The 121,896-nt window shown below is 42.2% G+C and overlaps 1 protein-coding gene across 4 annotated transcripts; it reads right to left on the bottom strand.

The window, feature by feature from the left end:
* Positions 1–1,405: 1,405 nt before the first annotated feature.
* Positions 1,406–102,871, bottom strand: TGFBR2 (transforming growth factor beta receptor 2). Of its 4 annotated transcripts, none has more exons than XR_010319602.1 (9): positions 102,721–102,871; positions 86,292–86,366; positions 61,747–61,915; positions 56,038–56,228; positions 27,229–28,028; positions 25,356–25,497; positions 10,990–11,117; positions 2,559–7,687; positions 1,406–1,846 (listed from the first exon to the last, which is right to left on the bottom strand). XR_010319602.1 is itself a non-coding variant. In XM_003415714.4 (8 exons), exons 1-8 carry the CDS (start codon positions 102,812–102,814, stop codon positions 7,508–7,510), a joined length of 1,779 nt encoding a protein of 592 aa, XP_003415762.2. In that variant the 5' UTR covers positions 102,815–102,871; the 3' UTR covers positions 1,406–7,507. The 4 variants fall into 4 exon arrangements, 2 of the variants coding, with proteins under 2 accessions (XP_003415762.2, XP_003415761.2); XR_010319601.1 differs by having other exon boundaries at positions 1,406–2,658; positions 3,299–7,687; XM_003415714.4 differs by having other exon boundaries at positions 1,406–7,687.
* Positions 102,872–121,896: the final 19,025 nt, after the last annotated feature.

The following is a 121,896-nucleotide window of genomic DNA, read 5'->3' as shown; positions in this document are numbered from 1 at the left end:
GTGGGCATGGCTGGGGGAAGACTCTGAGGATAATTTCAGCTGCACTACTTAGAGAAGTGATTTTTAAGGCTCAGTAATGTGTGTGTGTGTGTGTGTGTGTGTGTGTAGAGACTGAGAGAGAACAAGAAAGCAAGCATTGCACAGTGTGTACAATTTTAGCTTAATTAGAATAGAGGCACTATTAACAAGTTATTTTAAAATGCAGTGAAGATCAGGAGGTGTACTGGATTAAATTACACTGTGAGAGGCTGATTGGCGGGCCGTGTTGTGTGGGCAAGTTCACAATCTTGTCTTTATCAGCACAGTTTGCAAAGTAGGTCTGAAAGCCAGGCCCCAAACCCACTGAGTTTGGAGCTGTAATTATTCAAGTTTTTTTTTTTTTTTAAAAAGTAATTGGAAATGTGATAAGCAGCGATTAGGCAGCCTATTTTAGGAGGAAAACGAACAAAATGAGCAGATGCCAAGTGCGGTGGCTTTCATGAAAAAGGATGGGCTCACGTGTTGAAATGAAAGGTTTCCCCCTGTCTGTCACCTATGGAAGGAATTCCCCTCCGGATGAGGCCATTAGCACATCATTTGCATAGAGAACATAAAACAAAAACAGCTACCACCAAGTAGAAGCACCTGGGCACAAGGAGAGGCTGCATTCAAAAAGCCGCTGACTTGAGCAAGGCACAGAGTCCCTGCTGGGGGCACTGGGAGACTTCTAGCCTCCTAGGAATGTCCCTGACCTTGTAGTAGCAGGAACTGAAATAACCCCAGTAAAACGGAGTCTGGAAGTCAGGGTCAGAAAACCTTGACTCCTGTTCTGGCTGAAAGTCATGGGCAGGAGCCCAGAGTCTATGCCTTTGAGGAATGACTTTCCCTGGGCCCCTGATTGCCAACCCCTCCTTCTAGTGCCAGCTTCATCTTCTGCCTCCATATTTCAGGCTACCAAATCAGACCTCCAAGCCCTCTGGAGGTCCCACCTCACCCTCTAACTCCATCTTCATCTTTTGTATTCAGGATTGGAGTGTGGGTTCTAGAGTCCCAATGCTTGAACTCAAATCGCAGTGCTAACAATGGCTAGCTGTGTGACCCTTGTCTACAATATGGAGGTAGCACACTGCTGGGTAGGTTTGTTGTGAGGACCACAGCAGATAAATAAGCCAAAGCACAGAGAAGAGTGTCTGGTGCTTACTCAGTGCTCGGTAAATACTAGTGATTTATAGGGATTTGTCTCCTCAGGAGGAGCTCCCGAACTTCAGTCATTCACCTTCACATCCACCGTAGTTCCCATCATCTACTGAATGTATTTTACAAATCAAATCAGTTTTTTGAACTTGGCCATATTTTGGTAGATATCTGTGAAACCTCAGGCTTAATATATTATTTTTTCTAATGCATGTTAAATAATAAAAGCAGACCCACTGAAATGTGTATTTAAAAGGTCGGCACATCTGAAATCATGCTATGGACACATTTCCCACATTAGGAAGCAGCTGTTCACACGCATTCGTTCATCTTTCAAAGTTCTCTCGGCAAGTGTCTAGATAACTCATGTCCAAATGGAGAAGTTAGGGCAGTAGAGAGGAAAAGGCATCTTCCTGCCCCCAGGATAGGGAAGAGAGATGAGCACAGGGCTCATGCTGTGTCCGGGGAGTGGCAGGACATCCCTTCATGGCGTGCTCTCTCGTCCTGCTGGGCAGCCCAGTCCTTTAGACGGCGCCAGGAAGAGAACCAAGCATCTCAGTCATTCCAAAGTCCAGTTCCAGTCCAGCTTAGGGCTTTGCACCCAGATTCCACTTCTTACTTCTGCGAGATCCTGGGCTTCTCACTTGAGATTTCTGAACATCTGATCCCACACCTGTAAAGTGGACATAACACCTACCTCATGGAGCCGGCGAAGGATTAAATCTCACGCCACAGTGAATGGGAGTTCTCAGATTATCAGTACTCACGCAGGGCAAACACGTTCCTGTCCTAATCATGTCCTGCCCAGGCATTCTCCTCTGTTGTTAATTCTCTCTAGAATTTACTTCAAAATCTGCCTCTTTGAAAAAGCAGTCTTTGACCCTAAACACTGTGTTCCACTGCTGTTGAGTCCATTCCGCTTTCATAGCCATCCTATAGGATTTCCAAGGCTATAATTAAATCTCCGCAGAAGCGGACCGCCACATCTCCCTCCCGCAGAGTCTCTGCTAGTTTCAAACCACTGACTTTTCAGTTAGCTGTCCTTAACCACTGCACTACCAGGGCTGCTTCTAAATACCATACCAACTTAACGCTGACCAACATGTATTAAAAGCTTCCCCAGTTCAAGACATAACTCCAAGAGTCTTCTATAGATTCCTTATCACAGTGGTATCTTGTATGTTGTCATTAGGTGCTGTCGAGTTGGTTCTGACTCATAGCAACCCTGTAAGACAGAGTAGAACTGACCCATAGGGTTTCCAAGGAATGCCTGGTGGATTCAAACTGCTGACCTTTTGGTTCGCAGCAGGGCTCTTAACCATTATGCCACCAGGGCTCCAGTAGTAGAGCAGTGGTTCTCAAAATTTAGTATACATAAGAATCACCTGGAGATCTTGATAATCTGTAGATTCTGATTCAGTATCTCTGGGGTGGCAATGAAAATTCTCAGCAAGGGTTCAAACTGGTTCGAATTCCTGGAATAAACTGAGGCACAGAGAAGTTAAATAATTTTTCAGAATCTCATAGCTGGTAAATGGTAACCACCACACCACCAGGGCTCTGGTATCTTGTGTAGGGTCTTATATACAAGGCTGTAAAATCCCATTGTACACATGAATAAACCAGGGCTTTGAACCAGTTCGGAAACCCTGGTGGTATAGTGATTAGGAGCTATGGCTGCTCATCAAAATGTCAGTAGTTTGAATCCACCACGCGCTCCTTGAAAACCCAGCGGGGCAGTTCTACTCTATCCTATAGGGTTGCCAAGAGTTGGAATCCACTTGACAGCAACAGGTGGGTTTGGTTTAGTTTGGTTTTGAACCAGTTCATTCTGTTTCCAACCCCTACCGAGAATTTGCATTTCTAACAAGTTCCCAGGCAATGCTAATAGTGCTGGTTAAGGACCAATTCTGAGAACCAATAGTACAGACAAAACCAAAAACCAAACCTGTTGCCGCCAAGTCTATTTGGTCTCATAGGACCCTAAAGGACAGAGTAGAACTGACCCTCAGAGTTTCCAAGAGGAGTGGCTAGTGGATTCGAACTGTTGACCTTTTGGTTAGCAGCCAAGATGTTAACCACTGTGCCACCAGGGTTCTCAAGATTTATTATACCTAAGAATCACCTGGGGATCTTGTTAAAATGCAGATTCTGATTCAGTATATCTGGGGTGGAAATGAAAATTCTCAGTAAGTGTCCAAACCGGTTTGAATTCCTGGAATAAACTGAGGCACAAAGAGGTTAAATAATTTTTCCAGATCGCATAATCGGTAAATGGTAACCACCATCATTAGTAAGCGCTAAAACTATCAAGCTACTAGTTAAATTTCAACCACAACTAACAACCACAGTAATACAGGACCACATCATCAACTCAGTGATTTTCAAGCAGGGTCAACTTTGTCCCCTAAAGGACATTTGGCAATGTCTGGAGATGTTTTTGGAGCCCTGGTGGCTCCGTGGTTAAGAACTCGGCTGCTAACCAAAAGGTCGGCAGTTTGAATGTCCCAGCCACTCCTTGGAAATCCTGTGGGGCAGTTCCACTCCATCTTACAGAGTCACCATAAGCTGGAATTCACTCAATGGTAACGGGTAGGTTATGGAGACATTTTTGGTTGTCACAGCTGTGGGGTGGGTTCTATTGGTATCTAGAGTAGAGGCAAGGGATGATGCTAAATGTCCTGCGATGCGCAGAGCAGCCTCCCACAAAATTATCTGACCCAAAGTGTCAATAGTGTTGATGTTGAGAATCCCTAATGCAGGCACTTAACTATTCAGAACTCAGTTAAGAACGAAGAAGAAGCCACAGAAGTCTGAGATTCCAAAAGAGTTAGCTCAAGGTTCAGGCAGAAAATATCATAATACACTTTGTCACAAGGAGCCATTTAAGCCATGTTCCGGAGTCAGTGTCCTAAGGCACGTTCGTCTGCCAACGGAGATAAGGCGATTTAAAGCACCAAAGGGGATGGTGTGGCTGGGATGGAAAAGAATGGGGAAGAAGTATGACACATGCCATGAGTCAAAAAAACAGCCGATAGCCTTCTAGGGTGAGGAATAGAGAAAATACCAGATGCAGGTAGAAGGCGCAGTGCTGGTTCTGTGGTAGAATTCTTACCATTCATATGGGAGACCTGGGTTTGGTTCCTTGGACAATGTACTTCATGTACAGCCACCATCCCTCTGTTGGAGGTTTGTGTGTTGCTATGATGCTGAACAGGTTTGTGGTGCTTCTAAACTAAGATGGACTACAAAGACAGGCCTGGTGATCTATTTCTGAAAATCAGCCAGTGAAAGCCCTATGGATCACAACGATCCAACACGTAACTGATTAGGTGACGGATTAGGTAGCATTTTGTTCTGTTGTGCATGAGGTCAGAGGCCAACTTGACAATGGCTAACAACAACAACATAAGCTCTTAGCAACAGCCTTGGCTGCGCCAGTTCTTAGAAGAAGCAACCATGGTGATGGAGGCAGCTCCTGTAACCATGGAGAAAGGCTAAGATGGCGACCAGGAGAGGCCACGTGGTCCTGCAGAGAGATTCCATGCCAGGACATGGGAATAAAGAATTGTCCACTAATAACATCTGCTTCATCTCATATTATTTCACTTCAGGGATTGCTTTTCTCTGTGTTTAAAAGAGACCTGAGACCATCTGTTGAAGAAGAAATAAAATATGGAAAAGTTTGACCGGGTTTGTCTGGTGACCTTTTCTGTATGAACTTCAAAATAACCAAATGAGGCAAATGGGCTTAGCTACCATGAATAGAACAGGAGGCAGGAAGCTGACCTGAGTATTTTGGCTTTATTCAATCTAATAAACATTTTATTCATATAAAAGACAAACACTGTATAGAATGAAAATAAGTGCTTGAGACATTTGATATAAAAAGAGTATATAGCATTCACATTCCTATTTTAATACATGAAGTGTTTCGTAAAAGAATAAAACTTTCCCTTTATGTGTAGTAGTAAAAAAAAAAAGTATTTTTAGGAACTACAGAATGTTATTCCTTGGTCTTTTATCTTGAATAAGAAAACAACAACAACGTTAACAGAACAGACCACAGTATCATCTGACACTACATTCCAGTTTACGCTGATGACGACTCAAAGTGATAAAGCTCTTTCGGAATCTTGGAAGAGTCCCGTAATGGACCAGTATTCTAGAAATCCACCACTAGAGGTCTATGAGCAACAGCTATTGGGACGGCCTCAGCAAGCCCTAAAATGCACATGGATTTTCCAGGTGCAGCCAACCTGTGCCTTACCTCTCCCAGCCCACTCCCACTGACCAGGGTGCGTAGAAGTCACATCGGATGCCAAACTTCAGGGTGTCTTCTAAAAAACCCCATGAAATGAGGCCTTCCAAAAATCCAAAGAGCTGTGCCGACGTGCTCGTTGCCAGCCCCTCTCTCATTCCTATTTGGCTGAAAATAAGTAGCTTCAAAAAACATTTTTACAAACGAGATTGGTACTTGTAACATTAACACCTGTTTATGGGTTAACAAGTTTCCTATGGAGTATTAAAGCTCATCTTTCTTCTTGTGCACGTGGACAGCGATTCCCTAACCGTAAATGGGACTCTTGTCTTCCACATTCACGCCCTCTATAGCAAATTCCACAAAGGTGGGGAGGGTTTGCATCATGGAGGAATGGAGAATCATGACAACAGCTTCCTGGGAGTAAAGAGTGATGGAAAAAACTCTTAACATATAAACAAAAGAGACTTGGGTTAACCAGGGCCACAAAGAGGAGATCTCCTCTAGTCCAAATAAAAGGCCAACTTCAGGTCTTAAACTCAGGTCAGGTTAGCTGGAGAGAGTCACACATCATCTTATGCAGCCACAGACTGCTCGGAACAACGTTTCTTAGAAGGCATCTTGGTTAGGTCAGGTTTAATTCCCAGACTGGGATGAAGGTGGCCCTTGGCAAATGCTTACAGTGAGAAGTGAAGCTACTTTTTAAAGGTATACATACCTTCGCTTTATGAACAATCGGGACTGGAAAGAACTGGAAACCCTCTGCTTTCCTCACCCAGGATTCCAATTTTTTTTTTTGCAAAAACTCCAAATATTTAAATAGTGGCTCAATTTTTTTTTTTTTTTTTTAAGTGCTATGCTGGCCAAACAAAACATATGTTCAGAGTGCAGGAAACAGTCTTGAATGTGGCGGTATTACGTCAGTCAAATCCTTTCCACCTGGCTCAAATGTGCTTGAGTGTTCAGGAGACCAGGAAAGATGGAATCCCCTGGTGTTTGCATAGAAAGATAGAGGCTAAAAGCAAGTGTGCTGAAAAATTAAACGTGATGAACCCCAGGGAGGGAGGGAGGGAGGGAGGGAGGGAGGGGATTTGTTCCCTATTAAGGAAGAGTGAAGGGACGGGCTGGAGACTAGTGATACAGGTCCTGGGGGAAACAGAAAAAAGAACGACCTTGCATTAGTAGAAGGTGTGGCAAATAGAAGACAGCTTTCTAATTTCATGGGCTGGGAAATTTATTCTGATTTTTCTACAGCCTATGAAGGTAAAAAGTGGCTCTCAAAACGTTTCAACTGTAGAGACGGGGCCAAGTTTCAGAGCTAGGCTGAGGGGGCTGGCTAGACTGATTCACACACCAGATGTGAGGCTTGAAGCTCAAGGGAAAAGTCCATGAGAAACTGCCGCACACAGGAAGCCCAGGAACGCCGGTCCCCAAACAGTGCAACGGTCTCTCACTTCACGGCCAGAAGAGAACCCACTTGCGGGGAATTACAATTTTGCAAGAGCAAGTGCAACATGGCAATGGTGGGCTCTGAGACGAGGAGTCACTCTCCCCAATGCCAAGTCCCCCCTTGTATCATCAGAGAACCATCGCACGTGTGATTGTCAAGTGCTAATGCTGTCGTGGGTCACTTCCTCCTCTGCTCGGTTTTGGGAGCCCTCCAATAAAACCAACTTCCTGCGAATATTTGATCTTTTTTCCTTGTCTCCTTTCAGAGTATGGCTGTGTATATATAGTCATATATATATATAATATATATATAAAACATAGCTATTCCGTATTTATATACAGGCATTAATAAAGTGCAAATGTTATTGGCTATTGTAAAAATCAATCTCATTTCCTGAGGCAGTGCTAACACAGCTTATCCTATGACAACATCAAACGCACAGAACACTTCATGTCACCTGCTCCCTGCTGCAGCGGATTCGGCACATCCCCACAGCCTACGGGGACGGGGGTGACCCCCTTGGTTTTCCAGGAAGTATCAGTGCAGGGGCAGCTTCCTGCTACCTCTGATCTTTGGCGAAAGGGGTGGCCTCTTTGGACTTGATCCAGCCTGCCCTGGGAAAACTATTTGGTAGTGTTCAGCGAGCCATCTTCTGGAATCTTCTCCTCCGAGCAGCTCCTCCCCGAGAGTCTGTCCAGGTGCTCCAGCTCACTGAAGCGCTCCGCCACGCACTGGGCTGTGAGACGGGCCTCAGGGTCGTGGTCCCAGCACTCCGTCAGCGTCTCACACACCATCTGGATGCCCTGCGGTGGGGAAGAAGCCCAAAGGGCAGTGTGAGTTGGTGGGCTCCACGGAGGGCCAGGTGGCCTGTGGGACCTTGTGCCTGCAGCGCAGGCCAGGTGCGAAAGATCCTGTGCATTCAGAGTCTGACTGAGTGCCCACTGGATGGCGAGCTCTAGGCGGGCAGCAGCCCCTTCGATGTGCAGAGAGAGGCTGTGAAGGTGGCAGCTGCCCTGGAGGCCTGCTCTACCTGTGTGTCCCAGCACCATTTGATCACAAACAAAACCCAAACCAAACCCACTGCTGTCAAGTCAATTCCGACTCCCAGCGACCCTACAGGACAGAGTAGAGCTGCCCCATAGGGTTTCCAAGGAGCAGCTGGTGGATTCGAACTGCTGACCTTCTGGTTAGCAGTCATAGCTCTTGATCACTGTGCCACCAGGGCTCCATTTGATCACAACAGGTCATAAAATGGAGAGTCAGTACAAGGACCTTTCACTTGGCCTGTTGGGTCCAGCAACATCCCTAATACCTGAAGATTCCTCCTGAGGTGTCCCCTAATACCATTTTCACAACTTTCTACTTTAACAGGGCTGAGTAACCCAGTCAGAGTGGTGTTCGGGCCTTAACCTGGTTTCATTTTGTAAAATCCACACATGCTCTGTGAAGTGATTCCGTAGAAGCTTCCCACAGCTTCCCAGGAAGGACCCCATTTTTCTCCAGCAACATCAGGATGGGCTACATGAAACGGTTGCCTTTGTAGGTCGGATGTGCTTGCCTCTAGGCAGTTTCACAGGGTTCAGCCTGTCGTGGCCCAAACGGTTTGCCATCAGCTGCTAACCCAAAGGGCTGCGGTGCTTCAGGAGAATGGCCTGGTGATCTGCTTCCATAAAGATTAGGGCCCAGAGAGAAGGCAAAGGGCGGCAGGAGCTGGCTGAACGGACACGGGAAATACAGGGTGGGGAGGAGGAGTGTGCTGTCACATTATAGGGAGAGCAACTAGGGCCACATAACAATGTGTGTATAAGTTTTTGTATGAGAAACTGACTTGAATTGTAAATGTTCACTTAAAGCACAACAACAACAAAAGATTATGGCCAAGAAAACCCTATGGAGCAGTTCTACTGGAACACATAGGGTCACCATAAATGCTCCTTCAAAAGCCCAGCCAGGAAATGCAACTCCAGAAGGGGGCAAAGGTCTTCTTTGCTTTCTTAATTTTCATTTTGCATTTTAAGTATTTTTGTGAGCCATTTCCAGTCTTTCTGGGGAAACGGGTGAAATAAAGCGTGGCCCAGGTGGGACAGATAAACCCCCACACCATCCCGGAGAACTAGTACTTCCCTACTTGCCTGCTAATACCAAGAAATTTCCCAGCACACCTTAGCCTCTCTCTCCCTCCCCACCCCCTGAGTTCATGATGTTGAATTCATTGTATAATTCACCTAATTGACGGTATTGATTGATGGCCCTGTTAAGAGCAGTGTGTTATTGTTGGTACACAAGTAATATTTATTTTATTCTGTCACTGTAATTACAGGCAGTAAATTAAATTAAATATTAAGCATTAACTTAAAATTAATAGGGCAACAAATCTCATTAGGAGAAAAAAATGTAGTATGTAAATTCTTTCCAGAATTTTATCATCATGAATAATGGCTTCATGACAAGAACTGTGCAGCAGAGAAGGCAACGGAGTCTGAAAGAAACAACACTGACGGCTTCTCATTTCAGAGTTAACGCCACACAGTCTGACCTTTTCGGAGTCAAAGGGTGTCTGCCTGACATCCTAGGGGGAACCCCCTGACCCCCACGGCTTTGTTCACTCCCTTCCCCTGATGCTATTCGGGTCCGTTGGCTGAGGTGGCTCTCAACCAGCGCTGGCAAAGATCTGGCTTCCTGCTCCATCTGTCTTCCCAGCTGCACCTGATCTGTCATTTCTGTTTCTTATCTGAAGTTGCCCTGCCCTTAGAAAAACCTATGACTTAGCCCCAGCCTTCACTGGATGAGGGTATTCATCCAAAAGAATCAATGAAAGGTTTTGTCAGAGAGAAAGGGGTACACTTAACTCTCTCTCATTCTTCACTGATAGCTCTTTCCTGGGCGTGACAGGCATACAGGCAGTTCTCTCTGCCTCACGTCCTGACTATAGTCTTCCTCCTTTTTCTCTGACCATTGCACTCTTCAAAATGCTCCGCAAACAAAGAATCTGGGTAGGGCTCCCTGTAAATCCCGAACCATTGCCCTGGTATGGACTGCCTTAGCTACCATTTCCTGAAAAGAAGAAGCCATTAAGGTGTTCCCCCACCACCCATCTGTCCCTTTGTCATACTGTGGTGGCTTGCAAGTTCCTATGTTGCTGGAAGCGAGGCCACCAGTACTTCAAATGCCGACAGGGCCACCCATGGTGGATAGGTTTCACCAGAACTCCCAGACAAGATAGACTAGGAAGAGTGGGCTTGTGATCTACTTCTGTAAGTAAGCCAATGAAAAAAAACTATGGAGCACAAGAGAATATTGTTTGATACAGTGCTGAAAGATGAGGCCTTAGGTTGGAAGGCACTCAAAAATACACCGTGGCTGCAACAATGGACTCAAGCAACAATCGTGATGATGGTACGGAACCTGGCAACATTTCTTTCTGTTGTACGTGAGGTCACCATGAGTCGAGGAGCCGACTCAATAGCAACAAAGGACAACAAGCTGTTTTCAATGGACAGGTCTCCAGTTTGTTCGCTTGCATCTCCCTCTTCTCCTTTACTTTCTCTTATTCCAGAGCAGTGAGCCACCCTCTACTCCTCATGCATGTTCATGCAAGCTTCTCCCCCTCCATGTGCATGGCCTGCCCACGGCTCTACGTGACCTATACACCCTGCAGTCACTCTTCTGTCCAGCTGCCTAACAAACCTTCCTTATTTCCCGATCTGCTAAGTATTTCCTTCCGGAGCTGGAGATTCCCAGAATAAGGCATTTGGAATGCAGAAGGAAATAAAACATAAACTCCCTATGCAAAGTATAGGGCTGAGAGGGAGAGGTTGCAAACAAAACACATTAACCCAGAACCGAGGTGGCTTGGACAATGCAACAAATGCCTTTCAAAAGATTCTCCGTGAGTCCTGTTTGAACACTGTACCTACGTGTTGGATGGAACTAAATAACAACAGGGTCATCCCCGTTTAATGACATTTTCTTTATAAGCAAAATGTAATAGGGTCACAAAAGGCACAGGAAGCAGCCCTCAGATGTAAGCCGATGTCCCAGAATCCTCCCTGACCCAAGAGGCTGTTTCAGGTGAATCTTTTCAGTCAAAACAGTCACTCCTTACCTGATGGTTGAGCCAGGAGCTGGGAATTTCTGGTCGTCCTCGATCTCGCAACACATTGTCCTTCATGCTTTCCACACAGGGATGCTCCCGCACCTTGGAACCAAAGGGAGGCTCATAATCTTTCACTTCTGTTAAGAAAGAAGGCGAATATACGGCCATTGAGAATGGTGTGTGCCATTGGTGGGAAGGATCATGGCGAGATGGCAGGGGGGTACTATGAGCACTGGGAGTCAAAATAAATCTATGATCACTCTTAAGAGCAACTTTTAATAGCTGTCCACTAAAAAGAGAAGGAAGGAATGGTTACAGAAGGAGTCTGGGAAATATTCAATAAATGACGACTGAGTGCTTGCTGTGTGCTAGGTATTGTGCCAACAAGTGAGGACAATAAACAATTAGCATCGCATAGGATAGAATGAAAGATAGAAAACTCTCAAGTACCAAATCACATATGAGGTGAGAAAGGGGAGAAGGGGTAGGGTCAATAGTTTTCTCCAAAGTAAGTAGGATCTCTGATCATTCTCTTTATAATAACCTTGTTCAATTGAGTAAAACTTTCAATAATCTGCCTTTCGCAGACTAAGAACTGAAGACACCTTCAAAGTAAAATGACATGGTGGAAACGGAGGGCTTATCCCTGTGTGTGTTTGTGTACGTTTTTCCCTTTCCTAGAACCTTATTTGCATAATCTATCTTCAGCCTTGCTCAAATACAAAGACTGCCAGGATAGTTTCTTTCTTTATAGTTTTAAATATAGGAAAATTTGAAATGAAGGCCTTCCACTGCCTTGAGACAAACTCCTTTTTTGTGTTCACTTTCACCTTTAAATACCCTTGGTATTTAATCCAAGCTCTATGGTAGCATGATCTGAGTTTTGATTTGCATAATACATATGTCTTCTTTCTTCCATTTCCCTATCTTTCACCAGATTGCCAGTTCCTAAAGGCCCAAGGCAGAGGCTGAGTTTTATATCTTTAAATTCCTGTTCAGTGCCTAAAACCGTGCCTTATACGTAGTAGGCATTTAAGAAATACAAGTTGGGTTGAATTCAGGGGGAATCAGAGAACTGGGAATCAGAGCTGGTTCCCAGTAATGGTCCACTCTGACCTATGCTTTCTCTCATTAAATAAAGGAGCTGAATTCAATGATCTCCATTTTCTCTTCCTGGTTTATCTTGTAATCCCATCTGATCAAATAATATTACGCCCTCATTGTGACATGCCTTGAGGTATGTATAATATAAAATAATAGGAGAGGATATATATATGATATAATATAAAGTGCTCCTTAGAGAGAGCACCAGTCCACTGGCCCTCCATTGCCAAGCTTTTGGCTGCGGTAGCAGATGGGGTTGATGTCCTGTTAAATCCCCGTTACTGAGCCAGGCACACCTGTCCCCAGCTGCATGTGTTGAGAACTAAGGGCTCACACCTTCACTCTTCTCTGGAGGACTGTCCTTGGCTGATGGGAGTTGCCTATCCTGGAGATTCCTGGAACATGGCAGCCTCTAGCCAATGACCAATGACCATGGAGCTTAATTCTCCAGCCCCTTGGCCTCTGGGGTACAATTCACACTCCAGAACTCCTTGTACCAGATTCTGCTTCTAGTGAACCTGGCCTGAGAGGTCAGCCAAAGAAGTGCTTTCTCCTTTCTCTCCAGGTCTATCTCTCAGCTAAACTGCAACATCTGACTGTGATTGCAAAGACACCCTGAGGAGGCCTTGATGTAGCCCCTTCTTGAGAAGCTGAAAGTACTAAACCATCAGCTAGCACAATGCTCAGAATGAGGGAGAAAAATGTTTAAAAAGTATGATCACGATCAGGGGAGGGAAATGCCAGGACTGGAATCAATCCTAGGTATCCATCTCATCGCTGATATTCCTTGAGGTCAAAGAAAAAAATCTCCGTAGTGGAGATTACAACCCAGACCCAATGTATTTCAGTGCAAGTCCTAATCTTCAAAGTCGCATAGAGCACGGCATTTACTTTAATTTTATAATTTCCGTGTGGACCAAAGCAGTTTGCATGGGGAAGCAGGCGGGGTGGGGGAGGTGTTAAGGGATGTTTAGGAGAAGATACCAGTAGGCATCAGGAGTGGGATATTTTAAGATTAAAGAGAAAACATCGAAGGTTTATACAGAAAAAAAGACAAAGGCTATCATCCTTTACGAGAGCAAAGAGAACCCCAACTGGGTTACTTCCTGCTTTTACTAAAACCCTGGAAAGTTAGGAGATTCCCAATATTCTCATGGGATATGTGGCCTGCTTCTGACCTTGACTGGTGGGAGATTTCATATGGAAGGAAGGTCAAAGGTAGTCTGAAGGAAGCTGGCAAAGGGGCTGACTCCCTGAGCCACACAGGGAGAATCTATGAGGTCTTCTGCTCCTCCTAGGTTGAAAGTGCACGTGACTGGGATGGCCCTTTTTGGACCTAAACTTGCAAAATCCAATCACTAAATTTTCATGCCTTACTGTTAAAGCAGTTTTTCAGATTAGGGGTGGGGATGGAGATTGGAAGTATATGCATGTTTTTAAACTGACCTTTCCACAACTCCTGGGAAATGTCATGTACATATTGTATATACAAATTATTTACATAATATATATTTTCCAAAACAGCTACACTTTTGTATTTTTTTATTATAGATTTTTGCAATTTCCCCTTCTTTGCTCTTCTCCCTCATTTTGAATATCTTACTCCTACTCATATCCTTTTAAGTCATGCCTTGTATTGCATATAAAGGAGTCCCTGGGAGGTCCAAATGGTTAAGCGCTCAACTACCAACCAAAAGGTTAGAGGTTTGAATCTACCCAGAGGTGCCTCGGAAGATAGGCCCTGCGATCTGCTTCTGAAAGGTCCAAAACCGAAAACCAAACCCGTTGCCATCAAGTCGATTCTGATTGATGGTGACCCCCGTGGAGCAGTTCTCCTCTGCATGCACGGGGTTGCCATGAGTCAGAATCGGCTTGGATGGTAACTAGTTTTCTTGTTTTTAATGTATATAATAAAGGTGAGTTAATGCTTGGAAGTTTGTATCCATTAGCCTCTCAGTCACAGCTGAGTCTTGGCTTTGCTATTTGATTGTAACAATGATAAAAGGTCAACTACAGGCAGCGTTGCTTTTTATCTTCTTACTGTTCTTGGCCAGTAAGGCAATTCCATCCTCTGGGCCTCCACTGGGACTTGGAGCATGACCATTTATAGACAATATACTGGTGCCATTCCCTCTGGAAGCCATTTCCTAATGGTTCCTCAGTTCTTCTAAGAGACCCTCAGAACATCATGGACATGTGTTTTGACTCGGCAGAAGAAGGTGTCACGTGCATCGGAGGAGCCTGAGCCTGGGAGAGGAGGTAAGAGGCCAAGAAGTACCCCGCGAGGAGGTGGGTATGGATGGCTCTTCCCAGGACGAGATCTCAGGCACCTAAACCCAAACAGCCCCGTGGAGGTGCACAGAGTTGGTGACTGGCAAAAAGGTGGTGGCTGAGAGCTTTGCACACTTCAACTTTCTCCCCATGGTTGCAAGAGCCTAGAGGCTGAGATGTGTACAATACTTTGACAAAATTGCTCAGTCCAAACAGCATACCTTTATCCTATCTATTTATTTTTCACGGAGGCACTGAAATATTTTTATTTCAGGAAAGGCACGTAATTAAAAATATGAAATTTCCAAGTATAGTTACATACAGAAAAGCAAATCACTCCCCCAACTCCAGACCTAAAAATAAAACCCACTACCATCAAGTCGATTCTGACTCATAGCGACCCTATAGGACAGAGCAGAACTGCCCCATAGAGTTTCCAAGGAGCGCCTGGTAGATTTGAACTGCTGACCTTTTGGTTAGCAGCAGTAGCACTTAACCACTAAGTCACCAGGGTTTCCAAACCCAGCCTTACTTTCACAAAAGTGGCTTAGGTGGGATTTAAGGTAATTTAAACTTTTATCACTTATAAACAAGTGCTTCTCAACCTGTTGTGGCATGTCAAGCTGCTATGGAAGTTTCTAAACACCTACTCTCACTTTCTGTGTATCAGCTCACAAATATGGAACAAAGAGTTTAAGGAACGGCATCTACCTGCAGACCACACACTTACAAGCAACGTTGCTCTATATGTTTTGCCAAGAAAGTGAATTGCCTTTTGACAGAGGAAAAGAATACAAGTTATTAAATGTATTTTCAGGGTGTCACATGAGTCAGACAGAGAATGTTGAAGGAGAGTCTTCAGCAAAGTGATCCAACACCCTCGTTTTATAGTCGAGAAAGCTGAGGCCCAGGGAGTGCACTGGATTCCCGAAAGAGCAGTCAAAACCGCTCATCGTGTCACACTCTTACTCTGAGGAAACTGTTTTGCCTTTTTAGACACTTTCAGGTCTTCCCTTCTCCACCAAGCATTTCTGTGAGCTTATTCTCCCCCACCCAAAGTAAGCACAACTGGGACAGTCCCCGGTGCAAACATGGCTGTCACGGGCCCCATGCAACCAGACGTATCCCTCCCTGCCCTGGCTAGACCCCCCATACCTTAAGATCCAAGGAAGAGAGAGCCTGTGGGGGGGGGGGGTGGATGTTATGGTTTGTAATTTCTCAACAAACTATTCCAAAAACCTCTCCTTTGTTACAAAGAGCAGTTACAATCACCTCTTCTTAAATGCTCTTATTTCCCAACATGAAACGCAAATATTCCTTCGTTCTGGAGTTTGGGAAAGTAGGTGGGAATAGTGGTGAAGGTGGGGAAAGAATAAGACTCCGTCAGACTCAGCCAAGGTTGCCAGGAAAGGTAAGGCAGTCTTTTCTAGCGTTCTTCCTTTGAGCATCTGATCAAATGACAATTAGCCTCAGGCCCCCTTCTGTGAAATACAGAAAAAGGAAGTTAAGGGGTGAGTGGGATTAGTTAGTCTAGGCAGAGTCCAGAAAGAATGCTACACCTGGCTAACCTATAATAAGAACCTTTTTAAAAAAATGGGAATTGCTGCTTAGAAAAAAAGCAGAGTTGGACTAAGCTTAAACCAAAAAAAAAAAAAAAACTGTGGCCGTCAAGTCGATTCAGACTCACAGCGACCCTAGGTTTAGCACTTAAAAAAAAAAAAAAAGTACTAAAAATATGCATCAGAAGTGGGGAAATGATTTGTTTTTTTTCTTTTCCCCACCAGCTCCATCATAATTAGATACGAATATTAGGAAAAGGCACTTCAATGTTTTGTGGCTCAGTTCCCACATCCTTGAAATGAGAAGATCCACGTCTGCCCGTCTTCGGCATTACTTAGATTAATACTGTACTAAAAAAAGGCCCAGGGCCGTCGAGTCGATTCCGACTCATAGCGACCCTATAGGACAGAGTAGAACTGCCCCATAGAGTTTCCAAGGAGCACCTGGCGGATTTGAACTGCCGACCCTTTTGTTAGCAGCCGTAGTACTTACTGTACTACAGTTTACGGATTCCTCTGTATTTACCCTTTCCATGCCTGCTGGCCCGCCTCCAAGTGCCGCAGGCTGGGAGTGCTGGGAATGGACCCTCCCAGCCTGCCCCTCTCAGGGACTCTGGTAAAACACAGGGGAAGTCTCACTATTTGAAGAAGAACACGGCATTGGGGTTGGAGGCAGAATCGTTAGCAGCCTGCGTTATGCAGATGACACAACCTTGCTTGTTGAAAAGTGAAGAGGACTTGAATGAAGCGCTTACTTACTCATGCAGATCAAAGACTCCAGCCTTCAGTGTGGATTATGCCTCAACGTAAAGAAAACAGAAATCCTCACAACTGGACCAATAAGCAACATCATGATAAATGGAGAAACTACTGAAGTTGTCAAGAATTTCATTTTACTCGGGTCCACAATCAACACTCATGAAAGCACAGTCAAGAAATCAAATGACAACATGCTGCACTGGGCAAATCTGCTGCAAAAAACCTCTTTCAAGTGTTAAAAAGGTGCGCCTGACCCAAGCCATGGTATTTTCAATCACTTCATGTGCACAGGAAAGCTGGACAATGAAAAAGGAAGACCAAGGAGGAATTGATGCCTTTGAATTATGGTGTTAGTGTAGTGAAGAATTTTGAATATACCATGGACTGCCAGAAGAACAAACAAATTTGTCTTGGAAGTACAGCCAGAATGCTCATTTGAAGTAAGGATGGTGACATTGTGTCTTACATACTTTGGACATGTTATCAGGAGGGATCAGTCCCTGGAGGAGGACATCATGCTTGGTAGAGTGGAGGGTCAACCAAAAGAGGAAGGCCTTCAAGGAGATGGACTGACACAGTGGCTGCAACAACGGGCTCAAGCATAGCAAGGATTGTGAAGATGACGCAGGACTGGGCAGTGTTTCATCCTGTTGTACGCAGGGTCTCCATGAGTTGAAATGGACTCGACAGCACCAAACAACAACACCACCACCAACTTGCCCCCAGAAGCAGCCCTCAACCAAAGACTGATGGGAGTTGGAAGATAAACTCCCCGGTTTCCCTGAGAGTCAGGTGGTGTGACGCTGAGGTGCGTGCTCTGTAAGAGGTGTTTGTAGACGCTGCACCCAGAGTTCCCCAGCAGGATTATACCCCTGTTGCCCACACTGGTAACTTGTTTGATAACACACCATTTATTGGCTTACTTCCATTTCCTGTTTGGAAACCCTGGTGGCGTAGTGGTGAAGTGCTATGGCTGCTAACCAAGAGGTTGGCAGCTCGAATCCACCAGGTGCATCTTGGAAACTCCATGGGGCAGTTCTACTCTGTCCTATAGGGTAGCTATGAGTTGGAATCAACTCGAAGGCAGTGGGTTTGGTTTTTTTTTGGGGGGGGGTCCATTTCCTGCCTCACTTCCCCACTCTCTTAGTGGCATTTCCTGGGATCTCTTCCCAAATAAACTACTTACACTCAAATTCTTGTTCCAGGGTCTGGGGCACCCAACCTAAGGCACGTGGCCACACAGCAGTTAATTGAACCAAGCCTCTGTCTTGCCCTCCCAGACTGCTTCCCAACCAGGGCATACTGAGGCCGAACACCTCAGTATTTCCTTGACTGCCTCAAACAACATCTTTTCGCAGAAACGTCTTGATTTCACTGCTTGAGAACAACTGTCTCTTCCTCTCAACTCCCCTCCCCCTCCCTGCACTACAGTCTTTTCAGCAAAGGAAGCCAAGCCACAGACAGCTTCAGGGCCCTTGCAGCTTCTTTTAATGTCTCTCAGGAGGCTCTTCAGAGAAATGACGCTTGCCTCTCTCTTCCCAGTGTGCCACACTCAGAGAACAAGTCTCTGGGACAGTGAACGCTCTTGCTTTGGAAGGCGGAATCTGGTACACAGCTGCTGTTTTGATTATAGCTCCAACTTAACAGCGCAGCAACGTTGTTGACAGTTTTCCCCAAAGCAGTACCCCTGAGTTTTTAAATCAGCCTTCCAAATTAGACTCCCCTGAAATCTAGGAAAACATAGCGCTTCGTTCCTGGTTTCTCCTCAGGCCTCTCTTTCCCACCCCTACATTTTTTGTTTGTTTGTTTCTCTCCTTCTTTTCTTTCTGGTTCAGTTGCACTTTCTGTCCATCTCCCAAGAATGCAGCAACCTGACAACACACTAAGGAGCCATTCTTGAGGTTCTCTTACTCCTCCTGCTAAGTACTTGCCCAGCTGGCTGCTCGGTGTCAGCCTCTATTCAAAGGCCTGAATGGCTAGGGATTTGGATGCCGGTTTGCTTGTAGGCCAGTGTTGGCTGGGGATGACGCAAATATTGTGCCTGCTATGTTCGCTTGAAGGGGGCCCTGAAAGGGACCCCGCCTTCATCTGCCTCCCACACACACAGAAACACTTGCAGGAACAGCAAACAGACCGAATGCCTGGGGACAGAGATTTCTTTGTAAAAGAGAACCAGTCTCTGGGCCTGTCCTTGCTGAATGGTCATTTCATTATTTTCCCCTTTTTTATAAAACAGTAACACATCAATCGTGTCCTTCTAGTTTGTTCCCTCTTCAAACCACTCTGAAAAGCTTGTTTTCTTGGCTCTTCAGATGATTGAAGGGTCTGAAATAACATTCTCCTGTCATTATCTATCCCCTAGCCCTGTTTTGGAGTCCCTGGGTGGTACAAACGGTTACCATGATTGGCTGCTAAGCAAAAGGTTAGAGGTTCAAGTCCACCCAGAGGCACCTTGCATGAAAGGCCTGGCGATGTAGTCCTGAAAATTCAACCATTGAAAACTCCACAGAGCACAGTTCTACTCTGACACTCATGGGGTCACTGCCACACGACAGGTACTCAATAAATATTTGTTGAGTGAAGGACTGACTGAATGAATGAATGTATCTTTGGTGAAATAAGAAAGTTATTTCAGACTTTAAGGCACTGATGCTGTGACTGAGTCCGTTAGCAGGGATTCACCCAGAGGAGACAGGGAAGTCAATAAAGGAAGATGTTTCAAAGTGAGGCCATCACTGAATGGTGCTCAAGTGTGTGTGACCATCTTAGCAGATACTTTTAGAATGGCTTTGATTTGGGTCAACACCCAGGATGCACACAGTAGAGCTTACTACCCCATCCATAATAATAATGGTAGTCCTAGCTGCTATTTATTAAACATGTTCTCCACTGGTCAGCCAACACTGGACAAGGATGGTTAGGAGCCATGGGCTATGGAGTCAGACTATGGCTTTTATTCCTGGCTCTACAACTTTCCCATTAACCTAAGCCTCAGTTTTCTTATCTGTAAAATGAAGCTAATAACAATACATACTTCAAAGAGTTCTCAGTAGATTAAATGAGGTTATCCACGAAGCAAGTGCTCAGGCAGTGGCAGCTACTATTATTGCTCGGAACTTCCTTCATCTGGATTAAACCCACTTCCACCAAACAGCCTTTCTCTTTTTGACTACTCTGATTATTGGAGCCCTGGTGGCACAGTGGTTAAGAGCTATGGCTGCTAACTAAAAGGTTGGCAGTTTGAATCCACCAGCCGCTCCTTAGAGGCCCTAAGGGGGAGTTCTACTCTGTCCTATAGGGTCGCTATGATCAGAATCGACTCAGTGAAAACAGACTTGGCTCTTTAGTTTATAAAGTAGAATGAGAGCACCATGTAAAGACAAGCCTAGATGTGCAAGCAGGGGTTGGCCTTACCATCCATTCAAAGCGTCTGGGCTTAGCCACAAATAAGGAATAAAGTCACTTACAGGCAGGGAAACTGGAATTTCACATTTTCCCGGGAGACTGCCTTCTAATGCTTAGTATCCTACTTCATTCAGCTAGATGTTCTGTTCCTCCCAATAAATTGGATGGAAAATGAGTTGACTGTTGTAAAATAAAATATTGATCTATCATTCATCATGAAAAGACAAGCATATTCCAGATTCCCTGTTTTGAAACGAGACCATCATTAAGAGTAATTAGATATGTTGTATTTTAAGTCAGAAAAAACCTTAAGGAAAGTCCCTTTACATTCCACTCTTTCTTTAAAAAACAACAAAAACAAAAAACATTGCCGTCGAGTCGATTCCAACTAATACCGACCCTATAGGACAAAGTAGAACTGCTCCATGGGGTTTCTAAGGAGCAGCTGGTGGATTTGAACTGTCAACCTTTTGGTTAGCAGCCAAGCTCTTAACCACTACGCCACCAGGGCCCCAAAATGTTTTCCAAATTCACGTCTAACATCAACTGGAGGGAATTACTGCCTATGTTATTTGCAAGGTAAGAAATGTATCTGCATGTATAAATTTTTTGAAAAATAAAAGTCTGCTTTGTCAATAGACAACAAGCTTCTTGAGGGGAAGGCTGTGTCTTTCCATCTGTGTATCCACAACAGTAAGCATAATGATGACAAAAAAAAAAAAACACATGCTTCGAGGGGCCACGTTAACCTCCAGGCTTTATGTAGCTCCCAAGGGGTTCTTTAAAAATGAAAAGTCTCTGAAATTAAGACTAGGTTAAAAATTTCTTTCTTAAGGTTTCTATGATTTACCGAAAAGAAGGAAATCTAATACTTTTAGTAAAGAATGTCTGCTGTGAACATGGCGCTCTTTTAAGAACTATCTATATGGGCTCAAATTGGCGACAGCAACTCAAAAGGTTAGATAGGAGTCTTAGGGGGGCAGTGAGTTTATGTTAATGGGGGAGGAACAACTCAGAAAAGGAGGGTGAGGATGGTTGAGCAACTTGAATGTAACTGATGTCACTGAATTGTACACGCAGAAACTGACGAACTGGTGTATGATCTGCTTGTGTATATGCTCAAAAGCAAAAAATAATAAATTATTACCAAAAAAAAAAAAGAAGAAGAGGCCAAAGGTTAAAGCAGAGGCTTACTATATGAGTTCACACAATCAAGCAAAGGACTTTCTGTTAGAACCAAACTGAGGACAGATACATAACATTGGTGTTTGCAGCCAGAACGGAGATGGGAGAAACAGGACAGTGGGCTTAAGATCAATCAAAATGAGAATCAGGATGGCCTCTTTCCTGTTCCCCAAATGCTTTCATTTCTCATCCTAAAGGTTATGAAAGGTTTTTTGAGTCTAGCTGAACAAACGAGATCCTGTTCCTTCCTTGGGAAAACTTGTTTATACTGCTTCTGTTTTTAGACCTCGTAAAAGTTGGTGAACTCAGTTCTTCCCCCTTAGCTCAAATTCTTCCATACTCAGCAAATATCAACAGGAAACGGCTTTAGTCATTGATAACAATGGAAGCAGAGAGCTCGCATAGGGCTTAATAAGCTGCAGTGACAGGAAAAGACAGAGACACAATCTCTAGCTCATGTTTATAGAATAGCGAGTTTGAAAGGACAGGAAAAGATTCTGGAATCTAGGTAAATTTATTCCGACAATGAGAACAGCCATCGTCTCTGACACAGCTCATACTGGTCTACGGATTCATTTTGGAACTGTCAAAGCTTTCATGCAGAAAAATATTCTCAGTGGCTGAAACTTGGTTAAACAAATTTCACTGTGCAAGGAAAATTCAAGTTACTTTCAGAACTTCTGAGGAGGAAGAAATCTCATGCAGGAAACAGAAAATACCAGTGTCAGCCAGAACAGAAGTGCCATCCCCATCCAGGGCCCCAGGAAGTAGGCGATGGTTCAGCCAGGTACACAGTGGGAGGGAGTGACCTGGGCTCACCCCAGAGAGTTGGCTAAACATGCTCTGTGTCATGGACTGAATTATGTCCCCCCAAAATATGCGTATCATTTGGGCTGAGCCATGATTCCCAGTATTATGTGATTTTCCTATATGTTAAATCCTGCCTCTATGATGTTAACGAGGGAGGACGGGCAGCAGTTGTGTTAGTGAGGCAGGACTCAGTCTATATTGGATTGTGTCTTGAGGCAATATCTTGAGATAAAAAAGAAAGAAGCGAGCAGAGAGACGGGGGACCTCATACCACCAAGAAAGCAGTGCCAGCAGCAGAGCACGTCCTTTGGACCCGGGGTCCCTGTGCAGAGGAGCTCCTAGTCTGGGGGAAGACTGATGGGAAGGCAGATGGGGAGGGAAAGCCTTCCCCTGGAGCTGATATCTTGAATTTGGACTTTTAGCCTACTTCACTGTGAGAAAATAAACTTCTCCTTGTTAATGCCATCCACTTGTGGTATTTCTGTTACAGCAGCACTAGGTGACACTCTCTGAAAGAAATGAAGCATCAGAGCCAGTAACAGTGCCAACCAAATCCTTCTTGGGCAACCTTTGGGGTTGTTTGGCCCAGTGACCATAAGTAACCAGTTGCTGTGCTGACTCCTGGCGACCCCATGTGCTCCACAGAGTTTTCAATGGCTGATTTTTCAGAAACAGATCGCCAGGTCTTTCTTCCAAGGTGCCTCTGGGTAGACTCGAACCTTCAACTTTTCAGTTAGCAGCTGAGCGTGTTAACCATTTATACCACACAGGGACTTGCCAGCAACCACAGCTATAGACTCCTGGATATTTATTTTATTTTAAAGGTTCTAATCCAATACTAACTCTATGGGGCAGATCTACTCTGTCCTATAGGGTTGCTATGAGTTCAAATAGACTCATTAGAGAAAGGTTTCGTTTTTTTTGGTTTAATCCAGTACTATCATTTTGTTTATTGATTTGCCCCAGTGACCACAGCTGGGCAATTTGAGCAACAAAATAAATAATGATAGTATTGAATTAAAAACCCTCATTGTCGTCAAGTTGATTCCGACTCATGGTGGCCCTACAGGATAAAGAACTGCCCCATAGATTTTCCAAGAAGCGGCTGGTGGATTTGAACTTCCAGCCTTTTGGTTAGCAGCTGGAGCTCTTAACCACTGTGCCACCAGGGCTCCAGTATGGGATTAGAACGCTTAACATAAATATCCAGGAATCCATGCTGACATAAATACGTAATTAAAGGAATAAATTATGAGGATGGTGGGAAAGAAGGGGCAGCTTCCTATTAATTGGCAGAATACCAATTAGTAAATGTAGAAGGAATAAGAAAAATAGAAAATCACCATTAGGTAAACATTACAGTAATAATTGTTGCAGTCAAGAAATAATGATGGAGCCCAAAATTAGTGGGTGAAATTATGATAAGAAACACATCTAGTATCATTACTGTGCAGGTGTTTAGCACCTTTAGAAAGAGGTCAGAGTACCTTCCCAGAAGATATGTATTAATTACAAAGGGAAAACTAGTATCTCCACAGTGTTACAACCTGGCAGATACCACCTTTAACCAAGTGATCAAATTTAAAATCACCAATAATAAGGCACATTGACTTCGAGTGACCCTGATATGAGGCACTGGGAGGAGCGCAACATCAGTTCTGTACTCTTCTGGCCCAAAATGGAAATTTCAATCTGATCATGAGAAAACAGCAGAGACAAAGTGAGGGACGATCTACAAAATAACTGGTCTAAACTCTTCCAAAAGTCAAAGACTCGCTAAGGAACTGTCACAAATTAAAGGAGACTAAGGGAACATGAAGGGAGCCCTGGTGGCACAGTGGTTAAGCACTCGGCTGCTAACCTAAAGGTCAGTGGTTCAAACTCACCAGACACTCCTCGGGAGAAAGATGTGGCAGTTCTACTCTGTCCTATAGTGTCGCTATGAGTAGGAACTGACTCGAGGGCAACAGGTTTGATAAGGAAGCGTAAACATCAAATGCAATGTGGAAACTTGAATTGGATTCTGTTACAGAAAAGGACATTACTGAGGACTTGGAAATTCAAATAAGTATATAGGTTAGTTAAGAGTATTATACCAATGTTAATCTCCTGCTTTTGATGGTTGTACTATGGTTAGGTGAGATGTTAAGATTAGGGGAAGCTAGGTGAAGGGTATGCAGGAACTCCCTCTACTATTCTTGTGACAATTCTGTAAATCTAAAGTTATTGCAAAACAAAAAGTTAAAATAAAATTGGGGTTAGCTTGACTTGACTCAGCATCCAGCCAGGACCAGGTTGGGATGTATACACGTCCAGGGTAATAACGAAGACTCTGACAGAAAATTCTAAGAAGAGTCAGAGAAGAATAAAATACTGTTGACCTCAGCCATTGGGAAAATCAAGGGACAATACTCCCTAAAACAACGACATTTCCCTCTTCACTTCTGCCCATCCTTCTCTATATCTTCACAGTCGCTAGCAAGAATAGCTTCTAACAATGGAAAGGAGATAATGTGCTCCTTGTAGAGAAGACATCAACGAGGCAATCTGGAGAAGCCATGTTCTATTCTGTAGTGTATTTAGAGAGAGCTGATCCCAAATAAAAAAAGGAAAGTAGGGGGCTTCACTTGGGGGAAAAAAAAAACAAGCCAGAAAGACCACCTTGGGTTTGCAGAGGAAAAGCAGGAGAGAAGTAGGTCTCTGAATCAGTCCCAGAGGCTTAACCAGTGAAATGATGGCGTTCCTCAATAAACTCTCTTCACTCAGTTTTTCAAAACCTAAACAAATGTACCCAAACCATTCTGCTCGTTTTGCCCCCCAATAGAAAACCATGTCCATAAGAGTAACTTTTTTCTCATTTCTAATTGTAAGTCTGAAAAGCCATAAAATACAAAAAAGAAACAAAGATCAAACACTTATTTGAATAATATTCTCCATTTGACAAATAGAAATCATTCTAAATAGCATTAGTGTTAATCTCTGGCCAGATATTTAAATATCTGTGGAGGGATGTGTCCTAAAAAAAAAAAAAAAAAAGTAATTACACTTCAAGAATGGAGATACAAAGCTCTGTGTTCCAAGCATGGGTTTCAGATTAAAAACCTAGGCTTTTTAGCATAATTACAAATAGTTCTGGAATGTCTGTCTACAAGCAGATCTCACCTAGCTTTTCATTGTGGAGTTAACTGTTTTGGGACTCCCTGGAACTAGGCTTGAAGAAAGAACATGATATTATTTTGATGGGGCGTCCATGACTGCATGATGATGGTGGTCCATACGTACCTCCCACCGCATTACAGCGAGATGTCATTTCCCAGAGGACCAGAGCCATCGAGTAGACATCGGTCTGCTTGAAGGACTCAACATTCTCCAAATTCATCCTGGATTCAAGGACTTCCGGGGCCATGTATCTTGCAGTTCCCACCTAAAGCAAAAACAGACACTGAGGCCCATCGCTTAATTCCAACTGAAGTTGTACTTTCAAAATACGGCTGATGTGTGTACCCTGTATATGTAGATGATCTTAAAAAAGTCACAGTGCTGCTGTAAATAATGAGACCTACACAGAAGGGGTACACCTACAGCATATGGGGTTATCTTTAAAAATAGGTATTCTTTCCCTGAAAGCCCTTGAAGGGCTATAAACAAAAAAATGTCCAAATCAGGAAATGGTAAGCTCCAGAGCTGGCTTATCTAGCCCCATGATATATGTCATCACATTCTTCAATAACATCCTGACAGATAACCTGGAAGACAATATCGGTGACATTTTAGATCTTTATGTTTGCTTTTGAAAAATAAATATTGTTTCATTCTTGAAACTCCAAGAAGATTTATGGTAAAAATAACAACAATAAGGACCACCATTTTTGATCACTTAAGGACCGCGTCTTAATGTTCTTTGTTTGCCTCACAGCACATTCCAGCATGCTGAGGATGTCGTATGATTTCATGAGCTCTCTAGTGAATTATATGAACGTATTTCCACCGTAAGAGGCCAATTTTGGATCACTCTGTAATTTTAGTGGGCCTGCTGTACAGCATTACCTTGCCTATTAGCCCTGTGCTAATCTCTATGACTGCTCATATACAAACCTGGGATCCATTGTTTCTAGGGAATTGATCACTTAAATGTTTCATATTGCAACATCAAACATGTACAGCTTGATATTGCAACACACACAGCTTGACTAAATAGCAATGAAGCCCCACCTTCCCTGAGGAAAGCCAAGTGAGTCGATTTTACCATTCCAGAGAACATTTCTTATTGACATGTATCAGATCTTTTTCCTTCTCAACAAGTCATTCGATGACTCATGGCTCTGGCACATTAATCTGTCCGTATTTCAATGTGTTTACCTCAACACTGCATGTGTTGCCATGGACACAGAGGGATGGCTGCACAGTGACTGAGTGCTTCCAGAGCATGTCCTCCCCCCTGCTTAGAGAAAATGATGGCACTCTGCTGACTCCACTCTACTCTTCAGCCAAGCTTTCAATGTGCAAAAACTCAGGGCCTCGTCATTCATAAAGGCATATATGAATTTTGGAAATTTCTAATCACTTTTCAATAGCTCCTTAGCCAAAAAAGGTTTGCATCATAATTCATGAAAGTGCTTCAAGAATGGAATTGTTCATTCACTCATTCTATCATTCACTCAACAAAGACTTATTGGCCACTTTTGCTGATCAACACATTGTGCAACATGGCTAATCAAATGGATTTAGGCTTAGACTTCAAGGAGATTACCTTCTAGAAGGGTAAAAAGGAATTTATATAAGTATCAACAGTGCAGAGTAGAAAGAGCCAAGTATACCATAAGAGAGGAAAATCATAGAAATAATATACGGACTGTGTTTGAACACAAAGAAAAATCATTTGCCAATGAGAAAGAAATGAGGGTTGACTCAGGGACAAACATATTTTCTCTGGGTGGGAAAAGACTTGAAGAAATGGGGGGAATGCTGTCCATTAGCAAAGGTACCCTTGTAGAAGAATGGGGACATGCCCGGGGTAGACTCTGTATTTTGGCTAGACTCCCTAGACAATTGTCGAGGGTGCAGGGCATGAGATGACAGGCATGAAATACAGATGAAAAGGTATGGTAGGGCCAGCAACAAGGTAAGGAGGATCCAGGCACCTGTTCTAACTTACCTGCCCACTGTTGGCCAGGTCATCCACAGATAGAGTGGGGTCCAAGTGCAGGGAAAGCCCGAAGTCACACAGACAGCAGGTCAGGTCGTTCTTCACGAGGATATTGGAGCTCTTGAGGTCCCTGTGCACAATGGGCATTTTGGGCCTCCCGCAAGGGGTATGATCACTGTGCAGGTGAGCAATGCCTCGAGCAAGGGAGCTGCCCAGCTTGCGCAGGTCCTCCCAGCTGATGACATGCCTCGTGAGGTACTCCTGTAGGTTGCCCTTGGCATGGAAGGCGGTGATCAGCCAATACTGCTTCCCTAGCTCTGTCTTCCGCTCTTCAGCCGTCAAGAACTGGAGTATGTTCTCATGCTTCAGGTTGATGTCTGAGAAGATGTCCTTCTCTGTCTTCCAGGAGGCATACTCCTCATAGGGGAAGATCTTGACTGCCACGGTCTCGAACTGCTCTGAGGTGTTCTGTTTCAGCTTGGCTTTGTAGACCTCAGCGAAGCGGCCCTTTCCCACCAGGGTATCCAGCTCAATGGGCAGCAGCTCCGTGTTGTGGTTGATATTGTTGGCGCAGGTAGAGCTGATGTCTGAACGGTCATCTTCCAGAATAATGGCACAGTGCTCACTGAACTCCATGAGCTTCCTTGGCTTGCTGGTCTCCCAGGATGGACTCAGCTTCTGCTGTCGGTGAACGCGGTAGCAGTAGAAGGTGATGATCACAGCTATGGCGATACCCAGTGGCGGCAGGAGGCTGACGCCTGTCACTTGGATGATGACTAACAACAAGTCAGGGCTGCTGGTGTTATATTCTGATGTGGAAACAAAACAAAGGAGAGAGGAGTTGGGTTCTGTATGTATATTTTGTATAGAAATGGGTCCACACCTCTGGCATCTATAGCATTTAGCATCTGCATAGTTTTTGTAGACGATATATTGTGAATTTTTATTCCAGGGATGCTAATGTGTACTAGTCTGGTGCTCCTGTCTCTGGCTATCCATTCAATGTCTTATACTCTTCCCTCAAACGTCACCTTAAATGCCGCTCCCTAAGGGAAGCGTTGGAAACCCTGATGGCATAGTGGCTAAGTGCTATAGCTGCTAACCAAGAGGTCGGCAGTTTGAATCCACCAGGCGCTCCTTGGAAACTCTATGGGGCAGTTCTGCTCTGTCCTATAGGGTTGCTATGAGTCAGAGTCAACTCGACGGCAGTGGGTTTGGTTTTTTTTTTTGGTTAAGGGAAGTGTAGGTAGAATTAGAAAAATGTCTTATTTTATATATTCTTATAGCACCCTATACTTTTTCTATGTAACAATTTAGCACAATTCCAATTAAATAACTATGATTCCACTTGCGGGTTTTCGTATCTGTTTCTCCCTACTCTTCTTACTCCCAACAGACTGAGGCCTCCATGCTGGCAGGGACAGCATCTTTCTTCTTCACTATTCTAAACAGCACATGGCACACAGGAAGTCCTCAGTAAATGTGTTGAATAAATGGGTAAAGCATTTGCTGAGTGTTAACTAAGCTCAAAGCATTGTGGGAGCTTTGGGAATACAGCAAGAATGATATGGCTCCCGCCTTTTCAGAACAGTAGCTTATGAAAGTGCAGAGACTGCCATGGTTTTGCCATAGGCTGTTCTTTTCCTGGAGCCCTGGTAGCCCAGTGGTTAAAAGCTCGGTTGCTAACCAAAAGGTTAGCAGTTCATATCCACCATTAACTCCTTGGAAACCCTATGGGACATTGTACTCTGTTCACAGGGTTCCTAAGAGTCGAAATAGACTTGATAGCAAAGGGTTTGGCTCTTTTCTCGAATCCAACTTTCTCTGTTCTGATCAACATCCAGGCTTCCTTTAGACATCAGCTCTGGGCCTGCTGGTGGTGGGGAAAGAAGTCTGTGGGAAGAGTCTCTTTAGAAGTCAGTTTCCCTTATAAAAAAGAAAAAAAAATTTTTTTTTTTTCTTTTCAGTGTGAATGCAACTTACAGTTTCTTAGAATAGAAATATTTAGTTGCAACAATGGAAACACTTCTGCAAAGCTGAATAAAGCGTTAAACAAGGAAATGCAGCTCAGTTCCTGACCCCTGTGGGTAGATGAAGAGAGTCCTTAGCACTAGAAACCAAACTACATTATCTTGTACACCAAGCTTTGATTCATGTGGTTGCCTTGGTTGGCAGCGATTAAGTAGTTTTCTTCTTGGGAAGAAGGACGTGGATGGAAATGTTTAGTGGGCAGGAGACAAGTGAAAGGTAGTTATAGCCCAGCGAGAGCCACATGCTACGCTACCTCCATTAGGCAAGAATGCCGGAATTCCATTGTTTTGTATGCCCTTCACCCTTCCTCAAAGGTACCCATTAACAAGCAGGCTTTATGGTCAAATGCTAGATCTGTTCATTAAACACATCATTATTGAGTGTCTACTATGGGCATGACACCGTCCTCAAAGAGGTTCTAATCCAGTAGAGGTGTTAAGGCATGTACGGAAATGCCTAGCAGTATAGGGCAGTCTGGGATGGGAGCTAACTGGGCGCAATCTATGCGTTGGTGGAGTGGGGAAAGCTTAGAGGAACGTGAAACACGCAGTGGCAAGGATTGCCTTTGAGGTGGTCTCTGAAGGAAGAGAAAAAGCCAGTGAGTGGAAGGAATGTCATGAATGAAGGTGCAGAAGTAAGAAAGTACGATCTATCTGTAGAAGGGCAGTTCTCCCAAATGGACTGCTCTGCACAGTAGGATGGAAAAGAAAGAGATTGAGTAAGTAGCATAGAACCAGACTGAATGTCACAGAAGGGATATGCAGTTATCCAGTTAGCAGCTGGCACCTACTGTAGATCTTTTAGCAGGAAAAGGATGAGAATACAGACCAGGTGGAATGGGGATACCATAATCCCTGAAAGGGAATCACTTACTTCAATCGTATGTGATACCATAACTTAAGGAACATAATGAGAAAGGAAGCTAGTACCATGTCGACTGGGAGTGTTTAGGCTTAACGATTCACTACCTGTTCTTAAAGTAAGTTCTAAGAAGGAAACAGCAGCTCCCATTGACTATATATTCTAGATGAAAACTTTAGGTCTTAATCTACATGATGCCACTAAAAACCGTAAAAGTAAAGCCAACACATCAGAATTTCAGCAACCAACAGGAAAACATCACCATTTAGGGGAAGCTAGAGCAATGCATCAAAAAGAATTTTAAAAAGGGATAAAATTTGGTGACTGGCTCATGAAAACCCAAATTCTTACACAAGCTGGGAGACGTGACTGGGGATAAAGAAGAGGTGGGACTAGGGGTGGAAGTGGAGGTGAAACAACGCAATCACAGAAAGGATTGGAACTGAAAAAGGAAAGAAAAAAAAGCTTTTACAGAGAAGTATGGACTATTTCTGTAGTTCAGCAAAGTGTGAACCTGGAGAGTAAAATTAAGAGGACCGATGAAATGATATTCAGGTACGACCTCAGATCATAGGGCCCTCTCTGAAACTTCTTCTCTGTTACCTGAAGTATTTCAATCAGTATGTTTGCTTGAAGTTCCCACTGGTTTCAATCCACCATGTCCCTAACTCCATGAGCTGTGTTATAATCATAGATCTCTTTGGTTATCTGATTGTTTCTCTCAAGAGAAGGTAAGCTCTGTGCAGGTAAAGGCCAGGCCCCTTTTGATAGACCCAGCACCTGGGACAGGATGGAGCACTTTATGACACTCAAGACCTGTTGGATGTAGAAGCTGAATGAATGACTGACTTTTGTGGGAGAATATTCCTCCCATTTTTATGTTCTATAGCAGGGACTCAAAAAGTATGACCCAAGCGTCCATGGCTTGCTTTTGTATAGCCCTGAGAGGTAGGAATGGTTTTCACATTAAAAAAAAAAAAATTGTTAAAGAAAAAAAAAAGGAGAACATGCAACAGGGATCATATCTGGCCCCCAGAGTTTAAAATATTTCCTCTCTGCCCCTTTATAGAAAGTTTGATGACTTCTGTTCCATAGGTATTATTTTAAAAATCTGTAATAGATTGGCAACATTTTGAAAGACTTCATTTTGGTTCAATGTGAATTTCCTTTTCACACATGGATGCAACATGATTATAACACTTACAATATTAACTGCATAATTACTTAGCTGTGTCTCCAATTCATCAAAGAGCGCAAACACCCAATAAACTTCCTTTATCACTGATAATTTTATTTTATAATTCCTGGTTATATATTAAAAAGCCTCCCATGCTAATTTCTACTCCTTTTCAAAAACCAAAAACCAAACCCGCTGCTGTCCAGTCAATTCCGACTCATACTGACCCTATAGGACAGACTAGAACTGCCCCATAGAGTTTCCAAGGAGTGCCTTGGATTCAAACTGCCGACCTTTTGGTTAGCAGCCATAGCTCTTAACCACTATGCCACCAGGGTTTCCATTCCAGGATAAGGGAAATACAAAAAGAGAAATACCCTGAAGTTTATGTTTATGCATGGATAGAAGAAGACTCTAGAAATCCCCGGTTCAATGTCAGAAACCAAAGTTTTACTTTCCCCTCAAATTTCCTGTGATTTCTCTTTGATAACCTACATGTAAAAATTTTGAGGGGAAATTATTGAATAGCATCAGTCAATCTTGAAACTTCAAAGAGATGATGAAAAAAACTAACAATAGCAAGCTGGCTGAAAGGAAGCTTTGGGATGTGGCTTTATCTAAACACAAGTCACCCACACCCTCCCACAGTATTAACCCTTGGGCTGCCACTCAAAAACCCAAGAGTTACAGGTGCAAGCTGGGGTAGCTCCCAGCATCTCCTCTACTCAGACACCAGGACGACATGTTGCTTTTCATCAACCTCCAACTGTATGGAAACTCATAGACCAAACACTTAGTATGGACCTGGCTGTATGCTAAGTATTTTATGTAATATTTATATTTAATTGACATAAAAATACTATGAGGTAGGTACTGCTATTATTATAAACCCCATTTTATAGATAAGGAGGCTAAAGATCAGATGGTTTAAGCAACTTCCCAAGATCAAAACCTTAAACCAAAGCCAAACCAAACCCATTGCCGTGGAGTCGATTCTGACTCATATCGACCCCAGGCAATAGCAAAACTGATATTCAGTGCAAGCACTGTCTGACTGGAGAGACCCAGCTCTTACCCCTAGGCCAAAATGTGCCTAAAATTCACATTCGTGAGAGCCAATTGAAGATGACTTTATACAATTTCTCAGTTTGATAAAGTGGTTTCTCCCTGGGGGGTAATGATTTTACAACCATCCTTGAAGAAATATTGGTATTTCTTGGATACTGAGTCAAAGGCTACCAAGGGTATGACACACGGTCTCAGGAGCCATATTGAAGAGACTCTCACTGGCCAAGATATGAAAATTTGAGCTTTAGTAAAGTTAAAAAAAAAAAAAAAGCCATGAATGGAATTCAATATTTATGAAAAAAATTCAGTTTCATAATAGTAATAAATAAATAAATAAACAAATTTATCCACTTCTCGGCATAACAGGATGTCAATTCATTATATTGAAAACTAGTATATAAGTGGAAATATCGAGCTTAGGCAAAAGGTAACTTATCTTGCCTTTTCCATAAAAACCATACTGCTGAGTAACCAAAGTATTAAAGGAAGTATCTCTTTATTCAATTAATCTAGCTAATAAATGAAAACAAATTGATAGAAATAGAGTAATGCTTTTTTACAACTCCTAATGAATTAAACAGAGCCCTGCTGGCAGAGTGGTTAAGAGCTCGGCTGCTAACCAAAAGGTGGGCAGTTTGAATCCACCAGCCGCTCCTATGGGGCAGTTCTACTCTGTCCTATAGGGTTGCTATGAATGGACTTGATGGCAGTCAGTTTTGTTTTGTGTTTTTTAAATGAATTAAATGGATATAGGCAATGGGCATCGATGTCGATAATATTACAAAGCAAGAGACAATCAGACACTATTACCTCCTGATGAAGGAACATAACCCTGGCTATAGATGTGCCAAAGGGATAGAACCTGAGTCTGCTGAAGCCTCTGAATCCAGCTGCCAACTTGCAGAAAGGACAGAGGACAGAGGACAGCATTGACCTGCACCATAAGCAAGCAGTCAGCAAAATCCAGACGACAGAACAATTCAGGCCAAAGGTTCTTTAACAGATGCACTGTAAGGACAACAAAGAAATGGGCTGGCGCAGTAGATTAAAAGAGGCCAATAGTACATCAGTTGACTTACAGGTTTTTTTTTCTTTAATGGTATATCAAAGGAGCCCTGGCGGTGCAATGGTTAAGCACTCTGCTGCTAACTGAAGGGTCAGAGGTTCGAACCTACCAGCTGCTCCATGGTAAAAACGACTTGGCGATCGATTCCAACTCATAGTGACCCTATAGGGCAGAGTAGAACTGCCCCCATACAGTTTCCAAGGCTGTAAACCTTTATGGAAGCAGACTGCCACATTTTTCTTCCACAGAGTGGCTGGTGGGTTTGAACCACCAACTTTTTGGTTAGCAACAGAATGCTTTAACCACTGTGCCACCAGGGCTCCTCTGTAAAGACTAGAGCCTAGGAAAACCTATGAGGAAGTTTTATTTTGTCATAGAGGGTCACTCTGAGTTGAAACTGACTCGACAGCACATAACAACAATAACATAGTACATCAATTTACAATATTAAGAAGACAGATAGGCAAGGCCTGGTGGTATAGTGGTTAAAACCTTGGCTGCTAACCAAAAGGTCAGTACTTCAAATCTACCAGCTGCTCACTGGAAACCCTACGGGGCAGTTCTACTCTGTCCTATAGGGTCGCTATGAGTCGGAACTGACTCGACGGCACCTAACGACAACAACCAAAGCTAAACTATGGTGTCTACAGATGCACACTTAGGTGATAAAACCATTTTAAAAACCTGAAGGAAGTGATAACTATAAAAGCTGGGAATAGTGGTCACTTTCGGAGGGAGGAATGGGGGCCGTGATGCGGTTGGGGAACATGCCAGTGCTCCTAGGGTGGCTGGCAAAGCTCTATTTTCTGCCCTGGACAGTGGTTACAAGCCCTTTATTTATGATTTTCTGTACCTGTTTTAGTTTGGAATAAAAAAAATTTTTTTAAAGAAAAGAGAAAGATTAGAATAATAATTTAGGAGACCATGCCTTGCTCCTGGGCTAAGTATATCGTTTCAGATACCCTTGGGGAAAAAGGAAAAGATGACAAGAAATGAACTTTTTTTTTTTCTGAGCACACGCTATATGCTAGAAACTTCAAACATTTAATCTTGTTTGATACTCCAAATTCCCCTTCCAAGTATTAATCCCATTTTTGAGGTTAAGAAATTCAGAGTTACGGGTGACCCACTCAAGAACAGCCAGCTGGCTAAGCAGCGGAGACCGTGTTTTACCAGGTCCGAGGGGTTCCAAAGCCTGTGTCCTAGGCATTCTACCAAGCTGTCTCCCTAGCAATGAAGCCAGAGGTTTATTTAATAATTCTGAAGTTTTTCTGTGTTTCACACAGAGAGACCAGGCTTAGTTGTACATAACGAGCCATTTGCAAAGGTTAGTGTTTTTATAAATATTGTTTTAAAGACAAATGTCAAATTCTTTTTTTTTTTTTTGTCTCTCAAACATAAATGTTAGTATGCCATGAAAAAAATTCAAACTGGCAGAAAAACTCCAGGGGAAATCCCATGGCATAACTTTGTTTGGTGTGACTGAAAAGTAAACAAGTTGTTTTATAACACACACACACCACACATACACAAAATACTAAAATCATTGTTGTCCCCAGCAGCTTTCAGATCCTTTGCTATTCCCCAATCCAACACTGGTTTCAAAAAAGAACTTAAAACTAGATTTCTGTAATTCACAACTCTAAATGAAGGTAATACTGTGAAAAACACAGTAAAGTACAGCCCACATACTAAAAAGTACGTAAGTTGACTGCGTACAGCGTCTTGATAAAAACTGTATCAGCACAGATACATTTGATCTTGGGCTCCTGCCTTAATAATTGAAGTAGCTTGGCAATGCCTCCACTCAATAAAGCAGTTTTGTGTAAAAAATTTACCAAGGCATTAATTTACCTGGACAACAGAAATGGGTAGAATAGATTGTTTTCCTCCTACCTTGGTGTATTAGTATACTAACAAACATCACATAACAGCTAGATAGATTCTTGTGAAGCTGACAGCAATACTCTAACCACAAAGATTTTCTCACGCAACATGTTCATCTAAGGTAACAGGATATATATGCAACTGGTCAAGATCCAAAGAAGGAGCCTGTGCTAAACGGAGATACGCTGGGGGCAGGGGGAGAACTTCCTGATTTAAGTCAATATGTTAATTACAATATTGAAAATAGCATTCATTTATTGAGCACCTACTAAATGCCAAGCAATGCATTTTACACAAGGTTATTTTGAATCCTTGCAGCCACACTACCGGCTATGTATTATTTTTCCCATTTCACAGAAATGGAAACTGGGAAAAAATAAACATAAAGCTAGCAGGGGTCAAAGCAGACAGCCTTATGTGGAAGTGAGTGGTGGGCAGAGAGTCACTGAAGAGGGCTGCTTATGGTAGCTAGCAGGAGCTCAAGGCAACATAGGGCTCAACAGGAAAATTCAGAGAAAGGAAAAGATTATAGAGCCAAAGAAAGCAGAGAGAAGGAGACAGTAGAGATAAAGCAGAAATGAGTGAGATAGAATACAAAGATACATGAGGGAGAGTTGGTACTGTACAAAGACTAACAACACACAGGCTTTTAGTGAGACTGTTAATGGGGCAAAAAGAAAAGGCCCAGAGGAGACACAATTACAGTGATGGCAAAGACTTAAAAGATAAGAAAAATCTCATGAAATTTTTTGGTAATAAAGTTGAAAACGGAGACAACTGTGGACAAAATTCTAAAATCATATTAACTTACCAAAATCAATCCAAGAAGAACCATGAAACCTAAATAATCTTACAAGTATTAAGGAAGTTGAACGAGTAGCTTAAAATAAGGGGCCTGGTCTGTTCAAAGTCAAGGTCATGGAAAAAAATAAAACAACAAGAACAACATTAAACAACATACACACTAAAGAGGCAAAACAACCAAATACAATTTGTGGTCCTTGACTGGATCTGGAATTTATGCAACAACAACATCAACAATAAACACCTGGCTTTGAATATGGACAGACAGATAGAAAGAATGAACAAGAATGTGGTGAAGTGTTAACACATCATGACTCAAGACAATGGATGTACAGGCGCTCATTGCATTCTTTCAGCTTTTCCAAAGGTTTAATATTTTTTCAAGGAATTTTTTTTTTGGAGGACTATTTGAAGGAATTTCATATATACTCTTCCAGACAACAGGATAAGTGTACTATGTCCCAATTCATTCTTTGAAGATAGGGCAAGCAAAACCAGACAAGAAGTTTGTGAAAAATCTCATCTGTGTACAATGATTCAAAAAACAAATCTAAATAAAATCGTAGCAAGGCAAATCCAGCAGAGGATTAAAAAATAAAAAAGAAAGCAAGACCAGATTACCAGGAAAATATGGTTTAGAAAAAACAACAACAACAAAACTGCCAATGTCATTCCCCACATTAGTTTAAAGAAGAAAAACTGTATAATTAATCCAACAGACACAGAAAATCTACATGATAAAACTAAACATCCCAATAAGAAATATACATTAGTAATCTTCAGCAAACATTATTCCAAGGGGGGAATGTTTAATGCAGTCCTCTGAAAAACAAGAAAAGGATGCCTTTGCCAACTGTAACTATTTCTATTCAATATGAATTAGATAGGGGTCCTAACCAGCACAGAAAGACAAAGTGAAGAGATCTGCCTTACAAGATAAGAAGTTTTATAAATCTATGGTAATTAAGACAATGTGGTATTGGTACAAGGATAAACACATTAGAACTGGAATCCCTACCTCACATTATACACTCAATGAATTACTTCCAGATGAATTAAGGATTTAAATATGAAAGGTGAAAACTTTAAAATCTCTAGAAGAAAGTCTAGCAGAGTATCATTTTGACTCTTTTTTAGGGAGGCTCATAAAGAAGATAAGAAAGGTATTAACCATAACAGAAGAAATAGATAAATTTGATTACAAAACTTAAGAATTTGTCAAAGACACAAGAAAGTGAAAACACAAGCTACAAAACAGGAGGTGATATTTACCATATATACAACAGACAGGAGTAAGTACCTAAATACATAAAGAACTCTAACAAATCAATAAGAAAAAAGCAAATAACCCAAAAGATAAACTGGGCAAAAACACAGTTCAAAACAGAATCCACGCAACGTGAAAGAGAGATGAAAAAGATGCTCGGTCTCACTAGTAATCGGGAAAATACAAATCAAGACCACAAGGAAATAATATCTTACACCCACATATACATTACATACATGCTTTTGTATATTTGGAACATACACTACACATATTCTTTAGCATATTTCTAACGTAATATTAAAAACAGAAAATAAAGGAAAAGTTAGCCCATGCATTAAGTTACGTTTTTACCAAGGTCAGGTATATGCACACTGGGAGAAAAAAATAACAAAAGGAATTGTACAGTCAGTTTAAGCCTAATTTCACTTATAAAAAATTAAAGTATGTCCCATCCTTTAAAGTTTTAAACAATAGCCCATAGAAGAAACGTACATTCAACTCGAAGTGTTTGAAACTGATTCTCTTTTATGTACTCAAACTCACTGTATTCCCTAAAGGGTCTTATTGGTTATTGGTTCTTCCTTTGCCTTAACAAGGTGATAAACAGAATCTACTTCTGTCTCATCTTGCCTGCTTCTTGGACACTTGTTCTCAATGATTCCTGGACTCCAGGTGTCACTGTGCTAGCTCAGCCATTGTATCAACAGATTCACTCACATAAGGCATATTTTCTGATGATATAATTTATATTTAAGGGATGACTTAGATATTGGGATGAAAGAGAGGTTCTCGATACTCGAAGTACTTTTGTTTTCAGTCAGCAACTACTATTTCCAAAAAGACGAACACAATGAGCGTTGTGTTAAGACAACTGACTTTGAGAGTTTTTAACCTCATTTTCCTAGACATGCTGGAATCATTTCTCTTTGCCGTGCTGGGTTTGATGACTGAGATTTTTTTTTTAATTGTACTTTAGATGAAGGTTTACAGAACAAACTAGCTTCTCATTAAACAGCTAGTACACATATTGTTTTATGACATTGGTTACCAACCCCAGGACATGTCAACACTCTCCCTTCTCAACCTTGGGTTCCCTATTACCAGCTGTCCTGTCCCCTCCTGCCTTCTAGTCCTTGCCCCAGGGCTGGTGTGCCCCTTTAGTCTCGTTTTGTTTTATGGGCCTGCCCAGTCATTGGCTGAAGGGTGAACCTCAGGAGCGACTTCACTACTGAGCTGAAAGGGTGTCCAGGGGCCATGCTCTCAGGGTTTGTCCAGTCTCTGTCACGATGCCTGAGATCTAACGTCACTTTATCTCCCTTCAGTGATGTAACAGGGCATTCTGCTAAGGCAACCACAGTCACAATTCTGAAGTCCCTACTGGTTTTGAAAGAAGACTTCTCTTTAGCATTCTGAGACAGTATTACTCAAAGCGATATGCTGTCACTCATGTGACTTCACCTCCAAACCACTCTATCTCCAGTCATGACAGTGAGCTGAGATCCAATTTTATGACTGCCTCAATGCACACACTTTCAAATGTCTTTTCCTGAAAAACTGAAAAAAAATGAAATAAAATAAAAAGCTCTAGACTTAAACCAGTAGTATTTTGCCAGACAATAGAAAGCTCAAGGAATAATCAAAATAGACCCTGAAATGTAAAATTTTACAGATGTCATTCTGTATATTTAGGGGCAATACAACTTTTTTTTTTTTTTGATAACTTGGGGCTCTGATTTTAGGAATGGCTTTGCTATTTCCTGACCACGTGATTTTGGGTTTCAGTTTCTTCATCTGTATAATGAAGACAACCCAGAACCAACCCTATTGGGTTGTTGTAAGGATTATAAAAATAATGTTAGACAAGCTATCAAGTATTGCACCTAGAAGACAGAAAATGTTCAATACATTTAAGTTATTATCTCATGATAAATGAAGTATCTTAACAAAAGATATTTTCATTAATAACATTTCACAAATTTCCAGACATATCCTTGACCTTGTAAAGAATCATTAAAATAAGTAAATGACCTAACCGTATGTACTCAAGCTGTTTTGTTTTTGCCTCTTTTTGCAGTGTGTCACATGATAATGCTGTTTTCTCTTTTTATCTCAGGGTAATACCTTTGGGGGTTCATCCAGCCTCAATGGCTCCAGAAAGTTTGTATTCCTTTGAGAATCTGAAATTCTGTCCCTCATTTTTCCCCCTTTCAATCAGGATTCTTTGATTACAACATTTCATAGTGGTAGCTGGGCACCATTCAGTTCTTCTGGTCTCATGGCAAAGGAGGAAGTTGTTCATGGAGGCAACCAGACAGGCAGGTAATACTGTTTTTAAAGAAACCATTTTCCCCCTTGACTACTTGAGCTGCAGGATTCTCTTTCTTGCAAAAGTGAAACAATACAACCTTATCAGATGTTAAGTTTAAGACAACATATATTGAAGGGTTTGAAGTGAAAAGCAATACGTTAGGAGGCTGTGTTGTTGTTGTTAGGTGCCGTCGAGTCAGTTCTGACTCATGGCAACCCTAGGCATGATAGAACGAAACACTGCCCAGCTGTGCACCATCCTTGCAATCATTGTTATACCTGAGCTCATTGTTGCAGCCACTGTGTCAATCCATCTCGTTGAGGGTCTTCCTCTTTTCCACTGAGCCTGTACTTTGCCAAGCATGATGTCCTTCTCCAGGGACTGATCCCTCCTAATAACATGGCCAAAGGATGTAAGACGCAGTCTCACCATCCTTACTTCTAAGGAGGCTGTGGAGGCGTTCAATCTGGCTGTGCTGACTAAAGGAGGTGTGTGCTTTTTTGGTTGTCTGGTTTAGTTTTGTTCATTGTTTTTCCAGAGACATAACTCAATTGAGCCATATATCGAGGAAAGTTGGAACCAGTTATTTAAAAAAAAGATTAAAAAAAGAAAAGGTACTCTTGTCTTCTAAACATTCGCTGGATATATTCCAAGTGTTGATTCAACAGGCAAAGAAAGAGTTACTGAGTGCCAGCACCGTGCCAGGCACAGTCAGACACAGTGGGATCCTTAGAAAGGAAGTCAAAGACTTCATTTGGAACAAAACAAACTGCCTCAAGAAGCCCTGGTGACATAACGGTTAGGTGGTCTGCTGCTAACCAAAAGGTTGGCAGTTCAAACCCACCCAGTGGCTCTGTGGGAGAAAGATCTAGCAATCAGTTCCCATAAAGCTTACAGCCTAGAAAAACCTTACAGGGCAGTTCTACTCTGTCACATGGGGTCACTGTAAGTCAGAATCAACTCAAAGGCACCTAACAACAGGAACAACAACAAAACAAATGGTCTCTTTATTCTATTGCCTTCCATATCCTTAACCAGCCTTCCTTCTATTCTCCCCCCACATCATACACAAAAAAGTCCCATCATAATGCATTTTATGTATTTATAAAATCTGCTTTTTCTCTGGGGATTTGAGAGTTATTGCTGATACTTTCTGCATCTTCAAAAATGTCAGTGGCATGATGAACAAAGGATGTCCTGGCACCTTGCTATTCATCCTTCAAAGCCTGTTCCCAGATCAGCATTACTGGCATCACCTGGGAACTGACGGGAAACACAGACCCTCAGCCCCGACCTAAACTTGTGGGATCAGAACCTGCATTTTTAGAAGTTCCCCAGGTGATTCTTTCACACATTAAAGTTTGAGAAGCACTGCTTTGGCAAAAACTAGAATATGTTCTTGGTACCCTGCCAAAGACAGGCTTCACTCTAACAAAGACAATTCTTGGTGGAATTGTTTGCAAAGCCCAGCACAATTGTGTTTAGCACTAGCCAATGAGAAACTGGTCCATGAGAATTTTCCAGTCAATTAACTAGGAGAGGAGTGTAGAAGGAGATAGAATTCCCCATCCATCATCTCAATAGAAAGCAAACAATTAAGTGCCAGCAAACAATAACAAATCATTTTAATAAAATAACAGAGGGACAGTGAGCCAACCGGGCATGCAGGATTGAATTTGTCTTCCAGCATACTGGCGATATAGTTTGACATTCTGGGCAGATGCAAGAATTTTTTTTTCCCCCAAAATGATGCAAGAAATGTCTTCACTCTAATCCATGTAATTGTTTTATTCTAGTTGCACATATTCAAAGCTAAGCTATTCCCCCACCTCTTCCATCACATTCCACAATCCCCTTTGCATTATTTCCTTCTCGCTTCTCGTCCCAAAAGAAGGGCCGTACATATAATCTAATCTGGTGCGGCAACCTCTTAGGGAATATTCCTGCGATAAAACCTCTGGCTGAAAGTTTACAATGCAGGGATGTCACTCTATAAATCAGTCCATTCCATAATCTAATTCCAATCCGTCTATGAGGATATTCTATATTAAAAAAAAAAAAAAATCCTCACAACTGGACCAATGAGCAACATCATGATAAACAGAGAAAAGATTGAAGCTGTTAAGGATTTCATTTTACTTGGATCCACAATCAACAGCTGTGGAAGCAGCAGTCAAGAAATCAAAAGATGCATTGCATTGGGTAAATCTGCTGCAAAGGACCTCTTTAAAGTGCTGAAGAGCAAAGATGTCACCTTGAAGACTAAGGTGCGCCTGACCCAAGCCATGGTATTTTCAACAACATCATACGCATGTAAAAGCTGGACAATGAATAAGGAAGACCGAAGAAGAATTGACGCCTTTGAATTGTGGTGTTGGCGAAGAATATTGAATATACCATGGACTGCCAAAAGAACGAACAAATCTGTCTTAGAAGAAGTACAACTAGAATGCTCCTTAGAAGCAAGGATGGCAAGACTGCGTCTTACATATTTTGGAGATGTTGTAAGGAGGGATCAGCCCCTGGAGAAGGACATCATGCTTGGCAGAGTACAGGGTCAGCAGAAAAGAAGAAGACCCTCAACGAGGTGGATTGACACAGTGGGTGCAACAATGAGCTCAAGCATAGCAACGATTGTAAGGATGGTTCAGGACCGGCCAGTGTTTCGTTCTGTTGTGCATATATATATATATTCTTTGTACTAAGTCAAATGGTCTCTCTGTCATTTCCACTTTTTGGCCCTCAAGCTACTCTCTAGGGCAAAAGACACGAAAATGATTTCTTCTTGTATAGGGTAGAAGATCTCCAACTCTTGTTAGACCCTTCACCTGTCCTCCTAAATCATTTCTTTTCCAGGATGAACATCTCTAGTTCCTTCAATCACCCTTCAAAAGACGTATTTATCAGACCCTAAAACCTGATATATTTATCAAAACCTAAAATCTACCTGCTCAGCATATAGCAGGAACCAAAAAAAAATGCCAGGTCCTCTTTCCTAAGTAGAAATTGATCTGCTTTCTGAAACCACTCTTGCTATTCCACGGGCTTCAGTACTTGGAGAGCAGCCTGTGTGGCCACAATGTTGGCACGATTCTCACCTTCTCTTCCTACAAGTGCAGGTTAAGACCATTGCTTGTTTGTTGTGTTGTAGTTCTGCTTTGACTCTCTCGGATCACACTGGTTTCAGCATGACCTTAACTCTAAACGCTTAGGTCCTAATCACGTAAACAGGTGCCAAGCCAGCTTTGTGATAAGCTGTTCCTCTGCCATCCATCTTTGCACCTACATGCCTGACTTCATATTTATCCATTAAGTTTCATATTGCTGGCCATTTCAGGCAATTAAAACCCTCTTTCTGCTTTTAATGTGTGAGGCATCCTTCACGTTCCTCTTTGGGACATAGATTATTGCTGCTTCTGTTACTGTGACTTTAGAAGGAAGGCAACCAACAGATGCCAAGAGCCTCCATGGACAGAGCCTCAGGCCTGATACGCAGTCTTTGGAGCAGAGTTTTATTGTTTTCTACTCTGGTATGGTGCTCAGACCACTAGCCATTGGTTTTGTTAGGATCCCCCATCTACCCTGATCCTTCTTCTCTTCATCTGGCTGCCTGTCTAGATTATATTTTCTACTCTGTATAAACAAAAAAACCAAACCCACTGCTGTCTAATTGATTACACTTCATAGCTACCCTACAGGATAGGGTAGAACTGCCCCATGGGGTTTCCAAGGCCGTAATCTTTATGGAAGCAGACTGCCATATCTTTCTCCCGAGGGTTCGAACCATCAACCCTTCTGTTAGCAGCTGAGTGTTTAACCATTGTGCTACCAGGGCTCCTTCTACTCTATCTAGGGACACTTTATGTTCTCAAGAGAGTGGAAAGCATAAACACATTTCTTGAGTTATTGCAGTGTCTTCTCCAACAGGGAGACTGCTTTGGAAAAGCACATTAATTAGTCACGCTATCAATACATATCAGGTCACTGAAACACATCCTCATGTCTCTTCTCACTTTCACCGTGAACCACAGTCTTCTGAAGTTCCATGCCAGCTGGTATCTCCACCTCCTTCAAGTACGCACTGCCGGCCTCATGCTCCCTCCCTCCCTCCCTTGTCTTTGCTAAGGCAGCGCCATTCCTTAGGTCTGCACCTAAACCGTGCCACCCAGCTCTTCATTCACACTTTAAGGTTTAAAATATATTTTCCTTTAATGTGTAATTTCATCAGTCCTAAAACCTAAGACGCCTATTCCCAACGAAGGCCTCGGGTTTCATTCAGAAGTAATTGCTTGTAAATTGTAGAAAGCACACGAATGCCTCATATTAAAAAAAAAAAAAAGATCCCCTTATTCCCCAGGGATAGGGTAATACGGTGCTTTTCTTCTCTAACCCCAGAAGGCTGAATTACAGCTACTTCCTGTGGTTGTTGCTATTCTCTAGTTGTCACTTTCCCTTCTCAGGTTATACCAGAGACCCGATGAAAGATATAAAAATATTTGGCAGAACAAACAGTCTTGAATCAAGTGGTTCCCAGCATCGGTTGCATATTGGCATATCTTGAAGATTTAAAAAAAAAAAAAAAATCCTGATAACCAGGCTCCAGACCAATTAAACTGGAAACTGCAGGGATAAGACCCAGTTATGAGTTATTTTTAAAGCTCCTCAGGTATTTTCAATGTGCAGCCATGGTTGAGAACCAGCACTTCAGCCTGATGAAAGAAATAGGTACAGTATGTTGAACAGGACAGGGCCTGGTGAACAAAAGGAATTTTAACGACTAAAATTAGGATCAATTGTTTCTTGACATCAAAAAATAAAAACGCCTGTTGCCATTGAGTCGATTCGACTCATGGCGACCCTATATATGATATTATTGGCATTAGAACCAGCTATATTGTAATGAGACAACATGAGGTATGCCAAAATGAGAATAATAATAAAGAAAAAATGAAGGGTTTCTTTAAAGTTAATGTTAGTTTTTTTTTTTTTTTTAAATAGGGAGAAATAGCTGCTGGCAAAGTTGAAACTTTACACTATGAGCAACAGGCAGGAGTAATTTGAGGATCAGAGAAGTTTTCCAAAACCAAGCCAGCCAGATGTTCAGCTGGTGGTAAACACAGATTCCAGAGCTTGTGATGGTCAGAAATGAAAGTCATTTCATGGTGGTCAGCTAGGTCCCTGTGTGTCTTTCCACTAGAGGGACCTAGGATACTTGCAAAGTAGCAAAAAGAGTCTCTGTTGACCCTTTTCACCATCACCTACCCATGCGGGTATATGGAAGAGACTGGAGTGCGCAGGAGGAAGAAGGCAGTTCATGGATCCACCTGGGGCTCCCTAAAAGCCATCCTCAGTGGTCGCCTTGTTCTGTTGGCAACGCACACCCAGTGGGTAGAATCTGAGACAGTCTGTGTCCATACGGGATTCAACTCTGCCATGATTCACAAGAGAATGTGGTCCCAGGGTATAAACATATGCAACCAGCAACATCTGGCCTCAGTGCGTCTTTGTTTACTTTGCTGCTTAGAGGGGAAAAAAAATCTACAAAAGAGGGTTGCTTTGCTTTAAACACCTCACATACATTCTAAGCTTCGCTTGACTGAGTCACAGTGCCCTCTGGCACGCACAATCTTTATTATTTCCTTGGCCAGACACGGGCCGGATGCATGGATTGAAAGTATGCTTTCTCACCTAAACTGCTCACAGCTAAAGGCTGCTTTGGCTCTGAGTCATCACCTCAAATAACCGATCTCTTTTCCCAGGAATGAGACCAATGACTTCCATCCATAATTGTCTTCCTCTTCTAACAGCCCTGCTCAACCCTAGTTCCACACTTTCTGCCCCCTGCATTTAGACCAGAAAGTCAATCTGGTTTGTTTCTCTAAAAATGCACAGCTGGCAAGATGGCTATTTTGAGGATCAAGTTCCCAGGGCAAAGGCAGCACACCCAGGATGCCCTGGGGCTGCCAGAGCCCCATGTATTCTTCTTCAGTGAGAAATGCTAGCACTGTTCCCCAGGAAACCAGCTACCTGATGTTGGAGCAACAAACACAAAAGGAGATTCGAGAGAAAGGTGGCCAAATTTCTAAGTCTGGCCTGACTCAGAAACTAACACATGTCAACGAAGTGTGTAAGGCATGCGGTCAATACCCAGAGTGGGTCTGCTGGATGGCGGGCAGCAATGTCATGGAGGTCACTGTAGGTTCTGGGGGGAACTGCTGGCTGAGATGCTCTACTAGCAAGCTAAACACAGACAGGAAACCGAGTGTCTGATACTGTAAAAAAATAATTTGTCTTCCTGCCAGAGCTAGGCATGCAAACTAAAGAGGCTGTTTTCATTTAAAAGATAGTCCACAACAATGAAACAAGAAGGAATGAAACTTTGCGGCTAGGAGTCCTCTTCTCCCTTCTCTCTTCTCAGCTTAGAGAGTGCCTATCACCATGCTACCTGTGTAAGCCTGCACACAGCTTGCGGCTCAGCCAGGAACACAGTGCCGGGTACAGCCCGCATCTGATGGCTGGCTTCCCTATTTAACCACCTATGTTGAACTTTGAGTCAGAAGTGGTTTCTAGAGTCGAGGTTTCTAAGCTACATGGCAATTAGATATAACAGATGCATTTACTTATTAGTTCTTGCTCCATCCCTCCCTTTCCACCCCAAAAAAGATCTGATGCAAACCTACAGATAACCCACTGCCATCGAGTCGATTCTGACTCATAGCAACCCTATAGGACAGAGTAGAACTGCCCCCATAGAGTTTCCAAGGAGTGCCTGGTTGATTTGAACTGCCGACCTCTTGGTTAGCAGCCGTAGCACTTAACCACTATGCCACCAGGGTTTCCAACCTATAGATACATAGAGTGAATAAGATAAAAACAGGAGCTGGAATCAAAATAAATGGAATGTGAATGTGGGAAAACAAGGCAAACCAGGGGTAATATTAGTACCCAAAATGTATGCCTGTATATTTGTTCGAAGTATGACTCAGATTTGACTCTAAGCTTTTGTAACATATAATGTCGAATGGAAGAAACATAAAAAACACTAAAAACTCTATCAGGGGTCAGCATGAGGAATTGGAATACAGCCATGTTTCACCACTTACCTAGTGTCCATTGCTGTTTGGGTGCTACCATACAAGGCTGAGTAAGAAAAAAAAAACAAAAAACAAAACCAAAAACCAAACCTGTTGCCATTGAGTCAATTTTGACTCTTAGCAACCCTATAGGACAGAGTAGAACTGCCCCACAGTGTTTCCAAGGATCAGCTAGTGGATCCCAACTGCCGACCTTTTGGTTAGCAGCTGTAGCTCTTAACCACTGCATCACCAGGGCTCCACAGAGTTGAGTAGTTAGCTGCAACAAGGACCACATGGCCTGCAAAGCCAAAAATATTTTTTATCAGGTCATTTCTCAAAAATGGATCCCTGGTGGCACAGTGGTTAACAGCTACAGCTGCTAAGCAAAAGGTGAGCAGCTCAAATCCACCAGCTGCTTTTTGGAAACCCTATGGGGCAATTCTACTATAGGGTTGCTACGACTCAGAATCGACTCAGTGGCCATGGTTTGTTTGTTTTTTTATCAAAAATGTTTGCTGAGCCCTGCTCTTTATGCTTTTCAGGTCCACAAGGTCAGGAACAAAGAGAGCTTCACAAGGAGAACAATCCTTTTAAGAACAAGAGCTGTGAGAAATTTCTCCAGGCTTCCTGATGAAGATAACAATACAATGCACTGAACAACATCCTCAACAATGTTCTTTATGGTGAACATATCACTTTGATTCACAGGGCTGTTGCTTATGATGGATAGTATCTCATCATAATTGGGTTGTAGGAATCTGCTGAAAGGAGGAGGATGCAGCAGGATGCTGGAACAAAGCTCCTAGTCATCTGGCTACATTCAAGACAGGCATTTGAATCTAGGAGGATGATAACAACTATTTACAGCCAAAATTTATCCAATACTTGTGCCATGCCAGGTACTGTTCTAAGTTCTCTACATGAATAAACTCATTTATCCTGATAGAATCCTATTTCAAACAGCACTATCTCCATCCCCATTTTTCAAAGGGGAAAAATGAGGTGAAGTAGTTCATCCAAGTACAAACAGCTTATGCATGGCTGAGTTCGGATTTGAACCCAGGTCACATCACTGAGGAGACCATGTTCTGAACCCCTACCATATGTTGTGTCTCAAAAGATGAATATCTTGTGGCCATCGGTACAAATATCATTCCTCTCATACACATTTCAGATAGGCCAGGAACAATGTAAGCCTGAGGTTGTACTTCTTGCCAAGGACATGCTGAGTGGTAAGTCTGGGCTGAAATTTAGGGCACGGTCATGTGGTCACAGGACTGGCCCCCTCTTATGTAATGGGAGTGTTTCCTGTAGGTGTGGACTGATAAGACACCCTCCCCCACGCCCCATACTCCTAAACACGGAAGGGAGAGGGTGTTCTGGAGAAAGACCCAAGATTCTCCCCTTCTCCTGTGACCAAAAGGTGGGGTACCAACTGTGGGATCTTGGGAAACTCATGTCACTCTCTCAGCCCAATTTCTCTGTCTGTAAAATGAAAAGTTTGGATGAGCTAATTTCATGGGTTTCATTCTTGGCATAAAGATTTTATGACTCTCTGAAGTAAGAAACATCTGAAAATGGTTAGCATAGCTAGTGCATCCACAGTAGAGTCTCAATACAGGGCAGCAATCATCATTGCTATGGTTCTAGAAGGTCCCACAGTCTGCTCTTCCATTAAGGAAGAATATGGGCCCCTGGCCTTGCAACCAAATGTTTCAAAGTCTGAGACTTGAGTACAACGCTATTTCTCTTTCCTGCATGGCCACGATGCCTCTCAATTTCAAGAATAAGCAGTTCAGTCTAAGTAAGGAGGCAAGGTGGGATGGCCAGGCATCTTGTCGTCTGTGAGCCAACCTCTCTTGCTCTCTCATGGGTCATCTTCTTGCTTTCCACACACTCAACTCAGCAGATAATCATAACAAACAATTGAGGAGCAAACTGATTCAGGACAAGTCTTCTTTAATGCCATACCACTACTCCTCCAGGGCTTCCTGGGGCTACCAAACATCTCCTTATAGATTCAGTTCAGCACAACTTTAAAATGCATTTTGAAAACATTCCAAAATGTCTTTGTGCTTTGGGAAATGTTAGCGGACAATCCCTCAGAAAATTTCCAAAACATTATGGTGGAAAACAAAGATGTTTACTGAAAACATGCCCGATCTTCTCTACATCCTGATCCACACTAGGACTAACTTTGGGGAATACATTAAAAATGCTGAAAAATACCCACATTTCACCGAGAAGTTCTAGTATATGAATGAACAAAAGAAGTATATCGAACTAAATAAATATATCAAACTATGAGTTGGAATTGCTGTTGAGTCAATTCCGACTTAGAGCAACCCATAGGAGAGAGCAGAACTGGCCCGTAGGGTTTCCAAGGCTGTAAATCTTTCAGAAGCAGACTGCCATATCTTACTCCTGTGGAGCGGCTGGTGGGTTTGAACCACTGACCTTTCATCAGCAGCCAAGCACTTAACCACTGTGCCACCAGGGCTCCTTTAAATAAGTATCTCATTTTATGACCAGGCTTAAGACCCAATTTATTCGATTAGCTCAGCCAGTCAGTAGCATGACGTTAACAAGGCCCACATCTCTGGTTCCATCCCAGCCTGGGCTAGTTTACACCGGTGTTTCTCACACTTCAATGTGCAAACAAATCACTGCGGACTGTGTTACTGCTCTGTGGACACTCTGAGCAGGAAGGGCCTCATTCACAAGGGGCATATTCCTGGGCATAGAGCATTCTCTTTACTCATACACAAAAAAATTCACTTCCGTTGAGTCAATTCCGACTCATAGAGACCCTACTGGACAGAGTAGATCTACCCCACAGGGTTTCCAAAGAGCAGCTGGTGGATTCAAACTGTCGACCTTTTGGTTAGCAGCCATGCTCTTAACCCCTGAGCTACCAGCACTTCTCTTTACCCAAGGGGAGAATAAATAAGAAGACAGGTACTTCGTGCCAGCTGCTGTGCTGGGCTCTCCCAAGCATTATGTCTTTTAATACCAACAACGACCCTAAGTGAGAGGTACCACTGTCATCATTAGTTGGTCAACAGTGGCTGGGCCATTCAAAGAGACGGCCACCTGACCACAAACAAGCCTTCCTCTGGAAAAAAGAGCGGAAACGAATCCCTTTGGCCAGAACAGAGCTGCGATTATCCTAATTACTGATCTGAAAGGCACTTTCGAGTCGTGCTAGTTTTATTTAGCTGCCTCCTGCTGTGATTCTGAGTCAAAACAGGAACAACGTGCCTAATTTGTAATATTATCCAATGATATCAGGGATGTGGTTAGCTTTGATTAGCAACCCTAGACACAGCATGCTCCCCTTTCCGCTGTGAAGGCATGTGGAGAAAAAGAGACGCTGGGTGAGGCAGAGATTAAAGCAAAACAACCCTCTCCAAACACCTTGTGATTCTGAGAGGCGTGTGAATACTCTGTTCAGATGCCATGGTCAAAACTGAGCTACCCTCACTGACAGCTCTGACAAGGATCACAGCAGATCAGGAGAAAAACATAGACTAAAATGCAAATTCACAAAAAAAAGACCAGACTTACTGGTCTGACAGAGACTGGAGGAACCCCAGAGACTATGGCCCCCAGACACCCTGCTAACTCAGAACTGAAGCCACTCCCAAAGCCCACCTTTCAGCCAAAGATTAGACAGGCCTATAAAACAAACAATAACACATGTGAGGAACACCCTTCTTAGTTCAATCAAGTATGAGAGACCAAATGGGTAACACCCATCCAAAAGCAAAGACAAGAAGGCAGGAAAGGACAAGAAAACTGGATAAATGGACATGGAGAACCTGGGGTGGAAAGCAAAAGAGAAAGAGTGGCGACATTGCAGGAATTGCAACTAATGTCACAAAACAATTTGTGTATAAATTTTTTGAATAAAAAAATAATAACAACAAACCATTGCCGTTGAGTCAATTCCGACTCATAGCAACCTGATAATACTTGACTAGAACTCCTCAAAACTTTCAAGGTCATGGAAAATATGGAAAACACGGAGAGACTGAGAAAATGTCACAGAGCAAGGGAACCTAAGAATGCACGATGAGTAAATGCAATGTGGTATCATTGACTGCATCCTGGGACACAAAAAGAACAGTACTGGAAACGTGGGCAAAATCCATGTCAATTCTGGGATTTAGTTAACAGCAACGTACCAACATTGGTTTCCTAGTTTGGGCAAATGTACCGCAGTAATGTAAAATGCTAATGTTAATGTAGACTGAAGCTGGGCAAGGGTTATATGGGAACTGTCTGCAAATTTTCTTTGCAAATTTTCCATAAATTTTAAAGTATTCTAAAATAAAAAGTTCATTAAAAAAAAAAAAAAATTGAACTATCCTCAATTCTAGAAGAGACCCAAGGGCTAAATAAAGGCTTTCTGCCTTCATTGCTGTTGTTAGCTATTGTTGAGTTGGTTCTGACTCATTGTGACCCCATGTGTGCAGAGTAGAACTACTCCACATGGTTTACTAGGCTGTGACCTTTGGGTAGCAGATCATCAGGCCTGTCTTCCAAGGTGCCTCTGGGTGGGTTTGAACCGGCAACCTTTTGGCCAGCAGTCAAATGCTTAACCATTTGTGCCACCCAAGGACTCCCCTGCCAGCCTTCAGACAAGCGAAAGTTCCAAATCTTCTACAAAAGGCCCTAATAATACTAAAAACTAATAGTGACTTCTTATTCTGTGCCAAGCACTCTTGTATGCACTTTACATGTATCAACGTATCTAATCATCACAACCCCTACTTTTTATGTCCATTTCACAGATTAGGAAACTGGAGCAAATAGGTGTCAGGTCAAAGTGGCAAAGCTAATAAGTGGTAGATTCAACTTAAAGTCCAGGAAACCCAGCTCTACCACCCACCCTTAATCATTACACTGGATTTTTTCTATCTTGCCTAAAGCAAGAGACATCCCCCGCATGTCGGTGCTCTGCAATGAAAATGAAGTATATTTACTGCACTTGGAAACCATTTATGGAATGAATAAAACTGTGAGTGGTTGAGTTTGATTCTTAGAGGTTCAGTCAGAGATCATTAACCACATATTATATTTGCAGTATTCTGCCCTGAAGGTGACAATGGGTATGACATTTGCAAGTAAACAGGACAGTTGTTAATTCTGGATTCTCTCCCCTCCTGTCTCATGCTCCTTTCAGTCCTGAAGCCTGACAGGTCTTCTCTGATGGACAGCTGTCACCAGACCATCAGTAATGGCCAGTACAAATTCCTTCCTTCTAATGGACTCAATGTTTTGGTGAATACAGGGGTGGCACGTGAACTTTTTAAACGTGTACATATATCTTCTACTTAGAAAGACAGAGAGAGAAAGATGGATAGATAGAGAATAAGAGAGGAAGAAGGAAATAAAAAGAGAGGAAGGAAGGGAGAGAGGGAGGGAAGAAGAAAAGATGGAAGACTCTCACAGGTTTTAGTGCCATACATGTCATCGTTGTTGTTGTTGCTGTTGTTAGGGGTCATTAAGTCTATATGGACTCACAGTGACCCCACGTGACAGAACTGAGCTTTCCCATAGGGTTTCCACAGTGCTTCCGAGGCTGTAATCTTTACAGAAGCAGACTGCGAGGTCTCTCTCCTACAGCCCATTATAAAGCCTTGCCCAGCCATCCACTAGCTGTTTCATCCTGGAAATATCATTGAAATTCTCTAAGCTTGGTTTTCTCATGCATAAAATGAGGATACTGACAGGGCCTCCCTCGGGGTGTGGCTGTAAGGACGAAATGAGGCCATGCCATGGAAAGCAGGGGCTTAGCACCCTGCATAGCAATAGCACCTTCTCTCTGACTATTAGCTGTCATCCATATCAGCACTGAAAATAAAGATCTACATCGATAAAGAAGAGAAATCTCGAGGCTTAACTTCTTTCTCCTCACCTATTTAGGAAAAGCGGACGACGTAAGTAATTCTTATCCCTGTGTGTTTGCAGATCAGGTGTCTGGCAAGGAGAACAGAGTACTGTAATGATCATAAAATGGCGTAAAGCACTCCAGAGCTTCTGCGTTTGCCATTTTGGCTGACTTGAGGTGAAAAAATAAAAATTGCTTTAAGATTTTTCATTTCTCTGGTATAAAAGAGGTGGCAATAAGAGGAGAAATGGATCCCCCAAAATGTTGTTTCTAATATCTACACTGTTTCAGGCGGGGGTGAAAGATGTTTAAAAAGCAAAGCCAACACCTTTCACCCTCTGCACCCCGCCTGGAACATTTTAGAAGACTCTACAAAGCATTCAGACATCTGAGTCATCAACTGTATAAGGTTTCCTAAGTTGTACAATGAGAAATTGCCTTTAAGCGGATTATCTTACCTTTCAAGGAACAAAAAATTAGTCTGATGATGAATAAGAAGGAAAATATGAATGGAGACCTATAATTATCACCTAAGTCAAAATACACTGAAAACTAAAGGCATTAATATCTTAAGGGTATACAGTCATATATATAATCCAACTTGCAGTTCATTAGTCAACTTTTGTCATTTCAGATGAAATAAACTATTCCATGTGGACAAACCAGTATGCCAAGTACAGACAAGTTTCAGAGATGGCAGTAAACATGCCTGGGCATTCTACCATTAGAGATTAATTCCTTTGGCTTAGCCTAGGCCTTCTTTGAAGATATCAGGTGTTACCATGCCATCAAGTCGATTCTGACTCATAGCAACCCTATAGGTTAGAGTAGAACTGCCCCGTAGTGTTTCCAAGGAGCGGCTGGTGGATTCGAACTGCTGACCTTTTGGTTAGCAGCCTGAGCTCTTAACCACTGTGCTACCAGGGGTCCTACTATGCATCAGTGTGATTTGATCTATTTATGTCTTCTCTCCTAACTGAAATCCTATGAAGAAATTGAGAGAAATGGAGTAATTATAGGATGGGAAAACAGGGAGGGTGATTTGGGAAGTGGTGTACCAACAAAATGTGCATACCAGTTGTAAGTGTACCGAGAAGCTGGCATAGGTGGAGAGTTGGGCATGAAAGGAGGGAAACTGAAGTGGGGGTGGGTGAAGGGCACAGAGAAAGAGAGGCGGGTCTGTAGCGCTGCCGAGCACCAGGCACAGAACGTGTGGGAACACATCGCTTCCACAGCGGGGCATATGCAGTAGCAGGGATAACATGTAGACCCAGCACTTGTGTTTCAAAAGGATGTTTTATTGAATCAGACCCATTTGGGGGCCAAGAAATTGAGGACTAAAATAATCTTTTCCCACTCTGAATTTACATTCATAGAACCAAGACAGGATTATTTTCCCTGTCTTACTGGCAAAACTAAAAGACTGATAATCAGTGTTAGAGAAGGTAACATGAAAATCTATACACTTGGACATCATTTTTTGGGGGGACAGCAATTTAATAGTTATCCAAATTCCAAATGTGCATAACTTCTGATTCAGAAATTTCACGTCTAGGAGCCCATCCTGCAGAAATATTAGCACGAATGTACAAGATACATGTGCAAAGATATTCAATTTGGCATTAAGTGGAGGACTGGAGACATCTAAATAATTTATCAATAGGAAGATGGTTAAATCAATCATGGAAGATACACAAGTATTATGGAATTCTAGAAAACAATGAAAAGGTATGCAGTGTATCTATATATGCTGACTTGCTTAGAAGGTGTGAAAGTGATTGATTTTAAAAAATTGCAAAATAATGTTTACCGTACGATCAAATGTTTGCACTAAAAGATGGATGGATGAGAGGAGGGAGGGAGGGAAGGAAAGGGGGAGAGGAGGAAAGGAGGGGGGGAGACAGAAAAACTATGAATTAATGAGAGACACATGTACATTCAACAAACCATCAGTATTGATTATCTACAGGGTTGGGAGTGAGGAGAGGTGGGAAAAGTACTTTTATTTTAAAATTTGTACACACTTGGATTATGTGAATTTTTATAACGATAACTACTTTATGATTCAAAATCATTGTAATTTTTTTTTAAATTGAGAGTAGAGTGTGTATCTGCCTTTTAAGCCAAGTATGATGGTTAAAGTTGTGTGTCAACTTGGCTGGGCCATGACCCTCAGTCGTTTGGCAGTTATGATATAATTTGGCAGCTTTTTAATGATGTAATCACCTCCTTAGTCGCTTGGCAGTTATGACATAATCTGGCAGCTTTTTAATGATGTAATCACCTCCATAATAAGATCTGAAATAATGTGATCACCTCCATCCATGATGAGCAGCCAATCAGTTGAAAGGGGGTTTCCTTGGGGGTGTGGCCTGCATCCACTATAGGTGAACTTTCTGTCAAGGCTTATGGGCTTTTGGTTGCTCCACATCCTGCAGCTGGCTCCTGCTCATCTGACCTCCGGTTTTGGGGACTTGAGCTGGCAGCTTACCTGCCATCTTACCTGATCTTGGCACTCGTCAGCCTCCACATCCTATGAGCCAGAGGCCTGCTATCTGACCTTCCGATCTTGGATTCGGGTGCACCTAGGCTACCTGAGCCAGGAGAAGCCTCTAGCCTGACCCACAAACTTGGGACTTTCCAGCCTCTAGGCTATGTGAGCCATTTCCTTTATATAAATCTCTATATATGTACATATTTATACACTGCACTGGCCTTGCTTCTCTAGAGAAGCCAGCCTAAGACACCAAATGAATGCTGAACTTCAAAGATGATGGTGAGTTTCTAAGTTAGTCTTTCCCCGGCTTGATGGGTAAACCTTGGCTCATCACTTTTCCCCTGCACTTCAGTTCTTCTCTCAAACGGGGCTGTGATCAGCCTTCTAGGAATATATGTAAGAAATCAATTGAGTTCACTCAAAGAGGACTCTTCTCCTGGATCAAAGAGCTCCCTTTAAGTCTCTAGATTAGTGGTTCTCAAACATTAGCTGCATCAGAATATCCTGGGGGTCTTGTTAAAACACAGAGGAATGGGAGCTAGCTCAGAATTTCTGATTCAGGAGATCTGGGGTGGGGCCTGAAAATCTGCATTTCTAACAAGTTCCCAGGGGGTCACGATGGTTCTGGTCCAGGGACTTTGAGAACCACCGCTCTAGGGGACAAAACCATTTGCAAAAGAGAAATAATAACGTGGGCCCCAATGAGCCAGATTTAATAAGGACCAGAACCAACTGTGGTTACTTCCTGTTACCACCAGGTGAATACGTTCCCAAGCCACAGAACCTAAGCTCTCTTCAGAATCAGCTAAAGGAGGATGCAGTCATAAGACTGCAGACACCGAGAAAGACAGGCCTGGGATCCCGGGAGAAGAAAACTCACCTTCAGAGAAGATGATGTGGTCATTGCACTCCTCAGTGCTACAGGAGCACATAAAGAAGGTCTCGCCAGGTGTTTTTTTCTCCTTCATAATACACTTTGAAGAAGTAGCATCATCCAGGACAAACCCATGATAGGCGATGGTGGGGTCATGGCAAACTGTCTCTAGTGTTATGTTCTCATCATTCTTTCTCCTAGGGTGCAAAGGGTCATGGGGGAGGGGAAGAGAGAGAGAGAGAAAATGAATGAATACGATTTCAATCTGGACCATATTGAGTGTAAGTTGTTTGCAACAATGGCAGCTGGTTCCAGTGGTCTCACATGAGCAGGCTGCTCTGTGGTCTCTTGTGCTTCTTTGACTCGTTTCTGTTTTTCCTTTGCTTATGCTCAGAACTCACTTATGATTATAAATGGGAGGGCTTTCCTTGGGGACTGTCCTTCTGGAGAATTGCACGTATTAAGTCTTAATTCATTAAAGGAAGGGGGCATGGGAGAACAGAAGACTCCCAGGTACTCAGGGTTACTTTAAGCCTTCTGTCCTGAATGTACTGTAGGGCTGAGATGGCATCCCCAGTTTATCTGGCAGAATCTGGCTCATATCTGGCTAAACTCTTCTCAAAGAGCACGCGTGGGAAAGCAATCACAGTCCCTCTGCTTTTGTTTGCCGGGCCCCTGGGCATTGTGTGAGGGCATATGCCATGACAGCAGCTGGCTGTCTGAAAAAAATGGAAGAATCCTTCCAAATAAAGAATTAGGTTCCTGAATTCTCGATGGGAACAATTGAGGAAAAAAAATATTAAAACACATGGGAAGGCATTGCAGGGTGTTCAGTGAAATACTTGACACTGACTAGCCCTTCGCATCCTATATTTGGAGCCTAACCCAGCTAAGGGCTCAGAGAATCTTTCAAGTGGCACTTTACTTGGGTCCTGGGAAATGCTCGAATGGATCTAATAGTAATCACATTTTAAAAATGACATGATTAATGCCCAATAATATAATTGAAAAAGCCCAAATAAAAATCTGGCATCCTGGGAGAGGTGTATTACTTCTCTGCATACTTCCCTCTGCTTTCCTCATAAACATGCCATCCTGGATAACTCTCCCCAACAAAGGTGGCCTGATATCCTCCCTCTCATCTCTGTCCTTTGCAGATGCAACGTACCTGTTGCCTTGAATGGTATGCTCTATACTTAGAGGTGGAGCCTAGGGAAGGGCTAATTCAGCCTTAAATGATGTGATAGGTTCCATCAGCTTTAATAGTTGAAACTTCTTACAGGAAGGATTCCGAGGGCATGCATATAAATGCACACGGGAGTCAACACACACCAGCCTGCACCTTCGATTCCCCACACAAACCCACTGCTCACAGCAAGGAAAAGCAAAGACAAACTTGGGTCATACTCAGGTGAGAAAGAGAAACAACTTCAACTAGTCCCAGGTTCTTAGTGCCTAATTGCATTACTTCTATGCATACATCAGAGGACACTAAAGGCCAATATGCAAAACAAGGGGATAAGAAGAGTGGGGTGGGTGTGGGGTGAGGATGGAACAGCCCAACAGGAATGGAGGCGGTGTTTATGACATCCATGTAGCCCAGAAGCTTGTGTGTCCCTTTGTGAAAGAGCTCAAGGTCAAGGGCTGCAATGGATACTCCACCCAGCTCAGGTGGTGAAAACCCTTGCTGAGGAGCCTGCTGTTAAAGGAAGAGTGGCAGGCTAGCAGACTCCTTACTGTAGGGCAGGTACTAGGGAACTAAAAACTAGTTGACATCATCATACAACAAAGGAGGTATAGTTTTAAATCTACCCTTTTTTTTTTTTTTTAAATTGTGCTTTAGATGAAGGTTTACAGAGTAAATTAGTTTCTCGTTAAACAATTAATACACATATTGTTTTGTGACATTGGTTGCCGACCCCGCGATGCGTCAACATACTCCCCTTCTCGACTTTGGGTACTCCATTTCCATTCATCCAGCTTTCCTATCCCCTCCTGCCTTCTTGTCCTTGTCCCTGGGTCGGTGTGCCCTTTTAGTCTCGTACACATGGTTGAACTATGTGAATTACTGTTTGTTTTTTGGGCCTGTCTAATCTTTGGCTGAAGGGTGTACCTCAGGAGTGACTTCAGTACTGAGTTAAAAGGGTGTCCGGGGGCCATACTCCAGAGGCTTCTCTAGTCTCTGTCAGATCAGTATGTCTGGTCTTCTTTTGTGAGTTTGAATTTTGTTCTAAATTTTTTCCAGCTCTGTCTGGGACCCTTTATCGTGATCCCTGTTGGAGCAGTCGGTAGTGGTAGCTGGGCACCATCTAGTTATGCTGGACTCAGTCTGATGGAGGCTGTGGTCATTGTGGTCCCTTAGTCCTTTGAACTAATCTTTCCCTTCTGTCTTTGGTTTTCTTCATTCTCTCTTGCTCCAGACAGGGTATGACCAGTGGAGTATCATAGATGGCCACCCACAAGCTTTTTAAGACCCCAGATGCTGCTCACCAAAGTAGGATGTAGAACATTTTCTTTATAAACTATGTGATGCCAACTGAGCTTGATATCCCCTGAGACCATGGTCCCCAGCCCTCAGCCCAGTAATTCGGTCCCTCAGGGAGTTTGGATGTGTCTATGAAGCTTCTGTGACTTTGCCTTGGTCAGGTTGTTCTCCAGTATTATATACCGTCTTACCCTTCACCAAAGTTATCACTTATCTATTGTCTAGTTAGTGTTAAATCTATCCATTTTAACCTCAAAGCTATAGGGCCGTCTTTGCAAAAGCTGTGGTCACGGTGCATGAATGCTCTCCTTCCCATGGTAGTGTGCATGTGTGCATTGGGGGATGGTTGTTTTTTGTTTTAAGTAATAAAATGAAGTAATGCTGAATCCTCTATGCTCCCAGGGAAAAAATATGGTGCTTCCTCCATGTGAAGAAGCTTCTAGAGGCCAAAGAATGAGACGTGCTGACAAGACACTCAATAATTCCTGGAACTCCGTGACTTCCTTAATTAACTGCTTTCTCCACTCACTCCTTTAATAGAGCCCCCTGCCAGGCAGAGATAGCTTTGCAAAACATCTCTGGATACAATTGAGCACAGAAAGGGAAAACACAATGAAATAAATACAGACTTCTTTTTTCGTCCTGCAACATTTATTATGAGCCATTGCAGAGGTCATTAATAACCACTGGAGAAAGAACCAGAGTAATGAAACTAATTTTGGTTCCAAAATATTTCCATCCTTGGAAAGAAGATAAGCTTTTCCATGGAATGGGTACAATATAGGTATTAGTTAAATGAATAAATGAATGAATCAGTGAATGAACAAAAACAAACACTAAAGCTGTAAAGGCATGGGAATTATTACCATGGTAGAGCCTTCCAATTTCTACATTTGGCTATTTTTTAAATAGCCTCCTTTCTTAGTTTGGGTTCTTAGTTGGAGGTTCTATGATTTCTATGAAATCATAGAAGGGTTTGAAGGAAGCAGCATTGTGCAGAGGGAGAAGTGGAACCACAGTGCAGGTTGCAAAAGAGGGCTCAGCTGATCTTACAGGAGCACTGAAGCTGGGATGGCCCTTCAGAGTCGTCCCAAATGGTGGCAAAATGATCAGGTGTTTGTACTCCTGCATCAACCCGTCATGGGATAGTGGCCACTGCTGAGGAGTGGGCAAACTTGAATGAAGCAGCTCCCTTCAGTAGAAGTGAATTCCCTGTAGGGACTCAGGGGTGGGTCCCCAGAAGTCAACATTCTAAGAGCTTGGGGGAGTGAGTACCTTGGAAAGGGAATCTTCCAAGGTTCACCGCAGCATCCACTATACCTCGCCTTCTCATTATCTACACTCCAACCTCAAAGGAATATACGCCTTTGCCAAAAGAAGTCAAAATAACATCCTTTATAGGTAGAACATACGAAAGACAGGGAGGTTTCTTCTCTCCCACCCACTCACATTTTTCTGAGACTAGCAGAGACTCCATTCACATTTAATAATTTGGACTTGTATTATGGGTCAGGAAAATATATCTTAATTAAAAGAACTTCTTCTCTGCAGCAGAAGCAAGCTCTCAGACCACGCTGGGGTATTTAAGTGAAGAGGATCATTAGATAACAGAACCATAAGAAGAAGCACCGAGGTCACCTTGTCTTGCATCTCAATCTTTCCGGCACTGTATTTGACAGAAGGTCATCCAGTCTCTACTGAACTTTACTTGACTTTTCCAGAGAAGAAGGTCTATCCCACTATTGGGCAACTATGATAGTGAAAATGTTCAGACATACTGAACACAAGCCTATCATCTTGTAAATTTTATGGATTCTCCTTCTGCCTTTTGGAGTCATGTAGCGCAAGTTTATCATATTTTCCACCTGAAGCCTTTCAAGTATCTCTTAACACAACTCATGTCCTCTCTTTACTAGGATGACCACGTCTAATTGCCTCAGCCATTCCTCAGACGCCATGTTTTCTAAACCTCTAATCACACTGGTCTCTTTCCTCTGAACACACTCTGTGTCAAAATCCTTTCTGCAAAAGCATCGCCCAGATCTGGACATAAATGAAGTTGGCAGGGACAGCAAGCTGACGTGACAGGTTTTTGCTGTTAACATTCCTTTTAGTTTTTAAGAAACCAGTTCATCCCCTGGTATGTTGGGAAATCTGCAAGGTTCTCAGATCTATCATCAAGGCTAACTATATGTGGTCTGAAGAAAGTCCCGAAAGACTCATTCCCCCAAAAGGTAGAGAGATATTTAGGTTTATATTCTTGTTTGTTAAGTCGCCTAGAGACATACAGATTACGAAAAAAAAAAAAAGTTGATACATTAAAAATATCAGAATAAGCCTGTAAAATGTTATATCCCATTAACCTGCCAAAAGAGATGAACTTATATATTTTTACAAAATTGGGACTTCTAATGAGCTCTATTTTTCTTTCATCTTCTGCTCTGGTACCCAAGCTGAGTACCTATTGTGTATGTATAAAGAACTATATTAGATATGTGTGTGTGTGTGTGTGTTTAAGGGGGTAGACAGTAAGAGAGAGACAGAGGAGAATCTAATCCAAGAGAAAGACCCAGTAGATAGGGTGTAGTCCAGTTGTATATATGGGTCATACAACCAGGGCTTCTGGCTAAGAAATGGCTTGTTTTACTGGTTCACCAAGTAGCTTCCTTTGGTTCCCACGCTTCTCTTTTCCAACAGCCCACCTTTTATTTCTCCTTCCACACGACAAAACTAAGATTGTCTCTGAAGAAAAAAGCTCCCTGGTGCTTCGCCAAGGGAGAAGGATGTGGCAGTCTGCTTCCATAAAGATTTAAAGCCTAGGAAATCCTATGGGGCAGCTCCACTCTGTCACATAGGGTCACTATAAGTCAGAATTGACCCAAAAGCAATGGGTTTGGTCTTTTTTACGGCTGGTGTCACTATGGGGTGCTGGCGAGGTGTTGATTAAATGCTTAGTAAGTTGAAAGGAAGAGTTCCCAGATTTATTATAAATTTTATAAGATCATTTTATATATTGTCATACACACACACACCCAGAAATACGTGTGTGTATATATGTGTGAGTAGACCTGGAAAGCTACATTTAATAACTGAAAGAGAAGTGGTCTAAGGGAGAAGGAAACAGGATAGGTGTCTCCGCTGGGTGAGTGTAAGTGCACTGACTTTGTATTATGAGCATGCATTACTTATAAAAAAGGGGATAAGAAAGATCTCTTAAAAGGTGACCTTACCATACAGCCACACAGACTTCGTGTGGTTTCTCACAGATGGACGTGATGCTACAGTTGCTCATACAAGATTTTTGGTTGTCACAGGTGGAAAATCTCACGTCACAAAATTTACACAGTTGCCGCAGCTTGAGTGCACCATTGTCGTCCGTGACCATCATGTCATCATTAACTGGGGTGAAGAGAAAACACATTCAATAATTATTCAACTGCCAGGCAGCCTGCCAATGAATTCCTGAAGATGGCATGCAATTTCAAATAAACTCGATGTCATGAGAATGAACACGGAGAAAGACAAAATATTTCCTTCATATCAGCATAGAATTTCTCTCATATATGCAATTTGTAATGAAACCCATTGTATGGTGGCGTGTATTTGTGGGGAGGGGAGGCTGAGTAACTTCTTGCATTTATCAGTGATTATCATAGGACCCTTTTTCTATAAAAATCGAGGAATGTAGGTTGGCTCACTGCATAGTACTGGGTGCTGGGAGCACAATGAAAAGTATCCTTAAGGAAATTATAGTTTATCAGGGTGACTAGACAAGGAAACAGACCAGGCAGAGTAACCCGAAATACAGAGACGCACAGGGAGTGTGGGAACCAGACACCAGCCATGGCTCGGATGGGCAGGTGGAGGTCACAACCCAGCAGAGTTGTGAAGTACAAACTGAGTCTTCCATCTGAAAGGAAAAGCCACGGATGAGGCAGGACTCTACCATTATTTTCCTGACCTGCACCCAAAGGAGCTAGAAGGGCCTTCTTGGCATGGGACTGGCTCTACTGACTTCTTTCCACTGCCAGGAGGAAAATCAGTTGTTTAACCAACACTTACTGAGTGCCTCCAAGACATAATATCAAGCATTGCCAAGGCACTAGAATTATGAAGGTGAATAAAATCTAAGTCCTACCTCAAGGATCTGCTTCCTGCTACCTCTCTGACCTCATCCCTTTCTACTCTCCCCCTTACTCCATACTCATTACCTTTTGGGACACATGGGCCTCTCCTGGGAGAAGCCAAGTTCCTTCCTTCTTTACGCCTTTCACTCCCTATTTCCTGTGTCTGGCTTCTCCTCGCCTTCCTGGTCTCTGGTTAAATATCAGCTCTTCGTGCTTAAACAATCCGCAAGTAACTACCACACAACTCCGCGCAAACCATCTCAATCGCTTGCTTGCTTATAACCTATCCACCAAAATGTGAGCTCTATGACCACAGCTCCATGAGACTTTATCAGCCTTGTTTACACAGTGTATCTCCAGTCCCCAGAAGAAAGTCTGTCACATTAGAAGGTATCCAAAAATATCAATTGAATGAATGAGTGAATAAATTCTAGAATAAATACAAGGAGTTCATATTTGATTCTTTATACCAGTGGGAAGGAATACAGAACTTCTTCACTCAAATTAACGGCGAGAGTGTGATTACAAATGTGATCATTTGTATTCTTTCAAAAAGAATATTGAAGACAGACTATTCTTTGCAACACATGTATTGCAAGCTGAGGGGCAATTAAAAAGTGTTACAGATTGAATTGTGTCCCCCCAAAAGTTATGCTGAAATACTAACCCCTGTACCTAAACCTATGAATGTGGCCTTGTTCGGGGACAGAGTCCTTTTTTGACGATATTATCAGTTAAGTCATACTGGAATAGGGTGGGTCCTACTCCTAATCCCTTCTGAGTGGTGTCTTCTAAAAGGGGAAAACAGACACAGAGAGTCACACATGGGGGAAGACACCGTGTGAGGATCTAAATACAAGCTAAAGAATGCCAAGAAATGCCTGGTGCCACCATGAAGGTGGAAGACACAGGGATATATCTTTCCAATAGAAGGAGGGCACAGACCTGTTCACGTCCTGCATTCAGACTTCTAGTCTCCATAGTTGTGAGAAAATGATTCCTCTTCTTCAAGCCACCCACCTTGTGGTATGTTGTTATGGTAAAAACCAAAAGAAACCAAACCTGTTGCCATCGAGTTGATTCTGACTCACGGCGACCCTATAGGACAGAGTAGAACTGCCCCATAGGGTTTCCAAGGAGTACCTGGTAGATTCGAACTGCTGACCTTTTAGTCAGCAGCCAAACTCTTAACCACTGCACCACTAAGAAACTAAAAAAGGTATAACATATCATTCCCCATTCTTTTCTTCAATGAAATCCATTGCCATTGGCAATGATGATAATTTAAGTTATGAGTTTGGAGAGTCAAATAAAGCAAGATAAGGAGATAAGGCTACAATAAATGTCAATTAAATGGCTGCATTAGACTAAGAAAGATTGGGAGCCCTGGTGGCACCATGATTAAGAGCTACAGCTGCTAACCAAAATGTTGGCAGTTCGAATCCACCGGCTGCTCCTTCGAAACCCTATGGGGCAGTTCTACTCTGTCCTCTATGGTCGCTAAGAGCCGGAATCAACTTCAAGACCACATGTGGCACTAGACCAGTCATTGGCCATTAGGATGTGGGAATGTGCCTTTCCAAGGGATAACCACTGGAAGTGCATGAAAAGAACCTCCTCATCCTCTCCCTGTGTTTGAGTGTGCTCCTTCCTAACCCCTGGGGAACAGTTTCAATGCCCTTACCCTGTCACCCCCTGTCCTGTGAAGTTTAGATTTCTGTCATCAATACTCTGTTCCGCCATGCCACTTCTTTGTTACTTGGGCATAGCACCTGTTTTCTGGGTCTCTAAAAATATAAGTATGTCTAAACTTAAGATTTGCTTTCTTGTGGCAGCAGTAAATATAGAAGAGAAAAAAAAAAAAAACCCATTCATCCCTCTCAGACCTCAAGTTCATTTCAGGAAGTGTATTTTTAGGTAACAAACTATTTTGAAATCCTCAATGTCTCCCAGGCCAAGCCTCTCTGCTTAGCTAAAAATACAGGCAGAAATGTTCTCTGAACCTTGTGTTAAATTTGGGCCTAACACAACAATGAAAATATTTCTTTTCTATGATGGTTAGATTTGGATCCATTCGCAAAACAACTAATTTAACCCTTTAGGCTTCCCTACAAGGCATTTGTCAAAGTAGAATGAAATCAGACCATATTTTTTCTTGTTTATTTTTTTATTTTATACGTAGTAGGGTTTAGGCAAACATTTATTTGCTGGTTAGGCAGCATTGTTTGATTTTTAAGTATAAAATCAAACCTCCTTGACTTGGAATCCAGCCTTCCAGCATTAGAGGATTTTAACACAGGTCACTGGTTCTCAGCTTTGGCAACACGGTGAAGATTCCCTGGGAAACTTTAATAGTGAAGCCTGGATCCCAGCTCCTGATATGCTGATTGTTCTGGAGGGTGCCCTGGCCAGGAGGAGATGTCCCCCAAACCAAAAAACCCACTGCTGTCGAGTCCTACTCATAGCAACCCTATAGGACAGAGGAGAACTGCCCTGTAGAGTTTCCAAGGAGTGCCTGGCGGATTTGAACTGCCGAGGACCTCTTTGTTAACAGCCGTAGCACTTAACCACTACGCCACCAGGGTTTCCAGATGTCCCCCAGGTAATTCTAATTCGCAGCCACTGCTAACCACCCTGGCGTAGAACCAGCTGAGAAAACACAACAACACAAAACAAAACAACAACAAAAACCTCACAGACACGTACAAACACAAAATGTCTGACAGCGGAGGTGCAGAACCTCAACATAGCTGGAAGAATTTCCCTTGTGAAAAACGTGCTCCTGAAGAGATGTGACTAGCCTTTTAACACCTCAGATAGGAAGACGCCCTTTTCCAGACTGGCCAATTCTTTCCTAGCAGAAGCCAAGATGTGTGAGAGCAGCCACGGAGGCAGGAGTAACAAGACAGAAAGAAAAGCCGATGACAGTGGGGCTGGAAGCAGCAGTGGCAGCCACTGGTGTTGACAAGTATAAGTGCTTTAGGTCTGATGCCTGCAAAAGAGGAAGAACCAACAGTGAAGAGACAAAAGGAATGCAATTAAAAGGGGGGTGGGGGTGGGGGTATCAAGCTGCACAACTCTAGGGGGCGTCACTTCCACTGCAGTTGGCACAAACGATGCTCTGAGGATGTACAGATGCACCATGCGTGCTGGCTTACGAGAGGCCCTGAAGAAGCAAACCTCTGTACTGAACTTTGAGAAAAAGGGCAAACAGCCAACTGTACCCCATACTTTAGTAATTGGAGGCATCAGGGATTTGTACAAAGACATTTACTGAGCACTACTGGTGGCGTAGTGGTGAAGAGTTTGGCTACTAACCAAAAGGTTGGCAGTTCGGATCCACCAGGTGCTCCTTGGAAACCCTGTGGGGCAGTTCTACTCTGTCCTATAGGGTTGCTATGAGTAGGAATCCCTCAATGGCAGTGGAGGGTTTTTTGCTGTGTGCTAGAGGAGGTGCCTAAGTTATTGCATATAATGTCATCAGTCACTAGGGAGGGAGGTCTAATTTTTCTCTTTGCTACAGCAAAAGCTACCACTGCTGAAGCCAGCAGGCTTATTTAGCTTGACCAGCATGTTCTAAATTTGAGAACCTTTATACAGGGTATACTCACTATAATCCACCACCTGTCAGCTGCTCCCCATTAGCTGACTCGAAGCCTCCCCACCTGAACACTTCCCATTGGCCGGGGAAGGCATGTGCACTCCCAGCCCTTGCTTTGAGCCTGTGTTCTCATTCTACTATCCGATATGGGCCCCATTCTCTTCCCACTAGATGAACCGTGCATATGATTATTGGTGGGATTTGCTGGGACAGGGAGTTAAGGTTAAGAGGGCAAGGTGACTCTTGACTTTTTGGGGGCTCATCCTTTACTAATTTTAATAAAAGCTTTATGAACTCACTTCTGAAAAGAACATACATAAAAACTTTCACTCGTAGCTTCTGAGGGTTCACCCAAAAAAAACAAAAACAAACACGAACTCAGTGCCATTGAGTCGATTGTGACTCACAGCGACCCTATAGGACAGAACAGAACTGCGCCATAGAGTTTCCAAGGAGCACCTGGTGGATTCAAACTGCCAGCCCTTTCGTTAGCAGCTGTAGCACTTAAACACTACACCACCAGGGTTTCCACTGAGGGTTCACAGACGTCCCAAAAGCCGATAACCCTCAGTTGAATAATCCCAGGCCCAGGCCAGAGTCCTCCAGAGCCACTGATAACATGCTTAGCAGTAGTACAGTGCTAATCACAGCGGGGTGGAGGACCAGTGGGGGCAGGCAGAATGAGAGTCATTCGCTGTATGTGCAATCACATGGCACCAGGCATAATCCCGTGTATCAGTTCCTGGTGTTTAATACATAAGATTTGTGAGGCCAAAGGAATCGAAAGGAAGTAAATACACACATGTGAACAGCTGGAAACAAAGACACTGTTCTCAGCAGCAACACAACAAACTCCACCTAATTATAACCCTATAGCAAACCCTAACCCAACTTCAAAATTACTTCCAATTCAGGTTATTAAATTACTTTCCTAAGTCTCTTTAATTAAAAAGTTCTCAAAATAAAGAGGTATATTTTAATCCCTGTAGACCCTCTGTGAGCAGCTGACCATCCTTAAGGAATCTTCTACCCACAGCAGGCAAATTACCCATCCATGATGTTCTTCTGAAAGGGGTTCCATTGAGAATGCCTCTCACCTAGAAAGTCATTCACTCAAGGACATTGACACGGCAGCTGCTTGCAGCATATGACAGTGTCACATGGCCCATCATATTTCACTTCTCTTCAAACAAACCCATGAGTAATATCAGGACCTTCAGTCTCGGTCATACCACCTTCCTCATTTTATTTCACATTTTCCCCAAACTCACCGTCTGGAGACAGAGGTTCCAGACCTTGAGAATATGAATTAAGTGTTTAATTGTGTCTATTTCTGGAATAGTACTGCTGCCTTGGTTTGAGGGTCAGAGATGAGCACTGTAAGACGCTTTAAACTTTTTCCAGATAAATATTAGGAAATTTGGATATGAATTCTTAGTCCGTATCTTTGGAGTGGTGTCTACTATTAGCTGAACTGTTAAAGTCTTAAGATTTCACAAATAATCCTAAACACTTTACTAGAAATTAATTCATGTATCTTTGAGTTCATGTTCATGTGTAATCTACTGTTGTTTTCTGGCGTGTGTTTTGGGGGCAGTTAAGATTTATTCCACAAGCACCTGGGGATATCTTGCTTCCTGCTATATATTTCATAGCAGGACACTAAAACTGAATCAAGCCAAGTGTACCATCTCAAAGAATAATCTGTAGCAACTGATGATTAGAGCAACCAATGCCTTAGAGCAGTGCTTCTCAAATGTTAATATGCATACAAATCCCTTAGGAATGTTGTCAACTGACAGGTCTGGGATAGGAACTCAGGTTCCAGGCCCAGGTGATACCAGTACTGCTGGTCTACCATACTGTGAGTAGGCAGGCTTTAGAGAACCCAGTTTTGACTTGCCATTATTTCCTTTTCTCCACTCATTTTGGATCTAGCAAAATTTAATACCCGTTCTTCACCTTTTTACAGACATTTCTCATCTCATTGTTCCATCTGCATTTCTCTTGAGCCGGTACTCTTAGACAACCACAGGCCCAGAGGCACTGATCACCATATGGGTCCGGAATTGAAAGACTTGTTCTTTGAAAGAAGGCTTTAATTGCAGTTGGCATTTCAGAGCCAGACACTGAGACAACCATCTGGCAGACAGCCACCATGGTCTGCGATGCTGGCAGAAAACACCCCATGGCCCTGGAGACCAGGTGGGACAAGTCTATTGGCCTGTCAGACACAGCCATGGGGGGGGATACCCAGTAAGGAAGGTACCCACCGCCTTACATTAAGCAAGGTATGCATGGGTTTACTTGTATTTACTTACTCATCTGTAGAGAACAATCTCCCATGGGTTTCACCACATCTTTGACGTGGTAAGAAAACAGGTGAAATTGTTCACTACAGATGAGTAAAGAAACACAAGTAAACCCGTGCGCACCTTGCTTATTGAGTAATCTGTCCCTGCCTCTGAGCCAAATGAAGCAAGTCAAGCAACCTAGAAGAGTCTCTGCATGGTATTCCCAAGTGACTGCCTTCCTCATCAAATACTTTGGCCAACTACAAACAAACAAACAAGAAACGCCCCATGGTTGTCAAAGAACACTGATATTTTAGGAATAGTTCATTTCTCTGAACATCTATCGCATATTAAGAACTTCTGATACGGAACGTTGTTTCAGTTTTAAAACTGTGTTTGGACTGCATTTCCCTAAGTAATCATTAATATCTTGAGAGCAGGATGGTACTCAGTGATAATTGTCTTATAATTCCTGCCTTGCACATAGTAAGTACTCAACAAATGCCAGAAGAATTTTAAATCATTATCAATGCCTGTTGGAAATGAATGGTGTTATCTCAGTTTTCTACAATCTTGTCCAAAAAAAAAAAAAAAAAAATGCTGATTTAAATACCAGTCCCCATTCATGTCACTAGAAAATAAAGACTAAAACCAAAGCATGTCAACCCATTGCTAATGAAAGAAATGTAAATTAAAAGTGCATACCGTTTTTCCCAACTATCTCATATTGGAAAAAAATCAAGTCTGATTATATCATATCGGAAAAAAATCAAGTCTGATTAACATAGTGGCTTGGGCAAGGTGTGGGAAATAGCTATTCTAACAATGCTGGGCGGCATACACTGGTATACTGTATTTCACACAAATAATGTGTGCATTATACATTTTTTGCCAACATTGCAAACCCCTTGCATGTTATTTTCCTAAGTTCCCCCCATGGGTGTTATATGTGTGGGTGCATTGTTTGTGAAAATACAGTAAGTTCTCTGGTATATATATCAATTATATCTATAAAACCTACAAACACAAATAGCCTTTCATCTAGCACGTTCAACTCTAACGATTTATGATGTTCACCAATAAATTCATTGCATCATTATTTGTAAGGGCAAAGGATGGCAACCAGTCTAAATGTTCATCAAGAGAGGGCAATTAAATACATTAGGGCACATCCGAAAAAAGGATTACAATGGAACAATTTAAAAAAATGAGAAGCCGCTCCATTGTGGATACGTTTATAAGGGTTGAAGCCCAAGCTATAGGATTCAATGACTGAAACAAGGTGTAGAGCTGGTAACTGGGCTGCACATCCTCCGCTGCCCCTCCACCTTTGGTCACTGCCTCTCTGACTCAGTAGGCTGAACTTTATGGACTACAAAACTGGCTCCCTTATCCTTAAGCTTCTGTTAGTTTTGGCCAATGGCGAACCCAACAGTATACAAGAGGGGCAGAAGAGAGTGTTTGGGCTATGTGTTACCCTGACTGCCTCCCTGTGGAGTTTTCTCCAGCTGGCTAAGTCTTCAACTGAAGGTCACAACCTCTATGCAGTCGTAGATGCTATTCTTCCCTCTCCTTGCCTCTTTGGCCTAGGAAGTCAAGTCAGCTATCACTAGTCCTGCGAAACTGCCCCGTCCCCTGTGGTTTCCTTATACCCTGCCATACCCTTTGTAAATAGTCCTTTTATAATGCCCTCCTCAAATCATCCTAATCTGAGTAAGCCATTTGTTTGCTGCTGGAACCCTGACTGATACACCATTCTCTCTCTCTCTCTCTCTCTTTGCGTGTGTGTGTGTGTGTGCATGTGTACACATACTTATAAATGCTGCAGACACTCTCTGGGAGAAGATGCAAGAATGTGGGAATGTCATTTGACACAATAAAAGGAAAATGAATGCCCAAGAAACAGAGGTGGGAAAGCAACTTTTTTTTTTTTTTTTTTGGTGATTTTATAGTTTTCTATCATAATTTTTTTAAAAAATATTTTAATTTAAAATAGACAAATGAAAGCAAGTCAGGTTCTCCCACGGCAGATGTGGCTGTTGTTGTGTGCTGTTAAGACGATTCTGATGCATAGCAACCCTACATGACACAGTAGAACTGCCCCATAGGGTTTCCAAGGCTTTATGGGAACAGATTGCCAGGTCTTTTTTCCTACGGAGCCACTGGTGGGTTCGAACCACTGACCTTTCAGTTAACAGCCAGGGCTTTTCTTCAAGTCACATGGTCTCTGAGGCCAGGACCAGTCCTAAAGAAACTATTCTTAGCTAACAGGGAGAGCATGGTGTGGGCAAGAAAGAGACAAATGCCCTGAAAGCAACACTTTTCCTGTTGTTCTAATAATACTTTTTAAAATCCTTTCTAGGATGATATAATACTCAAAAAACTCTCTTAAATGGCTGGGAAGTCATTCTAATCAAAAACGTAGTAAGAAATGATATATATTATTCCACAGTGAAATTGCCTCCCATTTATTTGGATTTATATTCCCCACACAGTAAGAGATTTAAAACAAACATCAGGTTGGCCCCTGCCTTGTGTGGCTTACCATTTAGTTTGAGCGGTAAAACGAACAAATGTGACCTAACGTGCATCAGTTACTTGCCTTTAAATGCAAGCATGAGGTCAGAAATGCAGAGAGAACTGATAAGGAGTATCTAGCTTCATGGAAGAGTCAGGCCTTGAAGGGCAGGTAGTTTGGAGAGGCAGAGGAAGGAAGGAAATCACTCTGGGTTGAACACATAGCTTGGACCAGGAGGGATTAGACAGAACGGAAGAACAGAGAATTGAGAGGTCAGAGCTCTGAAGAGTGAGAAGCATTCAACAAACATATGCATCCTCCATTCTGCAGATGGAAGGACTAAGGCATGTTGTTTTAGGTTGTGCACCGTTAATAGGATCGGCTTGGCCAAAACCAGACGATAACAGGCAAGTGGAGTTGAGGAGGCATGGGCCAAATCCCATCAGGTGCATGACAGCCAAGGATAGAATGCCATGCTTTGTCCACCTAAACATTACTATGGGAATATTTTCTTCTAAAAATGATCTGAATAAAAGTGGTGCCTAGTTTTAGAAGCTTGAAAGTGAAGAGCTGGCAAACAAGCCACCACAACTGGGCAGCTGTAGACCACCTTAACGTAACTCCAGGCTAAACTCACTATTATGTCAGTAACTACGAATGAACTAAAGAAGGAGGTGTATGTGTTTACTTGCGTGTTTTCTCTCTCTGTTTTTACTTGTTCAACTGAGGAAATTCATCTTTGAGAGTTTGGCTTCAGTAGCCTTTTGACTCATGAGTTTGCTTTAATAGTTGACTGTGCATTGCTTCAAGCAAACTGGCTAAACAAAAATTTGTCCCCACCAAATAGGTCAATTAAGGATTAAAAATAGTTTTGTTTTCAAGGGATTAATCCAATGGGGTACTTTAAGTTGAAAGCTTGACTGTGTCTTTAAACTAGTTTTTTTTTTTTTTTTTAATTTTATGCACAAGGAAATTTTTAAGAAGCCATCTACAGAATAAAACAGGCTGCACTGAAATGGAAAAGTAATTGGCTTTCTCGAGTGATGAACATAAAATAACGGAGCTGGAGTTCCAATTACATCCTGCCCTATTTAACACTCCCGGCCTCAATACATCCAAATAACGCCCAACTACACACAGTTTTCTTGCATCTCTGGATTTCTTGGACGACTGAGGAATGAAGGACAATTTGAGTTTTCCAAAAATCTGTTGCGTTTGCCATTTTTTGGAGGGATGAGGGAATACATGTGCCAGAATCAGGTCATATATTAGGGGACAAAAACCAAACATTGAAAAGGATTCTTGCAGATGGAAATATCGATATTGTTGCCAAAGGCAGTATTTTAGAATACTAGTACTTCTGTTACGTTCCAAAAGCTGAAATGCCTTTGGCTCTTTTCAGTTACCTTCCCTCAGCTTCAATTAGGGATTGTGTGGATAAAAGCCGCTACTTCTGGAAGCTGGGGCGAGGCGAGCAGCTGCAGAGAACACCACCATCAAAGCTTGGCAATTTTGGCTTCTCACTGATTTTGACAGTGCATTTTATCTGGCAAACCCTGACTTCAGAAAACAGAGACGAGTCAAGAATCAGAGCATGTGGGAGCTGGGGCTGGGGAAAAGAGTCGAAAAACGTAGCTACATGAATGCAAATAAGGTAGAGTAGCAAGCGAAGGAGTATCATGTGACACCATTTCATGAACTTTGGAAATAATGACTTTCTTCTACTGGGAAGTCCTTTAAAGGTGGTGGTTTACAGAAAGTCATGGCAAACTGAGCACACAATTCGGTCTCAGTTGATAGGACTGGATGGAGTGATGTAGCAAGAAGGAAAATAACCCAGAAATTAATGAAAATTAAAGACGATTAACTGACTCTCTTGGTGACGGTCACATGGGGATCGATGAATGACACAGGCAAGACAAGGAGCCAATGATTTGGGGAGTTTTACGACATTCCAATTACTGTAAGATAACTTGTGACTCACCAGAAAAGTTAATATACGTACACAGATACATATTATTCATCTGCTCACATTAAACCCTTGTGGAAAGGGTGAAGAGTATAAGACATGGTTCATTTCCTCAAGATGCTTATGATCTTGAGGGGAATGTGAGGAACGAAAGAATGTGTACGCCGTTGACATTTACCCAAAGGGCTTTGGAAATGGAATACGTCTAAATGAAGACATACTCTTCCATTCAGTTACTCCTTTAGGATTTAAACAATCCTTTATCTCAAAATGCTGAGACATCTTAATGCAAAATGCAAAGCAATAAAAATAACCCCTTGCGTCTTAAACGCTAGCGAGTGGCCATCTAAGATGCATCAACTGGTTTTCAACCCACCTAGAGCAAAGGAGAATGAAGAACACCAAAGACACAAGGTAATTATGAGCCCAGGAAGCAGAAAGGGCTACATAAAGCAGAGACTACATTAGCCGGAGACCAGAAAAACTAGACGGTGCCCGGCTATAACCAATGACTGTCCTGACAGGGAACACGAAAGAACCCCTGAAGGAGCAGGAGAGCAGTGGGACGCAGACCCCAAATTCTCGTTAAAAGACCAGACATAATGGTCTGACTGAGACTAGAATGACCCCAGACGTCATGGTCCCCAGACCTTTTGTTAGCCCAAGACAGGAACCATTCCCAAAGCCAACTCTTCAGACAGGGATTGGACTGGACTATGGGATGGACAATGATACTGGTGAAGAATGAGTTTTTGGATCAAGTAGACACATGAGACTATGTTGTTGTCTCCCGTCTGGAGGGGAGATGAGAGGGTAGGGGGGTCAGAAGCTGGCCGAATGGGCACCAAAAGAGAGAGTGGAGGGAAGGAGTGTGCTGTCTCACTAGCGGGAGAGCAATTAGGAGTATATAGCAAGGTGTATATAAATTTTTGTATGAGAGTCTGACTTGATTTGTAAACTTACACTTAAAGCACAATAAAAATTAAAAAAAGAAAAAAAAGCCCTGCTTCAAAAAAAAAATACGGCAATTAGAGATTTTTTAAAACGTAGTAACCATAGATAACCAGAAAACTAGACATCTGAGCTATGTCATCTGCTTTGACTAGGCCTGAAATCTGATTTCAATATCAGTTTCCCGTGAGATCAGGCTTTTCCCGGGTGAGTTTCTCAGTGAAGGCTTTCCCTCCTCCCTTTGGAAATACGTTGCAGTGTCCTGGTCCAGGCATAGCGTCTAAAAGGTTTTGCAGTTACACTTTCACGAAATATGTGAAAATACTGGTCAAGGCAGATGCTTCCCACATCCACCCTGCCGGGAACACTACTGTACTCAGGGCAGGAATCGGTTTAAGGGTTGATGAAGCTCAAGATGCTTGGTTTCTGACAATGAAATGACCTAGGTGTAGACTGGGCTGGGGGAGGTAAAACAGCGATTACTACAGGTATAGCCTACGGATGCGTTAGGTTTGGTCTAAACATGTTTCTTTTTGAGATGTGAACTAAGTTTTAAAGTTAGGAGATTTCACATAAAAAGCTGGATTTCCAACTTCGCTAAGAACAAGAGTGGGCCTGCGTTGGCCCACAGCCACAGTTCGCTGGAGATGGGTACGCGCCCCCTTCACGCGGCACACAGGCCCTCCAGTTGGCCTCCTCTCTGCTGCTCTCTCGTCTCCTATCTCCCTGGCTCCAGGGGACATCACAATTTTTACTCTGAATAATTATTTAACACTTCCATCCATTCTTTCTTCCAGTATTAGAGAATATAAAAATCACGCATTTAGTTCTCTAATGTGGATATTTTCTAGTATGGGTTGAATTCTGTAATGTGGATATGCACGTTTTGATTCAAGAAAAAGAGCCATCTAATTTCAAAATCAGATTTGTGTGGGATAATAAGAATTACATAATGATTATATAACTATCATTATTATTATTATCACCATTTATTGAATGCAGACCAATATCTAGTCCAGCACTCAGTTGGGTGATTATTTCATTTACTCAACACAACAAGCATGTAATTCATCCTCATTGTTTTATACTAGGGGAAACCGAGGGTCAAAGAGGTGAACACTTATCTAAGGTCAACAAGAGATAGACAATGAGAGAGAAAGCCACAGATCACATGTAAGCCCCTCTTCCTTCCATTGAAAAGTTTAGGATGAGCGTTTCACGCTCATTCCAATGGAAGGCAAAGCCATTAGGCATGGCTTGTAGGAATTGAGGGGAGTGTCTCAGGGACAAGGGAAGGAGTAAGTTCTTAGAAAAAGCTTTGGTTCTCTGTAATTACTTCACTTCCTAAATTATTCACTATCCTAAATATATATAAAAAAATACATATACATAATATATGTAACAAGGGCAGCTTGGTGAAGTCCAGGTTTTAGCATCAAAGACCAAGTTCATGGTGTCTGATTTCAGGCTCTGCCACATATAAGTTGTATGACTATGTGCAAGCCACATAACTTGTTGGAACCTCTGTTTCCTGATCCATGAAACGGTGCCTTTTAGAGTTAAAATGGGGAGTAAAGATACTTGCAATATACGTGAAAATCTCTAGGCAACACAAAGTGCCAGGCAAGCATTCTCTTGTTAGAAAAGTAACATTCCATTCCATGGTCTTGCTCACCAATGAAAATTACAGCAAAGCCATGACAAGATAATTCAGTTCGGTAAACCTATGCCTACTCGCCAGTGGAATGCAGCAGCTTGATGACATCTAAAAAAAACCTTTCAGGAAATTTGAGTGAATAGATACATTGAAATATAATAACTTTTAGTTACTACAGTGCTCCAAAGCTTTCAAAGAGATATAATGGAATCACTCATTGTTACAATAAAGTTCCCAAGAGTGCATAGGATCCTTAAACAACCCTTCCAGAACCAAAGGACAACCCCATCTTAGGATCTTGTTCATAACCAGCTTACCCAACCAAAACCAAACCTTCTGCTGTTGAGTTTTTTCCGACTCATAGGGACCCTAGTTTCCAAGGAGTACCTGGTGGATTCGAACTCCTGACCTTTTGGTTAGTGGCCATAGCACTTAACCACTACGCCACCAGGGTTTCTGTAACCAGCTTAGGTCTGGCAAATAAACATTAACTTGAGGATCAAATCCTCTGCTGAGTCTTCAAAACATTATCAGGCGAGAGCTGATCCACTTTGGCTTTGAGACGCTCCATTATTAGCATGTTGGCAACATGCTAACAAAATTAGTGAGTTTGACGTGCTGAGATGGGGAGGCAATGAAGGGCCTTATGATGGTGGAATTCTAAAATGCTGGAATAAAGTTATGCTTGGCTTTCTTTCTCAAGGAAACAAGCCCAATGCATTCCGATTCATAGCTGAATGAGAGAACTGGAGAATATGAGCAATAATTTTATTAGATTTAAAAAAAAGATCTAATTAACAAGAATCGCTATGTGCCATCCAGACATATGGAAAACGAAGTTCCTCAATCTCCCCTCTTTGAGGTCATTTCCTCATATAGACATTAATTATATAATCTATTTTTAGGCAAAGAATGCACACCTTCTACCTTTGTTTGCCAACCGCTCGCTGCGCCCCCCTGCCCCAGGTATGTTGGTAAGTGCACTATGCTAATATTTTTACAGCCACATGTAAAAAAAATTGGCTTAAGGGCGCTTATGAAAATACCTCACGTGGGGAGAGTGCGTTTGGCAAACAAACAGAAGACGCGTGTTATTTTCTTAAAAATACGATGATTCTGCTGTAACCGAAATCCACTGCCGTTGACTTGACTCCGACTCATAGCAATCCCACAGGGCTTCCAAGGCTGTAAATCTCCACCGAAGCAGACCGCCACGTCTTTCTCCCACGGCAGCGCTGATGGTTTAGAACCACCGACCTTTCAGCGAGCAGTCGATTGCTTTAACCACAATACTGCTATATTATTTCTAAAATCAGAAACTAGTTGCTGCGTTGATTCCAACTCATGGTGCACTCCGCCTCACCCTCCCGTGTGTGTCAGAGCAGAACTATGCTCCGCAGGGTTTCCGTGACTGCGACTTTGCAGAAGTAGGTCAGCAGAGCCTTCTTCCTGGGCATCTCTGGGTGGATTCACTAGTAGTCAAGCCCTGAACCATCTGCACCACCCAGGGGCCCTACACGATTTCTACTGGAGGAGAATTCATTGTGTTGGAAGTGGGAGCAGATTGCAGTAGAAAAGGCTCCGGACGGACTGTGCCACCTGGGTGCCCATGGCCAATGACTCAATCACCCTGCCTGTCTTCTGAACGACCAAATGGGGTGAACACAGCGATCTTTATGATTCCTTTCATTTTGAAAAATATTCACAATTCAATGCCTAAAAGGTCGATAAAGCTGAAGAATTCAAATATGTCCTAGCTCAGACCTGGCAGCCCTGTTTAAACGAAATGAGAAGACTCTTCAGTTCATAAGGAAAATGGCTTCAGGGCCATGATGCGCAGGAGTGACTTCACGTTTCGTTTGTTTTCCCCCGCTAACAGAGACACCCATCTTTATAACTTTATAGTATGCTGTTTAAGTGCACACCCTCCCCACAACACTCCTAGACAAACCTGCCTGCTGCGGCTGACCAGTCCAGCAAGAGCAAAACTACAGAGAGTCATTTGTGTATCATGAGGTCAGAAGGAAGGAAAATTGTGGCAGGTGACAAAGGACCACTTTCCGTACTGTTCTTGTAGGCATTTCCTCTAATTTTATGGGGGACGTGGAGGAAATTCTGATTTGGAGCAGAGACAGTCACTGTAACAGTTAAAACAACAAGCTTCAGTGTTCGAAATGTCGGTGTTTACTCCGAATACATTCTCTAAGCTCAGCTTGAGTGATTAGTAATAATAAAAACAGGGATGATGGTATAAAAACATCCTATTGCTTGATCAATGCCTTGATTATGTCTGACGAATGGTTCTGCAAGATTGGTATTATCGTTAGCATTTTACAGAAGAGGAAACTGTTTAAGTAACTTGCTGAGGTGGCAGAGACAGCAAACTTGTAAACTACAGGAAAGCAGGGCCTGTAATCCGTCATGTTCCCTGATGGGTAGCTCCAACCTAGGGTCTGCTACATAACAGGGGTGCAAAAACATGGGTGGAACGAATTAAAAAATAAAATTTAAAGTCAGGCAGTTTCCACCATGCCATCTATTCAAGGCTAATTTTTGACCCCAAAATGCAAATTAAGAAAAAGAAATATGGCCAGTTTTCAGGAAATGAAAGTGGAAACCACACCCAGCAGAGTTTCATAATAAACTATGATTATATTAAAACTGTGATCCACTTCTAAAAAAAAAAAAAACTTGGAGAGATTTTTAATTCATTGGTAACAGCCAAGGTACTCTTGACTGGTTGGTGTCAGCACTGAACAGGCACGTTCAGATTCCCTTTGGTTTCTAAGATAACACCAAACACTTTGAAACCTCCCCACTTCGTATTTTTCAAGCAGAGGAAGTGAAATAAAAAAGGAACAAGTTTCGAGCATTGTTAAGGCTTCAAGAAAAGACAACAAAGGGCAGGAAATTTGAAACAAAATCTGAGAATCTGCCCTTAAACTGGGCAGTGTTGCTTGTTTTCTCCACTGTGGCTGAATGAGAAAGTGTAAGGTTGGTCTTTGCCTTTCCTGGGTGTTACTCATCGCTTTCATGACCTTAGTGGTATTTGTAGTTAACAGCATAAAGGGCTTCAGTGAGGGTATGTGGCCTAGATCTATATGACGATACCCTACAAAGAGTGGAAAATCAACTCCCCCCTAGGCTGTAACAATCTCACTAAGATTGATAAGGAGCAAGAAAAGAATTTACGACGTGGTGCCATTTGATTCCTAAAGGGCTATGGAGTCAAGATAGATTCCAGTAGCCATTTTAATAATGGAAATGAGAACTGCACACAAAGCCCTCAAAGTGCAGTCTCCTAACATTTAATGCAGTACTGGAACACAGTGGGTCCCTTCCAGTGGTGTCACCAAAGGGGTGTGGGGGCTGTGGATCACACTGGGTGACCCTGTCAGAGGGGTAACACCAAAATATCCATTAAAAAAAAAAACTTTGTTGTCAAGTCACTTCTGACTCATAGTGACCCATGTAGGATGGAGTAGAACTGCCCCATAGTGTTTCCAAGGAGTGGCTGATGGATTCGAACTGCTGCCCTTTTGGTCAGCAATCAAAACTCTTAACCACTGCACCACCAGGGCTCTGCACCTAAATGACTGTCTATAAAGTTTTTGTGCAGTGTTTCAGCAGAAATTTATTATTTTCTTATAAACATATCCCTCTAGTTAGTTATAACAACAAAAACCATTTTTTGTAAGCAGAGCTTACATGTATCCATACACCTATGGGCTAAAATTCTATGTTAATATCCTTTTGAACCTTCTAATTCGCTCTGGTCCAAGCTGTCATTATTACCCAATTACAATGACACTTCAAAACACAAGGTTTTATCTGCACTTACTACAAGCACACGCTGTTGTTTTCATTGCTGCTGGTGTTTTTATACTGGCTGATTTTGTCCTTCTGATGTTTTAGCTACAATATTGCGGTAATTGTCATGGAGGTATGACACCATGTGTTACCGCACTGGGTGACACCAATCCTAGCGACGCCACTGGCTCCTTCTATCTATAGGGAAAGGCGGTATTTGCATATTGAAATAACATTTAGTACCAAGGATATGTTGTTGTTGTTGTTAGGTGTCTTCCAGCAGATTTCAACTCACAATGGCCCTATGTGACTGAGCAGAACTGCCCCATAGGGCTTTTTTATGGTAATCTTGCAGATCGCCAGGTCTTTCTCTCTGGATATGCTTGGTGGGTTCGAACCGTAAACCTTTAGCTTAGTAGTCGAGGACTTAACCATTGCACCACCAGGGTTCCTTGCCAAGGACAAGGTTGAATTAAGTAACAAACTTGGAAACATTTCGACATACCTATGACTAGGAAGTCAAATTACAATGTTTTTTACTTCTTAAGAAGACATTATTTGCAAGCTTTAGTATGCACCTAACTTTGGTGTCTTCCATTTGTTCCCCACAGAAATAATTTATTCATTAAACTCTGAAATGAGTGACAACTAAAAAACCAAACCAAACCCATTACTGTCGAGTTGACTCCAACTCACAGCGACCCTATAGGACAGCACAGAACTGCCCCACTGGATTTTCAAGGAGCACCTGGTAGATTCAAACTGCTGACCTTTTGGTTAGTAGCCAAGCTCTTAACCACTGTGCCAAGAGACGTGTAAAATGCTGCATGGCCCCAGAGGCGCTTGAGAAATACAAATTCACTGCATTTCACAGCGTTGTCCATCTTAGGGCGCTAGGGCATTTTGAACTTGCCGTTCCCTCCCCTTGCTTGTTCATCCCCTGACTTTGGCTTGTCTCTGCTCAAATACCACCTTATCAAAGAGGCCACTCTTGACCAGCCTATCTAAAATTACACAAGCACCCCACCATCACTCTCTGCCCCTTGGCTGCACTTACCATCCCCTGACATGTTAGTATAGTTCTGTTTGTTAATTCATGCACACAGGCCTTGTTCACTGCTGTGTTCCCAGACCCTTGAACACTGCCTTGGATGTGGCATTTGGTTTTCAATAAACACTTGTTGTTGTTGATCGCGTTCCATTTCCCTACCTCCTCCAAAGCCAGGTTTCACATCCCATCCCCGGGGTTCCAAGAGCAACCTGTGGCTCTTCTGATAAATTCTCCTTACTTGTAAAACATCAGTGCAGATCTGGAGTTGGTTGACAAGGAATAAGGATGTGCTCACAGGGGAAAGAGGACAATTTTTCCGAGTCAGTGAAAAATTTTTAAAAAGAAAATTAAAAAAACTCAAATTTGGTTACTCAAAATTAGCAGTAAAAGGAAGTCAGTTCACAAGTTACCAAGAGTTTCCTTCCTAAACAGAGCTGTTCATGGAAGCAGGAGGCCACAGATCAGACAAGAGAAGACATCGCTTTCAAAACAAATTGGACTGATCTCAAGGGCATGATTTAGAACTGCATGGTGCAATACTGCAGCCACAAGCTACATATGACTTTTTAAATCTACATTTAAATTAATTAAACTCAAATAAAATCACATATTCAGTTCCAAGTCATACTCGCCATATTTCAAGTGCTTAATAGCACTTATATCTACACTGTACAACATGGCAGCTACTAGCCACAAGTGGGTATTGAGCACTTGAAATGTGGCAGGTGCAATTAAGAAACTGAACTTCAATTTTTATTTTATTTCAATTAATTTAAACTTCAAAATAGCTGCCTGTGGCTATTCGCTGCCATATTGGACAACACAGTTATAGATGATCCCTAAAATTCCCATTCTCCTCAAGGTCTTTGAAGAGACACATTCAAATAATTTCTTAGCACCTATAATCACAGTGGAACACATCAAATTATTTGTACCTCCCCATTCTTGTACTTTGGAATTAAAGGCTGTGTCTGTCCTAGATATACGATCTCTAATGTTTACGGACATTTCTTTTTCACAATACGCTCTATTTATAATATTTTGTTGTAGGAGGATCCAGTCAGGCCTCTTTTATGGATGATGTTTTTAGCTTTAATCTGAAAATGGCTGTACAAATAGTATTTATTGCCTTGTGTAAGAACAGTGTGCTTAAAGTCTACGGCCATGGGATGGTAGAGATTCTAAACCTTCCAACTCCACGTGGAAATACTGGGTAAAGGGAAGTTACAGGGGCTGGTAGCAGTCTCAGAGGAGAAAATTTGCCCTGAAGGAATGCTTTTAATTGGGTTTAGCTTCCATCACAAGAATCCAGCAGAAGTGGCTTTCCTGAAGGTACTGGGATTTCCCCCTGTGAATAAATTCTCCCATTGGTCACCCCTCTGCTATGTTCTTCTAGAAATTCTCTCTTATTTTGCATGCTGTGACTTAAACCCTCCATAAAACCCTGAAGAAACGGCCAATATTTTTTCTAAAGTGCTAATTTCCTTGCTTTAGGCTTATGTAGGCTTTGCCTGGAAACGTAATCTGTACCCCTCAGCTCTGCATTACGTTTCAGTCATTGAAACGGGACTTAATGAGAATTACTTGATACCGTAGGAGTCAGATGAGCCTTACTTTTTGTTTTTCTTTTAAACACACTTTTATCTTAGGCGCAAGGATTTGCATTTTGAGAGTCTGTGCCAGCTGAGTTGAGCCCTCACGGGTTTCAGCGTGTTGCAAGCCTAGTTCAGTCCATTTCTCTCACTTCTGGGACCTTCTGCTGCTGCCACTCATGGCTTAAGAGTTTATTATGGAACTCTAGCCCTTGTCCCTATCTGTCTTATGTCCCTACCTCTGCAGTGATACTACAGACAACAAATCATTTAATACATGACACCTTCTTAAAGAAGTTGGGATGGAACTTTTATTATAAACGGTAGTCGGGCCAGTAGGCAAGCCCCTTCCCAGTGGGATTTCTGATCTAGCTCTGCCGTGCTTCTCTTTCCAGCTCCCTTGTAGCCTTCTTTTTCAGATCTCCATGGAAGCTGAGGAACCAGAGTGGTTTTTGGTGTTCTTTAGCTCAGCATCGTGCAAAAGAACTTGCTGTCATAATGACACCAGGGTGCACGACAATGCATGAGGAGTGGTCCGAGGCAGCTCCCATGTCAGTCATGGCTTGGCTGAGCTCCAGAACTGCTTCGACATGGTCAGCGGACACACTCCCCTGGCAGGCATCATTCCAACTTCCCCTGTTTATTGAGGCAAGTGGAGAAGTATTAGCCTGGGGCTAACAAGTGGACAATGGTGCCTCTGTAGACTCTTACCCAGCCTTTCAGACCCATTTTTTTTTTTTCCTTCCTTTGGATAGTCTTCCTTACTACCTAAACCCAACTCACAGTGCTCTGACTCTTTTGGTCTTGAATTTAAACCACCTTTATTGTGACAGAACCTTTTCGAGGAACCCGTATTTACTCTGATTCTGCAGGTAAGTTTCCAGAAGTAAAGGGATTTTGATTCTCTCATAACTATACTCCAAAACCTTGCTTTAAGGGCTAAGGTGCACCTGTCCCAAGCCATGGTGTTTTCAATTGCCTCATATGCATGCTACAGCTGGACCATGTATAAGGAAGAAGGAAGAAGAATTGAAGTCTTTGAATTATGGTGTTGGCGAAGAATACTGAATATACCATGGCCTGCCAGAAGAATGGACAAATCTATCCTGGAAGAAGTACAGCCAGAATGCTTCTTAGACACAAGGACAGCAAGACTTCATCTCACACACTTTGGACATGTTATCAGGAGAGACTAGTCCCTGGAGAAGGACATCATGCTTGTTAAAACAGAGGGTCAGCGGAAAAGAGGAAGACCTTCAATGAGATGGATTGATACAGTGGCTGCAACCACGGGCTCAAACATAGCAATGATTGTGAGGATGGTGCAGGACTGGGCAGTGTTTTGTTCTGTTGTACATAGGGTCACTGTGAGACAGAATCAACTTGATGGCACCTAACAACAACAACAACAAAACATTGTTTATATTTGTTACAAAGGATTTCAAGTCAGTAGATGGAAGCTTTTGAATCTAGCAACTGGTACTTCTTTGCTGCAGGACATCAGATAAGTACCTTGACCTTTCTGGGCTGCAGCTTCCTCATTTGTAGCCTGTGTGGGTTGGAAACCCTGGTGGCGCAGTGGTTGAAAGCCACGGCTGCTAACCAAAAGGTTGGCAGTTTGAATCTACCAGGCGCTCCTTGGAAACCCTATGGGGCAGTTCTACTCTGTCCTATAGGGTCGCTATGAGTCGGAATCAACTCGATGGCAACAGGCTTGGTTTTTGTTTTTGTTTTGGTGGGTTAAGTTAGATCAGCGTTTCTCAACCTGGGTTCCACATTACAACCATATGGAGAGGTTTTGAAAGAATGTTGGTGCCAGGCCTTTACCCCAGGGCAAATGAATCAGAACCTCTAGAGGTTTTGCTCAGCCATGGGTATTGTTTGATTTCAATGTGCAGCCAGGTTTGAGGAAGTAAATACAGTTCAGGGAAGGACATATTCTATATGAAGTGGAGAACTCAAGAAGAACAAATATAGATGGGGCCATGGCAGTACTGGATAGAAGTGGGCAGGCCTACATGCAAACCTTCTTGACTCTGGGCTGCCTGCTAGGAAAACTGCAAATGTATTATAACAGAACCTTATTATAAATGGATACAGGTAGAGTCAAGGCCAACCCCCAAATTTTTCTTACGTGACTCAAACTGTCATGTTTCAGGGTGACGTAGGGTTCACAAACAGAATTGCCTCCAAGACCTTTAGTTGCCATTGTATAAATTCTTCCTTGAAGATCATATTTAGATTAATTTTTAAGTACAAATTTGACAAATTCAAATATTTTTAAAGGGTGGAAATCCTTTGCCAATCACCAAGGAGACAATAAGCTTAAAGGCAGATCTGTTTGAAAGATCTGAGGAGCAATTTTCCTGAGAAAGCTGAATTTCTAAAGTGCTTTGACCCCATAGGGCAACATGAATGGTAAGTTCAAGGAGACCAATGTGAGAAAGCCTATCTCCCTTTAGATAATCTAGAAAAAGAGTTGATACAGTAAACAGTTACTTAAATGGGAGCTAGCAGCTGCGGGTAAGATTTTCCTTCAGAAAATCACAAAGCTAAATAAAAACAACACAAACAAGACAAGCTTTAACGCAACATATTCCTGCAATTTACACTCTTCCTACTCCTACTCCTATTCCTACTGAGCACCATCTATGTACCAGGTCTGAAGAAGAACCATTTCTGAATTTAAGTCTTAGTATGATTACATTTGCCTTAACAGGAAAAATGTAAAAACTACAAACATTTTAAAGGATTATATAAAAGACATTATTTCAGAAGATTCACTCTCAAATCCCTTCTAAAAATGAAGTACATAAAAAGGTAGAATTAAAATCTATTATCCTTTGAAGAAAATCTCTCAAATTATACTACAAATTCATGAACCCGGTTATTGTTGTTGTTTTTATGGTGGTAAATACCTATGTAACAAATTGCTAGCCTTTTTAATATTCTTCACGTGTACTATTCAGGGACAGTTATATTTACCATGTTGTTCAACCATGAGTATTATCTGTTTTCAAATTTTCCCATAACCTTTAACGGAAGGTCAGTGCCCTCTTAGCAGTCAGTTCCCCCTTTCTCTTCCCTCCCTTCTGCCCTGCTAACCACTAATAAACTCTGGTCTCTATACACTTGCTGATCTTAGATAGAATGAAGCCTGTCTTTGCCGGAAAAATCTCTACTGAGGAGAATGGTTCAGAATGATTCTCATTTCTGAGCCTACTGGAAAAATTATCCCAACAAATACTGGTGGGAAGAAGAGAATGAAGTCCATATTACAGTGTGGGAGCTGATTTAATGTGTTTTCCTTAACCAAAATTAGGTAAAACTACATTGTGACTCAACTTCCCCTTATACGCTGTAGAGCTAATAGCACTTGTACAGAGCAAGCCGCAGGAATGCAGAAGTATATATAATAAAGTAGCTTGGGGTGCTGGCAAAAACTGTCTGCAATATCTGCTGTTCCTAACAGAGGTCATTCTCTGAGATGGGATAATTATACCCATCTCAGAGGGTTGTTCTAAATACTAAGTATGGCATACAACCGAAGATGTTTTGCAAATAACAAAGCACTCTACAAATCTAAGTAACTATTAAAATGATTACTATAACTGGGCACGCTCAATACGTTTTCTTCAAAGTTACCCGACTAGACTTTTTGTTTGTTTTCGTCAGCACCCTTCCCCCAGCAAAGAAGCACCCCTCCTACGCAAAGATGCCCGTATCCCCAATTATCTCAAGCACCTTGAGGCTCTGTAAAGAGCAAAACCACAGGACTGTAGCAACTGGAGTAACCTTTTACAAATGGCAACATTTGTCTACTGACAATTGTGACATACCTTCAGAAGGCAGACCACATGGCGTTTAAAAAGAGAAGCCGTCCCCACCAGAAGTGGGGAAAAAAGAAAAGTGACTCATTGCACAGTATGAACTGTGCAAGACTGGTGGACAAAACCCTCTAAGAAGTGTGTCTTGAAAGAGGTAATTCTCCAGTCCTAAGTAGGGCTTCTAGCGGGAGCTTTTCGAAGCCAAGAACAAGGCTCCCAGTGTCAACCCTTCCATTGCCTCTTGTACACGTTGTCTACAAAAATGTGAAATCTGATGGAACCCTGGTTTTTATCTTAGATTGACTTGGACATTATGCAGCAAGATGGTACAATGATTAAATGGTAAGATGATAAAAGGATAAATTCATGATACGTTACAAGGTCTCTGTGGATGAGTGGTCCTATTACAGCTTGGGTAGATGGTTTCATCTTTCTGGGCCTCCATTTCCACATCTGTAAAACGGGATAATCATACCCATTTCAGAGGGTTGTTCAAAATACTACATATGCCATACAACTGAAACCGTTTTGCGAATAACAAAGCACTCTACAAATCTAAGTAATTATTAAAATGATTACTGTAACTGGGCATGCTCAATACGTTTTCTTCAGTTACCAGACTAGATTTTTTTTTTTTCCCACTAGTGTCCTTTCCCCATAAGTTTCAATCCAGTAAAATGATTCAAATCACTACACCTTTCTGCTTTCCTGGCCTTCAATTTTTTTGTCTCCCTGAACAAGTAGGCAAAGGAGTATTTTCAAGACTTTTTTTTTTGTTTTTTGCTTTTAATATTCAATTATTTTAACAATGAAACAAAATAACAGGTATTTTAACTACAAAAACCATTTTATATATTTCAAGGAGGAATGTACCAAGGGTAGAGGTCCCTGGGTGGCTCAGTGATTAAGAGCTCAGCTGCTAACCTAAAAGTCAGCAGTTCGAATCTACCAGCCACTCCCTGGAAACCCTATGGAATAGTTCTACCCTGTCCCATAGGGTTGCCATGAGTTGGAATCAACTTGATGGTAATGGGTTTGGTTTATGAACGTATAGGTTGGCGGCTCAAACTTGCCCAGCAGCCCTGCAGGAGAAAGGACTTCTATAAAGATTACAGCCAAGAAAACCCTATGGAGCAGTTCTACTCTGTGACACATGGGGTTGCCATGAGTTGGAAGCGACTCGATGACAATAGGTTTAGGGTTTTTTTTTGTGTGTGTGGCAGGGGGAGGGAGTTCTGTACCAAAGAGGGTTTGAAATATTCACTAAAAGCAGGATTTTCTACCTCAGCCCTGTTGACCACTTGTAAAGTGTATACAAGTCCACAAGTGAAGTTTAAGGGGCTGCTTTCAACCAAACCCGATCATTAATTACCTACGCTAATGCTGCCCTTTCCTTACAATGTCAGGATACTGGAAATGAGACCGCACAGAGAGCCAAGTTAGCCTATGTGGCCATCTCATCTAACGTGGGAAGAACATTTAAGAGAAACGACAGTCAGTCAATCAGATTCTCTCAAGATTTTCAGGAGCTCACTCCAGAGACTCCATTGAACATAAAGTTAGTGACCCTATAGGACAGAGTAGAACGCCCCATAGAGTTTCAAGGAGCGCCTGGTGGATTCGAACTTCCAACCCTTTGGTTAGCAGAGGTAGCACTTAACCACTACGCCACCAGGGTTTCCATATATTGTATTAGAGGTCAAGTGTTATCTTTGGCTTCTTTTCCCAGAACTTCTTCAATATATATATTTAAATAAAGATATTGAGAAGAACAAAATTGTTTTGGCTAGCCTAACATGCATTAAACAGATTTCTAATATTTAGTCAAATTTCTTTTAGATAAAAGAAGCTAGCCTTTGAGGAGTAGCAATACTATGGAGTAGGAAAAGTTAAAATTAATTGTAGCTGCAACAGTTATTCAGGAACTAATACTGGACTGCTAAGAGCCTGTATTCCCTCCATGCTCTGAAGATACCACAGGTATCGCATGAACAAAACGGGTAGCATACAATACTCTGAGTTTGTGAAAATGCTTTGCGAAGTGTTGACTAAATGTCAGTGACTATATAATTCTCAAAAACATCCCTGTGAACATCATTATACACATCTTAAAAGATAACTGTTTTCAGTAGTTTTGAAAGACAACCAATCAAGAGCAATCTATTTCAACCACTTCCAAGTAGTGCTACAGAATATTAAGACAGAATTTTTTTAAATTTCATCTCCCTTTTGCCCGCAGGTAGACAGGTAGGGCATTCCTCGTCCATGTCTACATCATGCTATGAAGTCAGTGGTAGCTCCAGAATTTCCATCCAGGGGCTTCATGAGCGTCGATTTGGTTGGAAGGGAAGCAGGAGACTTGTCTGGAAGCTGCGTGTGCACAGAAGAACACTACTGCTGGTGTGGAGACTGCATGTTTACACAGCATGGCTCCACAGGAAGCTGATGGAGACTAGGGTGAAGGAGAGGGCTGAAGACCCTCCTTGGAGATACATTCTATGAGGTTCCCATCTAAGGAAAGCTTCATATTTCAATCTCCTTCACATGTGCCATTTTAACAGGGTTCTCCAAAGAATGAAACCCAGAGTCACCTCTGTAATATGGGATACAGGGAGCAAGGTGCTTTCAGGAACTTTCCATTGCACCAAGACTCTGCCAGCCTCCCCTGCTCCAACCATCCCAATGGCATGAGATAACAGGCGAGTCATAAAAATGAAAGGTGGAAAGTGGCAAAAAACTGTCCTGAGTAAAACTGACTTCATGAATTTTTCTGGCCTCTAAAGTCATAATGTGTTGGGGCCCTCTACAAAAGAGTAACATACGAGAGGATAAATGAATCAAAGACTGTCTGTGATGGGTGGAAAAAAACAACAGCCCTTAACTCCCACAGACAGCAAAAAAAAAAAAAAAAAAAAAAAAAAAAACAGCTCCCCCAGATTCAGAGAAATTAAGTCTGCAGACAGAGCAAACCTCCACTGTAAAGAGCAACTTACACAGAGCAGATCAGTCAAGGTCTCCCAGAGCCCACAGTTCTCTCAGACAACAGTACATCTAGTTATGAATAACAAAGCCGTCGACACATAAACTGGGCGGTAAGAAGTCTAGCAAAAAAAAAAAAAGTTGCCACCCCTACCTTAGATGTACAAGCAGTTTCCCTGGCCTTTAAATGCAATGAATTGCAAACAGCAACAATCTTTTTTTTTTTTTTTTTTTTTTATTAATTGTGCTTTAGATGAAGATTTACAGAGCAAATTAGTTTCTCATTAAACAATTAATACACATGTCATTTTGTGACATTGGTTGCCAACCCCGCAATGTGTCAACACTCTTTCCTTGACCTTGGGTTCCCTATTTCCATTCGTCCAGCTCTCCTGTCCCCTCCTGCCTTCTTGTTCTTGTCCCTGGGCTGGTGTGCCCATTTAGTATTGCATACATGGTTGAGCTATGTGTATTACTGCTTGTTTTATGGGCCTGTCTAATCACTGGCTGAAGAGTGAACCTCAGGAGTTACTTCAGTACTGAGTTAAGAGGGTGTCAGGGGCCATACTCTAGGGGTTTCTCTAGTCTCCGTCAGACCAGTAAGTCTGGTCTTTTTTTTGTGAGTTTGAATTTTGTTCTACATTTTTCTCCAACTCTGTCTGGGGCCCTCTATTGTGATCCCTGTCAGCATAGTTAGTGGTGGTAGCTGGGCACCATCTAGTTGTGCTGGACACAAACAGCAACAATCTTGTAGCGAGAATGTGTGCTAAACCCTGAGGAAGAATCAGAAAGAAGTTTCTCCCTCAAAGAATTTTCATTCTAATGAGGGAGTCCTTGGGTGGTACCAACTGTTAACATACTCAGATGCTAAATGAAAGTTTGGAGGATAGGGTCCACCCAGAGGTGCCTCAGGAGAAAGCCTGCGGATCTCCTCCCAAAAAACTAGCCATTGAAAACTCTACGGAGCACAGTTCTACTCTAAAACATGCAGGCACCATGAGTCAGAGCTGACTCCAGTTAACTGTTTTCAAGGGAATTAAAACACACACATTTCGCCTCAGATGGCTTTGTGAACAAGGCCATATGAGTGAAAAAGCAAAGCCTGCTGAAGAAGCTGTGTGGAAGAAAAGAGGGAGTTTGACTAGGATGGCAATGGAAGACACAACAGAAAAAGTGGCATACAGACCAGGCTTTAGTTCAAAGGTATTTTAGGGCGCGGGTAGAGAATGGGCAAACTGAGGGGAGGGGAACGGTCACAAGTTAGGCAATTTGAAAACAAAAACGATGTGTGAGGAAGCTGGTTTGAGTGAAGCCAGCTCATGAGGCATGTATCACGTGGACTCATTAAGCAGGTCTGGTCTTTTATCTGTGTGCAAGGACCTGTCTTAGAAGCCATGTCACAGCTCCTGAACTCAGGGAGGAAGCAAGGACCATGTAATCACCAGGGATCCATGGAGGCCTTTGCAGGGAGCCCAGTCACCTATGCAAAATGATGTCTGCAGGGTAGGTACGCTGTACGCATACTGAAGAGATCAGGGACCAAGGCAGCCCACAGGCGGAAACCAACTCCGAGAGTCTTACAGATGTCAGAAAATAAGAGGTCAAACTTGCATTGTGGTAGCAAAGTCCAGAGCAAAAATGAAACCAAATGGCTGTGCATTTCGTGTAAATAGGTTCCTGTCATAAATAAATATCTAGTTAGGAGGATCTCAGTGTTAAGATTTAAAAGTCTTTCTGATGAATAAGGTAAGATTTGGTGCAACAGGAAGTAGCTTGAGCTAGAAGCGGCAATGGAAAGTTTTTCTTTCTTTCAGTTCTCTCTCTCGTGCTTTTTTGCCAAGTTCAGGCAACAAAAGAAAAAGAACAAAATCAGAAAATAAAATTGTCTGCAACAATCAGAAAGTAGTTGTGAGAACTAATTATTGTAGCCACCATGTTAACTAAGGACATTAATAACTGCCTCCTATCAAGTCAATTCTGACTCATTGCGACCCTATAGGACAGAGTAGAACTCCCCCACAGGGTTTCCAAGGAGCGGCTGGTGGACTCAAACCGCCAATCTTTTGGTTAATAGCCACAGCACTTAACCACTATGCCACCAGGGTTTCCAACAATGAACCACAGGGACCCATAATTCTAGAAGACAAAACATTGAGATGCACGCCACTGAATTGGAAATGTGAGGGTTATTGTACTGGTGAATGTTGGGGTGTGTATTTTCACTACCACAATAATAATAATAATAAAAATAAATACAAAGCCTCACCAAAAAATAATTGAGGTACAAAAAATTGCCACATGGTGAGTAATATCCAGAAGCCACTCCACGAAAAAGCTCACAGTGGCATTAACAGAATAAAAACATAGTTTAAATTAAATGTTCAGAGATTCAAGAAATACTTAGTGAATCCTCAATGAGTGTCAGTAAGTTTCTCAAGACAGAAGAGGAGAATTTAAAAAAATGCTGAAGAGCAAAATCTCTTCCCGAAATCCTATGTCACGAATTCATCAATTTACTGAGTACACACTTGGGATAGAGTCCACATACTTGAAGAAACGCCAGGGTATGACAGCTCCAGGATTAAGGCCTCCGTGTGTCAAGGTGGTCTGTGGTTAAGTGTCTAATGAGGTAAACATGATGAATGTTGTTAGTTCAGGAAAGAAACGGATCCTTGGCTTTCTCCAGTTCATGGTTAAGGAACAGGCAGCAGAGGAAAAAACCATTTGAAGGATGGTTTGGAGAAGCAGGTTGGTTCGAAAACGGTGACTCATTGAACTGACTCGCTGCCTTGGGGTTAATTATATCCAGTTAAAACAGGCCTTGAATGCACTATTAGTTAACTGTTAGAAACTATTCCTTCAATCTTTTCTTCCTCATTGACAGAAACAGGTCTGACCTCATCCACCCAAAATCATTGCAGATAAATTGACTCTGCTGTAGGAAATGCTTTAACGCTATTAGATCTGTGCTTCCCAAACTTCAGGCTGTACACGAATCGCCTGGGGATCTTGTTAAAACGCAGATTCTGAGGTCACCGATATTGAGGAGGTTGGAGATTCCACATTGCTAATAAATTCTCTGTCACACTATTGCCGCTGAGCCCCATACCACCCTCTGAATAGCAAGGTGTTACATCACCCTTTGTTGCTGTTATCACGATGATGTTTTGGGATGATAGTTATTAGGGGATGATAGAAAACCACTGCTTTCAGAGTCAGAATTCTTGAGCTCACGATTTGAGGACTAAGAACAGCTGGGCCACAAGCTGGAAGTGATGAAGAACAGGAGATATCAACAAGGGAAAAGATAGCCCGTTGCCATTAGAATAGACAAATAGGCAGTAGGAGAGGTAATAAAAATTATATGATTAATTATTATAAAAATTGGAGCCCTGGTGGTGCAGTGGTTAAAAGTTATAGCTGCTAACCAAAAGGCTGGCAGTTCAAATCCATCCTAGGGGGCAGTTCTGCTCTGTCTTAGAGCGTCACTATGAGTCAAAGTCGACTCGACGGCAATGGTATTGGTTTTTGGTTTGGATCATAGAAATTCTACAAATAAAAGAAAGAATGCCAGGGTGGATTAAGATTGTTAGATATTTATAACACTATATCTTCAGGGATTCCAGAATAATGAATGAAAAACATGTTACTATGTTTCTTTTCATCTACTTGCAGGGCAGTGATACCACATAGTATTTTTTTTTCACTCATAGAACAGGTTTTAAAGAACAAAACATAAACGTGATATGTAGTAACGAGATAAGTCACTCAAAGCAGTGGTTAGAAGATTCTTACTCAGTGCTAGCTGGTGTCTGCAGGGTGTTCGGAAACACAATTATGGGACTCAGCAGCTACTCCCCTGTCTAAAACAGCAACAGTCTGAAAACTGCCAATCTGGAGCAAATTCTGTCTTTTCTGAGAATATTTTAAGAAAAGTGGTGGAGAACTCTTTGGAAGACAACAGAACACTAATTATATCTAGACACATTTCCCTTCTTTCCGCCCCCCCACCCCGCCCAATGACACAGAAACTTCTTTAGGGTTTTATTTCTTCTCCTAGACAGAGCAATGCAAATGTGGCACCATTTTTATAATTTTCTACCTTAGAAAAAAGCCTCACAGACATCTTTACCAGTTCACTGGAAAGGGAGAACACAAACGCCATAATTAGCCAGAGAAAAGACACTGCCACCAAAACCAAGTAAGCTTTTTCTTGATCAGGGAGTGACTTCTCGCGGAAGTAAACATGCCATTTAGTCAGGCTGCACGCTCAGACACCTGTAGCAGGAAATTTTCAAAATAACTATGGTTTCTTTTTCTTCATTTTAATGGTAGTCACCTTCAATGAATTCCATGTGGGGTTCGTGGTATTTGTCAGTTCTGACAAATTTTCTAGTCTGATTAATTAAGGACTATGTTAATTTTTTTTATGTAAATGGTTTCTAAGTCAATATCGATGACTTCCTCAACTAACATAAAATTTATCAGATCTGAAAAGCTCATCTTGTCCAGTTCTTGTCACTCTTTGTGGAAGGAAAATGAGACCCAGCGGGACCAAGAGCCATAGCCAGGCCACACAGAGGCCTGGATTCCCGGTACAATGTGCTGTAGTTTTTCCCAGCTGCCTCTTAGGGAGAGTCTTTCTTAATCTCAACCTAAGGGTCACGTCTGGGTTACCCTTCATTCAAGATCAAGGTTCTGTGATAATTATGCATTTACCACTTCTTTTCAACTTGGCGTGTGGTCCCTAAACTAGGAAAATGATGAAGGGTTTGGCCAAACTTAAAAAAAAAAAATGCTTTGATGCCGTAACGCAGATTTTAGTTTCTGTTTGTATTCAGGGGGGACACTTTATCTATCTTGTTTATTTCCTAAGCCAGCAAGCAAATTCTACCATTATATGCAGACTCAGATCTTACGGAAGCTGTAGCCTACAAATTTCAGGGGCGCTGTCTAAGAAAAGGAACACAAAATTAAGAATAGAAATTTAAGGACGAAAGTAAATGTTTATTTCGAATTTAAAATGGCATCGTAACAAGTAACAAATTTTAAAAACCTGCAAATACCACAGATATAAAATTTAAAAGAAAACAAATGTTCTTATCAATTATCTGACTATCTCTGAATATTTTTTCCTACATTTTTGACCACGTAATCTTTAATTACCTTTTCCGATAACATTTTACATATTCTCTATAGAAGGAATAGAGAAATAATCCAGTCTTTCTTTTCACACCTTTAGTTGATCAGAACTTATAATTGATTGCTGAATAATTTGGGAAACTTTAACTTCATAACATGTTATAGGTAAGGTCACATAAATTTTTAGATGGCCTCCAAATTTGAGAAGTCTCTATGAAGTTTCTTTAGCATGTGACTCGTGAGGTTCAGGGCATTTCAGATTTTCTTAAATATTTTTTGACGTGCTGACACTGGTTCACCACATTGGTAGGACTTCTGTTAGGGCCACAGGAAGGGCTTATGCCAGGGAGAGGTCTTCACGGTCCACTTCAGGGTCAGTCTTCCTTGGTATTCTATCACCTTTCCCCTACTTATTTGATGCATCCTTGAACGCCCCTACGCCTTCCAAATAAAGTGCCTATTTTAACCAGAATACTTAGACTCCTTGATGGCATAACTACTCCATGATTCAGCCAATACTATATCATTTGATGTACATTCTTAATTTTCCCAGTGAGGCCACAAGACGAGCATGGTGTCTGACTACCTGGTGTATAGACCAAACTATTTTTTTTAGCTATGGAAGTTAAATGAGTCAATATGTGAAAAATGTTAAAGCACAAGGAAAAATGTTGAGTATTATTGTTTCTCTTAACACCAAGACTCTCCCACTGCCCATAATCTAATGGAGAAGTGGTTTCTGTTAACCGAGGCAGCACAGCCTCAGTACAGTATCACAACTAGGCCTCCAGGCCCCTAAGACAGCCCGTCTTGGTTCAAAGTGCTCAGCTGATCCAGGCAGGTCATACGATCTCAACTACCAGTATTGAGAAATCCATCCATATGTAGGCAGCCCTGGTAGAGCAGTGGTTAAGCACTTGGCTGCTAGCCAAAAGATTTGTGGTTTGAAGCCACCAGCCGCTCCATGGGGGACAGATGTGGCAGTCCACTTCCATAAATATTTACAGCCTTGGAAACCCTATGGGGCAGTTCTACTCTGTCCTATAGGGTCACTATGAGTCAGAATTGACTCGCCAGCAGTGGGTTTGGTTTTGTCCACATGTGGTCTCTGGGCTAAAGGTTTCTAAGATGGGCATACCATTTGTAGGGGGCAGATGGCAGATTCCGTTTGCCTGTGGAGAAAAGTTGTGCAGAGTTTCAGGATGACAGAGTCATTCCCAAAGCAGCAGAGTGAGTTACCTCCTTCAGTCCATGAATCTCTGTAAATGGTTTACAACTTTAACCCATAAACAGCTGCTCTGGCATCTGCTGAAAATGTACACTGGACCCCACAATTTCCTTCGAAGGTATTCATGCTTTTTCTGCCAAATCTCAGGTTCTCTAAAATGCCTAGTTTTGACAATTCTATACCTTTTACAGTGTCAGGAGGGCTTTTTACTTCCTTAAACTCTCTTAATTTCCTTAAGAGGCTTGAGAAGGCCCCGTATCACTCAAGTAAAATATTTACAATAGCAGAAGGAAACATCCAGATAAGCTTTGCTTTGCCCTAGTGTTCCCCGTCCTCGGAGGAAATCCAATTAAGGCATTAAGATTTTTTTTTAATTTAGGACAAGTCAAATGAATAGAAAACACAAACCACAAAAATCTGAACTTTCCAAGGAAATACAACACTATGATTATATATTCTTAGGTTTATAAAATGCCTTTTCATTAATGAGCAATGCCCTCTACTCCAGAGAAAATATAACACAACTGGCAAAAATTTAATTTCTACCCAACACTTCTACAAAGCAATGTTGCTGAGGCCAGACGGACCCCTACCATTGGCAGGGCCAGGGCAAGAGTACTTATGGTAGGCCCACCTGCCATAAGTCAAAATATTTGAAATTATAAAACAAGCTAACAAACTGCTAGATAAAAATATGTCCTCCTACCTTGACTGACAAATATACCTTCATAACATCTTAGGAGCTCAGGTATAACTTGAGAATTCTTAGACTATTCAAAGGTCCTCCCCAGAGCTGGGTGGTATGGGGAGACACTGTTTCTGACAGTCAAAAATCTGCCTTCCTCTTTCTACTCCCTGAATCCTGCATCAAGATAGACATTGCAGTAAGTGTATGGACACCCAAGTTCTATCTCTAACATACACACCCACACACCCACACAGAGCTATCCCTTGGCCACCCTTCAGGGAGAGGCTGGACTCACCAGTGGCAACAAGGGCCTGAGGAAGATAAGCCTAAGGGTTCGTATAGTCCACAAAAGCTGGTTCAGGACCACCTGGGCAGGGAATTTTAGGTTCCCAGATACCCAAAATACAGTATAAAAAGGGGAGGGATGTATGGACTCAAAGACCCAGGAGTCTCCTTACCCCACGGCAAGGGCTTGACCAGAGAAGAATAAGAGCATTACCCTCTAAAGCCAAGGGCAGAAGCCCCTGCCCACATACTAGTCCTGTATTTTAGCTGTAGAACTGAAAAAATACTGGGGGAAAAAATATCCCATGAGAAAAAACAATAATAAAGCAAAAAACTGCATGTCTTGAGAGCAGACAGCCTTCCATAGATTTGAATCTCACCAGTGATATCTTGCCCTGCAGCTAAATTCATCATGATGATCTATAGCTCCAACCCCGTAAACAGAACACAGATGCTAGAGAACCTTCAAGAGCCTAAAGGTCTACAAGCAGAAGGCCATAAGCTGACTACACCCAAGGAGACAGTTGTTCCATGTTGAATGCCAAGATCTTAGAGGCTGATTACAACAAGCAAAAGGCAGAAGCAATTCTGATGGAATGGGTGAAGAGGGAATCTTAACCACCTATAAGTATTCACACTAGTTGGACTTCAAAAGTCAAGTTGTCCCCTTGTCCTGCGTTATGTTAAGTAAGATCCGTTTTTCCTGTCCCCGCCAGCTGTTGTTTGAGGCCTGTCCACAGTTACGGTCTTACTTGAGTGGAATTTGGGATTGACAATACACATCTTTGAGAATGGTGCATGTCCAACTGCTCTCAATGGTCAAATCATGGGTCACCTGCAAGGTTCTACCACCAAAACGCTATTATCAGACTAGGACCAATAGAGTTCCCTTGTGGACAAAAAAAAAAAAAAAAAGCCCTACCTTATCTTGATTTTCTGTAGAGGCAGATGACACAAACAAAGTAAATCAATGAAGTCAGGAGCACTGAACTGCGGATATTAGATGATAAGATCCTTCTGTCTCGAACATCACGCCCATACCTCTCTTACCAACCTCCTTTCCAACACGCATGTACACACGTTCATTACTCCATGAAAACCAGCCTAGAAAGACTGGCCACAAGACAAGCTTAGAACACACGCACACACTGACAGAGGTGAGCCTCAAGGGACCTCGACCGGACCTCTCTTTCCCATTTCTAAAATAAAACTAATACAACTTATCTTGCAGGATTTCGTTTGAAGATTGAATTAGATAAGCAATGTCAAGTGGTTGGTTCGGAGCAGTCTCAATAAATGCTAGCTCTCCATCTCTTTCGTTACCCTCCTCCTCCCTGAGGTAAGCCAACTGACCTGCTCAGCATTCCAAACTCTTCCGACAGCCCAGGCAAAGGAGTATCGTAATCACTATCTTGCCCCAGTCAGAGGCAACGAGTGCCTGGGGAACAAAACATTACAAGGAGAGGAGGGACTGCAAAACAAGTGGTGAGCATTCTTGCTGTGAAGACATCTCTGCTAACACGTTTCTACTGAAAATCCTAAGTGAAATCTGCTGAAGTTGCGTGTGAGGCCCTAGAGGGCAAAAGCTGGCAAGGTGGTATGGTTATGCGTCTACGTGGAAACTGGCTAAGTAACACCACGCTGTGGCCAGGCAGTCTGTTTCCTCTGGGCCCTATTTTAAACCATTTTGGTACCTCGCATCAGCCCTAAAAAAGATCCAGGCTGCTCTTAGCAGACAGTGGCTGCTTTGGGACCACACTTCCTTTAGGTCAATTCTGCTTCACTGCCCACAGACCAAAACATAAAGCTCTGATTTAAAAAAAAAAAAAAAAAAAGTATAAACTAAATTTGGAGTTTAGCACTTCATTTTTTTAAGGAAAGTCTCTTTTCAACAACCTTGCAGAGGGAAAAAAAAAATCTGCATTTCCTGGGTAATTTCTTTGGTGAAACTTTTTAAAAATTATACAATGGCTTGGAATGTCCTACCATAATTCAACATTTATAGCTAAACGGGTAGGATAAAAACTTCTAGGAGTTCTCCATCTCATTTGTCCTAAGTTCGAAGATCTTTCTCCATATCTCATCAGAATAAAAGAACCAATTCCACACTATAAAAATAGTCCAGTTGCCTATTTAGATGAGAGCCTAACCTATTCTCCCTGAAAGTAAAGGATCTACCATTAAGATCCAACTCCCCAGAAACAGTGGCTTCTTGGTCGCGAAAATGCTAGACCTCGGTTGCACTACCCCCAGTAGGACGAAGTGGAGGCGCAGGTCAGCATTTCCTGGGTGTTAAATGATGCTCCAGGCAGGGCATGAGACCATGGGGATAAATGAACATGACACACCCTTCTCCTTTAATTGATCAGGTGGGTAGGCCTAAAGGTCTAATGGTCAAGGAAGTCACATAAAGACATAATGTCAGCTTACTATTGTTAAGAACTAAGAGGCCGGGATTCAGGAGGCGACACTTAGCTCAATCTGGGGCATTCCAAGCAGGTTTTCTTAAGAAGATGACACTTGGGTTAAATATTAAAAGATGAAGGAAAATTAGCCAGGTGCAAGGGTTCCAGACAGAGGCAACAGCTTAAGCAAAGGCACAGCTGACAAAGCCCCTCACAGCATGCATGTGGGTGGTGATAGGAATGGACTGGAGATGTCACCAACAAGAGGGGAAAGTGTGGGGCTTGGTGTGATGTCAAGCTGCAGAGTCAGATGGAAACCAGGTCACCAAGGGCTTTGTTGGACCAGATTAAGGAGCTAATAATAATAATAGAAGCTGACATTTTTTGAGCACTTACTATGCTGCAGGTACCATATTAAGCACTTTAAAACATTATTTATTTCAACCCTCCCCAGAACTCCATGAAGCCGGTTCCATGATTCCTACTTTATAGATGAGGGCAGTGAGAAAGAGTAAAAGAGCTTGCAACGGGCGACACGGCCAGTAAATGGGACAAGGATTTGGAAACCAGGATGGTTCGATTCCAAAGCTTGTACCCTATACTCTTCTACTTCCAGCGTATCTGCAAAGAGAAGGTTGAACAGACATACTGGGTTCATCACGTGGGCTACAGAATGTAGAGTGGAATTAAAGGTGGCCCAACTGGGGACCTGTAACAAGGCAGAGATAGAAAAGTGAGAAGCAGTCAATGGAAAGAAACGTCCAGAGGGACTGAGAAGGAAAATTCAACAGGCACACCCTCGTAGTACATTCAGAGAAATATGGGCTTTTGAAGATGGGGGTCTAGAAAATAAAACACCAGTATTCAATAATGCTTCCAAGTACCAAAGAAACCAAACCCACTGCCTTTGAGCTGATTCTGACTCATAGTGACCTTAGAGGACAGAGTAGAACTGCCCCCATAGGGTTTCCAAGGCTGTAATCTCTACGGAAGCAGACTGCCACATCTTTTTCCCACAGTGCAGCTGGTGGGTTCAAACCGCCAACCTCTTGGTTAGCAGCTGAGGGCTTTAACCACTACGCCACCAGGACTTCCAGGTACACAGGGTTAAAATGTGTGTCCTTCTCTTTGCCTATAATACTGTCCTTGATGTTAAACTCCATGAAGGCAAAGACCATGTCAGTCTAATTCATTTAGGACAGTGAGCACAAGAAGACAATAAATGTCCCTGGGAAGGAAGAATGAGTAATGGCCACTTTTTACAATGGCACCAATCAAGTATATTCTTAATTGGGAAAATCAGGTTAAAAAATGAACCTAAAGAAGATTTTTACAAGTCACGTTGGTAACAGGGGACAGTAAATAGTCACCTCAAGTGGAAAGCATTTAGCAGTTCCGTTGGCTACACCGGCAATCCTGAGTCCTTGTCTCCACGGGACGCTACCTCAAAAAGTCAGCACTAAATTTGAGATGTGATTCGCATTTTGTATAAACCATAACTGGTTAAAAATAAGATGTTATTAAAGGAAGTGGCCTGGAGGGGAAACTGTGCTTTATAAAAACAAAAGTAAATACAGCAAAGACCAAATTCTGGGCCTAGTGATTTCCAGTCTGTAACCCTCACAAAACAAGCATGTCGTTCAAGTGGCTTCAGGGACCAGAAAGGAGTTTCTCCCTATGATACTTTCACCCACATTTAGTCCTCAACAGGAATCTTCCTTCAGGCATCTGAAAAGTAAAAATCATATTTTTCAGATCTGAAGAGTTTTCAGACAGGTAAGGTTTTCCCCCCAAAAAGGAATTTCTCAATTTTAAGCACTGAGGAAGAGTGAATCTACTAAGTCAACAACAAAGACCAAAAAAGTACAAATAGATTTCCTAGTGAAACTTGTCCTTATCCTGAAACCCTGTGCCCACTTACCAAGCCACACAACAGAAGATGGATGTTTTTTCAGGTGGCCGAATTGGAAGCTATAAACAATGTCATTTCATTGTATCTTATCTTACACTGAGGTATTCTGAAAAATGTTTCCACACTACCAGTTATGTTAGGAAAATTCTGAGACTATTTACTTACGTGAAATATTAAAATGTAAGTGGAATTTGGTTTCTCATCTTCACTACTGTTACCTTCAACCATCTTCAAAAATTTGGCTCAAATGAGTACAAAATCAATCCTTAGTTCAATTTCAATTCCATAAAATTAGAAAAACTGTGGGTTTTGTAAAACTATTTACAAACCCAAAGTAAAAAAAAAAAAAAGAAAAAAAACACTGGGCTTTCACAGCTAACTGTTTAAAAGTGTGTGTATAGAAATGGGTTTTTATAGATTAAATGAAGCTGACTCATGAACTACTGAGTCTGGAAATTGCAAATCATAAATCTTATCCTTGTAAACAAAGCCCATCCCAGACAGACTAACAAAATCAGGGACCGATAATTTCCTTCTTTCATAATCTAAAACCAAAGTTTTAGTGATTTTTAACGTACAAAGAAAAGTAAGGGTACCATTTTTAATATTTATTACCAAAATATAGCTCAGATCTTAAGACTCTGTTGTAAAATCAGAGACTTTTGAGCATTCTGGTACTCTAATATAGGAGAACATTAGAGCTCAAATATGCGTGAGGATTTTTTGCTTACAACAGCGTTTCTTCCTCCTTCCATTAAAAATTCCTATCCCATGCCACCTTCCATATAAGCCATATTTTAAAAAGTTCCCAATCTACTTCGAATTCTCTTTACGTGAAATTTACCACCTAGAAAACCAAAACACCGAAACCATCGCGGGTGAGTCAATTGCATCTCATGGCTACACTATAGGGCAGAGTAAACCTGTTCCATAGGGTTTCCAAGGAGTGGCTGGCGAAATCCGAACTGCCGAGCTTTTGGTAAGCAACCACAGCACACTGTAGATCTTAGCCACTGCGCCACCAGGGCCATGTAGACTGTAGTGCATATCTCTGTCACACAAACCTAGAGGTACGTCAGTCTGTGCCCTCTGGCAAATAAAATGTGTCGCAATGTGATGTGGGCTGTCAGCATTCTCTACATTTCACCCAGCAACTACACAGGGCATCTCCAAGTCATCAAGACAAAAAAAGATGTTAAAGAGAAAGGGAACATAAGCCATGGCAGTTTACAGATGAGGAAACTGAGGCCCAGAAAGGTGAGATGACTTGCCCCAAAACTCAGTTAACCAGACCACAGCTACAGACCCTCAGTTTTGTGGCTATAGGTGCAAAACATTGTAACCTTTGAGGTCTCGGGGATTCTGCTCACAATTCCTGCATTATTTTTCAAAAGCTCTGGAGATGAAGATTGATCAGGTGGGCAGCTGTGTTAACCATATCCCACCAAACGATAACTGCAGAGAGCCATCAACTCCTTGAAGGCGGCATCCCCGGGACCTGGCACCCCGCAGGGAATCAATAAATAATCCCATGCCTTCCACCTGACCTCCCCACCCCCCACCCCATCCAGGCCAAGTGGATGCCCTGTGACTTTCCTTTGGAAATCGCTTCTTTTTTGAAACTTTTTTGCAATGTCCCCGGCCTCAGAAGCCCGCCTGGGGGGATGTGTGGCGACTTCCAGGATCTTAGGGGGAAGTAACGGGCCACTTAAGGGGGGGTGTCTCGGCAAGAAGGGGGTGGGCGCGCGGCCTCGCCAGGTGAGCATCGCCGCGGTGGCCCCAGGTGAGCGAGCTGCCCGGCCTGCCTGGGTGACTGCGCACCGGGCCGCTGCTCCCCAGCCGCCCGCAGATAACCAACTTCTCAAACTTCCCTTTCCGGGGGTGGGGGCTCGGCTCGAACGCAGCCAACACAACGCCTTTCCTGCTCGCACAAAGGGGCCCAAACATGCCCCGCGTCCCCCTCCACTTTAACTTTCCTTCTCTTTTGAAAGGAAAACTCTCCCGTCCCTGCGGCTCGGGGAGTCCGGCTGCTTGGACACCGCGAGGGGAAACGTCCCCCGTTTCCGCCCAGCGCCGGCTTCCCGGGGCCGACTGTCAAACGCAGGGAAGGGGCGGAGAGCCCAGGAGACCCCCGGCGCCGCGCCAAGCCCCGGCCGGGGGCCACTCACCCGGCTTCTGAACGTGCGGCGGGATCGTGCTGGCGATGCGCGTCCACAGGACGATGTGCAGCGGCCACAGGCCCCCGAGCAGCCCCCGACCCATGGCAGACACCGCTGCTCCGCATAGACCGAGCCCCGAGCGCGGCGGCCGGCGCCTCCCGAGCCCCGACTGCGCCTCCGCGCCGCGCCCTCTCGCGACCCCGCGCCGGGCCGGCCGGGCAGATGTGCGGGCCAGATGTGGCGCCCGCGAGCGAGCTAGGAGGGGGCCTGGAGGCCGGCGAGGCGCGGGGAGGCCCCCGGTGGCCGAGGGGAGCTGCGCAGGAGGCCCGCTCCTGCCCCGGGCATGTGCGCGCGCGGGGGTGTCGTCTGTCCGTGCGCGCGAGTGACTCACTCAACTTCACCCGGCGCTGCGGGGGAAACAGGAAACTCCTCACCAACAGCTGGGCAGGACCTCTCGCCGCCGGGGAGCCTTCTCTCTCTCCTGCCTTCCAGCCCTCGTGTTCTCGTGTGGCTGTCAATCATCTCCCCTGGACCAGCCCCTCTGAGAACTTTGGTAAACTTTCAACTGCCCCTCTCGGCCCTCCTCCACCGCCCCGGAGTGCTCCTCAACAGGCGTTTGCTCAGGAGTGACCAAGTGCAAGCGTTTCAGAAAGCAGCTGAACACTCTCCACGTTTTGCATTGCATCCCCACCAAGACCCCCCACCCCCTATTCTAACCTTCTTTGGATTGTTTCTAGCGGCTTTACCGTTGTGATTTTCCAAGTCGCGACCCCTGCGCGTCTCCTGAAGTGTATTTTGTGAGTTGTGGCAATTTTTTTTTTAATACAATCGTGAGGGTAAGCATTGCTTCATTAAACTTTTGTTTCAGTTATGTACATATGCATGTGTGTGCGTGCACGGTGACATTGTAAAGTGTTTTTCCTACTGTAAGTCAAGGTCCAGCAGTTCTTCTCAGTCTTTAATGTGCGTAGGGATCACCTGGAAATCTTGTTAAAATGAAGATTTTGACTCTGTTGGACTGGGACAGGGCCCACGATTCTGTATTTCTCCTGGTTGGTGCCTCCAATTTTGAGTATCAAGGCTCTATAATGGCTCTTTCCTGGATAATTGCAAATGATCAACAATGGCAGAATGAAAACGGGAGATACCTTATCTTCAGAATGTGTCAAATACAACAGAAAATGTAAAAATAAAGTGGCCCGGGAGTCAGCTAAACATCTAGGTTTGCGTTTCATTAATGCCCTCTTATCTGCAAAAAGAGCAATAGAGGGAGCAGGGCAAGTTCCCCTTCTTGCTGGTTGACCAGGTTGCCCAAGACGGCCCTGGTTTATGTATGGTTTTGCAGTTTAATTGTTAATAGAACTCCCTTTCTCTTTCAGATGTGTCCTGGTTGGATAATGAATTGAATAGTTTGATCCTGGTCTGGTCACCATTGCCCCACATAGCACATAAGCTGCCTCTGGCATTTTAGGAAGATGCCACTTCCCAGCTGTCATCTTTAGGATGTAGGAAGGACAGTGGCATCAGGATGGCTGGACATCTTCTCACCCACCAACAGCCTTGCCAAAGCTGGAGCTACTTTATCAAATGAGTGAAGGTTGAGCTGAAAATTCACTTCTGCTTCCCATGCGGCCACTCATCTCAGGCCACCACCATCCCTTGCTGGGACTTGAGCAGGAGCCTTCTAACCATTTCCCTTAAGGCCATGCTGGGCCCTTCCACTTAGCTCCTCAAACCAGAGCTAGGTCAGTTTTTCAGAATGCCAACCTGATTATTCCAACTATGTGAGGGAAATATTTCAATGGCTTCCCACTGCTCTTAAGATAAAAAGACAGAAACCAAATTCCTTAACATGCCTTTAAGCCCCAAACTCTTCTGTAACTTTTCATTCCACTCTTCCCCTCCTTGCATGCTAAGAATCTTCTCTAAAGTCCTTGAACATGCCTCGTATCCCTTCCACACCAGGCCTTCCCCAGTGTGGACTTCCCTAACTCCATCCTTCCCTTCTTCTTTTCCCAGTCAACTCCTGGTAATCCTTGGGTGAGTCAGAACTTCTTTAATGGGCAAGCTTTCTCTGACCTCCCTAAGTAGATCTTTTAATGTAAGTTCTCTGAGCACTATGTATCTTCCTTTTTTTAGCACTTCCCACAGCTATAATTTTACAATTATTTATGTCATTCTTTAATTTCAATTCCCTCCCCAACTCAACTCCAAATTTCTTGAGGGCAGGAATCATGTCTTTCCCTTCACTCACTATTGTATGCCCAGAACCTACCACAATAATAGGCGTTTGAGAAGTATTTGTTGAATGTATGAGATAACAAAGATTCAGAAGAAAATTCTACTTAATCATCCTAGTTCCTTCCTAACCCCAAAGAAGGCTTTCTATCACCTAATTATTTGACCTGGAAACAGGCTAGATTTTAGCTGGAGGGTGATATCACCACTACTTCCTTTTCTTAAGAACAGAGAAGTGCATGGATTTCTTTCTTTTTTTCTTCTTTTTCTAAATTTGCCCCAGTTCCTGTGAACAGCATACCTGTACTTTCTTATTCCTCAATCACACTGAGGCACATAAATATCCAGTCCATTCCAAAGGCATTCTTTTCTATAGTTATCACAAAGACGATGTGTTACGTTGTCGGAGGCCAGGTTTGAGGTGCTTGATTCCTTGGTGGAATGTTTAACTGATAGCCTTTGGAGCCCTGGTGGCACAGTGGTTAAGAGCTACATCAAGCTACAGCTGCTAACTAAAGGGTTGGCAGTTCAAATCCACCAGCTGCTCCTTGGAAGCCCTATGGGGCAGTTCTACTCTGTCCCATAGGGTCATTACGAGTCTGACTTGACAGCAATAGATTTTTTTCAAATTATATCACTAATGTTGATTTACTTTTGTTTGCCTTTACCATTTCTGGGTTAATTTTCAGCTTTCTGTGAAATTGAGGAAAGTATGAATTCATCACTGCCAATGAAAACTAAACCAAAAACCTGTTGCCATCAGGTTGAACCCAACTCACAGAGTAGAACTGCCCCATAGGGTTTCCAAGGAGCGGCTGGTGGATCTGAACTGCCAACCTTTTGGTTAGCAGCCAAACTCTTTAACCACTGCTCCATCAGTCTTTTAGAAACCATCACAATGAAATGAAAGACATGTTGTTGTTGTTGTTGTTGTTGTTGTTGTTACTTGCCCTCCAGTCAATTCCAACTCATGGTGACCCCAAGTGTGCAGAGCAGAACTGCTTCATAGGTTTTTCAAGGCTATGATCTTTTGGAACTAGGTCACCAGGCCTGTCTTCCAAGGCACCCCAGGTGGGTTTGAACCACCAGCCTTAAGGCTAGTAATCTAGTGCTTAAACATTTGTGCCACCTAGGGACTCAGAGACTTGTAAACCAATGGATATTATGGTTTGACAATTGTAAAAACTTGTCTATTTGCACTTCCTTTAGAGACACTCATTGGAAGGGAATACCCTCAGACCAAGGCACTGTTTTTACACATAGTTGTGTATTTGGCTTACCATCATTTTTGTATATCCGCACAGGCAGTTCATACACATATGAAAAATGTGGGCCATTTGCAGATAGAAAAGGAAAATAGCAAAATAAAAGATGCCTCAGAGCTTAAAAAACAAGGAGGGTAATTTTTAAGCCCTGGCCAAGTTGAAAAACAATAAAACCCGACTTGAAGCCAAGTCAAACAGCTTGACAGTATTCCTCTTCCAATTTTGCAAACTCTGCACACACACGAGTTATTGAACTGAATCAAAGTGTGGTTAATTTCAAACCCTACATTTCCCGGTTGTGATGAGGCAAGAACTTTTTGACATGCAGCTGTGGAGGTTACTGGCAGCTAAAGGGAACAACAGGGAGATTTCTCTCTAGGCAAATCAGTCTGCATTCTCAGCTCTTATCTCTTGGCCAATTTTTCTTCTGTTTAGAAGCGAATCAGTAAACACTATGAAGACAGTGAATTTGTGAGGGCTACCTACCCTTTTAGGACCATCCATATTGCTAGCTCTCCCAAGAAACATTTTGTGATTCCCCCAGCCTTACAGGATCTCTACTCTCTCAGGAAGCATTTCTTTTTTCTTTTTTTTTATAGTTGTCTCTTTCTGAGTTGGAGTGCATTGTGGCTGTTTATTTGTTGGAATGGCACCCTACCAATTGTAAAGTCTTCGAAAGCACAGATAATTCTTTCTTCAGGGCTGAACTCTACTCCCTGCAAATACTAAGTGCTCAGTGTGTGTTTCTAGTCTTCAGTAGAGGGAACATGGGATGGAAAAGGTTTGTTTCCCTCATGCATTCCCTTGAGTGTAGTTCTTTACAGATATTAACAGAATCCGTAATCATGCCGCGTTTAAAGAAAGCATTCTTCGTACCATTCTCACTTTTCGGCATCATTTCTTTGCCCTTCGTATTTACAGATGTTTTAAGAGGAAGTTCGTGCTGGTGTTTAAATGCCACAACAAGCATCATCAGCTTCATTTTATCATCAGCCACTAGGACGATGCAGATATTTATTTCCCCAGTTCACAGTCTTCGAAGTTTATTCCTTGAAGCTGCTTAAAAAAAAAAAAAAAAAAAAAAACCTTCCAAAAATTACAAAAGTAATATATGTTAATTGTAGGCAGAAAAAATCAGAAATACAGATTAGAAAAAAGACAAAAACTAAAAAGAATTCTCTACATCATCACCCAAAGATAACTACTATTAACAGATTGGATGTTATAGATATATAAATCAGCAATGGAAAGACAAGGAAAAGTGCAAGCTTGGAGCCAAGAGTTCAGAATGTCTAGTTTATAAATTTGAAGGAAATTTTGATTGAACTATTGGCCCCGGCTCTGCACCCTGCCCTGAATCCATGCTCTTTGCCTTGTGTCTGTGTCCCACTAGAGACAAAAGATACTTCTTCACGCTCGACCTTGGGCTTGGCTATGTCACTTGCTTTGGTCAATGGGACATCAATAGACAATGAAGCAAGCAGAGGCTTGGCATGAGTGGGCATGGTTGGGCTCAGGGCTTGCACTCTTCTACCATCATCGCAAGAAGAATGGTCCCTGGGGAGCCTGTAGTCCAAGAAGATGAGAGATGTGGAACAGACCTGGACCACCTCTCTCTTGGTCTCCCCACCTAGGCTGGGATCTCCTTCAGGCAGGCATTGTAACTTTTACACCTTTAGCTTTCTATGTCTGATTCCCGTCTGGCTCGGTAAGTACTGGTGAATGAGAAGATGAACCCAAAAGTAAATTCTATATTCAAGGGTTAAACTTTGAAGATTGTGAATTTGGGAAATAAAAATCTACATTGTCTTGATGGCTGATGATAAAATGAGGCTGATGATGCTTGTCGTGGCATTTAAACACCAGTGCAAAAAAAAAAAGTACAAACTTCCTCCTAAAACCTTGTAAATATGAAGTGCAAAGAAACGATTCCTATAAGTGAAAATGGTGCAAGCAAATGGGGATAAATTTCACCTCCAGAGAGAGAACTTAGAGGCAGCGGAGCCGACATGGTGCTATAGGCAGAAAAACAGACAGAATTTATGTCGTTGGCCATCGTATCAATCAATTTAGTCCTGGCTAAACTTTCATTTCTAGTTCTTAATTTTTCAAAAAAGGAAAATCATAATATTTTTTATTTTTTTTATCGTTGCTAAACTTGACACTTGCCTCCTAGGAAATGCTAATCAACTTCACTCTCATTTTGACATTATTTTCTAAGCTCCTTAGTCATTCTGTTTGCTCGATAAGTAGTTACTAACCAAACGACGGCACACAGCCTTGAAATTTAGACACTTAATCAAACATAAGTTATTGCTTTATTTTATGATACTGTTTCAATTGTTCATTTCCACAAAAGTACACAATCATTTAGCAATGCAAGTTCATTGACTTAAAAGATGTCTCAAGGTGGATTTATTTAACTCGGTGTCAGAATAATGATGATAGAAATTATCTCAAGAGCTCTGTTTAATTTACACTTCAGATCTATGGCATTACACGTCTGAGAGCATTTAATATGGGTGTGTGTAAACTGGATTTAAGGAACGCATGAGATTTGTTGGTAAAAACTTTCTACTCTAATCAAAGATAAATATTTCAGGCTGGTGGTGGCATTTGCAAAGCTCTTATTAAAAGGCTGTACCCTGAAGGCACTGCTGCTGTTACTTCAACTATCTTTATCTTCAATTAACTCCAGAGGGTTTGTTAATTGGTATAATGGATGTCAGAAATAAGTTTTCATTCTTGAAGTGATTGGTGTTCAGGAGAAGTGGATTGGCTTAAAAAGACTGTACAGGCACTCCTGTACTGGCATGAAAAGGATAGACGAATCTATAGCCTTTGGAATAGAATTCTAGGCCTAAGGATTCTATCCAGCCTTGTGTTCAGCCGTTTTGGGAGCATTCTGACACTTCTGACATTTGCTCTGATTTCATATTAAATGAATCCTGCTCCTAGAAAATTGTACATTTTCCTGGGGTGACCACTTCCTGTGAAATGCTCTCAGAGGACCAAGAGCAATGACTTCAGTCTGCTTACAGAAGAGACCAACGACCATGTGCTGATTTGCTAATAAATGTTTGTCTGGGTGGCAGACTTACTTTCATGGTTAAACATTACCTGGTAGCAAGAATGTGGGGAGACTTGAGCCTACACCCGTTCCCAACTCTTCCCATTGACTAAATATAACCAAATACTTGTCAATGACACATTGACTTTGATCAGGTCAGAACAGCTGTATAAAGGCAAAGACTTTAGATGAACAGCTCAGAACAATTCCGAAGGATATTTGGTAACAAAACACTTATGCTTTAGTGTATCAGGGGTGAAGAATACACAGTGTGATATGTATTCTTGCATAATCATTTCGCAAGTCTCAAGAGATTATTAATTATTAACCCACCAAATCACTGGAAAAGCCTGTGCCACTTGGGCCTTCAGGCATTTCAAAGGGTTGCCTCCTTCCTGAAGTTGACAATAGACTCACTGGTTTTTGTTTAGAATTGCTATGGCAAATGCTTATCTCCCAGCCATAATAAAATTAAACCATATGCTCCATGTAGTCATTCCTCACTTAAAGGTTATCAGAGTGCTACCAGTACTTTAGGACCACAGAGCAAGTAGTTCAAAGAGCCTGCCTTTGAAATTTATGGCTGTCATTTTGCCTCTATTCCCCAAACCAGCTCCTGAAAGACGATTAAAACACTGGGCGATTTTCACAACACTTAATGTTTTATTTAACAGATTTTATAGACAGCTTTTATTACGCTCTACTTTTTTCATTTCAGCCCTCTGCTTCATTAAAACATTTATTTTATGGTGAACGCTCATGTTCACTGGGACGTTTTCCTCTGAGGAGAGAAAACTAGAGCATGGTTTTACCATAGAACTTTTATAGGTTTTCAAATTGTGTCCTTTGGGTAAACACCTTTTACAGAAAAATAGTAATTGTCTACATAGAGTTCTACTTCTGGGTGAGGTGCACCTTCTCTAGCAAGATCTAAAATTAACATGAAATATTAGTAACATTTTCCAGTTCACAGAGTCTCCACATACATTATCTTATTTTCCCTCAAGAAAACCACATGAGATCACCAGAGAAGATATTATTTGCTTCATTTTACAAATCGAGAAACTAAGATTCCAAGACACGGGTGACTTGCCTGAGGCTGCACAAGGCAGAACACAAATCAGTTACCCGATCACACATTATTCTTTCTTCTATTCCCCATGGCCTTCTGAACTTCTATCTTCTGCCGTTCTATACATCTCTAAGTTGGACATTCACTTCTACCTCTAGCTCAAGGGGACAGCGATATGCTTTAATTCTCCAAAGTCCAAGCACTGTAGGTTGCTTCCTATTCAGTAGGGGCCCAGGAGCCTTCTCGTGCCAGATTGCCAGGGGTCCTGCTACAGCTCATCCAGCACGTGATCACACATTTAGTACGCAGCATCTCCACAAAAGGAGCCCTGATGGCACAGTGCTTAAGTATTTGGCTGCTAACCAAAAGGGTAGCAGTTCAAACTCACCAGCTGCTCCTTCTATAAAAGATTTACAGACTTGGAAACCCCTTGGAGCAGTTCTATCTGTCCTATAGGGTCACTATGAGTTGGAATCGACTCCATAGGAATGGGATTGGCTTTTTTTTTTAACCCCCCTCACACAGGAGATCCCAGTGGAGCTGCCTGCCCAAGACAGTCATGCCTCGTGTGGGTAGGGAGTAGGAAGAGGGAAGAGGGTGGGAGGGGATGGAATCCCAGTGGAGGGGCTATTCTAGTCTAGCCACTACTCTTGATCCCAGTGGGGGGGCTATTCTAGTCTAGCTACTACTCTTGTGTACTCCCATGATGCCCCCATGGCAGTATTCTCCTCAGTGTATGGTCTCAAAGCCTCTTGATCCTGAGATCAGCTCTTGAATGGCTTTTCAGATTGTGACTCTCTGCTACCTCTCCATAAACATGGCCTCTCTATTCCCTACTTCCAGGCCTACAACATGCTTTTCACCAAAATGGGAGATCCTAACCTGGGATTCAGAAAATTTACCCAAATGATGTGTAAAATTTTGTATTTACATAGATGTGTTTTCAAAAGAGAGGATCCTAGGTCTCATCAGATTCTTGAATGGATCTGTGGCCAACAAGAGAAGTTTACTAATAATTTTTATAGTGAGCAGTAGGTTCAGGCAGAGCCCTGGTGGTGTAGTGGTTAAGAGCTCAGGTGGCTAACCAAATGGCAGGCAGTTTGAATCTACCAGCTGCTCCTTAGAAACCCTATGCAGCAGTTCTACTCTGTCCTATAGGGTCACTATGAGTCGGAATCGACTCGACGGCAAGGAGTTTGGTTTTTGATTTTTGGTAGGTTTAGGAACCAAACCCAGGCAGCCTGGCTCTTGAGTCCTTATTTTTAACCGCTTTGCTGGCATTCCACCTTCTGTCTAGGCGATCCTGAGCAAATTTAACCAACATTTCTGAGCCTATTTATTTCAAGTGTAAAATCAAGATGATAATACCCTTTCACTTCCGAGAAGATGGACTAGGCATACTTTTCCCTATTCCTCCTGATAAGCGCTAATAAAAACCCTGGAAATTATATATTTTTTTAAAAAAAGACAACTTTGAAAGGTGAAGAGAAGAAGGCAGACTGGCTAGGGAGCTCAGAGCTCAAGGAAGAACGCAATGGTTAATTCCCTAGTTTTTTTTTGAATCATATATTTGAGACATGGATCTGAAAAAACTGGCAACCTGGAAACACCAATGGGTTCAGGGGAAAAAAAAAGAAGAAGAAGAAGAAGCCTCCTCTCTGTAGTCAAAAGACCAGGAAAAATGCAGCCTAGCCAGACAGAAAAATTTAAGACAATGGCTTCTTGTTCAGACAAATACCACAACTAGGAAATAAATAAAATAAAAAAGTAAAAACTGATACTTGATCTTCAAAACAAAAAAAGCAATTACAAACATCCTTGAAACAAATGGAAAACTAGGAAGTTTCAGCATAATAATAGGAAATATAAACAGACCTGTGGCCCCAGCTGCTCTGGTGCCAGAAAAGATTGAATGGGAAGCCTTGACTTCTACCCTTATGAGTCTGTAATGAAGCCCTAACACTCCCACTGGGGTGATGTCAGAAAACACCAAGGAGGGAAGCAGGACTTTCATCCTTGCTGACTGGTAATGAGTTGCCCATCCTGACCTCCACTCCTGCAATACCAATGTAGACTGTGAGGGGAAGCTGGACTTCTACCCCCATCCAGCAGGGATAAGGTGCCTCTATCTCTCCCTGTGGGATTGGTAACAGAGGAGGCTTAGTGGACAGCCAGGACTTTGACCATTGCCCAGGAATAATGAGGCCACCCACATTATGGTACCAGTGAGGGTCACATGAGAAGCCAGCACTCCCATTCCTGGCCAGCAATAATGAGGAGCCCCCTCCCCCCCTTCTGGGTGTCAACTGAGGCCAAGTGGGGAACTTGTACTTCTCCTCCACCTGGCAATATGAAGTCTGTCCTCCACCTTCCCTTTAAAGAAAAGTCTCATAGAAAGTCGGCTAAAAGAAGGTTTAAATAAGATCCAGAGTCAGAGATTTATAACACAAAACAAAAATGTCTAGCTTTCAGTAGAATATGACTGATTATGCCAAGAACCAAGAAGATCTGAAATTGAATGAAAAAAGATCATTAGTACAGGTCCACACCAAGATGACAGAAATGTTAGAATCATCAGCCAAAGATTTTAAAGGAGACATAATAAAAACGCTTCAAAGAGCAATTATAGTACAGCCATGGTGGAAAACAGTTCCTCGAAAAATGAAAAATAGAACTATCATATGACTCAGGAGTTCCACTCCTAGGCATATACCCAAAAGACTTGAAAGCAGGGACTCAAACAGAGACTTGTATACTAATGTTCACTGCAGCACTATTCACAACAGCCAAAAGGTGGAAACAACTTAAATGCCCATCAACAGATGAATGGATAAACAAAATGTTTAAAGCAATGGAATACTAAAAAACAATGGAATACTACTCATTCTTGATACATGCTATAACATGGATGGAGCCGGAAGACATTACCCTGAGTGAAATAAGTCAATCACAAAACAACAAACATTATATAATCTCACTTATATAAAAAGACAAGAAAGGACACGTGCATAGAGACCAAAGTTTATTAGTGGTTACCAGGAGAGGGAGGGAGGTGGGAAAGGGTGGTTAACGGTGATAGAAAAATCATATAGATTAAGGGTAGAATTGCACAGGCAATTATTATAATTGCTGTTAAGAAGTGGTATTACTGTAAAAAGTTGAATTGGCAGAAGTTTTGTAATAGAAATATTTACAACAGTGACAAAAAAAAAGAGTAGCTGCTGAGGCTGCTATATGTAACCAAATGCATCATGGGATTTGGTTCCTTGATTTGGAGTTTTAGGGTCATGGTTTAACGGGGCATCCCAGTTAATTGGCCTAATAATGCATTTAGTGCTTCTGTTCTGCCTTCTAGTTTGTTGCATAATGTCTGGGGTCTTAAAAGCTTGCAAGTGGCCATCAAAGGCACAGCAACTGGTCTCTATTTGCATGGGGCAAAAGAGGAAGAAGGAGAGTCAGGAACAGGAGGAGAATATGGAAGGTGTGGCTCATTGCCTTCATGAACAACCACCACCTTTGCCATGAGACTAGAAGAACTGGATGGTGCCCAGCTACCATTACTGAACATTTTGATCAAGGATTCTGTAGAGGAATTCTGATTAAAAGGCAGGACAGAATTTCAAATTCTCATGAATTCCAGATTTTCTGGAGCCATGAGGACTGAATGAAGTCCTAAAACTATTGCCCTGAGATAATTTTTAAACTTTAAACCAAAAATAGTCTCTGAAGTCTTCTTAAAACTGAACAACAGCTTAACTAGTAGAAAAAGTCTGCCTTGAACATTGTGCTGCTTTAAGAATTATCTGTGCAGGATCAAATTGGCAACAGCAACTTGAAAGATTAGATAGGAAGCTTAGGGGGCAGGGAGCTTATGTTAATGGAGGGGAACAACTCAGAAAAGCAGCTTGAGAATGATTGCAGAAGTCAAAGAATATAATAAATGTCACTGAATTTACATGTAGAAACTGTTGAATTTGCTGTATATATTCTCAATAATGACTACAAAATAAAAAAGTAAAAACTAATATTTGATCCTCAACAAAAAGAGCAGCTACAAATATCCTTGAAATAAATGAGAAGTTAGAAAGTTTCAGCATGGTAATAGAAAATATAAAGAAAAAAAAGGAAATTTAGAACTGAAAAAATACAATAACCAGAATAAAAAGCTCAGCCAATGAGCAGAACAGCAGAATGGAGAGGACAGAGGAAAGAATCAGTGAACTGGAAAAGAACCGTAGAAATTCCCAATTTGAAGAATACAGGGAAAATGGACTGAAATATAATGAACAGAGTCTCAGGGACCTGTGAGATTATAACTAAAGATCTAATATGCATGAGAAGGAGAGGAGAAAGAAGGTGTGGCTGAAAAAGCACTTGAAGAAAAAATGGCTGAAAACTTCCTAAATTTGGCAAGGGGCATAAACTCATAGATGCAAGAATATGAACAAACCTTAAACACGACAAAGCCAAAGAAATCCATGTGAAAGGGAAAAGAAAAAAATACCTATAAGGAAAAAACAGTTAGAAAGACAGCAGATTTTTCATTGAATACCATGAAAGAAAGAAGGAAGTGACATATTTTTTCAAGTCCTGAAAGAAAAGAACTTCCTATCCAGAATCATACATGCGGTGAAAATATCCTTCTGGAAAGGACAGCTAAGAGAATTCTTCTCCTACAGACTTTCCCTTAGCAATTGGTTAAAGAATATTCTCTAAACAGAAAAGAAATGATAAAAGAGGGAATACTGGAAATCAGGAAGGGATAAAAAACAATGAAAAGAGTAAAAATATAGTTAAATACAATACATTTTCTCTCTCCTCCTAAGTTTTTTAAATTGTTTCGTGGTGTAACATTGATGTGACTCAAAATATATGTAGAGGAAATATTTAAGACAATTATAAATATGAAAGAGGTTAAAGAGATGTAAAGAAAGGTAATATTTCTCTACTTACTTGAACTGATAAAATGACACCACTATTAGACTATGATACTTTGTGTATGCAATATGCAGCAACTAAAAAAGCTATACAAAGAGATACATTAAAAAACACTATAGATAAATCAAAACAGAAACCTAAAATATATTCAAGTAACCCACAGGAAGGCAGGAAAAAGTAAGTAGAGAAATAAAAAACAAAAAGAGTAAACATAAAACAATAAATAAAATGGTAGACTTTAACTTATCAACAATTACATTAAAAGAAAATGGATTAAATATGTATTTTGGACATGTTATCAGGAAGGACCAGTCCCTGGAGAAGGACATCATGCCTGGCAAGGTGGAGGGTCAGCAAAAATGAAGGAGACCCTTGATGAGATGGATTGACACAGTGGCTGCAACAATGGACTCAAACATAGCAACAATTTTGAGGATGGCACAGAACTGGGCAGTGTTTTGTTCTGTTGTACATGGGATAGCTATGAGTCAGAACTGACTCAATGTCACCTAACAACAACAGACTTAAACTGTAACATATCAATAATTACACTAAATGTAAACGGGTTAAATGTGCTTATTAAAAGACAAAAACGGGAAGAGTGGATTAAAAATCACGACCCAACTATATCCATAAATATAAAAACAAAAAACAAAAAACCCAAACCCCTTTGCTGTCAAGTTGATTCCAACTCATAGTGACATGATAGGACAGAGTAGAACTGCCCCATAGAGTTTCCAAGGAGCAACTTCTGGATTTGAGCTGCTGACTTTTTGGTTAGCAGCCATAGCTCCTAAGCACTGCACCGCCAGGGCTCCATAAACATCCAGTACCAAAGAAATGAAGATGTATGTTCACACAAAATTTTATATACACATGATTATAGTAGCTTTATTCATAATAGCCCCAAACTGGAAAAATACAGATGTCTTTCAACAGGTGAATAGTTAAACTATGGTACATATATACTATGAAGTACTACTCAGCAATGAAAAGTAATGAACCATGGATGTGTGCAATAGCCCAGAGAACTATACTGAATAAAAAAAAGATGATTTTGAAAGATTATATGCTATATGATTCCATTTATATAAATTCTTGAAATGACAGAATTAAGAAAGTGAGAACAGATTAGTGATTGTCGGGGGCTGAGGAGTGGCCAAGGCAGTAGAGAAGTGGGTTTGGATGTAAAATGACAACATGTAGAATCCTGTAGTGATGGAAATATCATGTCTCTTGACTTCCTTAATATCAATATCTTAGTTTGATATTGCAGTATAGTTTTTCAACACTGCCACTAAGGAAAACCTGAGTAAAGCGTACATAGGATTGCTCCATAAAATTTCTAATGATTGCATGTGAATTTACAGTCATCCCAAAAGAAAAAAAAAATTAAAAACAATCATGCTGAATTGTTACTATTTCTACAAAAATTAAACGTGAGAATGTCAAGTTTGAGGTAAAGATTAAATTTACCCAAAGAATTTGTCCTTTGTCTTTGGTTCCTGGGAGGCCACTTCTAAACCCCAGGAAGATTCTGAGTGATTGAAGTGTCTTTGTCATCCAAGGAGGGTCCCCAGACCACACCTGATAGTTTATGCTAAGAAGATGACTCAAGATGAGGGCTGATGATGCTAGAAAGAACCATCACATGTTATCAGCTTGACCTCTGGGAGAGGAGAGAGCCGTAGATTGCATTCAATCATATGGTGAATGATTCAATCATGCCTACATAATGAAATCCCAATAACTCTGGACACTGAAGTATAGGTGAGCTTCTCTGATAGACAACACATCAACGCATAGGAGGGCGATGTGTCCTGACTACACAGGGAGAAGAAATGGAAGCTTCCTGTTTAGGACTCTCCCAGATTTCATTTTATGCAGCTCTTCTTTTGACTGGTTCTAATTCGTAACCTTTTGTAAAAAAAAATAATAAACTGTAATGATAAATATAACACTTTGCTGAGTTCTGTAAGCCATTCTAGTGAACCTGAGGGGGTAGTGGGAACTCCTAAATTCTTAGCTAGTCAGGAGTGCAGATGTCCTGGTGACCCCAAGCTTTTGGCTGATGTCCTGAAGGGGTATACCTGTACCCATCGCCACTGAGTCGATTCTGACTCATAGTGATGGTACAGAACAGAGTAGAACTGCCCCATAGGATTTTCAAGGAGTACCTGATGGATTTGAACTGTCAACCTTTCAGTTAACAGACATAGCTCTTAACCACTACATCACCAGGGCTTCCTGAAGGGGTATAGGGAACCAATATATTTGTAGCCAATTGGTAAGAATTGAGAGTGGCTCTAGAAGCCGCCAAACCAATGGCTGATGTGGGAGCACCTGAATTCGTAGTAATTTGGTGAGAAGTAGGAATGTCCCTGGGAAACCTCACACTTGCAGCTGATGTCTGAACTGAGGGCAGTCTCGTAGAGGACTGTGCCCTTAACCTTTGAAGTTTGGGCTAACTCTGGGTAATTAGTGTCAGAAGTGATTTTTATCTATGAAAACCCTTTATAACCTATCACTAATAAATGTCAAGTTTTCAAAAAAACGGTATTTATTATAAAAATAACACAAATGTTAACCTTTCCTTTGCGCATATTTGAATCTGATATTTCACCAGTCTATTGTACTAAATGCATTTTCAAGGACTTCACTGTCAGGTTTTCTGTACGTGGAATGAGAAATAGTTTATGAGTTTCAAGTCTTGATTCTAATTCTAATGGGAGATAGATAACTTCACTCCTGAGTTAACACACACAATATGGCTTTTGTATTTGAAGGTACTGTTGCCAACCGTGTAATTAACTATCAATGACTGGATTCCAAAATTGGCCTCAAAGGCAATGGCTGGAGATGATTTATCAAATATATCATAGCAATGTTGGGAGGATTATATAAAAGAGTGGTTGAAAAAGGTTGAGCTTAGTACCAAACACACAGTAGCTGCACAACAAACATCTGTTTAATGAATGAAGGTCACATTACTAATTAAACGATAGTAGTTTGCATGACTATTGAATCTCTACTTGGGTGTTTCAAATACACCTCGAACTCATCACATTCATCCCTGAACTTAGTGTTTCTGCCTCTGCCATCAAACTGATACTTCTCTTGCTTTTCTGTCTGAGCAAATGACACCAACATCCACAGATGTCAGCCACATCAGGCCCAAAAGTCAAAAGTCTTTCTAGACTCCTCTTTCATATCCCATATCCAACTGGAAACCAAGTCCTTAGCATCTACTTGATTGTTCACCATCTTCTCCACTTTAACCTCTGGCTGCCTTCTGTCCTTGTCATTTCTTATCTAGGACATTTCGAATTTCTTTTGTCTTCAACACCCAGTTAAAGTGACATATCTTGTGGGAAGCATCCCTGATCACAGTGGTCTTTTGGGGATAATAACAACAATAATTGCCATTTATTGAGCTCTTGCATCTACTACGCACTATGCTATTTCCATACACTAACTGGGAGGTTGGTGTAATAGGTATTTTAGCTGTATTCTCAAATCCGTCTGACCAACATCTCCTTCTCTCCCCTTCATTACTTTTCCTTCCTGGATATACTTCCAGATTTTGCTCAAGTGCTATTGTTCTCCACAGTCAAGTATTCTGAAAAATAGTCACTTCCCTGTGCCATTAAAGAGGATGAATCTTGATCGTTGTTATTCTTAGGTGTCCTGGAGTCAGTTCTGACTCATGGTGACCCTATGTACAACAGAACAAAACACTGCCTGGTCCTGCACCATCCTCACAATTATTATTATTTTTTTTAATAATTTTTATTGTGCTTTAAGTGAAGGTTTACAAATCAAGTCAGTCTGTCACATACAAGCTTATATACACCTTACTCCATACTCCCACTTACTCTCCCCCTAATGAGTCAGCCCTTCCAGTCTCTCCTTTCGTGACAATTTTGTCAGTTTCTAACCCTCTCTACCCTCCTATCTCCCCTCCAGACAGGAGATGCCAACACAGTCTCAAGTGTCCACCTGATACAAGTAGCTCACTCTTCATCAGCATCTCTCTCCTACCCACTGTCCAGTCCCTTCCATGTCTGATGAGTTGTCTTTGGGAATGGTTCCTGTCCTGGGCCAACAGAAGGTTCGGGGACCATGACCTCTGGGATTCCTCTAGTCTCAGTCAGACCATTAAGTCTGGTCTTTTTATGAGAATTTGGGGTCTGCATCCCACTAATCTGCTCCCTCAGGGGTTCTCTGTTCTGCTCCCTGTCAGCGCAGTCATCCGTTGTGGCCAGGCACCATCTAGTTCTTCTGGTCTCGGGATGATGTAAGTCTCTGGTTCATGTGGCCCTTTCTGTCTCTTCGGCTCATAGTTATCGTGTGACCTTGGTGTTCTTCATTCTCCTTTGATCCAGGCCTCACAATTATTGTTACACTTGAGCCCCTTGTTGCAGCCACTGTGTCAATCCATCTCGTTGAGGGTCTTCCTGTTTTCCGCTGACCCTCTACTTTACCAAGCATGATGTCCTTCTCCAGGGACTGGGCCCTCCTGATAACGTGTCCAAAGTATGTGAGACGTAGTCTCACCATCCTTGCTTTTAGGGAGCATTTTGGTAGTACTTCATTTTTTTTTTTTTTCTTCCAAGACAGATTTGTTCGTTCTTCTGGCAGTCCGTGGTATATTCAGTGTTCTTCATCAACACCATAATTCAAAGGCATCAATTCTCCTTCAGTCTTCCTTATTCACTGTTCAGCTTTCACACATATATAAGGTGATTGAAAATACCATGGTTTGGGTGAGGCGCACCTTAGTTCTTAAAGTGACATCTTTGTTTTTTAACACCATAAAGAGATCTTTTGCAGCAGATTTTCCCAGCGCAGCACAACATTTGATTTCCTGACCGCTGCTCTCATGGGTGTTGATTGTGGATCCAAGTAAAATAAAATCCTTGACAACTTCAATATTTTCTCCATTTATCATGATGTTGCTTATTGGTTCAGTTGTGAGGATTTTTGTTTTCTTTATGTTGAAGTACAATCCATACTGAAGGCTATGGTCTTTGATCTTCATCAGTAAGTGCTTCAAGTCCCCATTGCTTTTTGCAAGCAAGGTTGTATGAACTGCGTATCACAGGTTGTTAATGAGTCTTCCTCCAACCCTAATACCCTGTTCTTCTTCATATAGTTCATCATCTCAGCTTATTTGCTCAGCATACTGATTGAATAAGTATGGTGAAAAGATACAACCCTGATGCATACCTTTCCTTGTTTTAAACCATACAGTATCCACTTGTCCTGCTTGATTGGCTGCCTCTTGATCTATGTACAGGTTCCTCATGAGCACATTTAAGTGTTCTGGAATTCCCATTCTTCGCAATGTTATCCATAATCTGTTATGATACACACAGTCGAATGCCTTTACATCCAATAAAACACGGGTTAACCTCTTTCTGGTATTCTCTGCTTTCAGCCAGGGTCCATCTGACATCAGCAATAATATCCCTCATTTCACATCCTCTTCTGAATCTGGCTTGAACTTCTTTCAGTTCCGTGTTGATGTACTGCTGCAACCTCGAGTCTTGATTAGTTAGGACCAAACCATGCCATTGTATTATCTTTGCAAATTAGACATAAGACATAGGCATGTGATCACAGTGTGACTAAACAAGAGGAAGTCTGCTTGGGATGGGGTTGGGGTAGATGGAAGAGGAATGACTTTTGACAAAGAGTTTTGCTGCTCTTAAAAAGAGCATGAATTTCCTTTTTCTTATTCTTAAACCTATGGACATGGCTATGTGAGACAGTTGGATACCCTGTAGCAATCATTAGTCATGAAGGGATAATCCTGAATGCTAAAGCCAGCATAATGCAGGAAAGTTGGGACCTTAATTATGCCATCAACTTTGATCTTTTCTAATGTGAAGCAATTTATGTTTTTATTGTTAAGATAATTTCCTTTTGATTTTTTTGTTATTTGTAGCTGAACTCACCGTGAGTGATAAAGCGTGTGCTATTTTTTTTTATTATTATTCCCATTTCACCATTGGGGAAACAGTGTCTAAAACTTCACAACTACTGTATAGCAGGACTTGGAACATAGTAATTCCAAGACTATGTTTACATTGTTAACAGTACTTATCACACAATATTGCATTTACTGACTACTTAACTATCTCCTCCCCTAGACTGTAATTTCTTTACCGATAAGGACTAGGTCAGGGTTGTGTCCTTTCACCATACTTATTCAATCTGTGTGCTAGCAAATAATCTGAGAAGATGCACAATATGAAGAAGAAACTGCCATTGGAAGATTGGAGGAAGGCTCTTTAACAACCTGTGATACGCAGATGACAAAACCTTGCTTGCTGAAAGGGAAGAGGACTTGAAGCACTTACTGATGAAGATCGAAGACTACAGCTTTCAGTATGGATTGTACTTCGACATAAAGAGAACAAAAATTGTCACAACTGGACCAATAAGCAACATCATGATAAATGGAGAAAATATTGAAGTTATCAAGGATTTTATTTTACTTGGATTCACAATCAACACCCGTGGAAGCAGCAGTCAAGAAATCAAACAACATAATTCATTGGGCAAATCTGCTGTAGACGACCTCTTTAAAACATTAA

This window comes from Loxodonta africana, chromosome 27 (assembly GCF_030014295.1).
Source record: "Loxodonta africana isolate mLoxAfr1 chromosome 27, mLoxAfr1.hap2, whole genome shotgun sequence".
In the NCBI taxonomy this organism is placed as follows: domain Eukaryota; kingdom Metazoa; phylum Chordata; class Mammalia; order Proboscidea; family Elephantidae; genus Loxodonta; species Loxodonta africana.
The sequence above is the reverse complement of the archived record's forward strand: the minus strand, read 5'-3'. Positions and strand labels throughout refer to the sequence as shown.

Excerpts from the sequence above, each read along its gene's own strand:
- TGFBR2 (XM_003415714.4), bottom strand. The coding sequence starts at position 102,814 with ATGGGTCGGGGGCTGCTCGGGGGCCTGTGGCCGCTGCACATCGTCCTG. Across the intron at positions 56,229-61,746 it reads GAAGTCTGTGTGGCTGTATG|GAGAAAGAATGATGAGAACA; the intron begins GTAAGGTCACCT and ends TTTGCACCCTAG. Across the intron at positions 28,029-56,037 it reads CCACATCATCTTCTCTGAAG|AATATAACACCAGCAGCCCT; the intron begins GTGAGTTTTCTT and ends TTTCCACATCAG.